This window comes from Ambystoma mexicanum, chromosome 5q (genome assembly GCF_040938575.1).
Source record: "Ambystoma mexicanum isolate Mex_15411 chromosome 5q, UKY_AmexF1_1, whole genome shotgun sequence".
Lineage (NCBI taxonomy): Eukaryota > Metazoa > Chordata > Amphibia > Caudata > Ambystomatidae > Ambystoma > Ambystoma mexicanum.
Window position 1 is genome coordinate 354799349 of NC_090933.1, and position 144179 is coordinate 354943527.

Sequence of the window (144179 nt, forward strand, 5' to 3'; positions counted from 1 at the left end):
TCCCAACATCCAGGTGATCGAGCTATTTCTGGTATATCAGGGCAGTACGTTCTATTCATGTCCTTTATAAATATTTCTTCCTGTCCGTCTGCAGGATACACACACATCTTGCTCTCCCATCCTGGTTCCTTTTCCATCCATGAAGTCTTGATATAATCATCCTGGAATGGAAACAGCCATTTAGATCTACACCGCAAAGTAGCCCAACTTCCTTGAAATTGTCCTCTTGTCATCATGCTGCAAGATGAAGGAGGCATCTGGCATCGTGTTCTGGAATTTCTCTGGAAATTAAAGGTTGTCCAGCATTCATGGCGTAGGGTAGGAGAGCGCAGACGTAGCAACTTTCCTTAAATGTTCTTTCCCCACATCTTTCATGTGCTGTTGTGACCCGAATGTGCTTCATTATCTATGTAGGTTTTATCCCCTCATTATCCTCCTCTGCACTTCTCTTATGTCCCCCAAACTTAAGGATTGCATAATACAGAAATAACTCCTGGGGCACATCACAATAGTTTCTATCTTAGTGGTAGTGGGCAAATCAACAGCAGTTCCCATAATGGCAGGAACTATGATGTGCTAGACACTGTAAAAAGTGAGAAATAGAAAGACAAAGGGCCTCATTACGACCTGGCGTCCGGGTACAATGGCACCTGTAAGGTCGGACCTGGCGGCAGTATGACACCCGCGAGCACAACTCGTCGGTTGCACCGGCACCGTTTGTAACGGTGCCGGTGCATCCGGCAAATGGGGATGAACATTTACCGGCACCCGCGAAAGGGAAATTACCGGGTCCACCAAGGTCACCATGACCCGATAATTGCCCATTCGCGGGTGCTGGAAAAAATACAACTGCGGCGGCAGTCGTGACGGTTTTACCGTCACAGCTACCGCCGGAGTTGTAATGAGGCCCATGTGAGTGTGCAGGAGTATATCATACACCACCTTTTGTAACATTTTGGTACTTGTTCATTCTCTAGAACAGTGTCTGTTTCCATATTTCTCATCTTTGATACAGTTTATCAAATTATATTTAGTCTTGCAATTGCAGCACCTGTTCAATAATTGCAATTAGCAGCCTTCTAATCACAGGGCCATTTTTAGAATCCTATAAAAAAGTGTGAACCTCAATGTTTCTTCAAACAAGAGTAGGATAAGCTTGAAGGATGAATCTAAAAACAGCAAGCACAAGCCTATGCACATCACTATCTGCGAGAACCATAGAATCCTCTGCTTAAAACAAGTATGCACCAAGAAATGAATCTGGATATTGAGCTTGTTTCCAATTTCTGATCAGAAGCTGACATTTAGGCATAACTTCAATATATCTCTAAAGTTCAGTTTTACAAGATTTCTATGGTTTCCAGCAAGGGTTTGCACTCCTGCTACAATATCTATAAGGAATGTCTGACTAAACCATAGAACAAATGCAAAATCTGCATTTATCAGCTGATCTACTTATTGTCCTTCTTCTTTGTGATCGATCAAGTCTGCACATGCTGAAATTCTTCTTCTTGTCTTGCTCCTGGATCAGCAAGGGTGGGAGAGTTGGTCTCTCCTTCATAGATTTTCATGTCGCCCAAGTGAAGCCAAGTTCGTCTTCCTTGGATCTTTACTGCTGAAGGGGTTATGTTCTTAACACAAAAGGGTCCATGACAACGTGGCTCAAGCCACTTCCTCGTGAAGTTTTTAATGAAAACTGAATCTCCAACACGCAATTCTGGTGCTGATAAAAGTTCAATTGATCCAGTTGTTGAATTGTCTTCATCTGTGTTCTGAGACCTACCCCTTGATGCTTGACTTGATATGAAATGAGAGAGATTCTAGTGGTCATACATGTCAGATAGTTATGCAATTCATCACCTAACATTTTAGCTACACTCTGGACATCACTTCTGCTCCTAGACGGAGGTGCAAGAGGCATTCTCTTTCATCGTCCTGTCACTAGCTCGTGATGGGTGAGGTTATGGTCCGAACCAGGCTGATTCCGAAGGGCACATAAAGCTAAGGGTAGGCAATATAGCCATCCCTATTTCAAAGTCAATTTGATCATGGCAATCCTTTCTTTAATGAGGCCATTGAGTCTCTCACATATTCTGTTTGCTTGCGTGTGATAAGCAGAATAAAACTTGTGTTTTATGTTCAATAAAAGCACTACCTTTTCATACACTTCATTAACAAAATGTGGCCCATTGTCAGATCTCAGCACTTCACACACACCTCATCTTGGAAATATTTCTCACACTAAAAATGTCACTGCACAAGTAGCATCTAGGTGTGTACATGTACCTGACTCGATCCACCTAGAGAAGGGACACACCACCACTAATAGATACCTATATCCATTATACACCTGCAGCACATCGACATAGTCAATATGTAAATGCTGAAACAGGCCAGTCGGTTGAGGTATTACCCCTCTAATTGTTCTCAGTGTATGCCTAGCAGTAAACGTTTGACATACAATGCAATTCACCATCAAGAATGCAACGTATTCTAACAAATTTGGAATAAACGAGTCTTCCGCAATCATTGCAGCAAGACTCTGCCTAGTTACATGCGCAGGGTAATGTAGCTGGTCAAGTGCGTCTGTTAATAAAGACACTGGCATCACCGGCTTTCCAGTGCTGTCTTGTCGCCATAATGCTTCAGTGGGGGATAAAGAACACCTCTTTCGTTTCCATAATTCCTTCTCTTCTTGCAGTGCACTCCCTTGAATCTCCATTAATTGGGTCATTGACTATTTATTAAACTTTTCTTGTATTATTATGGTTGTGACTACTTTTTCCTTAATAGTTGGAGTATCAAAACTCGAAATATCTGGAGAATATGCAAAACTTTTGGCTTCTACATCTGTGGCCTTTTTCCTGCATGAGATAAACTCTGCTTAGTGTGAACTGCACACTTGATGACCGCTATGGCTACTGCGAGTTGTAGTGCCTTAATAAGCCTGTCCAATAAGGATGTGTGCTGCACTGGAGTGGCATCTGCACAGAGGTAGCCCCTCCTTTTCCAACATGATAACCCTGCGTGTATGGTTGATGTCATATACGCAGAGTCACTGTACACTGTTACTTCCAGTCCTTTGTGTTTTTCGAGCTCTTCTATGAGTGCTACTTATTCTGCTGCTTGTGCTGAAAAGTGAGACGGTAGCCTTGCCCTTGCTACAACTTCAAATTTTCCATTCAATATGTGTCTTATTACTGCTGCGCCTGAATGCCTCTCCTCGCTAGTCTGATCAAATTTCGAAGAACCATCAATTAAGAGAATTTCCCTCCTGCCGAAGCATTTTTGTTCACATGGGGTATATCATCACATAATTTACATAATTTGCACAGTCATGCACCTGATTGCCTGCTATTATTGGCTCAGCTATAAACATGGCAGGATTCACTATTTTACATCTAACAATTTTAATCGTTGGGTTCAAAATCATTGCTTAATATGCTGAAGCTCTTTGTGATGTCAATGTGCCTTTGGGTACTCTAAAATGGCAAATAGAGCATGCTTCATGAAAAGAGTCATGGAACAGCCTATTACAACACTTGTAGAGTTCTCAATTGTGAACACGGAGACTGCCAATGATTGTTGGCAAGGAAAATGTGCTCTCATAACTGGGTATATAATCCCACTGTAGTATGCTAAAGCCTTGTACCCCAATGTGTTTCTCTGTGTGAGTACTGCTGTCATAACTGTCCCATTGGGGTGTGAAAATAGATTGAACTACTCTGCATAATTGGGAATTCCTAAAACAGGTGCTGTACAAATTGCTTTTTTCAACTCCTCGAACCCTTCCTCTATTTCCTTAGTCCATTCTATTTTTACTTTGTCCACTTGTGCTTTCTTTAAAGCTTGCAAAAGGGGTCTTGTGTACGAAGGGTAATCAAACACCCATGCTCAAACATAGTTGCATAATCCCAAGAATTGTTGCATCTGTTTCACTGTGTTTGGCTTTGAGGTTTTCATAATTGCCTCAGCTCTCTCAGGTGTCACCTTCTTTCCTTCATGTGAAATCAACTGACCTATATATAACACTTCTTCTTGGAAGTACTGTAATTTCTCCTTTTCTACCTTGTATCCCTTGTCTTCCAGAATGGTCTTCAACTGAATAGAATCTTGTCTGCCCTCATCTTCCGTGATAGTACAGATTAAAATGTCATCTACGTACTGTATAAACGCACTCTAAAGATCAATATTGCCTAGATTCATCTGTGGGACTCACAGTACCCCTGGGGCAAATGAGTATGTTTCGGTCGAGTTTGGCGAAATGTAAAGGAAGTCAAATCTTGTGAGTCTTTGTGCAAAGGGATCGAGAATATTGGATTCTACAAATCAATCACCGTAAAATATCGAGCTTCCACTGGGATAATACATAAAATCATTGCTGGATTAGGAACTAAAGGAAACTCTGCCTCTACAATCTGGCCAATCGGTCTCATATCTTGTATGAATCTCCACAACCCTTCTTGTGATTTTTTTGATCGGAAACACTGTGGTATTACACAATGATTTCGATTGCACCCAAATACCTTGTTTCATCAGTGCTGAGATAGTCTGAAATATACCCTCATCAGCAACTCGAGACATAAGGTACTGTCTTGCTTGAGGTAAAATCGCTCCTGGTTTCAGGTTTATTTTGACCTTCCCTATTACCTTCAGTAAACCTACGTCATAAAGGCCTGTGGTCCAAAGGACGTTTGGCACCTTCTCCAAGTCTTCTTGAAAATATGCAGGTCGCTGCTGCATTATCGCCATTTGCTGTGGGATTTCTCTTTTCTCTATTTGTATCCAACATGTGATGCTCATAAAGAATATGACTTCATCATCTGTTTGGTCCTCCCTAAACATGTCATCATCAGTAATGTAAGTCAGTCTGTACTCTTCCTCATGAGCTACTACTGTTATCCATGGTCTACCCTCGTCACCCATTCCTTCAAGCATTGCCATTTCCCTTCTTAATATGGCTGCTTCTAGTTCTATAGGGATTGTCTGTCCCAGCTCTTAGTCCATTGGTATTTGTGGTCTGAACAAAAACTCATCAGGTAGCCACACAATTTTCCCCCCTAAGCTAGGTAGCCATGTCAATAGAATGCTCACTCCATAAAAAAAGACTTCACGATCTACTGGAACGCCTCACAGAGCCACTTGTCCTGTGAATGCCAATATAAATTCGCCCACATTTAAATAGTGTATTTCTGGGGTGGGGCACACTATTCCTTGATCAGTAAATTAAATTGCCATGTTAAGTTTTGTCATCAAATCTCTTGCCAAATGTTAACTGGTGTCTGTCGTGAATATAACAATGGAACTAACATGTCACACTCTCATATAGAGACTGGTAATTCATCAGTAAAGGGAACTTAAATTGTAGCTCCCGAGAACTCTTGAGCATTCATGGCAATTCCCAACATTGGATATTTTCTCTCTCGTATACATGAATGAGTAGCCCCAGTGTCTACTAGAAAAGAAAAGGATTTGCCTCCTATTGTTACATCGACCCTTGGTTCCTCTTGGGGGTCTGATGTCACTGATAGTACTGAACACATCAAGTCATCCTCTTAGCTGTCCTATTGTGGGTATAGACATAACCCTGTTCCAGTGAAGGGATTCCCTCCCACCACAGTGGCTCCTCCTATTCTGGTGGTCAGCACTTGTCCTATAGTTGCAGAATTGCTCTGTCTGCATGGGGGCTTGTTGCAACTGCCCTTACGGTGGATTCATTTGCACTCGCTCTGGCTGTTGTGTCTGCTGCACTCTTGGCGCTTGTGTCTGATATACTGTATGTTCTTGGGCAAACCCTTCCCTAGTTTGTGTGCTATATGGTGGAGGAGCTATAAGCTGTACCCCCTCTTGAAAATTGGCCATTCTATACATTTCCTTGGTTTCCACATACAAGTACAATGTGCCCTGTTATCCCACAAGTCCAACATACTGGGGGTGCTCGTCTGACAAGTCCCTCTTAGCTAAATCCTCCCTGGGTGTTCTGATTCTCATTTTGCACTTTTTGAAACCCACCTTATTTATTTTGAAATCCTCCTCTTCCTCTGTAACCCATACCTCTGCTTCGCGGCAGAAACCAATACCCACCTTAGTTCACATGGCGCTGATTATTCGCCTGTGATATACCCATTGCCACCTGCATTCCCAATCCTTCTCCACTTGTCAATACCGCCTCTTCTTTACCAGAATCTTTAAGTATCGTGTTGGCCTTGAGAACGACCAGGGGGTCGAAAGATGTGTCGGCTGTCTGCATTTGAAGAATAAATTAAACGATTCTTCTAATATCTGACTCACTTCAGTGATACAAACTTTTATACTAAATGGACTCTTTCAACCTTAGGGGGTTTTGAGTGCCAGACACCTTCCCAAACCAAAAATGTATTACTTAAGGACAATGCTCTATGTCCAATATGGAACGGATTGTCTTCTTCACTTCATGATTGGAATTCTAAGGATTGATCCCTCCTCTCTTGACTTCCATGATTGCTACCTTTGTTTAATTCTTGATAAACCTTATCAATTCTTTCTCTGATTGTTCCTGCATCAAATATTTCTTCATCTAACGCTACTGTAGATGCCCCTGACGTTACTTCCTTTATCGGAAGGAACTCTTCTGTTCTGTCCCATCGTATTGGTGAGCTTGGCCTTAGTGGTTCTTTAAGAACAATACTGGCATCGAGACACACTGTTTTCTCCCTCTTTCTATTTCTTCATCCAGATCTCTTCGTTTTCTCACTTCCCATCTAATTCTGTCTTCTTCTTGCCTTTATTCTTCCCACCTTACTCCTTCCTTTCTTTCTTCTTCTTGCATTCGTCTCTGTATTCTTTTGTCCCTTAATTACTGCGATTCTTCCTCTTCTCCCTCTCTCTCTCCCTTCAGTCCCTAACTTCCATTGCTCTCTGCCTATTGTCATACTTTATTTGCTCTTCTGCCCGTTCTTCTTTTTTCTGTTGCTCCTCTTGGTACATCTGTTCTCGCCTCTCCCTGTTCTTTATTTTTTGCTCATCTTTTTTCAATCTTTTTTCTCATTCTCTGTTCCTTCTACCTTGTTCATCTTTATCTTCCCTATGTCTAACTTCCTCAATGCTTTTCCCATCAATTTTAAGTAATATCTGTCCACCCATTCATTCATTCTACATGAGCGCTATCTCGTCAGCTTTCTCGTTTTCTCCTTTCCATCTCTTAATTTCCCATTCTATTTCTGTTGATATATTCGACTGTTCACCCATTTCCTCTTTGTCTTTCTAGTATTACAGATCTCTTCTTTTATCTTATTCTCCTCTGGGATTTCATCACTGTTATAAGCGGGCGGGTCATATATTGGATTACTATATCTTGTCACCGCTTTCAATTCCCATACAACCCTATCTCTTCCTTACCGACATCTTTTACTTCAAGCGAGGTAAGCGGAGCTGAAGGCTCGACACCTTCATTCTTACGCTGACTAAGTATTGACTCCTCAGGTGGCCGATCCTCTCTCTCTTCCTGGTACATTTTCCACAACTCTAAAATAGCTAACATTTTCTTCCCTGTGTATGCAGCGTGCAAGTATGTAGTCATGTGTTGTAATACCGCTTTTAACAGTGTGACAGCGATTCCCCTTGTGGCCATGGCATGAAAATTTTGCCTGCAGTGACTTTCACCCATTTCCCACTATACTGTTTGAGCTTGGCCATGTGTTTTGGCAATGTCTTACATAAGTGCATAAGAGTAGTGTCTCCCATGATGACAAGTCTCAATTGACTGTCAATACTTACCAGATTTTTTAAACAAACGTTACACTCAGCTTGAATCACCACTTTTTCAGATAACTTAAAACAACAAATATGAGCGTGCACCAACAGTCGCTGCCCAAGCCTTTAACTTCTCAATTAGCTATCTCTACCTTTTGGATTGGTAACAACCTCTTCGCTAGGTAGTCCCTATAGCCTCCTGACTATTTTTCAATGACTTAACATTTTTGTATCACTCTTTGATATCTCTATTCAACAAAAACAAACAGACAGTAGAACTAGTCCACTTTCCACATTTATGAAACACTATGATCACACTTTTGTCCCTTCGCCTTTCTTAATACCCTGTACTGCGTGTGAGATGTCACCTTACACAAAACTGTTTGTGCATTATATTTTTCTGCTCTACCCCGTTGGAATGTGAGACGTACCATTCTAAAAACTCTCTTGAGTTTAGGGCTCTAAACGCTATCTCTTCTCTTCACACAATGTTTCCAGTTACTCAAAATTATCACAATCCCATCCCCTTAGTTTGCCATTCCCCTTAGTCTACTCAAAATGTGTTTGTTAATCGACACAAGGCCTTCGGTATTGAACCCTCCTCCAACCGACCATTTTACCTTCTGTCTGCAGAGCGCCCATGGAAACCAGGCAGGGATTTCGTCAAAGGGGGACTTGCCCGCCATCTTGGTTCTTCTTGCAAGTTCATTTCTATTTGGCCACTCTCCACAGTACCCCTACTATCTTCTGGCTTAATGGCGGAGGATACTCGATCGTCCAAAAGACTGGGGCAGAACTAGTTTGGATCTTGAATCATCTGCAGTGCTACCACATGAGCTTAGAGCTCTTTTGATAGCACACATGCAGTGGAAGAGATGCAGAATAACTCTGACACCAAATAGTCAAACCAACTCAGGAAGATGGCAAAGGTTGTCTGTTTTAATATCAATTATCTAAAACAGGGAGTTACAATGGACATCAAGGGATGTTTGCTCAAGTCTCTCAATACATTTCACAAAAAAATCACATTTTTATAATAATAATTCATCATAAGTGACGTCATACTATGTGGCGAATAAGAAAAAACTATGATGGATTGTGATACGTTCAAGGGGGAATATCTAAGTATACTTTCTATAAGGGGTGAGGTTGTGATTAGGTATCTACTGTCAGGTGGGCAACTTATGCCTACCTCTAGTGTAAGTCATCTTCAATACTTATTAAATACACAGCATACTATTGGCTCTCAAACTATAAGGCTCTTCGTTATATGGCCTTCTATAATTGGTTGGCATGCTCGTGCCATGTCTGGAACATTCAGCTCACGTAGCAGCATGTGAGCTCTGTCCCAGGTGCCAGGAGGTGGACTTAATTTCACCTCCCCACCCAATTAGCCCTACGACTCTCATTACCCAAGCCTTCTGCCATCAAGATTGTCTTTGAACTTGGCCTTGTAGTGTATTCTTGCCTCCGGGAATATAAGGGAGTATGGGTACACACTATCATAGTTTGAGAACTCAATGCCCAACTCTATTCTCAACCTATGCTCACGTGACAGGAGACCACGATTCAGACCAGTTTGCAGTATTTACACGTGTTAATTGAATAAAACGTGGCATGTTTGGTGTTCCTTCTTCGTGCCTTAACAAGGAATGATTCAGCTTCTCACATTTTACTGCCTTTGAAAATATATAACTGGTCTTGGCTACCTTCAGCTTTGGTACCAGGCCAGGCAGCCTCACCACTCATGTCCACAATCTTAGCTAATACTTTGCTGCGACAGAGCTCTTGGCCCTCCTTCTTGATGGGTCTGGGCTTACTAATTCATGACACCGATGTACAGTCCCTATACAATGCAGGCTCCGCCTGCAGTCTATTCACTATGTAAAGCCAGCTTCTACGATGACGTAGCCTACTTGCGTTGCTGCATCTCTACAGTTATTGAACGGCTTGCATTTTCTGCAATGCATCAAACACATGCAATCTTCTTTGTTTGCATATGACAGTTTACTCGATTCTTTATTTCATCATCAGTTTCAACGAGGTGCATGCATTCTCTTCAGTCAATCTTCTTTCTGTGTCACTCTCATCTCTTGTAACAGCGGCACACTTCTCCCCTAATGCCACTCAATGGATAAAATCATTCCTGACAGACAGAACTATGAGAGTCTTTTCCCCAAGTGCAGAAGCACAACCAACCCCGGTCACATTTGGAGTACCCCAAGGTTCTTGCGTCTCTCCGACACTGTACAACATTTTTACTAAACCTCTTTTTGACCGCCCTGATGACTGGGGTGTCACTTACACTAACTATGCAGACAATACCCAAATCCCCATCCCTATGACAGGCACCCATGTCATTGACTCTGCTACTCTCAATGCAATCTACCTAACTATCCAAGCCTGGATGGGTCACCATGGTCTGCGCCTAAATGACGAAAAAAGACGAAGTTGCTCCTCGTAGGGTCACAACTCCGTCTTACTAAACTGTAATGACGCATTTAAAAACTTCAACATTGACGGCAACCCTATAAAAGTGTCCAAAGAAGTAAAAACCCTCGGTTTTTACCTGGACTCCTCACTCATATTATTGAAACAAGTTAATGCCACCGTGTCAGCCTCAGCCTACACCTGTAAGCTCATTAATGCCTGCAGACCATTCCTGTCATCCAAAAGCTGCATCACTCTGGCCAGAGCATTCATTCTGATTAGATTGGATTACTGCAATGCCCTCTATGCTGGCACTAACATCCAAAACATCAAAACACTTCAGGTATTACAAAACAATGCCATAAGAGCTGCACTTAACATTCCCCAAACCACCCACATCTCCTCAACTAGACGGAATGCCCACTGGCTACCGGTTCAAGAACGTATTGGCCCTCATTACAACACTGGCGCTAAACCATGGCGCTATTAGCACCATGGTTGCTGCTGTTAGTGTAACGAGTCCGCCATGGTGAAATGGGGAAGTACCACCCCATTCCAAGGTTGACGGGGCGGTACTTCCCCATTTCACCATGGCCCTTCCCCATTCCCATTTTTGCCCCATAGGGCATAATGGGAATGGGGAAAGGCGGTAATTACGGTACCGCAAATTGTGGTACCGTAATTATCGCCAGGGTCCCTTTGCAGGTCCCTGCAATAACGGCTGGTTCCAGCCGCCGTTATGGGAATTGGGCGCTAAGGGATTACCGGTACCGGTACCCTTACCGGTACCGGTAATTCCTTAACGCCAGGGTCGTAATGACCCCCATTGTGTTCAAAACACTCATCCTGATACATAAATGCCTTCACAAGTCGGCTCCCACATACCTGTCAGACAAAGTGTCTAGATCCCAATTCAACAGGCCTACACGCTCAGCAAACATGCACCTACTAGCCACACCTGTATTCAAACTATAGAAAGCAGGAGGTAGCAGCTTCCCCACAATGGCCGCTAAGCTTCGGAACACCCTCCCAGCCAAACAGAGGGCAGAAGACTCTTTCTGGACCTTCGAAAACAACTGAAAACCCACCTCTTTAAACAGGGAATATGTAACTAACTTCTGCCTTCCAGCCAGTAAGTCAGCCTTAGAACCTAAATCACCTATAAGACTACACATCATCCATTCACTAGGTCGTCTGGTCTGTTTACGCATAACTATGTAAATAACTGAGGTGGGTTTAGGCTCTAGGAATGGAACCTGCCTGTGCTAAGCTCCATTTGCATTGTGATTGTGAGTTTTAGCAAGATCACAGGAGTGGTTTTTGGGGTTTAGCCTGAGCCCGAGTTTGGTAGGTAGGAAAAAAGTATTTTTACTCCCGGCTATCTTGTTTGGAAAATCCAAAATAAATATTTGTAACACTCTGGTTAGTACGAAATAATCTGTTTATTATTGGTGTTCTTCTTGGGTGGTTCATTCCATAGATATATTTGTGTTTTAAGAAACACTATTTAGGACTTGGTGTGCAAGTTTGGTCAGCCGACACGTGTTTCGACCCATAAGGTCTTTCTCAAGGCAACAATTATTTGCTGTGTGCCCTCAGTGGGGTTCTGTTGTAAATGAGACTGTCCTTAAGGCAGTCTTGGCTCCTGTTGGGCCCTGTGTGCTCTGTCTGGCGTCCTGGGCGGTGCTCCGCTGCTCTGAGCTGCTCTGAGCAGCGGAGCACTGCCCACTGAGGGCACACAGCAAATAATTCTTGCCTTGAGAAAGACCTTATGGGTCGAAACACGTGTCAGCTGACCAAACTTGCACACCAAGTCCTAAATTGTGTTTCTTAAAACACAAATATATCTATGGAATGAACCAGAGTGTTACAAATATTTATTTTGGATTTTCCAAACAAGATAGCCGGGAGTAAAAAGACTTTTTTCCTATGTAAATAACTGTACTGTCATGAGTCCCTCTGCCATGTTCATATGCAACTATGTAAAGAACTGAATTACCATGTAATCAAATGTATTGTCGGGAGTCCCTTGTGATATGTATATATGCAACTAAGAAAATAACTGTACTCATCTAAGAAAAGCGCCCAGATGCCCCCGGGTTAGGCGCGCTATACCAATGGCAAAATAAAATAAAATAAGGAAGCTGGAATTATTATCTAATTCTGCTAGACTCGGTACGGATTTGCATGGTTTTATTCATTTATTTATTTTGCCATTTGTATAGCGCACACAACATGGAGGCATCTGAGCACTGAAACATTTTATTTCTTTGATAAAGACCCTCTGAGATCAAATGAATGGCTGGAACAAATTGATCCTTCAAGACAAAAATATGAGTATAGTGGATAGGCCATCTTACTTGTCAGCCGTCTATTTGTGGGAAGAAGGTCACAGATCAATTAATTAGGAGACGATGTTACCTATTTGAACAAAAATAGGTATTCCTCAAAAATGGCTTGCTGTCCATTAACACTTAACGTTGACGCAGGAACGTTTAATATGTGTATGTTTAAGTTTTCCCAATTTGATATTGTGGTGAATACTGCAGAAGCAACCCATGTATAGCCAACAGTAATTGGACAGATGGAAAATGGTGCGCAGTACCTGGGCATATAATGGTAGTGATGACAAAATGCCTTTCTAAACATAAACACAAGGTAAAACAGTTTGCCAATGCTTGTTTTTAACAAGACTTAATTGCAAGGGACAGGTGCAAAGATTAGTTATAAATCAAGTGGGTGAAACCACACTTGGTTAAGTCACTTATTACACCAGTAGCACATTTACAGCTTCAATTAAGCCATTCACTCTGAAGACTTTTCAGAAATAACACTGGCTGTCCATATTCAGCACACACGTTGATGTTTCTTCTTAAAAGAGCTAACTCATAGAGATAGCAGGAGTATGTGTTGTGGCAGGTAGAAGGTGGGGATGTCCATATGGCCATTGGCAGTCGATGGGTGGAATATAGCCAAACAACCACCAGCTAATCAATGCAGTAGTTTTGGCTACAACTATAACCACACATAGTGCCTTCTCCAATAGAATCCTTTCTCTAGGGTGCAGATGTAGACGTGATCTTTATCCTACCATGGGACCTTTCAACTCAATGATAAGTGACATTGACGAGGTGGTGTATGCAGAATATCAACCATATTGCTACATATTTCAATGTATTTGTCCTCGCATCTTGCAGAAGTATCAGCACCTCTGTCTGCATATTAAATAGCATTCTCATTGTCTGATCAGATATGAATGAAGAGTATTGTGACTGTGAGCGCGCACACACACACAATAAGGGAGATAAATGATGCCAGGCGCATTCTGCAAACTAATAAAGAAGACATATTAATCAATGATTGGACTGCACTGAGTGATTAGATTGTGTGATTGGGAATTTGCGATATTAAAAACGTTGCTGAGATCAGCTATTCCAAACAAAACCCTCACGACGAAAAATGAACGTTTCATAAATTGTATGGAGTTTAATCGTATTTATTTTGAGGAATATGTTGTCCATCAAAATCGGGAAACATGAAAAGACATGGGAGATATTACAGACACGTTGCACTGGTGCAAGTTCAGTTTGCAAAAGGGAAAACGTGCTGTTCTGCCCTAGCCATAGTCCTTTGCCCTGGTGCAAACCTGCATTGAAAGAGAATGCTTTTTGCACCAGAGCAGTATTTGACGCATAGCTAATTGCACTTGTGCCAAGTTTTTCTAATAACCCCCTAAAACAGTTATCAGATGGCACACCGTATTGGTGCACTTTTGGCATCAGACGTTTCTGCTTGGTTGCTCGTCCCTTTTAGACACGCCCTGTTTGCCCTCCAGCAACCTATTTGTGCAGTTAAAGCACATCGCCATGCACTGAGCTGCTAGTGTTTGCTTAAATATAATGGCCCTCATTACAAGTCAGGCGTTAAGGGTTTAACCGTCAGCGCCGTTAACCCTTAACGCCTGATTCACACTTTAACGCCTGCTTTTTGCAGGCGTTAAAGTCCAAGGCGCTAAGAGACCTTGGTGCTAATTACGGCACCGTAATTTACGGTGCCGTAATTAGCGCCTTCCCCATCCCCATTATGCCCTATGGGGCAAAAATGGGAATGGGGAAGGGCAAATGGTGAATGGGGAATTACCGCCCCACTCACCTTGGAATGGGGCGTAATTTCGCCATCCATCATGCCGGACTCCGGCATGGACCATGGTGCTAATAGCACCATGGTCCAGCGCCGCACTTGTAATGAGGGCCAATGTCTGCGGAAACACTGCATTTTTTGGCGCTTTGGGTGACAATATTTAGACAAACATCACTATGCAGGTGCGCAGGTCACTGTGGGCGTGCATTAAAGGGACCTGCGCCCAAGGTGCTGCGCCGAAACGGACGGGGCCGAAGGCGCTGTTCGGAATGTCCGGTTTTCGCCTATCGATGACTTGGGCTTCGGCAACCAGCAAGTCAGAGGTAACTGATGCAAACTTAGCGATAAGGTGGGGGATGAAGAAATACCTGCACTGAAATGTAGTGAGTGTCGTGGAAAATGTCCCCAATGTTACGGTCATTTGTTTGTAACTGCAATCACTCCGAATACATCAATTTGGTACATTTGTGGGAGATTGCAGCTGGTGAAATGCAGAATTTTTCCGCAAAGAGCAGGGGTGGATTGAGAACCATTACTACAACAAGAGGTAGTTAGCTAGTTTTGCAACAGTTAGCCCAAAAAATTTGATTAGTCGAATATAGGTCAAAGTACAAAATATTAATTTATTCAAAGTTCAATTCATAAATTTGAAAAACTGTTCAATAAGTCAGTATAGTAGTAAAAGCATACTAAAACACAATCCTAATACTGACTATATAGCAACTTGAGTGAACACAGGTGTTAAATTAATAAACGCAACAGCTTTGTAAGCAACATTCAGCACATTTGCTCATTTCCTGTTGATATACTCTGAAAAGGAGTCTACTTTATATATCTAGTTAGTCAATATACTAGAACTTTGGACTCTAGTGGATTCAGAACCAAAAGAGGCCATGGAAATCATTTTCAAAGTGGCCCCATATTACACATTTTCAGCAAGCCAACACTTTTCCTATGAGAACATTTGGACATATCACACAAAAGAGGTTCACGCTGCAGAGGCCTACAAGGGGAGTTTCCTGTGGGCCAGTCCACCCTTGGCAAAGAGTATGGCAGGTTGTGAACTGGGTTTGTCTCTTGCTCTTCTTGGATTGCAATTGACCTAGGGGGCCGATTCAGAGGTCGATTTTAAAATGGAAAAGCGTGGTGAGACATTTTTCCATGAAGACATGCATTCTGATGTATTACGGGAGTGGCAGCAATAAACCAAGTCCGCCACTCCTGCAAAGCCGTTATTTACAGCATGGCGACAGCCTTGCCAACCACCTCACATGCAATGGGCTGACACGGACTGCATTCAGAGGCCAGAACACCCTTCCTGCACCAGCCAAAAGAGGCGTACATTAACAGTACCCTGGGACGTGCCGTTAAACTCCACAGCACACATTCTCCCATTATGTACATAGCATTGCTCAGACTGCAGCACCACTTTGCTAGTTCAATGAAAGTTTAGGAAAACTTTCTTGAATAAGAAAAATGGCAGTCTTTTGAGGAATGCTTGCTAAGCCACTGGAGCACATGTTTCTCGCACAAAGATAGATTTCAGACGCTTTTGCTGCTGGAAAGCACACATTTCCACTCCAATATGACCACCCATCTCAGAATGAAGGTGCTGGAAACTCGAGGGGAGAATGTTGGCTTTCCTCGCTATATATAGCACAGGCCCTGAATCAGCCCCCTAGTGTCACTGAGATGACCTTATAATGACAAGGTTAATGTAAGTTTTATTATGGATATTGGATTGTGTTCATGCTCTATTTGGACTCTTTTATGGACTCTACGGTATGATATTATGATGTAACTGGGACTCTATGATGAATTAAAATCTGCAAGTTGCTAAGTTTCGATCAATATTCGAACTTGACATGCGTTTTATGATAGTTTTAAGGAATTGTAGTTATGAAATGTAAGTTTGTGTAGGGCAAAAGGTTCTTTCTCATCTAATAAAGCACAGTAAAAAAAAAAAAGATGCAATCTTGCTGCAATTCCCTACGGATGAGAAGTATCCAATATGCAACGAGGATGAACATTTCTAGCCAGAAGCAGTATCCAAGCAACGTGTGGTCAGAGTGCAGCTGTGCACCAATAAACAGTGACCGACTGATGCTGAATACCAAGAAGGAACATGGACACATGAAGCAGGGCAGTCCTGTAAGGTCCAGTAATAAACCCTACTACCCCCACACTACCTAGACCTGACAGTAACTTCATACCTACATCACTTCTACTTCGGAGTTAGCGAACACATGACACTGATATCCCACACGGACAGCAGCACTGTACAAAATAACAACTCAAATGAATACATTATGCATGAAAATCTGCTACGCTGCCTAGCAACCAGTCCTTTGAAATAAAGCATAAAACACCATAAAGAGTCTAGATTATCCCCTAATGAGTGAACACAGACAGGGATCTTGCAGGCAGTGGTGGCCACATCGCCTGTGCCTGGCCAAGAGCACAACTTTATTGTCCTTATTTATCTCAGCTGAACAGAATATCACTCCCTTTCAACCGCTGATAATCCTACAGGGGGACCATCAATAATAGTGGGTTTCGTGCATGATTTCACGGCAATGCCAGGGAGACTCTCAAGTTATCACATGCTGATGAGCTGCTGCATAAACCAAAGATGATATGGTTGCCTCTGAGTGTGGAAAATTTAAAGTTATCAATTGGCGCTCAACGAAGAGGTATGGAACCAAAGCCAAGAATATCCACCGCTAGTGCGTAGCACAACAGCAGTACACCAGCGAAGTCCCGTGAGATTTATCCTCAGAATAATCACTGCTAGTGCACTGTCAGGGGGATGCAGACCTAATAAGGTGTTAACAAAATATTTGATTTTAATAACTTGTATTGTTTTAATACCACACAATATTCCAGAAGACCTATTATGTGCAGCACTCACTGAATGTTGTTCTGGGAGGGCTCTCTCATGTTCCTTTGCCGATGAAGGCTGTCTATGTGCTCATTGTCCACGCCATCCCAACTCTGGTATTGTGGCATCATGTCTACCACCTTTCTCTTTGATGTCCTGCCCCTTACTCTAGCCCACATTTCCACAAAGCGAGTCCTGAATCTTCGTATCCAGCTGGAGTGTAGCTTTTTCTTCACAGAACTCAACTAGTAAGCATCGTTGCAGTATAACCTGCAGCCACCACACAACTTGAGCTTCTTACAGGATCACCACCGGGTCCTCTTTTCCTTCACAGATCCAACACAATCTCAGCTCCAGCTTGCACAGAGCTCCCTCCAGAACTACTGTGTACCTTTCCACCAAATGTCCAGAGAAAATATACAAAAGAAAGCAGTTCCCGGACAACTTTCTTCCATCAGCTTTCAACGGCAGGGATGGGGGTGGGGATTATCATGTACCTATCACGTACCGATGTGGCTAAGTGATCACATTGACTACGACACATTGACGTGGCTATGGTGCTTCCAGTCCAGAAAAAGCAGCTGTCTGTAGTAAAAGCATATCCCCAGTCATAGACCAATCCATTTGGAATAAACAAACCAGAAGAAACTCATAATACTCATAAAACGCATGTCACAAGATACCACAATTTAGGTGTGAGTCCAGGACTCCCAACACACCAGATGTACTTTCCTTCCAGGTTTTCTGATATAGTTCCTTATTGGTGGGAATCCCAGATCAGAAATTCGCCATGCATACTCTCCTGCCAGGACTTTATGCTGCAATCTCTCTTTCTCATTTAGTAAAAAAGGGGCATGGGTCTTCCCCAAGTTACTTCTTATCATTGGTGTGATTGTATCTCCCCAAATGCTGGGACTATGAAAACCAGTTTGTGATGTAATCTGTAGAAAATGTGCCTCCCATTACAATTAGGGAATGTTTTCTCCAGCTTCCTCCCGAGTCGCCAACCTTCCACTGTAGGCTCACTGGCTTTAGGGTGGCCCCCTTGGCTTCCCTGACCCCGCTCTGGTCCGCCTCTGCTTCCACTCACTCTCTCTCCACTTCGGTCGGCGTGTCTCTGTGGCTGGTGGTGGTCTGTGCGTTTTTTCATCCGGCTTTCCTTGCTGGTGCAAAGCTCCTTCTTTGCTGGGAAATTTTATCCACGGTTCTCCTGTGTCTCCTTTTTCACCTGTCCACATGACAGTTTGACTACTCCGGCAGTGGCTAGCCAGTCGGATCGCTCTGTTGCTCTCAGCTGTTCCATCTTTGTACTCCCATTTCAAGGAAGTTAGTTGCTCAGAGCCAATCACCTTCCTCCAAGCACTACCCTGCTCCTTCTGGTTCAGCCTAGCACTTCATTTGTGTAGTCCTCTTTCTCATTTCAGTATTTATCATTCTGTTTGCTACAGAATATTGAAAGATACTGGGCCTCATTAGGACTCAGGCGGTAAGGGGTTTACGGCGGCGTAAACAGCGCCGACCCTTACCGCCTGATTCCGAGGTCCCTTAGCGCCATGGAGGATTTAACACCTGCTTTTAGCAGGTGTTAAAATCCATGGCGCTAAGGGACCTTGTTGTTAATTACGCCACCGTAATTTACGGTGGCGTAATTAACGCCTTCCCCACTCCCATTATGCCCTATGGGGCAAAAATGGGAATGGGGAAGGGTAAATGGGGATTGGGGAATTACCGCCCCGCCAACCTCGGAATGGGGCGGTAAGTCCGCCAACCACCATGGCGTAAACATAGTTTACGCCATGGTGGTAAAGGTACGACCCAGGCGGTAACTTACCGCCTGGGTCGTAATGAGGCCCACTGTCAGCAAGCTTTGCATGTTGTTAAAGGGGATTGTCACAGTATGCCATCAAGGCATGAGGAATGGAGGGGATATCCCTAAAAGGGAAAGGGGCATACTATATCTCATCTGAAGTGATGGCTGTCCCTCCCCCTACGGGTCTGCCACCCCTCATATGATCCTCCCTCACATAGCCACCCCCAGGGTCAGGATCAGGTAGCGGCTGTGATACGATAAGAAGATAAAGACTCACGGCAACATGGTAAATCGAACCCCCCTAATTTTCATACAGCAGGGTCCTTGGCAGCGACCTCCCTGCACACCCATCTAGCAAACCATCTTCACTGGGACCTGGAACCTCTGCCCACTCCAGAACCCCAAGAGGTTGCAGGTTCTATGTGTGCTGGGTGCTGTATTATATGCATTACCTTGAGATATACAACATTACATTGTAAGGCATACCTGTGAAGAATAACTATGAACACCACAAAGAAAAGCATAACTATAAAGTATAACTAATTGGAGCACATTCCTATCACCTCCCTTCTTTCCACTAAATGACGATCAGATTCCTTCTTCAAATAACAGCCACTTTCTCCTTGCTCTACACTCCTCCACCCTTGACCATGACTGACACTCTCAAATGTTTGGCAACTTCCATCTACTTAGAAAATCTGGAGTTACCTTTTCTCTCTTTGACTGGCAACTTCAATGTAATTATATCACCTGGTCTTACATCAACAGATTTGGAACAATTCTTTTAATCAAATCTTTCTTTTGCTTTTTTCCACTCACCCGCATTCTCTCTCTTACCCTTTCCACTTCCACGTCTTCACACCTTGACCTGCACATCCAACCTGGGCATAAATGTGTATTGGGCTTCCTGCCTCTCAACATCTCAAATGGAACCAGCCCTGTCACTGTGTGTTTTTGAGCCAACCTATATTGAAATGTCCTCCTCATGACTGCCCTAACCCAATCCCCACGGCAGCTACTGCAATTCTGAAAACTTCCATCAGTGTGCAATTGAATTTTTCTACACATCTGTTGCCCTGGCGATGATATAAGGCCGTCGTTGCCTGTTCAATACCATACTTCTCCAAAAATGTCCTGAATACTCTTCATACCAACTGTGGCCCATTGTCAGACAGACACCTGCGTGGAAAACCTTCTTGCCAAAACAAAGGTTCTTAAAACCTGATAATGCTACTAGAAGACACATCTTTCAAAACACAAATTTCTGTCCACTTCGAAAACATGTACATTACTACCAATAAGTATGTATCCTTGGCCCCTTTAATATTGAACGGGCTTAACACATACATGGCTATTTCATCCAATGGCAACTTGGGACTATCCCGCATCTTCATGGGTCACCCTCCACACAATCTGAGCATTCCTTCACCATGGCCTCCACTTCTTTATCTGTTCAAGGCCACAAAAAATCGGCCCTTATCAGTGGTTTGGTTCTTGCCAAACCCAAATGTTATCTGCGGCCCAATTCCATGACTGCATTCCTCAAATCCCCAGGAACTACCTGTCAATGACATCTGCACAGATATGAATCTCTCACACACAATTCATCTCTCACTCTCCTGTACTCCTTGACTCTCTCATCACCAATAGCATAAGAATTCATTTGCACTAACTCCAACACTGTCTGATAAATCTAATCTTTGGTACATGCTATACTCCAATCCTTTTCTTTGATGCTCTCCTGCACCTGAAAAATGTCAGCTACTTCCTCCTCAACTTCATCAATTACTTGCCCTATCAATGAGTGTTCCACTGCAGACCTCGACAATGCATCTGCTATGACATTGTTTCTTCCCTGAACATGCTCAACTTGAAATTGTAAACCCTGCAGACTGCTCACCCATTTCATAATCTTCCTCGACACACCTTTTAAGCCACCTTTGTTAAAAATACCAACACAAGGTTTATGATCAGATCTCACTGTGAATTCTCTGCCCCATACATACATTCTGAACTTGTTAATTGCCCACATGCATGCCAAAGTTTCTTTCACCATCACAGAATAACTCTTTTCCGCCTCTTTCAGTATTCTCAAAGTGAATGTAATGGTTAACAGTTCACCATCCAGCTCTTGCATCAATACAGCTCCATGGCCACAATCACTTGCATCAGTATAAATAATTGTCCTTAATCCCTCTACAAATCCACCCAGTTAACACTGGTGTTCAACAATACGCTGCTTGAATCTTTCAAATTCTTTGACACCTTCATCATTCCAGTCAAATACTACACCCTTTTTAGTGAGTCTCCTCATGTTCTTTGTTTTGGCTGCAAGTTTCTCTACAAACTTACTGTCAAATTCCACCAGCCCTAAGAATGATGCCACATAATTCTTATTCTTCGGCTGTGGCATCCTTTTGATTGTCTCCACTGTGTCATGTTTAGATTTCACTCCATGCCCAGTAATTTCATGGCCCAGATAAGTCACTTTGTCTGCCCTGAAAATGCATTTCCACTTGTCAGTTGTCAAACCTGCCTCCTTAAAAATTTCAAGCACTCTCCTTAATCGACGATCATGCTCTTCCAATGACACTCCACATACATGCACATCATCCAAATAAAATAGCACCGCCATTTCATTCGCCAACAACAAGTGCATGACATTCTGAAATATGGTTATCACACCGCGATCCGGGAGAGCAACACGGAAGCTCGTTTCAAAACACAGAGAAAGCTAATCAAGGTTGACAACAACAACATTTGGCTAATATAACTACCTTAAGCCAACAACTTTAAAGCAACAATATCATTTGTGTATCTAAAAGCAGAAATTAATTTTCACATACACCCATTTGTTTGGAAATATCTAAAGCTGAGTGTGAGGCTTTTTCCTCCTGAAGAACTGTCAGCCAATATATGACTTAGAAACATGTGTCGAGGATTTCAATTTATGTTGAGGATTTCAATCTATGTTGAATTTCTAGCAAAGAAGATTACAATTTATTTTGACAAATTTGTTTGGAATTAAAGGTTTTCCAAAAAAGATAAAGGTCTGGAGTGATTTCTCTTCACAAATGTTACCAAATACCTAATCTACTTATCACTCAAACCAAGTGACAATTTGAGATGGGTGCAATGTTATCGGTATTCTGCTTCTTCTTTAGAATTCCATTTTGAAATATTCTTGCCGCAGAGAGCATCCTCTTACACCTAAACAGACTAACCAGAGTTATGAAGGCAGTTAAGTCCACTGAATCCCCATGTAGCTCAATCTGGTGATATGCTGCTCTTAGGTCTAGACTTGAAAAAATGTGCGCAGCAGCTACACCAGTCAGCAAATCCGCTACTCTTGATAGAGGACATTTTTCTGCCACCACATTGCTGTTCGAGCTCCTAAGATTGATACAAAGTCCTACAGAGCCATTGGGCTTCCTTACCACAATGATCCGGCTGACCCATTCGGAAGCCTCAACCTTCTCAATAATCCCTTCCATTGCCATTCTGTTAATCTCTGCTTCTACTTCTTTGCGTAGAGCTAAAGCCGCCATCCACACTTTAGAAGACACTGGAACCACTCCTTGTTTAAGTCTTATACAATGAAAAAAGCCTCTGAGGCAACCATGGTTTTTCTTGAAAACGCCCGGAAACCAAGCAGAAACTTCTACTGCATTGTTGTATTCCTCAGTTCCTTGAACAGTCAACACTTGTTCCGGGTGACGAGGATGTAATCTGATGGTCAATTCCACCTGATCATCCAATGAAAGTAACTCTCCTCCTTTCCTAGCTACATACACCATGCCCGTTGCTCACCTCCGTTTGAACTGCAACTCAGCAGCAAACTGCCCAACTATGTCAATGGGAATATTTCCATGTGCATTTTCCTTAAGCTCTGGTTTTTCTAGTGTACAGCACTTGAAATTATTCCTCCATGCCTGTACACTTACCAGAGTATAGTCTGTCCCACTGTCTATCACCACAGGTATTTGCACCCCATTTATGGAGACCACCACATAGGGCTTGCTCCTTTTCACTTTTCCTGAAACTGCTTATACAGAGTTGATCACTTCTCTTCCCATGTTCTCATAATCATCGCTCTCATCCTCCTTGTACACTTCCCTCACTTGTCAAAAAGACTTGAAATTCTTACAACATCGGGCCAGATGTCCTTTGCGACCACACTCTCAACAGATTATGTGCAGTGCCACACACTCCTTGTCATTTTCTAGATGGCTGCCACTTCAACATCTGTAACATCTCCTGCTTTGTGTATACCTAGGCTCTGCTTTGAGTGGACCTAATGGACGCCCACAAATCTTGGTATTGCGAGGTACCACATCACTGTCTCTGAATGACTTTCACCTTCATATCACCTTTCTACCCATTCCCAGACCATTGCTTCTGTGGTGCCTTTGTCTTTTTATTTATCATGCTCTCGTCTGTGCCTGCTTTGTGACCATCACCACTCTTCTCGGAGTGTAATTCCCTAATGCTCTTTGTTTTTTGCAATTTCAATGGCCCTTTCGAGGTTTGGATTGCGCTCTCTACACATCTCTTCTCTGATTTTGTCATTTATGCACTTAATCATTAATTGGTCTCTGATGTGTTCTTCAAGGCAGTGAGTGAAACAACATTTAAAAGCTATCCGTCTTAACACTAACAAATTCTTCAATGCATTCACCCATTTTCTGCTCCCTGGTGGCAACTCGATAGCGTGCCAGCATAATGTTCTCTTGAACTTTGTAATGTTTGTCAAACTTAGCTATGCTCCTCCCATATAGTCCCACATCAACAAGGCCAACAGGTTCAGGTAGTTTCTTAAGCACCTGCTGGCCAGCGGACGCAAGACAATGGAACAACAGAGCCTCTTTCCTGTCATTCGAATAGTTCTTGCCAAATACTGCCAGAACATACTTCGTAAATCCATCTCTACAATCTGCCCATCGCACTTTGGGCTCACCAGGTGACGGCAAAAAAATACAGGTCTGTGTACATTGGCCATTGAGCACAGCTGCCCCTTGGGTGATGGAGTAATATCAGTACAATCAGGCAATCATGCCAAGTGAAAATGGTCATCAAATCTTTAATGTGCACTAGTACTTTCCTTATATTATATTGACATTAGAGCATGAAGTGATGGCTCTGCCGTGAGCACAACTGTCATGCAAACCTGTACTGAGAGGAGGAGGAGCGCCAAATTCACATTGAAGTAAATTCACTGTAATTGTGCTGTAATTCACTGTAATTGTGCTGTGCCTTATGGTCGCCCTCTTGGTCACTGTCAGACCACTTGCTCCTAGACTATAAAAGGTCAACATGCCCCTCACCAACAGTCTAACTGCTATAAACTCACCCATGTACACTTTCAGTGTCCTACTCACTAGATTACTGCCCACCTTTCTCCTCCTTATACTGCACTCTGGTTGGACCGTACTTAACCACACCACCGCCCCCGTCCTCCACTTTCACCTGCATCACACCACAACTATGCCATCCTACGCTCACCACACCAACCCCTACCTCAACAACTCAGCCCTTTGGATCCAACACTTTGCTACTAGACCTTTACCAAACATACCTTGCTCCATCACCCTGAGAAATGCCAGACTTGGCTCGCGACTCACCCACGCCTCCCATCACTCAGCGCATCGTAACAAACTGCCTCAGACCCCTACACCGTCCACACTTACGCCAAATCTTCCACCATCCCTTTCCAATCCCCCCAACTTAAGCAACATCAAAGGTGCGATAATCAATGGCAGATCTCTCTCGGCTCACGCCCTAGAAGTAGCTGACCTCATCCTCAACCTCGACCTTGACTTTATCGCTATTACCGAAACCTGGCTCCATCCTGCCTCAGGTCCTCTTCTCTCCCTCGCCATCCCTCCAGACTATAACATTATCAGACATGATCGTAATTCTAATCAGTCCAAAGGTGGTGGCATTGCCATCATCCACAAAAATGCCCTAAACCTCCACCTCTCTGCCACGCACCACTTTTCCACTCTGGAAGCACTGACAGCTAAATTAGCTGTTACCCCTAACCACTCTATCACCTTCCATCTACTCTACCGGCCACCTGGCCCGCTATCCACTTTCGCGGAGGACATCTCTAACATCATCACTCACAACACCAAAATCAATTCCCAGGTCACGATATTGGGGGATTTTAACCTAGGTCTTTCTGACCCCAAGGACACTGCTGCCACGACTATTGACAATATCCTTACGAATGCTGGATTCACACAGTTCATAAACCAACCTACCCACGACAAGGGTAGAACCCTTGATTGGCTAGCCGCCCATAATTGTCCCATCAACATCACCTCCAACCAACAGTGCTCATGGACTGACCACAACTTAATTACATTCAATATCTAGTCCAAATCTGTCAGCCTCTCTCCTAGCATTGCACCTGCTACGGCCACTCGCAATAAACGTGACATCACCTGCGACAGACTCCTCCCTCTCCTCCTTCCGGCTCTCAATGACCAGGCTCTCTCATGCTCTGACCCCCCGGCCTTGGTTAACGCCTTTAATCGGGCTATGCTTAAAGCCTTAGACACCATCGCACCCTCTAAACTGAGAAAATCCAAACCTCGAGCCCACCTGAACTCCTGGTTCACACCCCAGCTTAGAACTTTACGCAAAGATAAACGAATTGCGGAATCTCACTGGAAAAGTAACCACTCTCCAGCCAACAAATCGTGTCTACTCTTGGCCACCCTTAATTACAAGGAAGCCATACTCCAGGCAAAAAAAGACACATACAATAAACGCATCGAACAAGCCAAATCCAACACCAAAGAAATGTTTAAAATCCTAAAAGAACTTGAAACTCCTGTTACTGCACCTGACACCTGTACCAAAGATAGCACCTGGTGCTCCAAAATCCAAGAGGCTCTCCTAGGCAAGATTGCCACTCTTCAAATTAAAATCAACAACAAACAAACTAGCCTTCAATCTAACCCTCTACCGATCCTTACACCTACTATAAACCACTCCATCCCAGATTCTCTGACTCCTTTTAGCTTCTCTCCACTCTCCATTCCTGAAGTAGAAAAGATCATCGCCAGCCTTAAACCTTCCAACTGCCATGGTGACCTCTGTCCTGCGCTTATTATTAAGCAAGCAGCTCATGACCTAGCACCATTCATCACTACACTCATTAACTCCTCCTTTAGCTCTGGGATTGTACCGGACAACCTAAAGGATGCCTGGGTCATCCCGCTCCTGAAAAAACCTACCTTGGATCCCAGCATACCCACAAACTACAGGCCAATCACCACTGTCCCATTTTTACTAAAAATCCTTGACCGTGCGGCATACCTACAAATTCAAGAATACATTGAATCAAACAAACTTCTGGGACTCAGGCAATCGGGGTTTCGGCCACACCACAGTACTGAAACTGCCCTTATCGATTTAAAAACGCAGATCGAAGATCTCAAAGACAAAGGCAAACTTGCGCTACTACTTCTCCTGGACCTCTCGGTGGCTTTTGATCTTGTTAATCATAAAATTCTTTGTCACCACCTCAAATCAGCTGCACACTTCTCAGACAAAGCCTCAACCTGGATCAGTTCCTTCCTCGATAACAGATCAATGCGCGTGTTCTCTCCATCAGCAGCCGCCCCACCGGCCCCGGTCTCCTGTGGCGTGCCTCAAGGGTCCTGTGTCTCGCCCTTGTTATATAACGTGTTCACCAAACCCCTTTTTGATATTCTGGACCATCTGGGTGTCACGTACACCAATTACGCTGACGACACCCAGATACTAATCCCTATCACAGGTGACTACACTACTGACTCCCTCGCCATCAACGCCATCTACCAGGTCATCCAAGCTTGGATGGCTCAACACGGACTTTGTCTAAATGATGAAAAGACAGAGCTCCTCATTCTTGGTTCACCACAAAAACCCACGAAACTTGACCCTGCTTTTAAGTCCTTCACCATTGACGGGAATACTATCCCTACTGCTAAGGACACAAAAACCTTAGGGATTTACATTGACTCGACATTATCCCTGACTAGACAAACCAACTCAGTCTCATCGGCAGCAGCTTATACTTGTAAGCTTATTACGGCCTGTCGCCCGTTCCTTTCCACAGCTAACTGCGTGACCTTGGCTAGGACCCTCGTACTGTCCAAGGTCGACTACTGCAATGCCCTTTACCTAGGTCCTTATCGCTGTAACTTAAATAAGTTACAAATTGTCCAAAACAATTCGATCAGAGCGGCCCTCAACATTCCCAGGCGCCAGCACATATCCGACACTAGGCGTAACCTTCACTGGCTCTCTATCCCACACCGCATTTCCTTGAAGTCTTTGGCTCTCACCCATAAATGCCTTCACAACCAAGCTCCCTGTTACTTGGCGAACAGATTTGCCCTCCATAGCTCCACTAGACCTCGCAGATCGGCCCAAGCCAACTGCCTTGTCATCCCACGATTCAATCTCCAAAGATCAGGTGGAACCAGCTTCCCCATCTTGGCAGCCAAACTTTGGAACTCACTCCCTAATGAGCTGAGAGCAGAACCCTCCTTCCTGAAATTCAAACACCTTACCAAAGCCTGGCTGTCCTCCCAAGACATCTAACACTGGCTCACTGCCCTACTTGCACTTTGACAGACTCTTGTATATGCATTCTGCTTATCTTCTTACTGCTATTCTCCTGATTGTAAATTTTGAAATTCTCCTGTAAAAACATTTATACTGCCATGTTATGCTTACATCATGTTGTATCCAAGTTATGTGCCCGGTTGCCCCTGGGCCTGGTGCGCTATAGAAATAAAATAAATACAAATACAAGTATTGAGTGACAAGAAGCACTGTTACAAAAATGAGCCTGTTGGGTAATGAAGATTACTCGCTTCCTTGAAAGTAAGCAAAGATGGCCACAACCCTTTGTTCCTCTCGGGTGCTTTTCTCTAACACCCGAGAGCACGTCAGAGTCTCCCACCTCCAGCCTGCACTGCTCCAACTACAGCGAACAATGGCCCTTTACCCTGATGCTTGCCAGGGCTTGCTGCTGTTGTACCTGCTGTCCCTTGGGCACTTGACCTCAGCGACCAGCGGTGAGTGCACTCACCACAGACGCAATGCCTGCCGTCATTCCCTACACCAGGATGCCGCATCGGAGATAGTGGAGATGATATCCTCTGGTGACTGACGATCAACTGGATGTCGCGGCCACTTGTCAACCAGCTCGTCGCCAGTTGTTACGATAGTTAGCGACGTCCAAGCACACCCTTCTAGCAAACCGTCTTCACTGGAACCTGGAACCTCTGCCCACTCCAGACCGCCCAGAGGTTCCAGGTTATATGTGTGCTGGGCGCTGTATTACATGGAATACCTTGAGATATACAACATTACACTGTAAGGTATAACTGTTAAGAATAACTATGAACACTATTTCACAGCTGGGTTTCTGCACAAACTAGAATCCGCATACAGTAACTACTTCTCATCTCAAGCCTCATTGCATCTACGCCATTCTTTCACAACATGCTTTATGAAAGGTGGAGTTGTACCAACCGGCAGCTACGTATCTGCGAACAAAATAGTATCTTGGGGTGTAGGCGATACAGCCTCCCTCTCAATTCTAACCCAGCTTTCACAGTTAATTCAGTCAGATGCAATCCATTGATGCAAAGTAAGTAACGTAAATGAGGTGTGGTAACGTTTTATATCGGGATAACAAAAAACACCTAGATGTACTGATCTCTGAAGGAAGTCCTTCGGGACCCATGCACGGCCACCCCCCCACACATTTTTTCAAGGACTTATTAATACTGAAGAGTAGATTATTTGAAAGCGGCAGAGGGAGCATACTAAAAACATATAATAGTTTTGAGAGTAAAGTCATCTTCACTACGTTAACCTTGCCCCAGATAGTCAGTCTTAATTTCTCCCATTTACATCAGAGTCTGTCTATTTCTGCAAGTTTGTAACTCAATATCCCTATTGACATGAATACACAAGTACTTGAGGCCCGAGTCAGCCCATACTTCTCGACCCACATCAAAAAACCCTCTATGACATGAAAGACAGATTGGGAAGATTAGAGTCTTTGTGTCATTCACTTTTATAATTAGAGATACTAGCACATTCTTGTAATGCTAACAGAGGTTCTCAATATGAGCGCTCTGGATTTGAAATTAAAACCAAAAGGTCATATGCATATAAGAGTACTTTTGAAGTGTAGTCCCCAAATGGAGTGCCCATTATATCTGGATGCTTTCTAAGCACAATGGCAAGGGGTTCTATGAATAGATAACAAAACAACAGAGGCAATGCACAGCCCTGACGAGTCCCTTTTTGAATCTGGGAACATTCTGGTCGACAACTATTAACGGCCACGGCCGCATTTGCACCGCTGTATAGAGCTCCGAAAAGTCAAAGGAAATGTAGCCCACAATTTACTTTAAGTAAGATTTGATGTAGGAAAACCCAACTCACCCATCCCTTATTCACATTCAACATCATTTCAAATCTTAAGGGCATGAGTTTTCCTTAGACTTCTGCTTTCAAGATATCACAACTTGGGTGCGGGTGCCAGACTTGAAAAACACCTGGGATACTCCCAAGCTAGGTTCTCTCACACAACACAATTCTTTATGGGTGCAGATCCTAGAACCACTCTTCACCTGGTATACTGGGATAGTCTCCTGCCAGGACTTTATGTAAAATACCTGGTATCTCCTGGCAGGTACTTTCATACAACATAATTCTTTATGGGTGCGGATCCCAGATCCGCTCTTCACCTTGTACATCCCCCCCATCCTTACTTTCTCCAGAGCTCTGATCCTCTCTAGGCTGGACTAATGCAACAGCCTCTTTCCAAATCTTCCTGCCTCTACTCTTTGACCTCTACAACTTATCTAGAACAGGACTGCAAGACTTGTCCTTGGTCTCAAGCCCACGGATCGTATATCTCCAGCTCTGAAATCTCTTCACTGGCTCCCCGTGGCTGCAAGGATCAAGTGGGACCACTCTAGCTGCAACTTTCTCTTCCAAAACATCTTCCTTCTCAAGCTCTCTGCTCCTCCAACTCCAACTCTCTGAGGGTCAGACGCTTCTCCTCTGGTACAGCTTCCCTGCCTCTCTCAAACTCGAGCAGTACCACCTCAAGTTCTGGAAGCAACTCAAGACTTTCCATTTCACTTCCACTTTCTCTATTCCTCTCCCCTGCTGATGCACCTGACTGCTCTGCGCACTGGTCACCTGGTCACCCTCTGAACTCGGCCCCAGGCTTCTGTATGTCCAGTTGCCCGGGCTGCCCAGCACTTAAGGGTCTGTATCTGCAACCCTACACTCCTTTCTCTCTGCACTTATGATCCACCCGCTGGCTGCACTTGTGAGTTAACTGAACTTCCCCCTTCCGTCCCCCCGGCACTTCTCTGCTTCCCTCTTCCCTGAACTTTCACGCTTTGAATGACACAAGGCATAGTAAGATCATTATTTTGTCCTCCCTTTGCTTCCCCCTCCTTGCCTTGTCATGCCTAGAAACACTTGTGTACAGGCGCGTTATAAATGCCACATATTAGCTCATATCATCTTCTTCTGCCAGAACTTTATGTTATAATCTCTCTTTCTTACTTCAGTACAAGGGGGCATGGGTCTTCCCTAAGTTACTTTATGGCAAAGTACTGTGACGATGAAGATGACACTGATTCCAATGAGGATCACTTTCTTTCCCCACTCTAGGCAACCAATTCACTCTTTCAAGGTGTCCTTGCCTTAGTTTCGACATTTTCCTCTCCCATCTGGGTTTACCAACATCATCTGCATTCTCTTGCTGCATTCGTCTCGGTATCCACTGAACTCGAGCAGCTTTTCCCAGTCAGCGGGATGCAGCGCTCTTGCTCCTTGCATCAGAACGAGGCCGGTCCTGACTTCCAATTCCCGTCACAACGTTCTTTTTATTTGGGTGCCTCCGTAGACAACCGGCACTGCTTCCCAATGTGGTCGATCTAGGGCTCGCCTTTCTATCTCTCTTCTCTCCGGCAGTGCTCTGCAGCTATGGCTCTCGGTCCCGTATTCCTCCTGGTTCCACCTCTCGCCACCACCACTCGCCTGCCTTTGGGGTTAGTTCCTGGACTGGGACGCTGTCAGCTCTGCACTGCACCATGTGCCTCTCGACGGTTTCTATGCCGACCCTTGGAAAAGGAAGGTCTCTCCATTTTCTTACAGTAGCTTATTTAAACTCCCGCCGCCAGGATGGAAAGTGTCTTGGACCTATCACCTTCTTCAGAACACTAGACTGCACATTATGATTCACACTCTTACTCACTGCAGTCCTCTTCCTCATCTCAGTACATGTTGTTTCACAAGGGGAAAAATCTTCATTACGTCTGTCAGTAGCTTTTACAGGATGTTGAGAGGGTTTCTCACTATATGCCATTAAGGCATGGGGGTATCCCTAAAAGGAAAGTGGGGATACCATGTTTCATCTGATGATGCATGTCCATCCCTCTGAGGGTAGCCTCCCTAATGTGATCCTCCCTCACATAGCCACCCCCAGGGTCAGATCTCATAGTACCATCAGGACTAAGATCACCTCTATAAAGTAGCCCCTGTTTTAGAAAGAAGAATGGGCCCCTTTTAGTCGTCCCTCGTCTTCATATACCACATGTAGAAAAGCCTTTGCTAACAAGGGGTAATTCCCTTGAGCAAATGCTAAATCAGGAATTATCTCAGCTTCCTCGCCAAGGGATTTTGGATGTACCACCTCAAACGTTGTTGGGAAATCTTTATCTACCTCCCAAAAGCCTTTTCCTCCTCTCTCAGTTTTATCTGTTTTACTAATTTCCTCCATTTTGGGAAACAAAGCTCTCTCCAAGATTCCCTGAGCTATTTTCTCTCCCACCTTTATTTGGCATGCCTCTTGCCCACTGTTTTGAATTAAAATCTTCACATCACTTCAAGATCTATGACGCCTGCTAGGACGTCCAGACCATATTGACAAGCTAGTCCAGACACACCTAATGCAAGTGCCTGAGTGGGTACTAGAACCAGGTCAATGGGCATTAACATTCTGTCGCCGGGTTGTACCAATTCTCGCCTGCTACTTCAAAGGTCAAATCAGACCGAATTATCTGTAGCTACTGATGTATCAGAGGCTCAGTGATTATGTTTTTAAAATCGGAGGGTTCCCCAGTTTGTGCCAACTGAGTCCGATCCCACTTCTGACTTTATAAGTGAGGAACCAAGAATGAGACACGGACGTAGAGGATTCATGGCGATTGGTAAAAACATTTATTAAATTATAATGCGGTTCGAAAACGTCTCACTGTCCCTAATCTAAGAGGTATTTCCCTACCGCAATCAAGAACAATAGGTCTGTTTTGTGTCAAGATGTCCAAGGCAAAAATGTCCTGTGTCTGAATTCCTATCCTAGCCCTCACATTCTAAAACAGATCTGCAATTTAATTGGTATAATATCCTGCCTTGATTTTATGTTGCAATGTCTCTTTCTCATTTAGTAAAAAGGGGGCATAGATCTTCCCCAAGTTACTTCTTATCCCCAAATACTGGCACTATGGAAATCAGTTTGTGATGTAAGCTGTAGGAAATTTGCCTCCCATTTCTATTAGGGAATGCCGTCTCTGGATCCCCCCCTGGTCCCCAGCCTTCCACTGTGGGGTTACCAGCTTTAGGTTGTGCTCCATTGGCTTCGCTGACCCCGCTCGAGTCCTTCTCTGCTTCTGCTCTGTCTCTCTCTCCGCTTCAGGCATGCGTCTCTGTGGCTGGTGGTGGTCTGGGCGTCTCTCTGGCTTCCCTTGGCGGTGCAAAGCTCCTTCTTTGCCTTGCGTCCCACTTCAGCATCTCTCCTGCCTGCGGGAAAGCATCTCCGGTCCAGATGCCACCTCCTTCTTTATTCGTGCTGCTTCTATGCCTTGCTCGCCATCTCCTGGATTCCCAGACCAAGCTGGGAAATCTTCTCCATGGTTCTCTCATGGCTCCTTTCTCGCCTGTCCACCTGACAGCTTGACTACCCCGGCAGTGGCTAGCCGGTCGGATCTCTCTGTTGCTCTCATCTGCACAGAGCCAATCAGCTTCCTCCAAGCACTAGACTGCTCCCTCTGGTTCAGCCGAGTAATCTTCAGTTGGGTAGTCCTCTTTCTTCTCTCACTCTTTGTCATTCTGTTTGCTACAGAATATTGAAAGATACAGTCAGCAGGCTTTGCGGGTTGTTAAAGGGGATTGTCATAGTATATTATCATGGCATGAGGAATTGAGGGCTCATCCCTAAAAAGAAACCATGTCTCATCTGATGATGCATGTGCCTCCCCCTGAGGGTTGCCTCTCCTCATGTGATCCTCCCTCGCATAGCCACCCCCAGTGTCAGGATCAGGTAGAAGCTGCCCTCCCCTGGCTACATGAGGAGGGGCTACCCGTGGGAAAGGAGCAATGACATCATCAGATTCATCACAGTGCACTAGTTGTCCCAGTGTGGTATAGATGTAATGAACCTTTTTTTACCTAGCCCATCCTTTCAGAGAACACATCAGGGAAAAGACCGAGGTGGTCTGCAGAGCTTGTTTTCGCAGAGGGTCCAGTTTGTCAGCAAAACTTGGGAGGTATTTCCTGAACTCATTAAGGTGTATATAGATGAGGCCACAATATCTGGATCCTTCCACTACTTGAGCAGGTTAACGTTGTATACCTGAAGCTTAACTCTTTGTTCGAGTTGTAGAAACCAGTAATTAACATCCTTGACCTCCTCTGTAATGTTACAAGGGTCATGCCATTTGGAAAGCAACTTTTTGGAGGTAGGCAGGAGTACCCAAACTTGACCCAAATGGCATTTTCTGAGAAAGATCTTTCTTACACAGCTCATGTTGTTTTATCAGACTCTGGGACAGGTGGATGAATACTAGGTCCTAATTCAATGCCAAATGAGCTTGGGTGGCAAAGATAAGGTGGCCTAAATTCTCCCCAATATTCTAGCTGTTCCCAGTCCCCTCTCAGTATCTCAAGTATATCACTCAGCGCTCAACTGTACACTAACTCAAATGGGGGAACAAAAACGTGTGGACCGCTGCAGGGTTTTCTGCACTGGGCCCATACTATTTTGACTTCCCATTTGTTTCCATGCACCTGCACCAGTTTCCTAAAATGTTCTATAGGATTTCATTAAACAATTCTACTAGGCCATCCATTTGAGATTGATAAACAAAGGCCTTTAGTGTTTTTATGCCCAGCAATTCCTTGATCTGACTCATTATTTTCGGCACAAAAGTGCTCTTCTTGTCCCCAAGGATCTCCTCTGGGATTCCAACCGTAGAAAAGAAATGCAAGCAATGTTTCAAGATTTGCTGCATGGTGTTGGATCTCAGGGGGGGATACCTTAAGATAATAGTTGGCATGTTCTACAATGGCAGAGATGTACCTGTTGCTTTTAGAATAACGTTCCAGAGGCCCCACAATGTCCATTGGGGTTTGTGAGAAGGGGATTTCTATGATGGACAATGGTTGTAATGAGCTGTAGGGATGAAAAGGTGAAAGTTTTTTTTAACATATCTGCAAATGCTATATATACTTTCTTTCTGAAAACATGGCTGTATTAAAGTTTTTCAATATCACAACAGAAAAGTCAAATCATATTCAAGTCCATGTTTTGGGTATAGCAACATCAAACATATAACCAAAGCATTATAATGATACTGTTCCAGCTCACCTGTCAATTTCTTCTCATCCTTCCTTCCACCTCCCTCCCCATGGAAATAAAATAGACTATAGAATAGGATGAATGCTTCATGGTGCATTTGAGGGGCATTGACTTTGATGCTTGTCCCATTTATGTACTCAGACATCCAGATGGGCGCAAGGTAATGTTGCTCTGGATCAATTTTGTGATTGTGTGGTCTGTAGGTTTGCTCTTTTATATACTTTATCTGCACCCACTGTGTGATCTATAGTATTCTAAGAAAGGAGGACACTCCATATCAATGTGTGTAAGTGAGATTCCATTAATACTGCAGTCAAGCTCTGCATGTCTTATAGTTCACAAGCTTTGTTTGCCCATTCACGAGTGTTGGGAGATGGCTTCTTTTCCAATGGAGAGTGAGACAGACTCTTGCTGCTAGGAGTACGTTCCTCTGCATGTGCTACAACAGTGAGTATTCTTCACATTGTGCTTCAAGGCTAAACAGTATCAGTAACTGGGATAACCTTCTCTCTTTACTGTCTATGGGCCTCATTACGACCCAGGCGCTAAGTGGCTAAAAAAGGCTGCGGCGCCGTTAACCACTTAGCACCTTACTACGAGGTCCCTTTGCGGGAACCGACCTGAATGGCTGGTCTGGACCAGCAAAGGGACCTCGCAGGCAATTACGGCACTGCAATTTGCGGTACCGTAATTGCCTCCTTCCCCATTCCCATTGACCCCTATGGGGCAAAAATGGGAATGGGGAAGGGCCATGGGGAAATGGGGAAATACCGCCCCGCTAACCTTGGAATGGGGCGGTATTTCCCCATTTCACCATGGCGGACTCGTTACAACACCGGTACCAACCATGGTGCTAATAGCGCCATGGTTTAGCGCCGGTGTTGTAATGAGGGCCAATGTCTTTATTCCAATGCCAACACCTCCTTCTAGCAGCATTTCACATGTGCCAGTAGGTGCTTGTCATACCACCATTTCTCCAACATCAGGGGCTGACATTACGCTACATCTTGGAGACCCTATAAGGGGTTAGATGCCATCTGAACCAAAGTGTGCAATTGTACATTTTATGTTGTACTGCTATGGGGGTGGACCAGACAACCTTGTAGACTACCTGCCATATATCTATTTCTTTATGGAGCTGAAGTTCTGTGGTCCATTATTTAGGGGTATTCAGGTGTGCCTTTTTGGCCCCTCATAAAAAGGGAGTCCTATAACCCAGAAATAATTATATATATATTAAAGGGACGTTATGGTTACAAGTAAAACCGAAACCCCCCAGAAATTTGCCAGTTATGGTAAGCTAAGCAACCATAACTCGCGTCACCACCGTGCACTTCTAAGACTAACACCCAGGACATCAAAGATCACATCACAAATGGCATTGATGACATCACTGATGACATCACATATCTGGGTCACTTGTTTTTGTTCACTGACATATATAGGCCAGGTGGTTTTGTTCACTGACAGTCAGAATATTCAAATTGAAAAAGGTGGTATATATCTAGACGTTAACCTTGTCATATGTTCTTTAAGTACTTTCCTTAGGGTTTGGTCTCAGCTCATGGTGCACATACATCGGGAAATGAGCAGGCCTCAAACACACAATTCATTCATTTGTATGCATGAAGACAAACATTAATGTCATTAACATTTTCTGATGATGCTGTTTCTTTCTTCCTTAGTTTAGTTTCCCTGTATGTGCCTCTGATTTATATGCATTGTGGTTCTTCATATGTATTGTTTGTACCAGCACAAGTGTTGTAAATCGTGAATTGTTAGCTAGTTATTACATTTTTAACAGTACTCAAAACTCAGATAAGGTAGCATTCATTATAGTACTATCCAAAATTACAAGATTATAAATAGTTACTTCTATGGTGCATGCTGCAGTCATTGCCTATGTTTATATATGATTAGGTTTCTGTATTGACAACAACACTCCAATACAATGATTTTAGAGGAGTACATTCTTTACTAGATTATGTAGTTAATGATAGGTCTCCCGATCACCCCTGACATCTTGTTACCAACAATATAAACACAACTCCTTGTAGGGACTTTTCATCAAAATGTATTTCACATGTGATGTCATCAGTGATGTCATCAATGACATTTGAGATGTCATCTTTGATGTCCTGGGTGTTAGTCGTAGCAGTGCACAGTGGTGGCGCGAGTTATGGTTGCTTAGCTTACCACAACTGGGGAATTTCTGGGGTTTTTCGGTTTTACTTGTAACCATAACATCCCTTTAACAAAGGTTTTTCATTGAATTTCACAGGTTTGTATTAACCATAACATCCCCTTAACAAAGTTATTTCATTGAATTTTATAGGTTTTTATTAGTGCAACTTAACTATAATGTCCCCTTAACAAAGTTTTGTTAAGGGGACATTGAATTTCATAGGTTTTTATTAGTGCAACTTAACCTTAATGTCCCTTTAACAAAGTTTTTTCATTGAATTTCATAGGTTTTTATTAGTGCACTTAACCATAACGCCCCTTTAACACAGTTTTTCAGTGAATTTCATGGGTTTTTACCAGTGCATGCTATTTTCCTACAACTTACTAATATCATACTTACCCAATATAGCAATATTTGTGTCCAATATACAAAGTGTCACCTTAAAACCATTTCCCACCTTCTAGAATCATTTTTAACATTTCTATACACTTTTTGCAACTATTTCAACTAGTTTTGCATTCGTAGACGTCTACGAACATCTGACTTCATTGCGGACCTTCCGGACAGTGCCATATGACCATACACTGGAGCATGGAATGATAACGTGTCCAAGAACCCGTCCGCACTTCACAATAAGATCTGTGCTTCCTGGGCAGTTCCAAACTGCATTTTCTACTGATCTAGGAACTTTCAACTTCAAAATTTCCATTGAACAGCTCCAACACTTATTCCTACTCATTATCCATTAACAATCTAGTACACAGTACATACTTTTAGCAAAACTGCTATTTATCTTAAAATGGCATCAGCTAATGCCATCCCTTCTCCCCAAGAGTCACCACCACTGCTGTAATCAAGGAGCATGAGAAACACTGCCCCCTACCTTAGAAATAACACACGTGCAACATTTTCCCCTGTCCACCTACCCCTCCATATTAGTGTTTAGTGCCTCTTCCCTTCTTTCCCTCCCCACCTTTCGTTCTTAGCTCTCCTGCCAAAAAAAAATACATCCAAAAACAATAAAAGAAATGTTCCTTTAGGAACCACCTTTCACAGTTAAAAAATAGAACTAAAAAAAACGTATAGACTGATCTACTTTATATTTCTCAGTAAAGTACATAGACTCAATAAGATTTTCCAACATTTCCATTTGTATTATGTGTTATGCTAATGGAAATATTGTGGCGTTCATCCTCCGTTCTAGGTACTGAAATGGTGGAAACCGCCCCGGCAGCCCAAGTTATCATCTCAAGCGAATCGAGGGTGGATAACGAGGTCTCTGGAACATTATCCCCCCATTCCAGCCCCTGTAATGGGGGATGAAAGCCTTTAGCACCCTAGGTTCCCAAAGCGGGAAACCGGGGTGCTAAAAAGGATTTTTCTTCCAACACCTGGAAGCCTCTGACATCCCGGTGTAGGAAGGAAAATCCTTTTCTAAGATGGCCACCATGGAAAGGGAAGGGAGGGTTCCATACAGGGCCCCTCTTCGCTTTCCATGGCAGACTGCCGAAGGCAGAAAGAGAACTCTATGACCATATTAGCACAAGCACATTTTTCTTCCTTTTCAAATCTATCCCAATTTCGAATAACTTTACCACAAAGCCAGTCCCAGGTGGACATGGGCAATGTAACCCCATGTTTTGTCCCTCGTGGCCATGGCCAGTAGCCAGATTGTCCAGATCATGACCTTATTCCTTGACCCACGCAATCTGGCCACTGCCCATGGCCACAGGCTACACCTTAGTCACCAAAGGTATATCACTATTTTTTGTACCTACATTATGACACTTGTCAAAAAATAAAACAAAGGCACATTTGCAAAACCATGCTTTCAGGTCCTTCTCAATGTTCCTTAAACAAGTTTTCTGGAAATCCACCCATGTTTTATTTTTTCAAAAGTGTCAAATGTATGAACATACAATCGTCATATAACCTAGCCCACACTTGACAAAATCCATTCAGACTTTACGAAAACATTTGTATCTAGATCTATAATCTTTTTGCAAACCTTTCTGTAGATTTGTCAAGTGGCACCAGATTTATAAGCCTTTACAATATTTTGGGACCTCCCTCTAATTCTGCCCCCTCTTTACAAAATCCCACCATACTTCGCCAAAAACATTTATATCTAGATCTATTATCACTTTGCCATATTAAGTGTTGATTCGTCAAATTGCAGCTCATTTATAAGCCTTTACATTATTTTGGGAGCCCCCCTCTAATTTTTGCCCCCTCTTGACAAAATCCCTCCAGACTTTGCAAAAACATTTATATCTATACGTATTATCAGTTTGCCAAATTAAGTGTAGATTCGTGAAATGGCACCTCATTTATAAGCCTTTACATTATTTTGACACACCCCCTCTAATTTTGCCCCCTCTTGACAGAATCCCACCAAACTTTGCAAACACATTTGGGATCAATCAGGAATATAATTGCAGTTTCATTAAGTGGCGCCAAAGTTATAAGCCATCCAAGAACTGCTTTTTACCAACCCCGTAATGCAGAGGTGTCCGCAAACTTCACAGGACTGTTCGCGAACATCCAATCTGTTCGCAAACTTTCGTGGCGAAAAACACCTGTTTTTTTGCTTCTTGCAGCCATATTCCATCCCATCCTCACCACCCCTTACTTCCTCAGAGATTATTTGATAAGTTTGACAAGTGCAATGTTGTGTTTTTTAATATGTTTTTACCGCAAAGTCTGCGGACACCGGCCGCTGTCCGCGAATCCAAGATGGCGGGCATTGCCAAAAGTCTGACGCACCTCACGCTTCACACCAACCAATCAGCAAACACGTTGTGTGTCCGCGGACATGATGCAAGCCGATTATCCAATCGTTTTCCTGTCCGCGGAGCGAACAGGGAAGTGTGTCTGTGCAGTGGACATAGATATCACTATTCTTTTTAGACCTACTTTTTGGTAGTTTTTTTAAAAACTACTGGACGGATTTTCACCAAATTTACAAAAGCATGTGTTCGGACCAAGCTGCTGCTCCTACCACACATTTGGTGAAAATCCGTCCAGCGGTTTGGGCTGTAGATGCGACAGAAATCTTTTCTCCATTCAGTCTAAGGGAAAAAAATACATTTTGTGACCCCCCCTATAACTTTCCCTCCCCCCTTGACCAAATCTCAGCAAACTTTGCAAACAAATTCAGAGTGGCCCATATACTTTCTATGCAAAGTTTGATGAGGATTCGTCCAGGGAGAGTGAAGTTATAAGCCCCTCAAAAACTGCTCTTCCTATGGGTTTAGCAACTTAACCATAACTACATGGCCGCTACCGCAGGCCATGTGATATATGTTTAATCTCATCAGCAAGAACAGACTATTAAACTAGGTCACTTGTTAGACATGAATACGCATGTAATACACATTCTGCATTAGGCACATGTGCAGAAACACACTCTACTTCCGCATGGCATTTAAAACATATGCATTTTTCTTTCAAACCTCAGAGACCCTAACCGGCATTCATTTTTTATAAAAGCGATAAAATAGGAATATTGTTTCAGCTCTTGATTACTCTCCTTCCCTTGCTTATCATTGGATGGGTTGTTATATTTAGTTATAAATCTGGCTACTCCATTAATCTTTCGGTACCTAAAATATTAAGGAAGTGATGCCCTTCGTGTCCATTCTGAGACCTTGCCAATTAGCCTGTAGGAGGGGTCCTAATTAATTGTTGAACTATTTATACTCATGATTTCTGGACTCTCTTCCTTTCACAAGGGCCTCCTCGTCCTTGGCTCACCAGCTCCCTTTCTACAGCTAGGTACATCTCGGCCCGTCTTTTCCAGGACACTGCCCTGGAGTCAAACCACAGCTTCAGTGAACTCCCCCGGCAGCACCCAGTCCCAGTTATACCATCCAGCAGTACAGCAAAACGATCCTTGACAAAGCTCCAGACATATGAGCCCTCTCTCTCTCCAGTAAGTCCCCCCTTTCTCTAACTCTATTTCAATCCCTCATTGAAAACCTCCTCCTCTATATAAATATATTTATTTTCTTTAATATTTCTCTGCCTCTTTTGTGGTGTCGTCTGTCACCACCCCCATATCAGCTCATGTAACTTTCCAGCCTCTGGCTTTAGAGACCTTTGGACAGTATTCTGCTTAGCACGACATCCTGCAGCCTAGGGAATATGTTGCACTTCTCTCTATCTTTCAATCCTTCCCTCCTGCACTGCCTGAACAATCAGCATGCTATTTTCAAGGACCATCTTGCTGTTACTATGCACACCATTAATCTTTCCTCCATGTTCAGCTTTTTATTCTGCTTTATTTTCTGAACCTGCCAATGTTTATGCACCAGCTGCTATGTCAGCACTTCTGTGGCCTGTGACATAATAAATCTAACCCACTCTACTTCCCCCAATATTAATTGTTAATGTCAAATGTTAAAGTACACACTAGAAAAACCACACTCATTCTTCAGTGCCTAAATTTACTAAATGTATTGAGTATTTATTTGAATTGTGTTAGTGGGCACTGTAGGTTATCCATCCAACATTGGACCGTCAGGGCTGCATTCAGTTGGAGATATATCAGCGGCAGTATGAGAGTTACGTCTAGGGCGTCCTCTAGTTTGATTTTATGTAGGAAGCATCCCTTTTTCCACCCTTGTCCTGCCCTGACCAGACCCACTTCATTGTAGGGTTGAAATATTAAAGGGTCCATTATTTTATCTTTGATAGGGGGCCTATATGCAGCTGAGAGGTGATAGCTATGATGAAACACCCTCCATGTCCTTGGATTTTCTCCATATGTGCCAGAATTCTGAGAGCACAGGGGACTACTGAGAGCACAGGGTATATGTGTATTTTATGTGGCAGGCATCTATAGGGGACCCACAGCCATTCCCCTAAAGTGATGAGTGCAAAGAGGTTATTATCCGGGGTAACCCACTTTTTCTCTCAATTTTCCCTTAAGTGGTGTAACGCTCACCTGATTCCCACGGAGGCGCGGGTCTTGGCAGGAAGGTGTCTGTGACTCGAAAAGTGATGTGCAGGACTCGATTGGCTTCTGGGGTCGAACCTCTTCGCACTGTGTGTCGAACTCGAAGGGTGAGGTTTCTGCAGGTGAAAGAATATGGGGGTTAAAGGTCTGGGTTGTTGAATGTCCCTCTCTCTCTCTCTCTCTCTTCCCAGCTTTTCTGTAGAGCCCCCCCAGGTCAACGTGCTCACCTTAGATAGGTGAATGCTGGGCTCTCCATCTGCGTCTAGTGCAGGGTGCCGTTGCCAGTTCCTTCACTGGTGAAACATTGGCCTCTTGACTTCAGAGGAGGGTTACCGTCGTTATCTGCACGAGCGGTAAGTTTCTGGACACCTTTTGTCTTTATAGTCTTTAAATGCGTGGCACGTTAATATTGAAGACTCTGTATAATGCTTTTCCCTTATGTATTGCAGGACTCTTGAGATGGAAGATGGAGTGAAGCGCCTGGAAATTCGTAAGTATGGCAAGCGCTCTAACTGTCTCTTTCCTTGCAGCTTAGTTCGTGTTAAAGAGACGCCGGAGTATTCGCAGGCGTTTTATTGCGACGAGCGTGATGGGCGTGAGTAAATACCTGCTTAATGTCTTTTTCTTTGTCTTTACAGGCGACGATGCAGAATGAAGAAATCCGGAATTCACAGCGTGCCGGTAAGTATTACAATGCTTTTGTCTTTGCAGGCGATGATGCAGAATGAAGAAATCCGGAATGCACAGCGTGCCGGTAAGTATAACAACGCTGTTGTCTTTGCAGGCGAAGGTGCAGCGTGAGACACGGCAGCTGCCGATGGATCAGGTGAGTAAGCACTGCATGTAAAGTTTGTCTTGCTAACCTGTTGTTTCTTGTCTTTTGCAGGTGCTGATGATGTTGACTGGATACAGGAATGGTAAGTATAATTCTTGCAGGTTCAGGATCAAAAGAAGAAAGGCTGGAACAGACTCGGTGAGCGTTCTGCTGCAGATGCAGAATAACGCGAAGCACGTTTCATCTATCGGGTGTGGTTTAAATAGCCTTGGAGTGATGAGGCATCTTCTTCCACGGCCCCGCCTAGGTAAGAAAAGAGTTCCAGTTTCCAGAAGAGTTCCAGTGCTGTATCCAGGGAGTGGAGCTGCCCCACCCAGGTAAGAAAGTAGTTCCTGTTCACAGAGGGCTTCTAAGTGGCTGGTAAGTAAGCAGCATGGTCTGCTGCAGGTAAGTCCACCCAAGCACTTTCACACCAATTATGAGCCCGGCGCTTCCAGTGCCGGGACCTATGGTTTTGATGAGCCTGGTGCCACCGGCGCCAGGACAGGGTCCAAAAGGTCCCAGTAGGGACCGGCTGGTGCCTAGGATTAGGGTTAGGGGCCTGCTTCCAAGGACGTTGGGCTGGTCCTGGCTCCTTGGAAACAGTGATCATGACAGCACCCCCCCTCAAGGCCCCTCCTAAGCATGTATTCTCCGGGGGTTTTGGCTTGTTGGGGTGATTCAGATGGAATTTCTTGACCGGACGAGGTGCGTGGACATATTCTGAGGGTTCCCAAGACCTCTCCTGGGGGCCGTATCCTTTCCAATCAACCAGATAATATAACTTAGATTTGGAGATTTTGGAGTCTAGGATGTTCTTCACTTCGAATTCAAGTTCTCCATCTACTAAAACCGGTTCTGGAAGTTCAGTCAATCGGGTTTCTGGTTGTACTGGTTTTAATAAGGAGACATGGAATACTGGATGTATTTTCATATGCGTAGGTAATTCCAATTTGACAGCCACCGGATTAATTATGGCAGATATGAGATAGGGTCCAAGGTATCTCGGGATGAAGGTGCGGGGTCCTTTTAAAGGCAGGTGCTTAGTGGATAACCAGACCTGATCTCCTACAGCGTAGTGAGGGGCCTCTTTACGGTGCCGATCTGCTCCTTTTTTGAATTGAGCTTTAGCTCTTTGCAGATGGGCAGTGGCTTCCTTAAAAGCACGGGTGATCTCCGAGTGCAAGTGATCCACAGCAGGTGCTTCAAATTCTTGGGGAGGATCCAGGTTGGAGGTTCTAGGATGGTGTCCGTATAATAGGAAAAAAGGAGTCTTCCCGGTTCCAGAATGAGTCGAATTGTTGTAAGCGTATTCAGCGATCCAAAGAATATCCTTCCAGGGGTTTTCTGTTTGTTGGAGCATGCAACGTAGATATTGTTCTAGTGTCTGATTTGTCCTTTCGGTTTGTCCGTCAGTTTGGGGATGGTGACTGGTCGAAAGTCTTACATCAATTTGGGCTAGACGACAGCAACTGCGCCAGAAGTGGGAGATGAATTGACTTCCCCTATCGGAGACTAAAACCGAGGGAAAACCGTGTAAGCGAACGATGTTTTCCAAGAATTCTCGGGCCAATACTGAGGCTGAAGGTAGACCCTTCAGGGGAATGAAGTGAGCCATCTTGGAGAATAGATCCACGACTACTAAAATGGTAGTATACCCCAAGCATGGAGGTAAGTCCGTGATAAAATCCATGGACAGGGTATGCCATGGACAGGGAGGGATGTCTAGTGGCTGTAATAGGCCGGCTGGTTTCTGCTTCTGACTTTTATTCTGGGCACACACACCGCAGGAGATTACAAAGTCTCTAATATCCTTTTTCCACGATGGCCACCAGAAATGTCTTTTAATCTTTTCCATGGTTTTGGTAATGCCAGGGTGCCCCTCCATTAGAGAGTCGTGATAACAGGAGATTACTTGTTTTTGTATTTTCTCACAGGGCAAGTGCAATCGTCCTCGGAAATATGGTAGGTCTTGATCCACTGAGAATTCTTTTCCCTTTAATTGCCAGTCCTGCAAATCGGCCGGAGTTAGGAGTGATTTAACCGTGGTCTTGATGTCTTCAAAAGATTGAGTGCTGACCAAACCCAAAATCCTTTGTTCTGGGATTATGGGTATTGGTTCTGGATTGGTCAAATGTTCATCTACTCCCATCCGGGAGAGGGCATCTGATTTTACGTTCTTACTGCCTGGACGATAAGTAATTATAAAGTCAAATTCAGCCAGAAACAGAGCCCAGCGAAACTGTCTGGAAGACTGAGCTTTGGCCGTCTTTAGATATTGTAAATTGCGGTGGTCAGTCATTACGGTGACTGTGTGTCTGGCTCCTAAAAGATAATGCCGCCATGCTTTAAAGGCCAATCTGATAGCTAAAAGTTCCTTGTCGGTAATTGAATAGTTGATCTCGGGAGCCGAAAACTTGCGGGACCAAAAGGCTACAGGGTGTAACTGGTGTGTGACCGGATCTCTTTGTGATAAAACTGCCCCCATAGCAAGACTAGAAGCATCCGCTTCCATGATGTAGGGGAGTTCTGGGCGAGGATGTTTTAGAAATGAATTTAGCTTTTAAGTCCTGAAAAGCTTGTTCTGCTTCAGAAGACCACTCAAAACGTTTGTTCTTTTTTAACAGAGCGGTGATGGGTTGGACTATCCGAGAAAATTCAGGAATAAATCTGCGGTAAAAGTTAGCGAAGCCTAACATGCTTTGAACTCCTTTTACTGAGGTTGGTGATGGCCACTTGATGATTTCATCAACTTTCTTTGAATCCATATGGACTCCGTTAGGTGACAATATGAATCCCAGGAACTCGACTTCCGTTACGTTGAAAACGCATTTTTCAAGCTTAGCAAAAAGATTATGTTGACGCAATCTCTCGAGAACCTCTTTAACGTGTCTCTGGTGTTTCTCTTCGGATGATGAATAGACGAGGATGTCATCAATATAGACAACAACACACACGTCTATGAGTTCTCTAAGGACATCGTTCATAAAATATTGGAACGCGGCAGGAGCGTTACAAAGTCCAAAGGGCATCACTTGATATTCGAATAGCCCGTACTTGGTGCGGAAGGCCGTTTTCCATTCATCGCCCTCTTTTATCCGTACCAAGTGGTAGGCTCCTCTGAGATCCAATTTTGTATATATACATGCGTCTTTGACTTGGTCCAGGAGTTCAGGGATCAAAGGTAACGGGTATCTGTTTTTAACGGTGATTTGATTCAGGGCGCGATAATCTATGCAAGTCCTAAGGTCTCCTTCCTTTTTCGGAACGAAGAACAAAGCCGATGAAGCTGGAGATTTTGAAGGACGGATAAACCCGTTAGCTAGGTATTGGTCCAAATATTGTCTGAGGTGAAGATTCTCTGGCTCGGTGAGGGCATAAATCCTGCTGCAAGGAGGAGTTGTTCCGGGTATCAAATCTATTTGACAGTCGTAAGACCTATGAGGAGGCAGGGTGTTAGCTTGATCCTTCCGGAAGACGTCTTGGAATTCCTGGTATTCGGGAGGTAATTTAGGAACCTCCTCAGAAGAGATTGCCGCCAGTGAAACATCAGGCCTAGGATAACAAGTGGTAAAACATTCTGGAAACTGAACCGTCTTTGCTCGCCAATCGATCTGAGGATTGTGTTTCTCTAACCAAGGGATTCCCAGAATGATCTGGAACTGAGGAGCCTTCATCACATCAAACACGATTCTCTCCCGGTGTCCATCTTGACTCACTAGCGTCACTTCTTGGGTGGCATGCGTTACTGGTCCGGAGGCTATCTCCGTGCCATCCACAGTAGTAATGACGTCTTTTACAGCCTTAGGGACAAGGGGTAGATTCATCCTTGATACCATTTCACGGTCCACATAATTACCGATTGCTCCACTGTCGATGTAAGCTTCAATTGCATGCAAACGATCCGGACGGTCAGAACTAATGAGGACCATGGGTACCACGAAATGCGAGGTCACGGGACAGATCTTAACGCTCGGCAAGAGGACCTCTACTCTTGTCGGGCTAGGTCGTTTCCCTGCTCAGAATTTGTGGTACAGGTATCCGCGGCTCCTACAGCCTTCTTAGCTGGTTTCACTGGACAGTCCCGAAGAAAGTGTCCTGGGTTTCCGCAATAGAGGCATAGTTGCAGCTGCCTTCTTCTTTCCCGCTCTTTCTGGGTTAAAGGTCCCTTCATGCCCCCTATTTGCATGGGTTCCACGGTGTCAGCTCCCCTAGTAGAGGTTGGTGGTTTAGAAAACACTCGGGTATCAAATTTGGAACGATCTGCCTTCCTGTTCTGTAGTCTGTGGTCCAATTGGACAACTAAGTCAATATAGTCTGAGCAATCTTGTGGAGGATTCACAACTTGAGCTAACACATCCTTGAGCTCTCCACGCAGGCCTCTGTAGAAAAGCGTTATTCTCTTATCCTCGGGCCATTGAGTTTCCACTATAAGCCTGTTGAATGAGGCTATATAAGTCAAGAGGTCTTGATTACCCTGTCGTAATGAAAGAAGTTCATTGTCCAAGGCCTGCCCTTGTGCATGTCTTGAGAACAGTTTCTCCATGCTGGACTGGAAGGCCTGGAAATCATGTAAAACCGGATCATCCTGGGTGACTAAAGGGATCGACCAATCTGCGGCGCTGCCACTGAGATAAGAAAGCACGAAAGCCACCTTGGTCTGGTCTGTTGGGAAAGCAGCTGGTCGACATAAGAAGTGTAAGCGGCACTGGTTGATGAACACCGCAAATTTCTTTGGATCACCAGAAAAGCGTTCGGGCGGAGCCAAGGGCACATTACCGGGCAGATTGATTTGCACTGGATTTAAAGATGATGCAGAAGAATAACTTCCTCCTGGAGCGGGCAAAGGTGTCTGTCCTGCCTGCGTTTGTAGCAACTGCCTAGCGAGGTCCTCAGTTCGCTCCTTGGAAATTATCAGTTCTCTTCTTAGAGAGTTTGTTTCCTGACGAGCTGCATGTACTTCTGCTCTTAATTCCCCAAGCAAACGGGCTAGTTGATCAGTGTCTGAGGTTTCCATTGCGCCTGAGTAGGAGTTTTGTGGTGGGCTTCGCGTTCTGTAACGCTCACCTGATTCCCACGGAGGCGCGGGTTTTGGCAGGAAGGTGTCTGTGACTCGAAAAGTGATGTGCAGGACTCGATTGGCTTCTGGGGTCGAACCTCTTCGCACTGTGTGTCGAACTCGAAGGGTGAGGTTTCTGCAGGTGAAAGAATATGGGGGTTAAAGGTCTGGGTTGTTGAATGTCCCTCTCTCTTTCTCTCTCTCTTCCCAGCTTTTCTGTAGAGCCCCCCCAGGTCAACGTGCTCACCTTAGATAGGTGAATACTGGACTCTCCATCTGCGTCTAGTGCAGGGTGCCGTTGCCAGTTCCTTCACTGGTGAAACATTGACCTCTTGACTTCAGAGGATGGTTACCGTCGTTATCTGCACGAGCGTTAAGTTTCTGGACACCTTTTGTCTTTATAGTCTTTAAATGCGTGGCACGTTAATATTGAAGACTCTGTATAATGTTTTTCCCTTATGTATTGCAGGACTCTTGAGATGGAAGATGGAGTGAAGCGCCTGGAAATTCGTAAGTATGGCAAGCGCTCTAACTGTCTCTTTCCTTGCAGCTTAGTTCGTGTTAAAGAGACGCCGGAGTATTCGCAGGCGTTTTATTGCGACGAGCGTGATGGGCGTGAGTAAATACCTGCTTAATGTCTTTTTCTTTGTCTTTACAGGCGACGATGCAGAATGAAGAAATCCGGAATTCACAGCGTGCCGGTAAGTATTACAATGCTTTTGTCTTTGCAGGCGAAGATGCAGAATGAAGAAATCTGGAATGCACAGCGTGCCGGTAAGTATAACAACGCTGTTGTCTTTGCAGGCGAAGGTGCAGCGTGAGACACGGCAGCTGCCGATGGATCAGGTGAGTAAGCACTGCGTGTAAAGTTTGTCTTGCTAACCTGTTGTTTCTTGTCTTTTGCAGGTGCTGATGATGTTGACTGGATACAGGAATGGTAAGTATAATTCTTGCAGGTTCAGGATCAAAAGAAGAAAGGCTGGAACAGACTCGGTGAGCGTTCTGCTGCAGATGCAGAATAACGCGAAGCACGTTTCATCTATCGGGTGTGGTTTAAATAGCCTTGGAGTGATGAGGCGTCTTCTTCCACGGCCCCGCCTAGGTAAGAAAAGAGTTCCAGTTTCCAGAAGAGTTCCAGTGCTGTATCCAGGGAGTGGAGCTGCCCCACCCAGGTAAGAAAGTAGTTTCTGTTCACAGAGGGCTTCTAAGTGGCTGGTAAGTAAGCAGCATGGTCTGCTGCAGGTAAGTCCACCCAAGCACTTTCACACCAATTATGAGCCCGGCGCTTCCAGTGCCGGGACCTATGGTTTTGATGAGCCTGGTGCCACCGGCGCCAGGACAGGGTCCAAAAGGTCCCAGTAGGGACTGGCTGGTGCCTAGGATTAGGGTTAGGGGCCTGCTTCCAAGGACGTTGGGCTGGTCCTGGCTCCTTGGAAACAGTGATCATGACAGCGGTCCATAAATATTCAGAATTGAGCAGCCCTGTAGTATTTGTAAAATTCAGGGAACCCGGCCCTTCCTTTCTCTATGGGTAATAGATAAAATCAAAGTAGTTTATGCTACTCAAGGTCTCTTCCCAGCACAAATAAATGTAAGAAGCACTTTTTTTACTACACAATGTAAGGAGGCTGGTAATATTAGAGGAAGCACCTGGAACATGAACAGCAGTCACAGTATGATGTTCATTTTTATAGCTGGAAGACAGGCTGCCCAGAATAACATGATCTTCGACCAGTTTTGCAAGCCTTTATCTTATCCTGCAGGGGTGGATAATTTACTCCACACATATTATCGAGCTTCCTGTGATGTGTACCCCAATGTATTTATTGCTATCAGTTTTACTCTGTATGCCTTGGCTCGAGAAGCTCTAGTTTATATGGGAGATATTGTCAGTCAATGGCAATGCTACTGTTCATTTCAAAGCCTGACTGCCTCCCGTATTCCGTGATGGTTAGAAGGAGACCCATGATTGATGTGCCTGGACGTGTTACATAAACCAATATGTTGTCCATGTATAGGGCCAGCTTATATTCCCTTCCTCACATCTTCAGTCCCTGTATTTGTCCTCTTGAGCGTATGGCTGTAGCTAGCGGCTCCAGTGTAAGCGCGAAAAGTAATGTTGATAAAGGGGCAACCCTGGCGAGTCCTATGATTTAGCTGGAATTCAGGTGATGCTACATCATTGACTATGACCCTTGCTCTAGCATTTTGATACAGTGCCATGGCTCCTGTGAGCCATCTAGAGCCCAGACCTACCCTTTTATTGACCGTTTCCAAACACTGCCATTCAACTCTATCGAAGGCCTTTTGGGCATCAATAGAGAGCAGGACGGGGTCTTCTGTATTCTCTTTAATACCTGCAAGTAGGTTCAAGGTCTTAAGGATATTATCTGCTCCCTATCTACCGCTAATGAAACCCACTTGATCATTGTGTATAAGTCTGGGGAGGACCATGTACAGCCTTTCTGTCAGACCACTGACGTATATCTCAACATCAACATTTATCAGTGATATGGGTCTATAGAATCCACAGTTCAGTTTGTCCCTTCCTTCCTTTGGAAGGACTAAAATCCTTGCGTGTGTGAATGTTGTCTGTGGCTTTCCCACCATCTTGCATATCATTAAAAAGTTTAGGTAAAAATGGTGTCAATAAGGGGCCGTGCTTCTAATTGAAAGCTGATTTTAATCTGTCTTAATTTTGAGATGACTTTGAGGATTTCTTCACCGTCTATCAGGGTTTTTAGTGATGCCCTTTCCTCTGTAGTTACTGCATGAAGTGAGAGCGCCCCGAGATAATCATGCAATTGCTTATAATCACACATACTTTCAATCATGTACAGTTGGGCCTAATACGATCCAAAACGCTGTGTAATTTCCTCAGCCTTATTTAATGTCGTGCCTCTCTCATCTCTACTTTTATAGACAGACCTTTCCACTCCCTGGCCCTGCAAGTGGGCTGGTAGTAAAGTGTGAGCTTAATCGCTTTTTTTGTAATATTTCTGTTTAGCAAATCACAGTTGCGCAATTGCTTTCCCTTTCTAGAGATCCCCAAGTTCCTACCTTAGGTTTGTTGGGGTGGCTGACAATGGTTTCAATGGGAAACAAGGGTTTGCGTTGAGCGCGTCATATTGGTGACTGGGGGAGATGTCCTGTTAGCGCGATATTGCAATCTGGTATGTATCTATTATAGTTAAGGAGAATGGGATGAATGTTACTATTAGTGTTATTTTGTGTATAGTTGATACATTTTAGATTTCTACACACAGAGCAGTATGTTGACAAGTATGTGGATACAATGTAGTTGTTTGGTGTGCAATTTAGTGCTTAAAGATGGGAAGTGAGGAGCTTTATATGTGCACACAAGAAAAGAGATTTGCGGATGGGAAAGCCTCTGTGAAGGGACGCGGTAGTCTTGAACACACATTCACAGACATATATAAATGGGGGTTTTCAGGGAAATATGTTTGGGACAGTTGGTGAACAGGGGGTAAATGGTGAATACATGAATACATGGGAAGGTTGTTTACCGCAGGTCCCTCGTAACTGGGGTTTGTCTAGGCTGCATAAATCTGGGTTGGCGAGATAAACTTTGGACAGGGAGGGGGGAAGGTGGCTAACTGCATTCAGCCAGCTGCATTAATATCAAATGATCAGCTGCGGCCAGGATGAAATAAGTGCAATTGGTTCATAGGTTTATGACTTGGTACTGTTGTGGGCAAGAGATGTAAACTTCCTGAGAACATGGGAGGTTGTTATTCAGTGTCCAGGGAAGTCTGGCCACATGGCAGGGTTGACTTGGAGCAAGTAATAAACCTCGTGCAAGAGGTACTTAAGGGAAGAGGTGGCACATGGTTTATGGGTTTCAATTAGGTTCTCAGGGATATTACCAGGATCTGGCCAGAGGCCATGTGGACTGAAATGGTAGTTGTAATAGATTAGTGTGAAACGAGAAATACCAGGGACACCAGCAAGTCTGAGTGGATAAGATGTTTATCACTGGTTCAAAGGAAACATGTTTATTTCTCTCCCTCCTGATATTGATAAAGATTTCTTGTAAAAGCCATTTGCATCATGCCTGGGTTTAAGAGGTCCCCGACCATATGGAACTTGTAATAAATTAGGATTGTTGTAGGTGAATATGTAATCATGTGATGATGTCATGACCGACTATGGAAAGAGCCTAAAAAGGGGTTGTACTGTAAATACTGTAGGGGGATTAGATTCCCTTGTACAGGGTTAGCCAATCATATTTGGAGTGATGACTGCGTAACAAAATATGTGGAAGTGTGTCAAATGTTGCAATAATGTATATAAAGTGTAACTTTTCTGTGGTTCGTGGAAAATCGGTTTAGTTCTGTCTATAAGGAGCTGTCTATCCCCTCCTGGTCGTTAGTATACAATAAACTTGATTTACGGACACATGTGCACTCACTTCTTGAGAGGTGTGCCTATTTTGAGTAAGGAGATTTGAGGTCCACCCCTACAGGACCCTGATTTCAGCAGGTTTTTCATCACAGTGGTCCTCTGCTCCCTTCAGGGCCTCCTCTTTCTCTTTAATCATTTGCTTCTGCTTAGATTCATGTAGAGTCCTCTCTGTTTTTCCCTTGGTTATTAATCGCCACTGGAAGGTGGCCTTGCTGTTTCCCCCTTATCATAAAACAATTCTTTGATCTTTCTGTGAAGGGTTGCTCTGAACACTGAGTCCCTTTACAATGTATCAATACAGAGCCTCTGCTTGTCAAATTAGGCACAGGACCCAATATCTACTGTTAAACTGCACATGTCGTGGTCCAATCAACCTACAATTTGTATGTCTGTTACAATTATTTTGAATTCCTGTGCAGGATCTAGCAAAATGTAGTCAATTCTAGTGAAGGTTTTAACCAAACTTTTACTAACCAAACTCACAAATCAAGGAACAGTGATACATAATCGATATGGAACCTTCTCCATGATACCCATCATAACATCCTACAAACAAAAGGTGGTGGCCCTGTTGACATATGGTGCCGAGACCCTTTTAAATTTATCGTGGAAGACATGGGAAATCTGTGAGGGTTTCTTCTGGGGAAAAGTTTTAAGATTACCCAATTGCCTTCCGGTTTACATGATCAGATACGAACTTAGACTCCAATCTTTGACGTCAATAACAATGTGGAAAACAATCTCCCTATCCTGGAAATGTATAACAGATGCCCCGCCGGCACCTTTTAAGGTTCTGAATAGCCGAATGGAGGATAAAGATAAATATCTCATACATTGGAAAAATCGCTTTAAGGAATTTTTGGAGGTAAATAACATCGAAATAGAGACCTTAACGATAAATCCTAGTAAAGTCAAGAAATCACTCCAGGAAAAAAACTGGATTAATACCCCAGAGACCAGATCCAATAACAAATGCTGTACCTATCTAACATGGGAAGTGAAGCAGTAAAACGATCCCCCTAATTATCTGCAAAAGTTCGCTTCAGCCCATTATTGTGACTTACTTTTGAGATGCAGAATGAACATCTTACCCACAAGAGCAGTCATGTTCAAAAGAAAACAGATCGAACACAAAGATGCAAGCTGCCGGTTTTGTAAAAACCAGGATAGCATGGAATCATTGCAGCATCTAATACTGGTATGTCCTACCCTTATGAACAAACGAGTACAACTTCTGGACGACTACAACTCCCTTTTTGACTCCATCTCTGAAGAAAATTGGTGGGATGGAATTCAGTCAGCAGAAAAGCTTGGTCTAACAATAGCAGTACTAAATTATTCGGAGAAATCACTTCTGGAGGTTTCCCACCCCTGAACATTGTTATGGAAATGCATAGTGAATGATATGATGAATTGTATTTTTTTTCTCTTTTTTTTTTTTTAAGAATGGAATGGAGTGTTGTGAAATGTGTGAAAATGTTAAAGGTTTAAAAATCTGTTAACCAATAAAACATTATAAAAATAAAAAAATAAAAAAATAAGGTTTTATGCAGTGGTGAATAAAAAATTAAATGAATCAAAGCCTGTGGGTGAGTGGTTCTCAATGTATCTATAACAACGTAATCCTGCAGGAGGACCTTTAGCATGTCCCCGTCATAGGTAGGCAGTGGGATAGCTGCAGCTCTCAACGAGCATCAATTTTTTTGTCTACTGTTAGGCTTAGGTCTCCCCCACAAATGAAAAGATCAATTTTCCACGTGCTCTGCATTTCCATCACTTCATTACAAAATGAAAGCTGCTGTTGATTGGGGGCATAGACCGAACACAACGTGACTGGTCTGCAGCCTATCATACCATTTACTGCTAGCAATCGGCCACCCATCCTCCTTTTTAACTGCAAGACTGCAAGGATGAGAGATTTTTGGACTAGAATGCCTATTCCAGGTTTCTTTGATGAGACTAATGACCACAACACTCCCCATAATTCCCTACCAGGTAGCATGCATTCTTACCCTTTCTTAAACTTGGTCTCCTGTAGGAATAGTTTATCTAACCCGGATTGTTTAAATTCCTGTGCTACCATTGAGCGTTTCTGTCTTGAGTTTAAACCTTTCACATTCATGGACCTAATTTTCAATCCGCTCGGTGCATTATCACGTTTTCCCTTGATCTCCATGACTGTTACCCATCTGCCGACCGAGTATTTTATCTATCTATGTCCCCTCATTAAGATTAGCACATTCCACTTGGCCTTTCCCCTGTTCCCATCCTGGAAAAAATTAAGAAATTCCAAAGTTTCCATCACTTCCCTAACTCCCATAAATCCCTGCCATGTCCCTCCACCATACAGGTTAGGACTGCAACTCTCACAATTCTGAGACACCCTGAAAAAGGAGGGCCACCCGAAAGAGACCCCTTGCCAATTGCAACTTAATTATAACATTATAATAAACATGAACATTCACTCAATCCATTAGAAGTGACTGACATAGGTGCTGATAGACCGATGTTTGCAAGACTTAGAGCCATGGAGTAGGATCCTTGGCTTAATCGGTACTGCAGTGGCACGATCAGTACAATGGCTTATCTAGGCCAAAGGCACTTAGTCATGGGGTGTTAAATATGTGATATTTTCTTGTGCCTGCTGGCCAGCCTCTTTTCAGTCAGCAATATTATTTTCTGTCCTTCAAGCCAGGTGTACTGCTCGTACCCTCAACTTCCTCTTTGCAATTATTTTATGATAGTTGTTTCAGGACCCCCTCTACTTCCTCCTGTGAGGTAACTCTCTAGTCCCCTCCTCTGTGTTCAAAGGACAGCTCAAACAGGAATCTCCATCAGTATCAGAGGTCTCTCTCTCTCGCAGCTATTGGGTCAGCGGCAATGTTCCCTATAATTATTTTTCCGTGAGTGCGGGAATGGTTAGCTTTCGGGCACACATTATCTTTCATGTGCGCAACTGAATAACGAGGTAAGGCACTTTAGAGAGTGCATACTTAATGAGGTACCATCTCCGAACAGTTTGGAAGGGTATTTCCCCTTCCCAACCACTGCAATTCTTTACAAATCAGTGTAAAATGTGCATCTTACAACAATTATTCCAAACATATATAGGTTAAGGAAATGTATGTGATTATAAGAAGAGCTCATCAACCAGTCCAAGACTTCAAGATATGCCATAGTACCTACCAAAAGTACTCCAGTGCAGGGACAAAATGTGTATGCACCAAAAAGCTTTAGTTATGGCTATTCGTTTGTCGACACCGCTCAGAGACAATGCACAACATTTTTAATGCAATTGAAATAAAACACTCACGTTTATTACTAAAAACAAATATCGCTTATCAATGATGTGGTTGTCCAAAAATGTATACGGAATACAATTTTTGCAATGAAAAGAATGTGGAAGAAAACCTGCCAATAGGAGTTCATATGCCACTTTAACTAAGTAATGCAAGTGCCAAGAGAACATGTCTCTATTTGTTGAAGGACAACAATTGCATCAGAATAACAGTACCACTGAATATGATGATCAGAATACCTGGGTCTCCGCTTACTGTCCACATTACGCTGTCCTGTGAGTTGTGACAACATTTACTCAAAGCAAGCCTTATGGCTAAATGGCATATAACCATCAATTTCTACTCTCTAAAATCAGGAAAATGTGCCCAACAAAAACGGGAAACCATGTACATATAGGAAGAAGCTTTCCCCCTGCTCCTACCCACACCAGGCCTACTGATAGGTTTTCCAATCAGTGACCAGCAGAGCAGTGGCATAGGTAGGAGCTCTAATAATATTACTGGTTGATGTCAAAAGGACTTTTTAGGGAAAAGAACATTTTAATAAGTATTAAATATCCTTACTGGAAAAGCAAATTATTTTCGTACTCCCAGAAAAATCATTTGATTCCAAGTAGGGAGTAAAATTGTATCAGAACCCGGCTTGTAACCCTGACGTAGGAGGTGAAATGACAGGGCACATAATGCAGTTTATAGTTTTGCCCACTTTCTCTCTCCACAGCCTAGATAAATTTCAACAAGAGCCTTACTAAGACTTCTTCAGGAGCCCCGTTGAAGAAAAGGCCATCTATTGAAGTCAATAGCAGCGATGCTCACAGGTACACTAGATTGAGTGACTTCTTCTTTAACTAGGGACCCCTTTTCTGAAATTCAATTGTATCATTTGAACAAGATGCATGGGGATACTAGGGGCAATAAACTCATACACATGATTATATTGAAAAGCCCTCAGCAGCTGAGAATAGAAACAGAATTTGCAGTTTCCTAGGCCTAGACTGTTACTAGAGTTTCCTCTTCTTGAGCAAACAGACAACACATTTCCTTCACTGTAGTGTACTGCCAAAACATCTGATTATTTTTCACTTTTTTATTGATTTGGCTGATTTCACATATCAACCTTTCAATATTATATTACATTATGTTACAAGATAATTGTTACAGAAAAAAAAGGAAAAATGTAATGGATGAATCTACACAATCAATTTACACATATTACAATATAGAAAATAGAAACAAAAACATCTGATTTGGTTTTTTGAAAGTTGCTGATTTGTTCTTCATCCTGAAGGGCTGTTCTCCTGTGCCCTTCCACTCATACCCCTCCACGGCTCCTGTGCCAACCTCTAATACTATCTGACAGGGCTCTGTAAAAAGTGAAGGATTGTAGTAGTAAAACACTGTGATATTTGCATACCCACAATACTTTGCAAGCAAAACATATTAAAAGCCTCATGACATTATGTGCAGTTTAAGAAAATGTCATGAATTTGCATGTGCACAATTACTATGAGGTGAATACAAGATTACATGCAACATGCCCCACCTTTAAATTGTTGGGTAGGATTATACAACTGCTCAGTGTTATTGTATAGAAGCAAATTACCATATAATATGTTAAGGTCTATGCCTCATAGTGAACTCTGAAAACTTGAAAGGATGCAGATTGTGTTAAAGGTTTTAGTTATCTGAATATCCATTGCGCTAATACTATATACAAATGCTGGGCGTAGTCCATATCCATTATTCCTTACAGGCCAAGTAAATGATATTACAATGCTGCTTTATGTTACCAATGCTAAAGTAGTAGACGTTAAACATGACATTTGCATACTCCAAATCTTTAGAGAACAAATTCATATTTGAGTTTTATAATGCATTACCTACCAAGAGGGCACTACAAAGTGCTTGTGTGACATGTGTACAAAGAATAGGAAGCATGGGGTGAGGTTATACATCCAATTTGCCAGTTTAATTACAGTCATTATTCAATATTTGAGCTGACAGTTGGGTTACAAAGTCTGGGTGATGCTTTTACTAAGGCACCATGAGTAACAAAGTCTTGTTCTTGAACGTCATTCATATTATAACAAACAGAAAACAAGTGAATGTAGGTACACATCTGGCAACCTTTTTCAGAGCCAAGGTCAGGGTTGTCTGTATCTGAAAGTGGCCTGGGGCGGAGATTAGAGTCATAAGATATAAGTGTGGTAGAGTCAAGTATAGGAGTTCTGGGTGGGGAGGGAAGCTTATTTGGTTAATGTGCAGGCATATCTTACCTATATCTTCTGTTCGTGGAGACACTTTTTCATATTAGTTTTTAACCTCTTGTGGGTGCATTCTGTATTTAAGGTTTTTACGGTCAAGCTTGCATCTGAGGGTAATGAAAAGTCTAGATCAGAATATCAAGACTAGTTATTACAAGTTAGCTTCATTTTGCAAGGAAGCAAATATTAGGTACCTGCTGTGGCTTGTGTCTTATTAAATCTTTTTGAATTTGTGGGAATTATCTGTGTGCGCTGCTACAATTCTTCTGAGCAGCACCAACAAGGAAGCTGGGCAAGCGCACATGCGCACAGCTTAGAGGGAACATTGGTCAGCGGTGGCACTTCCTCCTCTTAGCCAATGTCATTGCTGAGAGGTCCTGGTATTTTTGGATTTGTGAGCCTTTGAACAGTATTTGCCCTTTCTCTCTTGCTTTTGGACTTCTGGCACTTCGCAAGGACGGTCAGAGATGTCCATAGCATGGGCAACGAGAGATCTAACGTTTAAGAGTGCTCCTTTAAGGAGGTGTGCCTCTGTTCTAACTGTGACCTGGATGGGCGTGAGTGAGTTATGGTCAGTTAGCTTCAGTTTATGTACCTTAAACTGAGTGGCATTGGGACGACAAGCAGACGAGGAGGTGGGCTGGTTAGAGTTATTGGACTTCTCACCAATGGGGCAATTTGTTTTCTTGGTCATCGAGGGTAGTGATCTTGTAAGCGGTTCGTACAGTTTAGCAAGTCTAGCACGGAGTTTGAGATTTCTATCATTGGTTGTACATGGGTAAGTTGCATAGGCACCTGAACAGAGGTGATTAGGTTGGGCAATACTGGAGTTATTATCTCCATTTTAGGCAGGATAGGTGAAACTTGTGCAGCCTCAATTGGAAGAAGAGCCAGTTACAGTATTCTAAGATACTAGTTGAGAGGAGTATAATAGCAACCGTTACCCTGCAAATAACGTGTTGGTTTGACATGTTTGGCAAGTGGTAATATATAGTGGCTGCGAACACTAAATAGAATCAAAGAAGGTGGGAGACCTCTCCTGGGCTGGCCCCTGCTCCTGCAGGGTAGGAGGGAGCTCCTGCTCCACGGAAGAGGCTGGCTGGAATGCTTCCAGGTGGCTCGGGACAGGTCTCAGCCTTGTTTCCCTGGGCCTTGCTGACGTGGGCCGGCTTCGCCTGCCGTCGCGTGATTGGGCAATGTAAGAGGCACAAGGGCCAATCAGAGCCCGGCAGTGTAGGCTGGGCTGGGTTTAGGCATCGGTTGCCTGGGCCATGCGGCGGGCGGCCATCTTATAAGGTGGTGCCTCCCTCAAGGTCGGCAATGGGTGAAAGGTGCAATTTCTTCAAAATAAAGCACATAGGGTCTTTGCGTGTCCACCTCTCTATGCCTGTATATGATTCCCCAGAGACCAACCATGATTATTCTTATTTCCAGTATTTTTTACGTGGCCAGTAATGGCCTTTCCCTTTCCATTCAGTTTATCACTATTTTAATCATATAACTAAATAGTGGCCACCTACCTTCGCTAGGCCTAGCACGTAATACATATAAACGTTAAGAAAAAAGGAGAGCCTTAATAAAGAGGTGTGGGTCTGGGGTTACTATATATTAGGTGAGAGGATGAGGAAGAGATTAGGAGAAGATCCAGTGGGGTATCTAGTGGGGGAATAGGTGGTCACCTTCATTCAAGCGAGCCTTGCAGAACTGTCCAGCTTAAGAGGGATCTCTTCTTGGGGTGAGCCTCCATTATTACTGGCATGTCCTCCTCGGTATTGGACTGATCCTCACACATGTTTCCAAGTATATATTTTGAGGTGGTGGAAGTGCAAGGGTGTTTCTTAGGTTTTGATCCTTGGATAACTGTCAGGTTTCGCAGAAGGCTTTCCTTCCTTTTTTCCCTTCTCTATCGCTGTATGTGGAACCAGGTCTTTTTCATGAAAGAGTATCGCAACCTCTTTACCCTATCACATTAGTGGCTCTGTTTTGTCTTTGCTTGCATTCTATTCCCAAAGAGGTTGAAAAGTAAAATTTCTGCAAATCTACAAATTGCTACTGTGGACTGATCAGACTCTTCAATTTCTTGGGTAGTCATTTTATTGAAAGACTTTTCAATCGCTCTCTTCTGCCCACTCCCAGGAAAAACTTCTTCCACTTTTCTGCCTCTACCTACAGCTCCAATTAAGCCGTGCAACTGCTTTTCAGCTCACTCTCACATAGGCCACCATCCTTTCCATCGTATCAAGCCTGGTGTTTGGACTGGTGTTGTGTTGTGCTTCCTGTCTGCTCTGTCTTCCCTGCCTCTATTTTATTTTATTTATTTAATGACTATGCGCCATAGCCCACGGGCATCAAGGCGCACACAGACACCTAGGAGATAAACATCTAAGACAGGACAGGAACAATAAGGTCCTCAACGGAAGGAACTATTTGAACAGGAACGTTTTCAGAAGCTTCAGAAAAGCTGGCAGATTGCTTTCCTGGCATAGATTCTATCCGCAAATCCTGTTCCGTTTTATTGTGAGTCACGCGCTGTTACTTTATGGTACACAGGGTGTTGGTTTTCGTTAAAAGAAGCACTTTGGTCGCACGGTGAACCGCAAGGCTGTTCCATCAACTAGGCACTAGGCCAGCGTAAAGGTTGATATGTTGCTTCTTGCCGCTAGTACCGCGTAAGGGCATATGGGCCCTTGGCGATCGTCCCATAAGATCGTCAAAGTGGTGCAGTTGTTTACAATAAGCTGCAGCTTGCGGTTGAAGAAACCATCTGCCGGGGTCTGAAACTGGTGGCAGTAGCAGTAGGGTAGGATATACCTATTTTGAAAACATAAAAATTATAATTAGTCTCGCCAGCCGATCTTTATTAATATTATTCATTTTATTTATTACGGCCGATCTGAAACTATTTGCTTTCAAGGATAGTGCAATGGAGTATGTCCGGCTCTAAAATCAATGCGAAAACTAACGAAATAAATCGAGGTTAACACACAATGAGAAACGACTGTTTGTCTACATGCGTGTGGAATGTGGACCTGCATGCCCATGTGCCCGGTACAAAGATGATCCCACAAACGTTTTACTTGCTCTTCATTCATTCATTCATTCATTCATTCATTCATCCATTCATTAATTCTTCATTCTGGTATAAAAGCATCTAAAGAGTTACTTACATTATATTTGCAATTTCCATTGTGTCTCTGCGTAATGGAGTCCGTAAATCCCACTGTGCTCTTGACAACGATTTTTCGTATACTGAACTAACATGAAACTCCGTCTAGTTTCAGAATTTTCTGCCTTATCATCTTTTAAGTTATTGCACCCCTCCTTCAAATGAAGTCCTTTCGGCATGGTCCCTGTCTCTCAAGGTCAAAAAACAATAGAACCATATACTGCCAGTGTGAGTTGTGGGCCTCTTCAGGCCGCCAGCTGAAAATCAAAGCCGCTGACCTTCACTCTAAACGAGCATACATTTTTACTTTGCAACATCCCGTAGTAAAGCCATCTGCGAGAACTTGAATTTTCGAATCCATCTATGTACTAGGCCTCAATGTGCAAATGTGAACTGGCTTCTCTTCCATCTGCAACGGCTCGCTTGGCGCGTTCTGAGGCCCCCAATTTTGTCCTCGTTGTCCGCGAGCTTTGCAGTCCTAGAGAACCATAACTATGGAGACATTGGGCCTCATTACAACCCTGGCGTTGGACCATGGTGCTGTTAGCATCATGGTCCATGCCGGATTCCGCCATGGTGGATGGCGGATTTACCGCCCCATTCCAAGGTTGGCGGGGCGGTAAATCCCCATTCACCATGGCCCCTTCCCCATTCCCATTTTTGGCCCATAGGGCTCAATGGGAATGGGGAAGGCGCTAATTACGGCACCGTAAATTACGGTGCCGTAATTAGCACCAAGGTCCCTTAGCGGGTTGGACTTTAACGCCTGCAAAAAGCAGGCGTTAAAGTGTGTATCTGGCGTTAAGGGTTTAACGGCGCCTCAGCCTTTTACGGCGCCGTTAACCCCTTAACGCCAGGGTTGTAATGAGGCCCATTGACTTTTTGGGGGAAGGGTAGGGAAAGTATAACGTACCCAAGGAGTTGAGTTGAAAGTGAGATTTATTGTTTGTTTGTTTTATTATTTGCAATACGCCAGACTTGCGAAACTTAGTTACAGCAAAAAAAATATATACATACACATATTGACAAGGTCAGCGATATGAGGTGAATAGAGAGAGAAGTCAAACATGACACCCAGGTTGTTCGCCACCCAGGATGGTGAAGGGAGGGGTTAGGGTTAGCATACTTTGTATGTACACTGTACAATAACATTTATTTACAAAAAGACAATCATATTACAATTATTTAAACCGGGATTTGTACTTCACAACGAGCTCTGCTTTGGGTGGACATGGCACAGTGCCAATGTTTGGTGGCAATGATCAGTGCTCTGCACAGAAACGTTCAAAATTCCATATCTGTGCTTCTCGACTACAGCAACAATAAGGCTTTTTACAAAGTCGAACTCCATTTCCTCATAGACTGGTTTGATGACCCATTGCTTACTTCTTTTAGAAAACACCTTAGTGTAGCGAGGCATCCTTACATTACCCGTAGTCCTAGATTGTTCACGGCAGAGATTCTCGTTATGGGCCAAGACCGCAAGTAGAGTCCTATGTTTCATGCCCTGTATGCTGAAATGCAAGCGCTTTGGCCTGTACTTTAGGCACATATTGTGGTACACCTCCAAACCTCCTGTGTGACAGAATTCTGTCAGTCCCCTCAAAATGTCTTGATAGAGTTTTATCGAAAACAATCTTCTCAATGGCTTTGTGTGTCGGTGAAGATGGAATCAACCACTTCTTCTTCCTTGCCTCCTCTGGGGACAAAGGGCCATGTTCACATTGGTGGAAATGTAGGTTTTCTGACCAGCGGTGAACGTTGGTACAGTGGTGCATCAGTGACCGCCATTTTTCAAGTAGTATTTCCACTGACCCTTCACAAGTTTTGGAGCTCCACCAAAGATGGTTGCTGATAGACTGGGACCACTGTGAAATACTTTCCAAACCTCAGCCGAGATTTTCTTATTGATTGATTTAGCAAGATGCCATACATCAAATTGATGTTTAATATGTGGGAACTGCTCTCTCATTGTCTTGGCAATTGAAACGTGTCTGTCCGTCGCTATGAGGTCGATGTGCATTCCCCTCGATTGTAGATATTCCACTGATTTTATAAATCCTAGTTTCTCCATGGCCACTGAGGATGTACATTGTGTTACCTGCACGACCACCGAACTCACAAATTTCTTACTATCCATGTCCTGAAAGTGGTAGGTGCAGTACTTGGAAGAAAATCCAGGGCTGTCGCACTGTCCATCGCAGGCTAGCCTGAATCGTTTCCCTTCCAATGTACTTGCTAGAGACAATTGTTCAATTTTCCAAGCATCACTAATGGCCGGAAACAGATAATCATGTTGGTATTTGTAGTACTGCGTTTTAGAAATGAAATGAAGTGCCACAAACTGAAAGAAAGACTCTAACTTTCTAAAACTGGACCCACTAAAAAGTGATGCAGCTGCACACAGTAGATTGCCTGCTGGCAGCTTCCCCAGCGTCAGTTGTGCAGACCATGAGAACGCATGATTTAATCTACAGGCGGCATGTATTTTGATGTTACTGCCTTGTTTTTGACGAGTCACATGAATCAATGGCCTCCGACATACTTTCCCTCTGACGGAATGCCCACATTTCAACATACTTATAATATCCATCAAACAACTGTCGAATACTATGTATTTGCCCTCTTTCATTAGACTGTCATCCGGTGTCACACTTGTTTCGGACTGCATCTTTGAGGACATTTCACCACAACTGAAAGAAATATCGCCGATATCAGGTTCTGATGCGTCGGTGAATGCTGCTGCTGGTTCATTCTCTGTCATTTCAACATCTGTTACTTCAACATTAATGGGAGAACACAACATTGTCGACAGCTTTTTTGGTGGCAATTTTTTCGCGGGTGTAGATTGTGTGAATTGATCTGCGACTACTTCTGAGCTATCCTCAATACATTCAGTATCATCTTCTTGTGGTGGTGCAGTCGCACTGTAGCAATGGTCCATTACAACTTTACTGGATTCTCCGGACACATTCATTTAATGTTCTGGCCATTGGATATGAGCATCTCTAGTCTCAATATGCGGCGTCTGAATTAATAGTTCCCCCATAGTGTAAATGGTCTGGCAAGCAACATCTCTCATTCGCTTCACTGTCTGTGTATGTATAGTTTGTAGACCCACGGGTAACTACAGGACAGATTGGAAAAGGGATGTTCAGTTTAAACACAAGATAAAGTATAGTACAATTGACTGGAAAAAACATAAAATAGTCCCCAGCACAAAGAAATTCTAAAGTTATGAACTGTTTGTAACTAACCTATTTTTGTTTCTTTTCTTTGCAACTTTCTTGACTCGACCTTCAACATCTGCACACTGTAGCTCTGATTCATTTCCGCATCTCTTCCCTTCCTATTGCGCTGCAACGACTTTATTTTCTGTATCCGCATAGACAGCACGGAATGAGGCTCCATCGACTCCCTGAAACATAGTACTTTCATTACTATGTATCACAATATTGATAACATAAAACACACGTGAGGACGAACACACAGGTACATCTCAATAGCTCAACACGAATTAAACATTGTGTAGAACAATCAAACGACAAGTATTCAAGCTCTGATGGTCTAGTTCCATGGAACTGTCAGTAGCCATACCTCTGGCTCTGCATGGACTGCCATGAATGATTGTATTGGAGAGGAGGCATCAGCAACTCCCTGAAACACAGTACTTGCGTTAGTATGGTTTTCAATATTGTAAACATAACACACACTTGGGGTCGACGGCACAGGTACATATAAAGAGATAACCACAAATGATGCATTGTCTAAAAGAGTCAAGGAATATTTAAATATGATCAGATTTAATTGACTTATTTCTCCGATTTCTTTACATCTGCATCATCTAAATGGGATCTTGTGATTGTAGTGGAAGCTCCATCGTCTCCCTGAAACACAGTACTTGCGTTAATAGGGAAGAAAGTATAACAAATGGAATCACGTTATATGATCACGCTCGATGGAGCTGTCAGTATCCATACCTCGTGCTGCTGAAGAATATCTATGGATGTTGTAAATGTGGTGCGCACTTCCGAAAGCTGTTGCGCCGATTCGTATCCGCATGATCCCGCTTCCACTTCCCCTGGAATTACTTGAATGTCAGGCTCTGCATCAAGTGCGTGGGTTGACGCTTCAACAACTGCCTGAAACATAGTATTTGCATTAGTAAGGATTACAATATTGAAAACACAACACACACTTGGGGTCGACCGCACAGGTACATATCAATGGCTAACCATGAATGAAACATGGTGTAGAACAATCAAACGACAAGTGTTCCAGTCCTGATGATCACGGTCGATGGAGCTGTCAGTATCCATACCTCGTGCTGCTGAAGAACATCTAGGGCTGTTGTCAATGTGGTGGACGCTTCAGCATCTCCCTGAAAGACAGTATTTGCATTAGTATGGATAACACTAATTATAACTGAAAACAAACACCAGGGGATGACAACTAAGGTGTATATCAATTGGAAAGCACTAACAAAACAATTGGTAAAATAATCACACAATACATACAAACTATTACTTGACATGCATAAACAAGTCTGTAGCGGAATAGCCAAGTATGATTACCTGATACGCGCTAGAAGTGGTTGATAACTGCGGGCACGTCACAGATGTAGAATGTTCTTGCTTCAGATTCAGTGGATAGTCAAGCAGTTGTAAAGGTAAATTGTTGTTTGATAATGAAATGCAAATATTAAAAAATTGCCATGTAAACCGACAGAATACTTGAGAATAATGCTATTGAAAATTAGCAATATAGCACAGTTCCCTGTGCCCATAAATAGATTTCCTTTGGGGGTTATAAAATCGAAAAATAATTTATTGATAAATGTCATTATTCAAAAATCTATACACTCATATCAATATCGAAAGTATTACAAGGGACACAACACCTAAAATATCAATTAATCCATTCGGCTAACTACACACTACCGCAAGGCCTAAAGCTAAATCCAGACACTTGACTCACTAGTGGCGGAATGTGGACGAATAGAGTTGGAATAGCGTTTGCGAGCAATTTTCGTGTCGTTCGCCGTTTATTCTTCTTTGTTACCCAAGATGTGGCGTACATGTTCGAGGAAAAGTGCCGGCTGCAGATGCGGTATCGATCACCCCTCTTGTCCTCAAAGACTTGCTGGACTCTACTTTCAAGCTCTTCCGGTGGATATCCGCAATGTCTGACCCATTCTCTTATTCGATCAACAGTTTTAGGGAATACATGCATTGTAGTGCCTTCAGATTTAGCATGGGTCTTCGAAGGGCAACCGCTAATCGAACACGCAGGCATTGTTGAAAATTCTGAAAAGTAAATATCAAGATTATTATAAACCTTGATGAATAAAAATGTCATAAAAAAGTAAATGAACCATACCATTTTCAATGCAAGGTTTGTTTTGGTCACCAGAACTATACAAGTTCATCATGTGCGGCTTAGTATTTGCATAAGTTACAGAAAATTTTTAAATGATGTGACTAAACTCTGAACATGTGACTCGTCCCTTGGATGTTCTGTCTTGCACGAGAAGGAAACATGCTTACATTATAGACTGGAACCCCGAAGGATGCAATTCAACGACAATTGACACAGATGAAAATAAATAGATCTATTGATAGCATAACAATTGAAACTCAAGTCAATAGCAATGAGACCAATGACCATAGCACTATTGGGTACTGTAATCGCAAATAGATAGAAATGTAAAAATGACCGAAATATGACTAGGATACATGGCCTTACCTTGACCAACAAACAGTTGGATTCAGCAGGCCGAGCAGTATGTTGCAGGAGAGCAGGTAGATGGCCACAGGTAGCACACTGACGAGTTTGCTCGAAGCGGTCACAGATAGCACGACAACGAGCAGATTAGGATAGATCTCAGTGCTTCTCAGGTAGAAGGTTCAGGAGTTGACTTGCAAAGCACAAAGATGTTCTCATGAGACATATCAAGTGGTTTATAAAGTATTAGAAACAGGGGTGTGTTTGTGAATGAATGACGTGTGTATGTCGTGGTATTATGTGGTTTGCACGGGGGGCGGCCTGCCTCAGGGGAGGCCTGCCTGGAGACACGGGGTCTGAGGAGGCCATGTGAGCGATGTCCCCTGGGCGTGGGATACCTTTTGAAGTGTACATGCTGTTTGGCACCTTGACCGTTTGCGCCCGTGACAGCCCCCCATGCCAGCGCTCATCCCCGGGTGCGAACTGCCTTTGATAGAGGGGGGTGGGATGGATGGGCCTGGGGCGTGCAGATAAGGCACAGGAAGACTGCTGAATGGAGACACAATTATGTGTATTGCAGGGGGCGGCCTGCCTCAGGGGAGGCCTGCCTGGAGACACGGGGTCTGAGGAGGCCATGTGAGCGATGGCCCCGGGGCGTGGGATACCTTTTGAAGTGTACATGCTGTTTGGCACCTTGGCCGTTTGCGCCCGTGACAGCCCCCCATGCCAGCACTCATCCCTGGGTGCGAACCGCCTTTGATAGAGGCGGGCGGGATAGATGGGCCTGGGGCGTGCAGATAAGGCACAGGAAGACTGCTGAATGGAGACACACTTATGTGGATTGCAGGGGGGCGGCCTGCCTCAGGGGAGGCCTGCCTGGAGACACGGGGTCTGAGGAGGCCATGTGAGTGATTGCCCCTGGGCGTGGGATACCTTTTGAAGTGTACATGCTGTTTGGCACCTTGGCCGTTTGCGCCCGTGACAGCCCCCCATGCCAGCGCTCATCCCTCGGTGTGAACCGCCTTTGATAGAGGCGGGTGGGATGGATGGGCCTGGGGCGTGCAGATAAGGCACAGGAAGACTGCTGAATGGAGACACACTTATGTGGATTGCAGGGGGGCGGCCTGCCTCAGGGGAGGCCTGCCTGGAGACACGGGTTCTGAGGAGGCCATGTGAGCGATGGCCCCTGGGCATGGGATACCTTTTGAAGTGTACATGCTGTTTGGGACCTTGGCCGTTTGCGCCAGTGACAGCCCCCCATGCCAGCGCTCATCCCCGGGTGCGAACCGCCTTTGATAGAGGGGGGTGGGATGGATGGGCCGGTAGGCGTGCAGGCAAGTGTGTGGGAGCGAGGGGCCATCAGGCCCTTCTCATCCTTTACTTCTCAGTAGAAACTCGGACCAAGTACCTCCAGTAGTGGGTTCGCCCCTTGCCCTTATGTGATGTTAACTTTGGTTGACATTCGCGTAGATGGGACCACTGAGCAGACACGGGGCATCCATTTTTGTACCCCCTTTCCACTCCATCTTGGTGACCAGGCCTCACTGCGCAGAGCACATGGCCCCCACCCTCATTCCCACTCTGACTGGGAAACTCCAGAGGTATTAGCAACAGCTAATAAATGTAACACATCACTCTTCCTCTGAGATCACTGTCCTGCATGTGAACCAGCCTGAACTAAGCACATAGCTTGTTCATCTCCACAAACGTGTCCTTGCCCACGCACCCTCGCCAGTGGAAACGTACTGCCATTCTGACCCTGTGTCCCTGCAAGGTATTCTCTTCATGTGCCAGACCACTGACCATGCCATGATGCCCACCTAGCAGATCCCCAACTAACATTAGACCCCTACTGCAGTATATCGTTGCCTATCAATAACAAATGCCACATACCGGAGATTCTTGTGAGCACAGACCCACACTTCAAACAGTGTATTATAGTGGTCAAGACCGTTAACCTAAGGCCTGTATAATCCAATGTTAATTGATAATATAGATATATGTGTGACTTTTATAGAGACATAACCGACTGAAAGACTTTGAACAAGTGTTATTTAGTGCATGCATTATTGAGAATATATTATGTTAGCTTGGATAGTGACCACCCTGCTTCACAGCGACCTGACCTTCACCCAATCGGAGCACAGATGTCTGACGTCCATCCTTGAATGGAGACACACTTGATTCATTTAAAAAATCGAAATAACCGTTGTTAAAATATATGTGGTGTTTTATTTTGTATCTTATTTTGATGACACAAAAATACAAGACTTTACACATTGTACAAGTCAGGTTGCAGCACAGCGAGAGAAAATCCCCTGTACTGACCGCTGTCACTTGGGAAAGTTTCTCTTATGGCACGAACGGCACAGGCGGGTATTACTCTTCGAATGCGATGTCCAAGCCTCCCGTGAAGCCACCATGTAAAGGAACGATAGGCCACCAGCCTGTACCACCTGTGAAAAGTAATGAAACAAACTGTTTTTAAATGAGCAAGATAAGTTTAATAAACGTTTGTTGTCAATTACAATTCTTGTAACTAATGGCATTCTGCTCGGACAAATGTTATCTAGACACTGCACACTTTTGAACGACTTTCATGCGTTACAATGATATGTATATTTAATTTTGGATATAGTAGAAGACCATGAAATAGGAGTGGCATGACAGGCAGAGTATACTTACTCGTTACTCGGATTACGAGGACGAACAGTTGCGCGAAGTTCGTGCATAAGCACCATCATTATCCTCAACACGGACCGTGTGAGGCAGGCGGCCCTGAAGTCTGGCAGCTCGGTGATGCATTGCGGTCGTGGCTCGCCTTCCGAAATGTAGGCCACGCATACCGAGTTTTCACAGCAGCAGCAGTTCTCGTCCTCAGTTGGCATTAGGTCGCACCGATTGCATGTGCACCAGGTGGAAACACCGTCCATGCGACTAGGTCCAGGCTCTTCAGCTGTTGAATCGTTCTCACAACTGCCATCCGAAGACCCATCGTTTTCGCGTGTTACCCTTTCCAGTAGTTCCTCCTCGGTATACTCGGGCTCATACATGTAGGGCATTATTGTAGCCATTGTGTGTTAAACAAACTAAAATAATTTATAGCGGTGGTACTGGTATCTGTTCACACGGGCTACAAGCAACAAAGGTAGCTGACCAGAGCACAGAAACGAGTCACAGAATACTCAAAGTAACACAGAGAGAGGAATGGAATCGAAAATCTGCTGCTGTGTGTTGTGAAACGGTCTGTTTATACTTATTGAGGAAAGAGGCGTCCTGCCATTTCCATGGTGACACATCATTAGCTGAAGCGCAGTGAATGTTGACACGAGACGTGCTTTGGCGTTGTGAAATGGGCAGTACGCGTCTGCTGATGACAGGCTCAGGGGCGGGGGATATGATTTAGTGCCGCAAAAGCAGGTCAGCCAGGGCGATGGGGCAAGTGATAGGATTATCACGAAATGGCAGCGCCCTGATGCCTGTTTTTGCGTGCGTTTAATGGACGAAAACTCGGGTAAGGTCCATAGGAAATTTTTCTAAAATCGAGCGACTTAGGCTTAAAAACACATAGCCGACCCGTAGGGACAATAAAAAATGTTGACCGAACCATTCCTTTAAGAACTGCCTTTCACTTGTTTTCTGAGTGCATCTACATAAAACCCTCACAAAGCAGCAATAAGAAGCCTCGGGCACAAATGGTTTCCATCCCCTACCATCATTATTATGATGATTATTATTACTATTATTATTATTAGTGAGTTTGTAGCACATTCATGATGTAGTGATTGAGATTTATGACATTCTACATGTGGTTCAACTTGAGTTTTTGCGCTCGAATTCTTGAAAGCTACCTACGTTCCCGTTTGAGGCTATGGAAGGTTCGACCAGCACAGGTAGTGAGAGCGCACACACGCATGCACGCACACGCACGCATGCACGTGCGGACGCACACACGCGCAAACGCGCATGCACGCGCGTCTGGTGCACCTGAGGCCGTCCTTGTGCTGCACTATAGGCCACACACACACATAAAGCCATAGGTTACTATAGACCTGCCACTAGCGTCCTTTATCCTTTCTTTCACAACTTTTAATGTCGGAATGAGAGATGTGTCTCTCCATGCTGTGTTATTTGACTCTTGCAAGTCTACATGGGCTTAGTCAAAAAGGATGAATTCATCCTATTTGGACTGCGATCCACCTGGCAGCCTGCTTCCGTGGTGGAATGTAGCCGATCGCAGAGCAATCGATCACGTTGCACTGGGGCGTGAAACAAAATGATAGCCCATTACAAAACAGCAAATTACGTTTCCTTCAAACTGATAACGTTATGACATAATAGAAATAACATCCAGACACGTTTGCTATACTTGCGTTCCTCTGTCTCGGCAAGCTTTGGCGTCTGTTCGAAGGCAGGGGATATTTCACACAGAATAATGATTACAGGTGTGAACGTCTAATATGCTATCCCTGATAGTTTGGAGGATGTATATTTATTTAAATTATAGTTTTTCGACATCCCTCCTAGATGGATTCCACGGAACAATATGTCCTTGGCAGTTGCTGCGCACATTTTACAATGAATACGGCATCTTCCCTGTAAAAGACCCACACTTGCCCTTCCCGACAGGACTGCAGCCATGAGACTATTAGATTCTTCCCCAAATAGCAAGTCTGCCTGAAGCTTCCATTTAAAAAAATGGATGGAAATATAGAAACAAAGAATATTGTGTTATATGGCAGCATGGAAGGGTTATTACATTGTTGTCAGTGTGAGATGGTTCCCAGTGGCCAACAGGGTGCATGATGTGGAATGTATTGTTGCCATTGAAATTTACTGCATGAAATGGACGGAGACTCCATGCATAACTATCAAGTGGTCTCTTATCATTCGGCACACCTTCAAACAGCCCTAGGTCTTAGTCGACAGCACTTTGGGCATCTATTAGGTACATGGCCCACAGGCAACACCTCACTACTTATAATCTCCTATTGGACTCCCATGTAGGCGGATCAAATCCATTTAGGAGAGATTCCCACATGTTCACAAAGTCCCAAAGAGATGTCAACTACCCTTCTTGATCTATGGGGTCAAAAGCCATTGACACATTCAAAATGACAAGGTGTGAAATATATCATAAAATAGGTACAACCTGCCCCATAACTGCTGCCAGCACCCCCCCGCCCCCGGCAGGTAGCAAGTTGTTCCCCTCAGCGGGGCAGCTCCAGGAAGTTCAGATACCTGAGAGCCCCTCCATTGAATGAAAGAGCGGGTGAGGAGAGCCGCCAGCAGGTTACTAGCAGGTTCCCGTGTACAGGTTGCTAGCAGGTTCCCGTGTATGGGTTACCAGCAGGTTCCCGTGTACGTGTGTCCGGTCCATAGCCTTTCCAAGAAAACAGGTAGTCCAAAGAACCTCACCTGACAATCGAGTGCAAGATATCCTCGTATTCCACCTCCCCACCCTGCAGAGGCATTGCTGGGGGGGGGGCAGGGCTGAGGGGGCTATAGCCCCTGGTCTTTTGGTTGTAGTCCCAGATAGAATCTCATGGGCTACAACCAAAAGGCTAAATAGCCCCGAGTCCCGACATTCCTGACATTAGCGTAGCCCCGAATCTTTTACAGACCTAGCAACACCCCTGCCACCCTGCATATGCTCTGGCACGAGCAGCTGATTGGGTAGTAGGGGAGCATGAGAGACATGGAAGATGGGGGTATATAGGCCACATTCTGGGTAGTCCTGGATTGATCATTTCTTGGATTGTATAGGATTGTATAGGAGCCCATGAAACTGGGAAGGTGCTTTTGGCTACCTGGGATAATTAGATGTTGGGTTCATAACCAAAGACTTTCCCAGGCTTTGTATGCAGAGGTACCCTTCCTATGTTGATCTGTAAATTGCTTTGACCTTTCTTATGCCTTCGGCAGGGGCTACTTGACCCTTGTCTGTATGTCATCTAGATGCCGAGGCAGCCATCAACCGCAGGAACTGTAGTAGATCAAAAGTGGTGAAGGGCAGCATCCATGGATGTTGACCCGAGACACTCCAGTAGCTGTATGGGTGACATTATTATATGTGAACTGTGTAGTACAGTTCGGCAATAGCCAGGTATCTTAGTGTTGTACACAGATTAAGTGCAGAAATTGCTCAAGCATTCTGCCTGGAAATCAGTTTTGGGGTGGTAGTCAAATGATAATCAAGACTTCGATTCGCAAACGATTCATCAGGGTTCACCAAACAAATGAGGTGAATTGGGTGCCTCTATCAGAGCTGATGACATAAAGAAGACCTTGAAGGTGGAGAACATGCCCTTGGAACATGTCTGCTACCTTAGGTGTGGTTGGGAGCCCAGAACAATGAACAAAAAGGTACATTTTCAAGAAGGAGTCCAGCACTACTCATATGGTGTTCATGCTTTCAATCACGGAAGTTTGTCTATAAGATCCATTGTCACCATAACCTATGGTTTAGGAAGTACCAGCATCATCTTAATCAGCCTCATGGTTCTACCTTTTGTATGTTTACCAGTGCCAACGGCGGAGAAACCCCCACTTGTTTTGATTGTGGGATGTACTACAATCTGAGTATCCTGGCACTATAAAATAGTGTATGTAATGGCTTTCTGGAGTTGGCAGATATGTCTGGTATTTAATGAAAGGCATCCCCTCTTGGATAACTGTATTCATGCCTTCCACCTCCTCCGGGTGGGAAAGAAACAATTTTTTAACATCTTCTGCTAATTGGAAGGAGGGGTGTAGGCACATAAAAACTGCTCAGGAGCTTTGATGTTGTCTGGTTGAACCATTGCTGGTTCTGAGATAAGTGCATCAGCTGTGCCATGTTCCATCCCAGAATGGTATTTGAGAATTAAGTTGAAGCCAGCAAAAAAATTACGCCACTGTGTGTGTCTGACATTGGTAGGGTTCACTGTGGCCGTAGGTTGCAAATACCAATTATCAGTATATACAAAGATCTAACATGGCTGGGAGATTGTGGCACAAGGACCGGAATGCAGTCCCTCTCCATGGCCATAAGGATAACTTTGTTTCATGGCCCGCTCTAAAGATATCTAATAAGTCAACCTCTTCCAGGGAGAAATTGGCACTCATTACGAGACTGCCAGTAACCTACTAGTGCTACCAACGGGTTACCGGCAGAATCGCCTTACCATTACCGACACCTGATAACCCGGTGTCACCCGGATATTACGGGGGTCGGCAACAGCAGTAAGTCCCATTCCATGGAGACCAAAAGGACTCCATGGAATGAACTTGCCCTTGCGAAATTAGAGAACTGTGGGAGCATTCCAAGCCGACACTGGGATTGAGTTCCAGAGGGTGGGTGCATGACAAGAGAAGGATTGTTTGTAGGTTTTCTCTTTGCGGATGAGTTGTGATTCAAGCCGGTTGGTCAATTTGCTGCGTGGGGAGCATGTTCCACCAGATATGTAGAGCTTAGCCGCCAGGTACGCTAGTGTGCTACTTGTGACTGCTCTGTAGATGATACGTGCAGCCTTGAACAGTATCCTGGCTTGGATTGGAAGTCAATGTATTTTGCGTAGCATGGGGGTAATTCAGTCAAATGTCTGTGCTCCCGTAGTAAGACGTGCTGCAGCATGGTAACTGCTTTCAGAGGAGCCAATTGTGCAGCTGGGAGCCCTGTCAGGATAGCATTTCCCTCATTGATGAGCGAGACCACCAGGGCCTGCACTACAGTCCGGAAGTCCTGCAGCAAGATGAACGATTTGATTTTACGAAGGATAGAGACTCTGAGCCAGGCTATTTGGGACTTCTTGGCTATGCTATGTGTTTCTGGAAGGACAGATTGCTGTCAATGGTGAATCCTGAGAGTTGTGGATCAAATCCTTCTAGGCGCATATCATTGAACCATTTTTGGACAAGGTGTTCTTTAGCATGCGTACCAATGAGGACGAATTAGGTCTTGGATGGGTTTAATTTGAGGTAGGAAGTTGACATCCAGGACTGGATTATGGCTAGGTAATCACTGAGACTAATGATGTCCTGCGCACTTTTTACCCTCATGTACAACTGAGTATCATCTGCGCATTGGTGGATGGCTATATTGAGTAGAGTGTCCAGAGGCTCCCTGTATTGATGCAACCACAATAGTACACAAATTAAGGGCAATTCCTGTAGCTGTTAAATTAGTCATCAAAGAAAAGCTGCACAAACTAGAGAGAGAATGATCATGGAAAGAGTGGACGATATTGAGTGGGTATGGCCTCTAGTAGTTGTGAAGAAACCAACTTGTAACTTTAATTTTGCATGGAACTCTGGTAACATAATGGATGTGCTGAGTCAAGCTAAAATATTTTACACTCTACACCTAACACGTGCTTACCATCAAATCCAATTCCTATCAGTCTCAAGGCATTTGATTCCATTTATCATTCCTTAGGTCATGTGCTAAAATGTATGGATGTGTCAAATGTTAACATGGACCAGGTTAGAGGCAGAATAGGCCATACACAAACACACAACCAAAAATACATTGATGCGCGCAAAGCCTTCCAGGAACTCAAAACAATGGGTGAAGGTATCAGGCACGTTTAGGCTGATTGATGCCCTTAAAACAGGGACATAAAATTGTCTAATACCAGGAGGATGTTGCAGGTGTTGCACCAAGCAATTAAGATGGCAAAAGATAATGGGCCTCATTACACGGATGGTGCTAAGGGATTACCGGCACCGGTAAGGGCACCGGTGCCGGTAATCCCTTAGCGCCATAATATGAGGTCCCTCAGCGGGTCCCGTCCTTGACGTGTGGCCAGACCACACGTTAAAGAAGAGACCCGCTGAAGGACTTCAGGGCAAATAACGGTACCGCTTATAGCGGTACCGTTATTTGCTCCTTCCCCATTCCCATTGAGCCCTATGGGGGCTCAAATGGGAATGAGGAAGGGCCTTGGTGAATGGGGAATTACCGCCCGCCAACCTTGGAATGGGGCGGTAATTCCCCCATTCACCAAGGCGGAATCGGTAAAATACCGACGAAAACCATGGCGCTAATAGCGCCATGGTTACTGACGTCCGTGTAATGAGGCCCAATGTGTTTAAAGGGGGCGTGATACAATTGTTCAAAGATCTTGATTAAGGGTTTTCCAGAAATCAAATAACTACTAGTGGCCAGTGTGAGAGGTCAACAGCTGGCCAGCTACCCTTCTCCAGACCCCTACCTGTAAATAATGACTAGACCCATCTCTCAGATCAGGTTACCTGAGTACTAATGTGATCTTGTTTGAGACAGATATGTATGTTGAGCAGGGTTAGGTGGACATTGTGGGTGGGTAAGGTGAGAGTGGTATGGGACCTCTGTCAGAATGGAAAATGGGTGTGTGTGTAACCTCTGTAACAAACCCAACTTTGGGAAGCCTCCCAGGTCTTCCAATTATAGCCGCCAATACAGTTAATATTACAATTCTTTGGAAGGTCCTACCTTTTCTTCCAGAGGACCTTTCTTGGAGCAATGCACTGGACCAAGAAGTGAAGAAGAATCCCCCTGAGACCCCCTGCACGACTCAGCACTGTAAATGCTACACCACGGAGGAAGTCCCAGGGAAACCCTTGTGGGGGAAAAAACCCTGTGCTGAGCTGCTAGGGAGTGCGGGTCCTGTACCCTCCTACACCAGGTGTTGAGAAGTGTAGACCGTGATTTCCGGTCCTCAGGACGGATGATGGTAATTCCTCAGTTCTGCCCAGCTGTGGGTGTGTGAAGTAAAAATGATTATCACAGGAAGAGCTGCTGGAGTTTTTTAGAAAGAAAGTCAGTTCAGATGAAACCACAGAGCCCTTACCCTAGGTGGAAATGTGACAAGATTCTTAGCTTGAATGAAGTGGATCCAAGCTCACAGAACTCTGCTTTACTGGAAGTACTAATGTCACATAGACACAAGGGAATGCTCAGACAAAACTGTAGGCTATGTGAAGGTCGGTACTTCTAAAGAAATGAAGAAGGAATTTCTAACCTGAAGGTTTGGAATGATTCAAGAAGAATAGCCACAAATGATTCTGGGGATGGTAGTTCCCCCGATCTGTGTTTTACCATTATCTTTCCCAAAGGGGCATCATTTCCTGAATATGGAAAGCAAGATCTACAATGAACATGAACACACAGAGAGGTCGAGTCGCGGTGATAAGAGAATTGAATAACCGCCTACCAATGAGGTAAGGAAAGGGAACTGACGGAGTCGGGGACTGAAACCTTGAAGGAGAAATCAGCTGATCTGTTGTCACCGAACGAATTCTAGCGAGGAAGTCGCTGCAAGTACAAGCGCGGACTTCTATGGATCAAAAAGAAAAGAAAAGGAAAAAGTGAGACGAGTAAAGAAGAAGGTTAGGAGTAGATAGAAATGCTAAATAATTGTAAGTTTCCTAAAGCGAACTCACGGAGCATCTGGCAATCTCTAAGAGAGTAGCTACGCGACATGATGTCTGTCTTCCATCCATTTAAACTGTTTACTCCTTCTGTAGTGGGCGTGGCTTTCTCCAGATGCAACGTTGCTTCTGCTGCGGTACACACTAGAATGCTAACGTGTCCTGCCTGCAACGCCATATTGAAATGGGTAAAGGGAACAATCCAGGTCACATTGCGCTGTGTAATGGATGAAACCATTACAGTATGCCCCCTCTTAACTGGAGGTCCCCCCGGTTTGTCTGGATGACTCTTATGGAATCTCTTTACCAATAGTGGGGCATGGATGGCTCTGGCAGGTTCCCAGGATATTTCTGCTGTGCTGGAGAGTATCCCTTCCAGTCTATTAGATATTGGAGTTTCCCATAATGGTATTGTGAATCACAGATCTTGGCCACTTCGAATTCCAGACCCGTAGGTGTCAGAACCGGAGGAGGATTGGCCATAGTCTTAGGATGAAACCTACTTCTTCTGTCCAGCTTTAATTGTGATACATGAAAGACCGGATGAATCAGCGACCAGGAGGTAGGAAGACGCAGGCGAAAGGCGGCTTGACCAACCTTGGACAGGACTCGAAACGGTCCAAAAAACTGAGGTGACAGTTTAGAGGGCAACAGATGTCGGGGGAGAAATCTTGATGACAACCATACATAATCCCCGGCTTTGATGTCCGGCGCTTAGGTTCGATGTCTGTCTGAAAACCTCTTGATCCACACTTGTGAATCCTGAAGCGCCTTTCTGGATAATAAATGACACTTGCCGAGTTGTTTTATGAGGCGATCCACATCTGGGAATTGTGAAGCGGAATGACTTGGTGCCGGAAAGGATGCAGGATGAAATCCATATGCACAAAGAAAAGGACTCATTTTGATCGTGGAATGAAAGAAATTATTATATGCGTATTCAGCCAAAGGTAATCATTCCTTCCAGTCATCCTGTGCGGCGATACATAAGTCCTTAAATATCCTTCCAGCGTTTGATTCAAACATTCAGTTTGACCATTTGTTTGTGGATGGTACCCTGAACTAAGGGCTGTTCAAATGCCCAATTTGAGGCATACTTGTCTCCAATATTTCGAGGTGTATTGTGATCCCCGATCTGATATTATTCTTTCGGCTAACCCATGTAGGGAAAATATTCTCTCAATGAATACTCTTGCCATCTCTGAAGCTGAGGGTAGTTTGCTCTATGGAATGAAATGTGCAAGTTTTGAAAAGGAATCCACTGTTACCATAATGGAGGAATATCCCCCTAAGGGAGGCAGATCGACTATAAAGTCAGTAGAAATAATTTGCCACGGACGAGACGGTAAGGGCATTTGGACCAGTTTTCCCAATGGGGGATGACATGGGGTTTTAGTCTGTAAACAGAGAGGACAAGAGTTTACATATTCTGTCACATCCTTCTTCCAAAACGGCCACCAAAAATATCGTGCTACCAGTTTTTGAGTAGTTGTTGTTCCCCTATGACCAGCTACTTTTGAATCATGACAAAGTTTTAGAATTTCTCTTTGTAAGGAATCATTTGGTATGAACACTTGTTGTCCCAAAAAGTAACAACCTTTTTCCTTGACCATACACCAAGTGGAGAGCTCCTCTCTCTGTTTCCTTGTTAACCTTTTTGTTTGTTCCTGAATACGAGTAAGTAGATCCTTAATGACCACTTGAGTCACATGAGTTTGTGGAAAGATGAGTTCAGACCTGAGCTGTCTTGGTTGTATTATTCTTTACGAGAAAGGGCATCCACTCGCAGATTGTTCGTTCCTGGAATAAAGGTAAAGAGGATTCTGAATGGAGAAGAGAAATGAGCCCATCTGGCCTGTCTGCTGTTACAAGTCTGTGCATACTGAAGAGCTCTCAGGTTATGATGGTCTGTTCTGACCTCATTGACTGCTTTGCCCCTAACAATAGATGTGTCCACTCTTCGAAGGCCCGTTTGATTGCCAATAATTCCTTTTCCAACACTGAGTAGTTTAACTCAGCGGAAGACAGGGTTTTCGATAAATACGCGATGGGGCGTTCTTGGCCATCGAGATCTTCTTGAAGGTGCACTCCTCCCAAGGCATAATGAGATGCGTCTGTCTCCACTATAAAACTGTTGTTTTGATCTGGAGCCATCAAAACGGGAGAAGATGTGAATCTTCTTTTCAATTTTTCAAATGCCCGTTGGGTGATGTCCGACCAATGAAAGGGAACTCCCTTTTTAATAGAGAGGTGAGTGGATGTGTCAAGGTAGAGAAATGAGGGATGAATCTTCGGTAAAAGTTTGCAAACCCGACAAACCTTTGTATCTCTTTAACTGTAGTTGGAGCTGGCCAGTATGGAATGGCTGAAACCTTAGAAGGATCCATCGCTATACCAGTTTTTGACAGAATGTATCCCAAATACGTGACTTGGGATTGATGGAATACACATTTATCAATCTTACAATACAAATGATTGTGTTGTAGTCTTGATAACACTTCCCTAACATGCTTCTGATGTTCTTTCAGAGATTTGGAGAAGACAAGAATGTCCTCTAGATGTACGATGACATATAATGTAGGAGGATATCCGTGAAGAGATGGTCCATAAACCTTTGGAAAACCGAAGGGGCATTTGAAAGACCAAATGGCATCACCCGGTATTGGTAATGACTAAATGGGGTGCAAAACGCAGTTTTGCACTCATCTCCGGTTCTTATGCAGATAAGATGATAAGCTCCTCTTGGATCTAGTTTGGTATATACATTGGCACCCTTGACTGCTTCCAATATATCCAGAATTAATGGGATGGGATATTTATCCGGGACTGTAATTTTGCTGAGACCCCGGTAGTAGATGCAGGGCTGTAACTCTTTGGTATTTTTCTTGGGAATGAAAAATAAAGAAGCTGCTGCAGGTGAAGTGGATTCCGTGATAAGGCCATTTTTGAGATTGGCCTGTAGATATTCACGAAGTGCCTCCTTCTCTGATGCTGATAAAATATACATTCTCCCAAAGGGTAGTGGTTGATCAGGAATCAATTCGATAACACAATCATCTCTCCAATGGGAGGTAACTGTGAGTATTCGGATGACGAGAATACCGGTTGGAATTCCTGATATTCATCCGGCAAGCCTGCTATCTGTTTGAGAGAAAGAACCTTCAGAGTGTCCTGGATGGTCGACACTTTTCCCATTGGTAGCGAAGAATGATTCCGAATACAGTGTTCCAAACAATACTCAGAACCCAAAAAGAATGACCCAGCTGACCAGTTAATGAAAGGGTTATGTTTTTTCAGCCATGGCAGTCCGAGAATCACCAGATGATGTGCGGCTCGAATAATGTCTAATGAGAGTGTCTCGGAATGTGAAGAAATAGACATTTCTGTCAACCCTGTTTGATCCTTAATGGGTCCTGACACCAAAGGACTTCCATCCACACTCTCTACTGGGATAGCCACATTCTTAGAAGATCGAGGAATACCTTGTTCAGTGGCCCAGATATCATCCACAAAGTTTCCTGCGGCCCCACTGTCAATGAGTGCAGGAATGTTCTGCACCACTTTATCCCCAAATCTCAAGGAGACCTTCAATACCAACATACCAACTTCCATTGCTCCAATGCCCGAAGAAATAGGCACTGGATTCTGTGTGGCATTTTTCGGAGGAACCTGTTACTTGTAAAGGTTCCCGGACCGTGTTTCCTCTTAAGGCCGGGCATTGGCTTTTCCTGACTTTCTTAGAGGTGCAATCGGACATTCCTGAACAGTGTGTGTACTTGACCCACAATACATGCACTATCCCAAAGTACGCCGGCGAGACAGCTCCTCTGGAGATAATGGACCTCTGGCCGTAGCCCCTAGTTGCATAGGTTTGTCTCCCGAAGAGGAGATCTTAGCTGGAGAAGGGGTTTCTGTAGACGGTTGATATATCCGTCCCTTTTTCCTCTCCAGTTGTCGTTCCATTAGTCGGTAATCTATCTGCAGAACCAGGGCTATAGATTCCGCCAAAGAATGCGGGCGAGGCACTTGTGACACCTCATCTTTAAGGTCTTCAGAAAGTCCTAAACGAAATATGGTTGTTAATGCTTCGTCAGACCATCTGGTTTCCCCTGCCATTTGTTTGAATCGGGTATTGTAAGATAGAATGTCTTGATTACCCTGCTTTAGATGAAATAAATGTTCCTGGGCGGCCACTGTGAGCTCTTGGCGACCAAACATACTCTTAACACTATTACAGAATGCGGTATGAGAATCAAGCATAGGGCTAGCCGTGGTCACCAGTGGGGTGGCCCAGGCTAAGGCAGGTCCCATCATCTGAGAAATCATATAAGCTCTGGCTGGCCAAAGGTAAGCCAGGAGGCTGCACCTTTGGTATTAGGCACTGCCCTGCAGTTCTCTGAAAAATCATAATTTTTACCTTTTAAATAAGGCTGCTACTTTGTGTTGCCTTCCCACCCATTCCCAGCCCCTTGTGTTGTTTGGGTTAAAAAACGAAGTCCACGGTACCTAAATTTGTATTAGCAAAAACACAAGGTTTTTGCCATTCCAAGATGGCCGCCACCACATTTCTGGCTGATTCAAACCTTCCTAATGCCCTCTGAAGACCAACTGCCTCCTGATAGGCTGGCCCTGGCTTGAAAGCCAATCAGGGAGCACCGGCAGGTGTTAGCCGGCCCCGGACAAAGTCATTCCAAAAAAGGCTCCACCTGACCGAGCTTGGCCGTGCTCGAGTGCTCCGGCGACCTAGACCATGTGCCTACCCTTTCTCCATTGAGGTGAGACCCCTTTCAACCCTTGGCTGCGACTCCCCTGCCCCTTCTCCTCTACCGCAACTATGGTCCGGTCCAAGTAACCCTCGAACCGTTTTACCTGCCACTCCCCACCCTGTACAGGCATTCACATCCCGACACTGGACTCCTTGTAGCCCCACTCACAATTCACCCGACCGATACCTGTGCGCAGTGACTCTTGCCGCACAAAATCTGCACGCCTTCGAGTCTCCGAATCCATCGCTGCACCATCTCCAACACTGCCGCGAACAATACCTTGCAGTACTGAAACCCTAGTCCTTGCACGACTTACCGCTCCTCCCTTCTCTAGTGCTCCGTGGATGAACACTCATATGTCGGAAAAAACATCAACTTGCAAATTATTTTGTCTTGCGCTTCACAGGAATCCTCTAATGAAACCTCTCTGCACTAACTGCTTGACTATTTGTCCCCTATTCTGTCCTAGCCTGCGGCTCGCGCTTCCTCATGTTTCCTGCCATACCTCGGTGTAACCACCTGTGCCCATAGTCTCTGCTTGCCATACCCATTCTGTAAACAGGCTCATTTGAGCCCAGTGCCTGTTTGCTAACTTGCTCAATCAATGCCAGTGTCTCAATGCTCGATTGCCCACACTTATCATGTTAGCCTGCGCCCTCCACTGATTACCTATACATGTACTGCTTGATTGCCTACCTGTACATATTTACTGTCTGCCAACTCTGCCAAACTGATCTGAATAAGCATGGCTAGTGCCTCTCATTGATCCGTATTGATTGCTCAGTGTCTGATTGACTGCCTTTTTAACTATATTTACTGTCTGCCAAGCTGCGCTGAATAAGTATGGCCAGTGCCTCTTATTGATCCGTACTGAGTGCTCACTGTTTGATTGACTGCCTTTTTGACCATATCTACTGTCTGCCAAGTTGTTCTGAACAAGTACGGCTAGTGCCTTTTATTGATCCGTACTGATTGCTCAGTGTTTTGATTGACTGCCTCTTTGACCATAGTTACTGTCTGCCAAGCTGTTCTGAATAAGTATGGCTAGTGCCTCATATTGATTGCTACCATTGCCACTATTCGTATCACCTAGCCTATGACGTACTCTCAGCCTCAGCCTCACTTGATTATCTGACCCTTGCCTTTGTTGCTACTACCTCAGCCACCTAACTTATTAACTCCTAGAAAGTGCTAGAATGTGCCCCACCACCACATGCTAGCATGCGTCCGATAGCTGCCAGCCAGACAGTCCACATTATCATGTTCCTACAAAACATTATGCTCTACACCATGTTACAACACTCACCTATCCCGACACACACCTCCAAATTACATAATACCACTACTACTAGACTACTCCCAGACACAAATGACCTCATATCCCCACCACCTAGCGATCCCTGCTCAACTACAGATAGGAACCTACATCTCATAGCCAGATTAGCCAAAATCTATGAGCTCCCCATCAGCTCTATCCCTAAAACAATAGGATCAAGGACTAAGTCAACCCGGCCCTGCCAAACTAATATAAACCTGTACCCAGCTCCTAACTCTGACCCTATGCCAATAAAGAGCTTAGCTAAACATAGTAAACTTAAATCTTCACAAATCAGACACACAACCATGACCACTACTGTGAATTCTCTGATCAAGGGAGCACTAATTAACTCAAGATCTCTGGTAGCACATGCCACAGAAATTGCTGACTTAATTATTAGTGAAGACTTAGACTTCCTTGCTATCACCGAGACCTGGCTACACCCTGCAGCAGGCCCCATGCTCATGCTAACAGTCCCGGATGGCTACTCCAAATTGAGACAAGACAGATCAAAATCCAGAGGAGGTGGTATCGCCATTATCCATAAATGTAGCCTCCCTATGAGAACAATCACTCCTATAGATGTCCTTTCATGCGAACTACTATCTATTAAAGTCCCTCTCTCTAATGCCCAGACCCTTAATATCCAATTGATCTACTGCCCTCCAGGCCCTCCCGGAACCTTTGAGGATGACATTAACTCTATTTTGTCCAATAACCTCAAAAGCTCTACTCAGGTACTTGTACTTGGAGACTTTAACATGGGTTTTAATGACCCTTTAGACCAGCTCGTCCTTACCACACGCAATACCTTCTCAGAACTAGGCTTTACCCAAAGAAGTAATGCACCTACCCACAACAAAGGTAGAATACTCGATTGGGTGGCAGATTATAACTGCCAAGCCAATATCCTCACCATCTCACCCCTAGCTTGGACTGACCACCACCTTGTGTCTTTTATGCTCTCTACCAACAGGCCCCCACCACTACCTGCTATCAGGGCTCAACCTACGCTAACCAGAAATAAAAAGAGTATCACTGTGGATAGGATTATCCCGACTTTACTCCCTACCCTCAACTCGCTCGCTGACAACAAAGATCCGGAGATCCTGGTCGAAGAATATAATAAAATTATGACCACCTCTTTGGATTTGAGTGCCCCCCTCAAACTCAGACCATGCAAGCTTAAAACCCATTTGAATAAATGGTTTACTCCTTTCCTAAAAAACTTAAGGCAACAAAAAAGAAGCTGCGAGGCTGCATGGAAAAAACTACCATCAGCTGCCAAAAAACTTAAACTCACTAAACTTTCTTCCCTCTACAAAAAAGAAATATGTCAAGCAAAACGTATATCCTTCGATACGCGTATATCCCAGGCCAAATCTAACATGAAAGAACTATTCTCTATTCTCAAAGAACTAGAGACCCCCATACCTCCCCCTGACACCTGCATCAAAGATAAAAAAAATGGTGTTCAGAGATCCAAAACGCACTAGCCAATAAAATATCCACTTTACAAAATAACATTTCTAGCAAAAGAGCCTCTCTAAATGACCCCACCCAATCCAAAATATTCGAGAGTAGCACTGCTAACGAATCCACCCGCTTCAACTTCTCCAAAGTCTCTATTCTTGAAGTAGAAAGAATTATCTTGTCCCTGAAGCCATCCAATTGCCAGGGCGCTCTCTGCCCTGCACAGCTCATCAAAGATGCAGCCCGAGACCTCTCTCCTTTCATTACAAAGCTAATTAATGCATCCTTTTTCACTGGAGCTATCCCTACCAATCTTAAACAATTTTGGGTACTCCCACTCTTAAAAAAACCTACTCTTGATCCATCTACACCAACTAACTACAGGCCAATTACAACAGTACCCTTTCTTCTAAAAATATTGGACAAGGTCGCCTATGTACAAATTCAAAAACACCTCGAAGTACACCACCTACTGGGAACCAGACAATCAGCCTTCTGCCCTCAGCACGGAACAGAGACCGCTCTTATCAATCTCAAGACTCAGGTTGACGAGCTTAAAGACAACGGCAAAGCTGCCCTACTCCTCCTCCTAGACCTTTCGGCCGCATTTGACTTGGTTGATCACACCATACTTTGCAACCACCTCAACACAGTGCCACACTTTTCTGACAATGCAATTACATGAATTAGATCCTTCCTAAATGGTAGAACCATGAGGGTTTTTTCTCCCACAGCAGCGGTGTGCCCCAAGGCTCTTGTGTCTCGCCCACATTGTACAACATTTTTACCAAGCCCCTCTTCGAGGATCTGGATCATCTCAGTATCACCTACACTAACTATGCAGATGATACCCAGATCCTCCTCTAGCTTTCTGGGGATTATGAAGCGGATTTGGCCTTGGTGAATAAGGTGTACATCATCATCCAGGCATGGATGGCCATGCGTGGTCTATGCCTGAATGATGATCACTGAACTTATCATCTTGGGCACCACTTCCAGTCTAAAAAAACTAGGACTCGCTTACTCCTCTTTCACAATTGATGGTAACAGTATCAAAGTTGGACATGAGGTAAAAACACTCGGTTTTTATCTTGATTCAAACCTCACATTCAGCAAACAAGTTAACTCGCTAGCGTCCTCCACGGCCTATATGTGTAAACGTATCCGCACAGCTAAGCCATTTCTATCTGACACTAGCTGCACTGTCCTAGCCAGAGCACTCATCTTATCTCGCCTGGACTATTGCAATGCTCTTTATTTGAGGTCAACTAAAGCTACTATCAGAAAAACCCAAACTCTCCAAAATAATGCTCTTAGAGCAGCATTAGGCATCTCCAGAAGAGAGCACATCTCTGAGACTAGCCGACAGGAGAACTGGCTTCCAACTAATGAGAAAATCCTCCTGAAAACTCTATCACTTACGCACAAATCCCTTAATAATGCTGCACCTACCTACTTGGTTGACAGATTCCACAGACAGATATCTTTGAGGCAGTCGAGAAATGCCTATAAATATTGCCTCTCTTTTCCCAAGTTTAATCGCTCTACAATCGGTGGTAATAGCTTCCTGGTGAAAGCAGCTAAACTGTGGAACTCCCTACCTCCCACTTTGAGAACTGACCTACCCTATCAAAATTTCAAAACTAATTCCATCTTGTGGCTCAAAGCAAATGCCCGTTAAACACAGTATGTAGCTAGGACTCATTGCCCAGATTCAATGCTACTTCTCTCCAGATGTATACTTGATCGCTTTTACCCAATCATGACCCATTCCTGTATATACTGCTGATGTAAGTAAGTTGTATGTATCATTTACTCTCCTGTTGCACCTGTCTTCTGTAAATAGGTCTTACCTGTATATACTTTATATGTAATACCTGTCTGTAAATATTTACACTGCTGTAACTAAGCCTTGCATATACTTGTAACCGCTGCGCCCTGTTACCTGAGGGCATGTCGCGCATTATAAATAATAAAACAAAAAAACAACAAACAAACATATAACCAACTTTATCGCGATCTGTATGAAAATAGGCACCCTTAAAGGCGAATTGTATGGAACAGGAGTCTAAAAACTCCTTTACCTTATGGGGGTTACCATCAAATTGCCCCCCTGGTAAAGGACCTGGTGGGACCTCCGAACAATGTGGTGTACGGTTACCCTGTTGTAACTGCAATTGCTGCTGTCTCAAGGCTGCAGTATCTTGCTGTTGCTGCTGCTGTTGCTGCTGCTGTATATTAATATTTTCCTGTTTTAGTTGCTGTACTTCTGCGGTTAAAGATTGGACTGCAGTGATTAACTGCTATATCTGTTGGGCTTGTTGGGGGTCCATTATGACCGAATAGCTCTTGCAACGCCTATGGCGTTCAGATGCCTTCTCGGTACTGTGGGCGTAGCTATCTGTAACCTCTGTAACAAACCCAACTTTGGGAAGCCTCACAGGTCTTCCAATTATAGCCGCCAATACAGTTAATATTACAATTCTTTGGAAGGTCCTACCTTTTCTTCCAGATGACCTTTCTTGGAGCGATGCACTGGACCAAGAAGTGAGGAAGAATCCCCTTGATACCCCCTGCGCGACTCAGCAGTGTAAACGCTACACCACGGAGGAAGTCCCATGGAAACCCTCGTGGGGGAAAAAACCCTGTGCTGAGCTGCTAGGGAGCGTGGGTCCTGTATCCTCCTACACCAGGCGTTGAGAAGTGTAGACCGTGATTTCCAGTCCTCAGGAAGGATGATGGTAATTCATCAGTTCTGCCCAGCTGTAGGTGTGTGAAGTAAATATGATTATCACAGGAAGAGCTGCTGGAGCTTTTTTAGAAAGAAAGTCACTTCTGATGAAACTACAGAGCCCTTACCCTAGATGGAAATTTGACAAGATTCTTAGCTTGAATGAAGTGGATCCGAGCTCGCAGAACTCTGCTTTACTAGAAGTACTAATGTCACAAAGACACAAGGGAATGCTCAGACAAAACTGTAGTCTATGTGAAGGTCGGTACTTCTAAAGAAATGAAGAAGGAATTTCTAACCTGAAGGTTGGAATGATTCAAAAAGAATAGCCGCAAAGGATTCTGGGGATGGTAGTTCCCCCGATCTGTGTTTACCGTAATCTTTCCCAAAGGGGCATCATTTCCTGAATAGGGAAAGCAAGATCTACAATGAATCTGAACACACAGAGAGGTCGAGTCGCGGTGATAAGAGAATTGAATAACCGCCTACCAATGAGGTAAGGAAAGGGATCTGACGGAGTCGGGGACTGGGACCTCGAAGGAGAAATCAGCTGATCTGTCGTCACCAAACGCATTCTAGCGAGGAAGTCGCTGCAAGTACAAGCGCGGACTTCTACGGATCAAAAAGAAAAGGAAAAAGTGAGACGAGTAAAGAAGAAGGTTAGAAGTAGATAGAAATGCTAAACAATTGTAAGTTTCCTAAAGCGAACTCACAGAGCGTCTGGCAATCTCTAAGAGAGTAGCTACGCGACGTGATGTCTGTCTTCCATCCATTTAAACTGTTTACTCCTTCTGTAGTGGGCGTAGCTTTCTCCGGATGCAACGTTGCTGCGGTAGACACTTGAATGCTAACGTATCCTGCCTGCAATGCCACATTGAAATGGGTAAAGGGAGCGATCCAGTTCACATCGCGCTGTGTAATGGAGGAAACCATTACAGTGGGTGATGTTATAAGTAGATCCATGTCAGGGTTATGATTCCATTGTTAGGGACAGGTGGCAGTTGGTCACTAGAAGGAAAGAGAAGAGAGAGAGCTTGCTTTCGATTGAGGTTCATAAACCGAGCACACAAACAACAAAACAATGTGACTTAATTTCAACAGTGTGTTTTACATTTAGTTTTACCTCGCTGACTCTAAGGCACATGTATGGTTGTCCCACTGTGTTTGGTGTGGAAAATCACTGTGTGCATTTTGGGAAACATATTTCATTTTGCTCCATATTTTTCATTTTGATTTGTCCATATCACCCTACTGCACATGACTGATTAGGGTTGTGTGTGTGTGTGTGTGTGTATTTGCACTGCAGAAGCTTTTATGCTTTGTGGAATATCTTTCATTTTGCTGAAACTTTCATTTTGTCCCTTCAACACTAGTGCACTTGTATAGCGGTCCTACACAGTGATTGGAGAGGCAGATTGTGCTGTGCATCATGCAGAATATATTTAATTTCCCAGTATAATTTTCATTTAGTTTTGTCTCTCCAGTCATACTCTACTGGACTGAATTGTACTGTATGTGTGTGTGTAGATATTTCTTTATCACTTTGCTGTATAATTTTAATTTAGTTTGTCCCTCCATGCCTACTACATATATCCAGAAATCCTGATACATTTATTTGGCTTTTTAAAGTGAATATCTGGAGTTGAAAATACATTCCTTCCCACATCCACTGAATTTCAAGGGTTTTGTTGCGTTAAATCTGATCACATTAACTCTCTCTTAGCTAAAGTCTTTTCACTGAATTTCATATATAATGTATAATATATATATATATATATATATATTCAGTGACAAAACTTTGTTAAAGGGACGTTATGGTTCCAAGTAAAACCGAAAAACCCTTGGAATTCGCCAGTTATGGTAAGCTAAGCAACCATAACTTGCGCCACCACCGTGCACTGCTAAGCCTAACACCCAGGACATCAAAGATGACATCACAAATGTCATTGATGACATCACTGATGACATCACATGTGCATTTACCTTTCATGAAAAGTCTGTACAAGGGATTCTTAGTGTAATGTTAATACAAAAAGTGTCAAAGATTATTGGAATAAATATCAAGTGCTAATCAGTGCATTAAGCTATGCATTGATATAAATAGCATTCTATTATTAACTTCAATCCAGTATACTAAGGTAATCATGTAGAAACATAGGCATTGTGTGCAGCATACATGATGGAGGTGCAATATTCATAAGCTTGCCATGTTGAATAGTGGAATGATAACTGTTTTCGTATTAGAGTTTTGCGTACAGTGAAACTTGTGATAAGTAGGTAATAAAACCCACTTACTACATAATTGCATTATTATAGACAAATCACAAAGAGACAACACCACATACAAATATGAATATATACAAGGGAATTGAAGTAAGAAAAAAAAACAGCAATAGTAGCAGAAAGTGTTCATAACCTAACTGATTACCTTTATGCAGAGAAATGATTGCTCTGTTTCAAAGCTGTTACTTACCCTATCTATATATATCACATGATGTGTCTGGACCCTAAAGAAAATAGGGTGAGTACAACATATAAAAATATGAGCATATACAGGGAAAGTACAGTAATAAAAAACATCAAAAGTATCAGAAAGTACTGATAATTTTAATGCACAAAAAGGATTGCTGTCTTTCAAGGTTCTGTCTTCCCCTATGTATATGTTTCATATGGTATGACAGGACCCTAAGGGAATTATTGTAAGAACATACTTGAAGGATAAGTCTACGAATATAGTACATTTACAATTTTTAGTTCCCGACTGTTACTGAAGAAAATCATGTGGCCTACGTATGTCAGGAAAGGAAAAAAGGGGGAGTCAGACATGTCATGTCATCAGTGATGTCATCAATGACATTTGTGATGTCATCTTTGATGTCCTGGGTGTTAGGCTTAGCAGTGCATGGTGGTGGCGCGAGTTATGGTTGCTTAGCTTACCATAACTGGCGAATTTCAAGGGTTTTTCGGTTTTACTTGGAATCAAAACGTCCCTTTAACAAAGTTTTTTCACTGAATTTCATAGGTTTTTAGTAGCGCAACTTAACCATAACGTCCCTTTAACAAAGTTTTTTTACTGAATTTCATAGGTTTTTAGTAGTGCAACTTAACCATAACGTCCCTTTAACAACGTTTTTTCACTGAATTTCATAGGTTTTTAATAGCGCAACTTAACCATAACGTCCCTTTAACAAAGTTTTTTCACTGAATTTCAAAGGTTTTTAGTAGCGCAACTTAACCATAACGTCCCTTTAACAACGTTTTTTCACTGAATTTCATAGGTTTTTAGTAGCGCAACTTAACCATAACGTCCCTTTAACAAAGTTTTTTTACTGAATTTCATAGGTTTTTAGTAGCGCAACTTAACCATAACGTCCCTTTAACAAAGTTTTTTTACTGAATTTCATAGGTTTTTAGTAGTGCAACTTAACCATAACGTCCCTTTAACAAAGTTTTTTCACTGAATTTCATAGGTTTTTAGTAGCGCAACTTAACCATAACGTCCCTTTAACAAAGTTTTTTCACTGAATTTCAAAGGTTTTTAGTAGCGCAACTTAACCATAACGTCCCTTTAACAACGTTTTTTCACTGAATTTCATAGGTTTTTAGTAGCGCAACTTAACCATAACGTCCCTTTAACAAAGTTTTTTTACTGAATTTCATAGGTTTTTAGTAGTGCAACTTAACCATAAAGACACTTTAACACATTTTTTTTTACTGAATTTCATAGTTTTTTATTAGTGCAACGTAACCACAATGTCCTTTTCAATGGAGGAAGACCACTAGCATCCTAGGTTCTCAAAGTGGGAACCCGGGGTGGGAAAAAAAAGATTTTTCTTCCCAAACCGGGACGCCACAGGCAGGCGTCCCAGTGTAGGAAGGAAAATCTTTTACCAAGATGGACACCAGGGAAAGGGAAGGAGGGGTGTATAAAGAGAACACAACAGGGCAACGGCGGGGGGGTCGGGAAGACTAGGAGAGAGACACGGGGCATGAGTGGGGGGTAACAGGAGGGAGACACGGGGCATGAGCGGGGGTGGGGGGTAACACGATGGAGACACGGGGCATGAGCAGGGGGTGGGGGGGAAAGAAGGAAGACACGGGGCATGAGCAGGGGGCGGGGGGAAGAAGGAAGACACAGGGCATGAGCGGGAGGGAGAAGGGAGACACGGGGAATGAGCGGGGGGAAGGGAAACATGGGGCATGAGCGGGGGTGGGGGTGAAGAAGGGAGACACGGGGCATGAGCGGGGGGTGGGGGGAAAGATGGGAGACACGGGGCATGAGCGAGGGGAGGGGGGAAAGGAGGGAGACACGGGGCATGAGCAGGGGGTGGGGGGAACACAAGGGAGACACGGGGCATGAGCGGAGGGTGGGGGGGAAACAGGGCACACACGGGGCATGAGCGGGGGCTCAGGGGGGAACAGGGCACACATGGGGCATGAGCGGGGGGTGGGGGGAATGGGAGGAACACACGGAGCATGAGCGGGGGGTGGGGGGAACAGGGGAGACACAGGGCTGAGCAGGGGGGTGGGGGGAAACAGGGCACACATGGGGCATGAGCGGGGGGTGGGAAAGGAGGGAGACACGGGACATGAGCGGGGGTGGGGGGGAAAGGAGGGAGACACAGGGCATGAGCGGGGGTGGGGGGGAACAGAGGGAGACACACGGGGCTTGAGCGGGGGGTGGGGGGGAGGGGTGAGACGGAGAGACACACGGGGCATGAGCGGGGGGTGGGGGAGGGGAGAGACACACGGGGCATGAGCGGGGGGTGGGGGGGAGGGGAGAGACACACGGGGCATGAGCGGGGGGAGGGGGGAGGGGAGAGACACACGGGGCTTGAGTGGGGGGTGGGGGGAGGGGAGAGACACACGGGGCATGAGCGGCGGGTGGGGGGGAGGGGAGAGACACATGGGGCATGAGCCGGGGGTGGGGAGCGGAGAGACACACAGGCCATGAGCGGGGGGTGAGGGGGAAGGGGAGAGAGACACGGGCCATGAGCGGGGGTGAGGGGGAAGGGGGGAGAGACACGGGCATGAGCGGGGGTGGGGGTAACAGGGAAGACAGGTCATGAGCGGGGGGAGGGGAGAGACACACGGGGCATGAGCGGGGTGGGGGAACAGTAGGGAGACACGGGGCATGATCGGGGGGTGGGGGGGAAGGGGAGAGACACACGGGGCATGAGCGGGGGGTGGGGGGGAGGGGAGAGACACACGGGGCATGAGCGGGGGTGGGGGGAGGGGAGAGACACACGGGGCATGAGCGGGGGGTGGGGGGGAAGGGGAGAGACACACGGGGCATGAGCGGGGGGTGGGGGGAAGGGGAGACACACAGGCCATGAGCGGGGGGTGGGGGGAAGGGGAGACACACGGGGCATGAGCTGGGGGTGAGGGGGGAACAGGGGAGACACTCTGGGCATGAGCGGGGGTGGGGGAACAGGGCAGACACGGGGCATGAGCGGGGGTGGGGGAACAGGGCAGACACGGGGCATGAGCAGGGGGTGGGGGAACAGGGAAGACACGGGGCATGAGCAGGGGGTGGGGGGAACAGGGGAGAGACACACGGGGCATGAGCGGGGGGTGGAGGGGAGGGGGAGAGACACACGGGGCATGAGCGGGGGGTGGGGGGAAGGGGGAGAGACACACGGGCATGAGCGGGGGGTGGGGGTGAGGGGAGAGACACACAGGGCATGAGCGGGGGGGAGGGGAGAGACACATGTGCATGAGCGGGGGGTGGGGGAGGGGAGAGACACACGAGCCATGAGCGGGGGGTGAGGGGGAAGGGGAGAGAGACACGGGCATGAGCGGGGGTGGGGGGGAAGGGGAGAGACATGGGGCATGAGCGGGGGGTGGGGGGTAACAGGGAAGACAGTTCATGAGCGGGGGGTGGGGGGGAGGGGAGAGACACACGGGGCATGAGCGGGGGTGGGGGAACAGTAGGGAGATACGGGGCATGATCGGGGGGTGGGGGGAAGGGGAGAGACACACGGGGTGTGAGCGGGGGGTGGGGGGAGGGGAGAGACACACGGGGCGTGAGCGGGGGGTGGGAGGGAGGGGAGAGACACATGGGGCATGAGCGGGGTGGGGGGGAGGGGAGAGACACACGGGGCATGAGCGGGGGGTGGGGGGAGGGGACAGACACACAGGGCATGAGCCAGGGGTGGGGGGGAAGGGGAGACACACAGGGCATGAGCGGGGGGTGGGGGGGAAGGGGAGACACACGGGGCATGAGCGGGGGGTGGGGGGAACAGGGCAGACACACGGGGCATGAGCGGGGGTGGGGGAACAGGGCAGACACGGGGCGTGAGCGGGGGTGGGGGAACAGGGCAGACACGGGGCATGAGCAGGGGGTGGGGGAACAGGGCAGACACGGGGCATGAGCAGGGGGTGGGGGGAACAGGGGAGAGACACACGGGGCATGAGTGGGGGTGGGGGGAGGGGGAGAGACACACGGGGCATGAGCGGGGGGTGGGGGGAGGGGGAGAGACACACGGGGCATGAGCGGGGGGTGGGAGGGAGGGGGAGAGACACACGGGGCATGAGCGGGGGGTGGGTGGGAGGGGAGAGACAAACGGGGCATGAGCGCAGGGTGGGGGGAAGGGGAGAGATACACGGGGCATGAGCAGGGGGTGGGGGGGAGGGGAGAGACACACAGGGCATGAGCGGGGGTGGGGGGAAGGGGAGAGACACACGGGGCATGAGCGGGGGGTGTGTGGAAGGGGAGAGACACACGGGGCATGATCGGGGGGTGGGGGGTAACAGGGGAGACAGGTCATGAGCAGGGGGTGGGGGGGAGGGGAGAGACACACGGGGCGTGAGCGGGGGGTGGGGGGGAGGAGTGAGACACACGGGGCATGAGCGGGGGGTGGAGGGGAGAGACACACGGGGCATGAATGGGGGTGGACGGGAGAGACACATGGGGTATGAGCGGGGGGTGGGGGGAAGGGGAGAGACACACGGGGCATGAGTGGGGGGTGGGGGGAAGGGGAGAGACACACTGGGCATGAGCGGGGGGTGGAGGGGAGAGACACACGGGGCATGAGCAGGGAGTGGGGGGAAGGGGAGAGACACACGGGCCATGAGCGGGGGGTGGGGGGGAGGGGAGAGACACTGGGCATGAGCGGGGGTTAGGGGGAGGGACTAGAGACACGGGGCATGAGCGGGGGTTAGGGGGAGGGACTAGAGACATGGGGCATGAGCGGGGGGAGGAGAGAGACACACGGGGCATGAGCAGGGGGTGGGGGTGAAGGGGAGAGACACACGGGGCATGAGCGGGGGGTGGGGGAGAAGGGGAGACACACAGGGCATGAGCGGGGGGTGGGGGGGAGGGGGGAGACACACGGGGCATGAGCAGGGGGTGGGGGGGAGGGGGAGAGACACACGGGGCATGAGCGGGGGGTGGGTGGGAGGGGAGAGACACATGGGGCATGAGCGCAGGGTGGGGGGGAAGGGGAGAGACACACGGGGCATGAGCGGGGGTGGGGGGAGGGGAGAGACACACGGGGCATGAGCGGGGGTGGAGGGGAAGGGGAGAGACACACGGGGCACACACGGGGCATGAGCGGGGGCTCGGGGGGGGGGAACAGGGCACACACGGGGCATGAGCGGGGGGTTGGGGGAGGGGAGAGACACACGGGGCATGAGCGGGGGGTGGGGGGGAGGGGAGAGACACACGGGGCATGAGCGGGGTGGAAGGGAAGGGGAGAGACACACGGGGCACACACAGAGCATGAGCGGGGGCTCGGGGGGGAACAGGGCACACATGGGGCATGAGCGGGGGTTGGGGGGAAGGGGAGACACACGGGGCATGAGCGGGGGATGGGGGAACAGGGGAGACATTCGGGGCATGAGCGGGGGTGGGGGAACAGGGCAGACACGGGGCATGAGCGGGGGTGGGGGAACAGAGCAGACACGGGGCATGAGCAGGGGGTGGGGGAACAGGGCAGACATGGGGCATGAGCAGGAGGTGGGGGGAACAGGGGAGAGACACACGGGGCATGAGCGGGGGTTGGGGGGGAGGGGTAGAGACACATGGGCATGAGCGGGCGGTGGGAGAGGGGAGAGACACACGGGCCATGAACAGGGGGTGAGGGGGAAGGTGAGAGAGACACGGGCATGAGCGGGGGTGGGGGGGAAGGGGAGAGACATGGGGCATGAGCGGGGGGTGGGGGGTAACAGGGAAGACAGGTCATGAGCAGGGGGTGGGGGGAGGGGAGAGACACACGGGGCATGAGCGGGGGTGGGGGAACAGTAGGGAGACACGGGGCATGATCGGGGGGTGGGGGGGAAGGGGAGAGACACACGGGGCATGAGCGGGGGGTGGGGGGGAGGGGAGAGACACACGGGGCGTGAGAGGGGGGTGGGGGGGAGAGACACACGGGGCATGAGCGGGGGTGGGGGGAGGGGAGAGACACACGGGGCATGAGCGGGGGGTGGGGGGGAAGGGGACAGACACACGGGGCATGAGCGGGGGTGGGGGGGAAGGGGAGACACACGGGTCATGAGCGGGGGGTGGGGGGGAACAGGGGAGACACACGGGGCGTGAGCGGGGGTGGGGGAACAGGGCAGACACGGGGCATGAGCAGGGGGTGGGGGGAGGGGAGAGACACACGGGGCATGAGCGGGGGTGGGGGAACAGTAGGGAGACACGGGGCATGATCGGGGGGTGGGGGGGAAGGGGAGAGACACACGGGGCATGAGCGGGGGGGTGGGGAGAGACACACGGGGCGTGAGAGGGGGGTGGGGGGGGAGAGACACACGGGGCATGAGCGGGGGTGGGGGGAGGGGAGAGACACACGGGGCATGAGCGGGGGGTGGGGGGGAAGGGGACAGACACACGGGGCATGAGCGGGGGTGGGGGGGAAGGGGAGACACACGGGTCATGAGCGGGGGGTGGGGGGGAACAGGGGAGACACACGGGGCGTGAGCGGGGGTGGGGGAACAGGGCAGACACGGGGCATGAGCGGGGGTGGGGGAACAGGGCCCACACGGGGCATGAGCAGGGGGTGGGGGAACAGGGCAGACACGGGGCATGAGCAGGGGGTGGGGGGAACAGGGGAGAGACACACGGGGCATGAGCGGGGGGTGGGGAGAGGGGGAGAGACACACGGGGCATGAGCGGGGGTTGGGGGAGGGGGAGAGACACACGGGGCATGAGCGGGGGGTGGGGGGGAGGGGGAGAGACACACGGGGCATGAGCGGGGGGTGGGGGGGAGGGGGAGAGACACACAGGGCATGAGCGGGGGGTAGGTGGGAGGAGAGAGAGACACACGGGGCATGAGCGCAGGGTGGGGGGAAGGGGAGAGACACACGGGGCATGAGCAGGGGTGGGGGGAAGGGGAGGGGAAGGGGAGAGATACACGGGGCATGAGCGGGGGGTGGGGGGAAGGGGAGAGACACACAGGGCATGAGCGGGGGGTGGGGGGTAACAGGGGAGACAGGTCATGAGCAGGGGGTGGGGGGGAGGGGAGAGACACACGGGGCATGAGCGGGGGGTGGGGGGAAGGGGAGAGACACACGGGGCATGAGCAGGGGGTGGGGTGGAGGGGAGAAACACAGGGCATGAGCAGGCGTGGGGGGGAAGGGGAGAGACACACGGGGCATGAGCGGGGGTGGGGGGAAGGGGAGAGACACACAGGGCATGAGCGGGGGGTGCGGGGTAACAGGGGAGACAGGTCATGATAGGGGAGAGACACACGGGGCATGAGCGGGGGGTGGGGGGAGGGGTGAGACACACGGGGCATGAGCGGGGGGTGGGGGGGGAGAGACACACGGGGCTTGAGCGGGGGTGGAGGGGAGAGACACATGGGGCATGAGCGGGGGGTGGGGGGAAAGGGGAGAGACACACGGGGCGTGAGCGGGGGGTGGGGGGGAGGGGGGAGACACACGGGGCATGAGCGGGGGTGTGGGGGAGAGACACACGGGGCATGAACGGGGTTGGAGGGGAGAGACACATGGGGCATGAGCGGATGGTGGGGGGAAGGGGTGAGACACACGGGGCATGAGCGGGGGGTGGGGGGAAGGGTAGAGACACACGGGGCATGAGCGGGGGGTGGAGGGGAGAGACACACGGGGCATGAGCAGGGAGTGGGGGGAAGGGGAGAGACACACGGGCCATGAGCGGGGGGTGGGAGGGAGAGACACGGGGCATGAGCGGGGGGTGGGAGGGAGGGGAGAGACACGGGGCATGAGCGGGGGTTAGGGGGAGGGACTAGAGACACGGGGCATGAGCGGGGGGGAGGAGAGAGACACAAGGGGCATGAGCGGGAGGTGGGGGTGAAGCGTAGAGACACATGGGGCATGAGCGGGGGTGGGGGGGAAGGGGAGACACACGGGGCATGAGCGGGGGGTGAGGGGGAGTCGGAGAGACACAGGGGGCATGAGCAGGGGGTGGGGTGGAGGGGAGAAACACAGAGCATGAGCAGGCGTGGGGGGGAAGGGGAGAGACACACGGGGCATGAGCGGGGGTGGGGGGAAGGGGAGAGACACACAGGGCATGAGCGGGGGGTGCGGGGTAACAGGGGAGACAGGTCATGATAGGGGAGAGACACACGGGGCATGAGCGGGGGGTGGGGGGAGGGGTGAGACACACGGGGCATGAGCGGGGGGTGGGGGGGAGAGACACACGGGGCTTGAGCGGGGGTGGAGGGGAGAGACACATGGGGCATGAGCGGGGGGTGGGGGGAAAGGGGAGAGACACACGGGGCGTGAGCGGGGGGTGGGGGGAGGGGGGAGACACACGGGGCATGAGCGGGGGTGTGGGGGAGAGACACACGGGGCATGAACGGGGTTGGAGGGGAGAGACACATGGGGCATGAGCGGATGGTGGGGGGAAGGGGTGAGACACACGGGGCATGAGCGGGGGGTGGGGGGAAGGGTAGAGACACACGGGGCATGAGCGGGGGGTGGAGGGGAGAGACACACGGGGCATGAGCAGGGAGTGGGGGGAAGGGGAGAGACACACGGGCCATGAGCGGGGGGTGGGAGGGAGAGACACGGGGCATGAGCGGGGGGTGGGAGGGAGGGGAGAGACACGGGGCATGAGCGGGGGTTAGGGGGAGGGACTAGAGACACGGGGCATGAGCGGGGGGGAGGAGAGAGACACAAGGGGCATGAGCGGGAGGTGGGGGTGAAGCGTAGAGACACATGGGGCATGAGCGGGGGTGGGGGGGAAGGGGAGACACACGGGGCATGAGCGGGGGGTGAGGGGGAGTCGGAGAGACACACGGGGCATGAGCAGGGGGTGGGGGGAGGGGGAGAGACACACGGGGCATGAGCGGGGGTGGGTGGGAGGGGAGAGACACATGGGGCATGAGCGGGGGGTGGGGGGAGGGGTGAGACATACGGGGCATGAGCGCACGGTGGGGGGAAGGGGAGAGACACACGGGGCATGAGCAGGGGGTGGGGTGGAGGGGAGAAACACAGGGCATGAGCAGGGGTGGGGGGAAGGGGAGAGACACACGGGGCATGAGCAGGGGTGGGGGGAAGGGGAGAGACACACAGGGCATGAGCGGGGGGTGGGGGGTAACAGGGGAGACAGGTCATGAGCGGGGGGTGGGGGGAGGGGAGAGACACACGGGGCATGAGCGGGGGGTGGGGGGAGGGGTGAGACACACGGGGAATGAGCGGGGGGCAGGGGGGGAGAGACACACGGGGCTTGAGCGGGGGTGGAGGGGAGAGACACATGGGGCATGAGCGGGGGGTGGGGGGAAAGGGGAGAGACACACGGGGCGTGAGCGGGGGGTGGGGGGGAGGGGGGAGACACACAGGGCATGAGCGGGGGTGTGGGGGAGAGACACACGGGGCATGAACGGGGTTGGAGGGGAGAGACACATGGGGCATGAGCGGATGGTGGGGGGAAGGGGTGAGACACACGGGGCATGAGCGGGGGGGAGGGGAGAGACACACGGGGCATGAGCGGGTGGTGGAGGGGAGAGAGACACGGGGCATGAGCAGGGAGTGGGGGGAAGGGAAGAGACACACGGGCCATGAGCGGGGGGTGGGGGGGAGAGACACGGGGCATGAGCGGGGGGTGGGAGGGAGGGGAGAGACACGGGGCATGAGCGGGGGTTAGGGGGAGGGACTAGAGACACGGGGCATGAGCGGGGGGGAGGAGAGAGACACAAGGGGCATGAGCGGGAGGTGGGGGTGATGCGTAGAGACACACGGGGCATGAGCGGAGGTGGGGGGGAAGGGGAGACACACGGGGCATGAGCGGGGGGTGAGGGGGAGTCAGAGAGACACACGGGGCATGAGCAGGGGGTGGGGGGGAGGGGGAGAGACACACGGGGCATGAGCGGGGGGTGGGTGGGAGGGGAGGGACACATGGGGCATGAGCGCAGGGTTGGGGGGAAGGGGAGAGACACATGGGGCGTAAGCGGGGGGTGGGTGGGAGGGGAGAGACACATGGGGCATGAGCGCAGGGTGGGGGGGAAGGGGAGAGACACATGGGGCGTGAGCGGGGGTGGGTGGGAGGGGAGAGACACATGGGGCATGAGCGCAGGGTGGGGGGGAAGGGGAGAGATACACGGGGCATGAGCAGGGGCTCGGGGGGGTAACAGGGCACACATGGGGCATGAGCGGGGGGTTGCGGGAGGGGAGAGACACACGGGGCATGAGCGGGGGGTGGGGGGGAGGGGAGAGACACACGGGGCATGAGCGGGGGTGGATGGGAAGGGGAGAGACACACGGGGCACACACAGGGCATGAGCGGGGGCTCGGGGGGGAACAGGGCACACATGGGGCATGAGCGGGGGGTGGGGGGAAGGGGAGACACACGGGGCATGAGCGGGGGATGGGGTGGAACAGGGGAGACACTCGGGGCATGAGCGGGGGTGGGGGAACAGGGCAGACACGGGGCATGAGCGGGGGTGGGGGAACAGGGCAGACACGGGGCATGAGCAGGGGGTGGGGGAACAGGGCAGACACGGGGCATGAGTAGGGGGTGGGGGAACAAGGGAGAGACACACGGGGCATGAGCGGGGGGTGGGGGGGAGGGGGAGAGACACACGGGGCATGAGCGGGGGTGGGGGGAAGGGGGAGAGACACAGGGGGCATGAGCGAGGGGTGGGGGGAGGGGAGAGACATGCAGGGCATGAGCGGGGGAAGGGGGAAGGGGAGAGACATGGGGCATGAGCGGGGGGTGGGGGGTAACAGGGAAGACAGGTCATGAGCGGTGGGTGGGGGAGGGGAGAGACACACGGGGCATGAGCGGGGGTGGGGGAACAGGGCAGACACGGGGCATGAGCGGGGGTGGGGGAACAGGGCAGACACGGGGCATGAGCAGGGGGTGGGGGAACAGGGCAGACACGGGGCATGATTGGGGGGTGGGGGAAATGGGAGAGACACACGGGGCATGAGCGGGGGGTGGGGGTGAGGGGAGAGACACACGGGGAGTGAGCGGGGGGTGGGGGGGAGGGGAGAGACACACGGGGCATGAGCGGGGGTGGGGGGGAGGGCAGAGACACACGGGGCATGAGCGGGGGGTGGGGGGGAAGGGGACAGGCACACGGGGCTTGAGCGGGGGGTGGGGGGGAGGGGAGAGACACACGGGGCATGAGCGGGGGGTGGGAGGAAGGGGAGACACACGGGGCATGAGCGGGGGGTGGGGGGGAAGGGGAGACACACAAGGCATGAGCGGGGGGGTGGGGGGGAAGGGGAGGGACACACGGGGCAGGGGGTGGGGGGAAGGGGAGAAACACACGGGGCATGAGCGGGGGGTGTGAGGGAAGGGGAGAGACACACGTGGCATGAGCGGGGGGTGGGGGGACAGGGGAGACACGGGGCATGAACAGGGTGTGGGGGGATCATGAGGGAGACACAGGGGATGAGCGGAGACATGAGAGGGGGTGGGGAGAAGGGGGGATGAGCGGAGGGTGGGGAGAACGGGAGGAAGACACGGGGCCTGAGCTAACTGTGCAAGCGGCAGATCCTGCTCCTCGGCCCTCCGCAGGCCACTGTGTGCCGATGGCGTGAGCGTGGGCTGGAGGAACAGGGGAGACACGGGGGTGGAGGGGGGACAGGAAGGAGACACGGACATGAGCGGGGGGTGGGGGGAACGGGAGGAAGACACAGGCATGAGCGGGGGTGGTGGGAACGGAAGGAAGCACTTACTAGCCGGGCTCTCACCGCAAACCACAAACAAAGATGGCGTGCGTCTTTAAAATACAACGCACTGCACGCTGCAGTGCAGCCAATGGGAAAGCACGTAACATGTCCGCGGACACGACGCAACCCGCTTGCCCAATCCCTGTCCTGTCCGCGGAGCGAACAGGGAAGTGTGTCCGCGAAGTGAACACAGATATCACTAATTTTTTTTGACCTACTTTTTGTTCATTTTTTAAAAAACTACTGGACGGATTTTCATCAAATTTGCAAAAGCACGCTTTCGGGACCAAGCCACTGCTCCTGGTCCAAATTTGGTGAAAATCCGTCCAGCGGTTTGGGCTGTACGTGCGAGCAAAAAATGTTTCCCATTCAGTCTATGGGAAAAAAAGAAATTTTGGGACCCACCCTATAACTTTTCCCCCCCTGGAAGAATCCTCACAAAACTTTGCAAAAACAATTCAGAGTGGGACTTTTTTTGCAAAGTTTGGTGAGGATTCGTCCAGGGGGAGCGAAGTTATAAGCCGCCCAAGAAGTGCTCTTCCTATGGAAACTGCAATTTATATATATATATATATATATATATATATATATATATATATATATATATATATATATATATATATATATATATGTATATGAAAAACAAAGGTCCAACTGAAAATAAAGCCACTGAATAAAGCAGCCAGATTAAACCGTTGCTGAGAGAGTAAAGAATAGATTGCTTTAACTTAATTAGAAAGCTTAAATTGGCTTAATATTATATGACCAAAGCACATGATGACTACAATGATGAACAAATGCAAGACAACCAAGCTCACCGATTAGCTGATCAAGATATTCCAGCATTGATGACCTTGGACAGAAACAATAGAACCAACCTCAGAAGAATTGCTTCAGAAACATGGCATCTATACCAAGCTGAGTACAGAGAGAAATCTCAGGATCAAATCCGAACATTATCAACAACAATATTTCAGTCTTTGAAGAATTGGTACTTAAAGATTTCAAAAAACTAAGCGAAGATATTCTACTCAACAAACATAATCTTAGTAAGGGTCTGTTAAATTACCAGCTGTTAAGGTGGCTAAAAACGTAATCTCATGGTGGCTACTTATTTTAATGGGAATGTGTTTTTGAACCATAAATCATCTATGTGGCATAACTCTGCGTTACAAATCGGGAACAAGACTTTGTATTGGCGAAGTTGGATTTCAAAGGGGATTTTATCATTAGGGGATTTACTGTGGGACAGACATTTGCTGTCGTTTGAGGAACTTCAAAGATTGTTCCAATTAAGTGGGAAGGAAAGGAATAGGTTTAGGGAATTAGAATGTCCTTTGACCCAGGTATTCAGTATGTTGTCTGTACCGATAGAGAAGGAACCAGCAGGATGGACCATATTTTGTTTGTCACCACGTAATATCTCTGCGTACTTGAAATTCATGCCAGAGAATGATCCAGTGTTAGAATCATGGAGAAACTTGAAACGGAAATGGGAGTCAGACTTAGGTTGTGTTTTCACTGATGAAATCTGGAAATATGTGTGGCGGATTGGACACAGTAGCAAATTGGATTTCAAGTTATAACGTATCCATCAGAAAGTTCTGGGACAATTGTATTGGACGCCTGAGTGCATGCACGCTTTTGGGTTAATAAAAGATGATTTATGTTGGGGATGTGGGAAAGAGAAGGGGACGTTACTCCATGTGCTGTGGTATTGCCCCAAAGCACTTACCTTCTGGTGTGAGTTGCTTGACAGACTGAATATGACCTTATCTATAAGTTCTCAAGAAGGCTGTTACAGGTCTTGCTGTTAGCAAATAATGGGCGTTGTTTAATGGCTCGTTTGTATGGATCGTGGATAGATAGAATCCTAGTGATAGCAATGAAACAGATATTGAAAGTATGGAAGACCAGGAAGAAACGAACAGTGGAAGATTGGATTAATGATGTAGTGATATTATCTGATTTTGAATTAGTCATGTTTAAGAGAAAGGGTAAAGAGGAAGCCTATTGGATTTTATGGAAATCTTTTATTGATTTATATAGTAATGGTGCATCAAATGTATAACTCATTAATCTAACTGTTCGGATACTAACAAAAGTACTTTGTATTATTTATGGTAGTTAGTGTGTGTGTAAGTGTTTGTTTTATGTTTTTTTCTCTTGTCTGAATGTTAAGAAATGTGGACAATTATTTTGTAGGGGACGTAATATTATTAGAATAAGTTTTATGACCCCAATGAGTGTATGTTTAATTAGTTTATGAATATTTGTTGGGGTATTGTTGATGTTTAATAGATGTATATGATAAGATATGCAGATGTTAATATATATATATCTGCCTTGTATTATAATCTTCCATGTACTTGTTGGAAATTGATAAATAAAGACAATAAAAAGAAAATAATAATTTGGCCAAAATCACCAAACTTAAAATGACATTGTCATATGACAGGAAGATAAAGGTGGAAGGAATGTAGTATGGGACAAAACCCTCCATGTAGCAGAAGCGAATAGGCAGCTAGATAATATGAATGAATATGCACTGGTAAAGGAACAAGAACTAGTGGATAAGAAAGCTGTATATGATGAACTACTCAAGGGGAGACACAATAGAGGCTTATTAGATTGGGAAGACATGTTATATTTAAGAAATGCTCATCCAGTAATACCCATTCTATAGTTGGTTCCGAAAATACATAAGGACCCATTAAAACCACCAGGTCGCCCTATAGTTTCCTCAATAGGTTAGTTGCCGGAAACAACATCAATCTTTCTGGACAAATTCTTGCAACTGTTTGTACAAAGTCTCAAATCGTACATTAGAGACACTTCTGAACTTCTCTTCAAACTGTACAACATCAAGTGGGAACCAAATTACATCTGGGTATCACTTGATGTGGTATCACTTTACACCAGTATTCTACAAAGATCAGAATTGAAAACGTGTAAATTCTACCTAGGCATCAGATCTGTTTGCTTCAAGCAGCAGAATGAAATGCTCCTCTCAATGTTGGAGTTCTGCCTTACACACAATGTATTTTTATTTGAGACACATTACTATAAGAAAATGGTGGGCACTGCCATGGGCTCATGTATGGCGCCCACCTATGCCAATACTTTTATGGAATGGTCGGAACAGCATGATCAATTTGTAAACCATATAGTACACTGGTACAGATTAATTGACGATCTGTTTATTATATGGGACGGTACAGAACAGCAACTCTTGGAATATGTCAATAGTTTAAACAATAATGAGCATAACCTTAGTCTCACTATGACATCTAGTATGACAGAATTGTTTTTTTAGAATTTAAAGTTATAGATAACCAACTAACATCAGAACTCTATAGAAAACCAACTGCATCCAACTCATTGTTACATGCAATGAGTCATCATCCGAATAGTCTTATTCAAAGTATCCCCTACAGGGAATTACTTAGGGCCAAAAGGAATTGCTCAGAGACAAACAGTTTCAAAACAGTAAAACCAAGCCACTTGCTAGAATAGATATGCTAAAACCTGAAGTTAGAATTGAAACTAATCCCACTACTATTAGATCTATAAGACAATATAATGTACAATCTACAAGGATTGCACAGATATTTAAAACACATTGGTCCATACTGAGAAATGACCTAGACTTGTGCAAAGTACTGGCCAGTTATCCCCAAATAACTTATTCTCGGGCGCTGTCTTTGAAAGACAAATTGGCCCCCAGTATGTTAAAGAGAAATCAAACCACCCTTGTACACCATGGCATCAACAACTTAATCAAAATATGGCTTTCGACCTTGCAATGAATGTAAAGTTTGCAAATTTGCAATTAAGGACAATACTGTCCAGTCTGGAGAATGCACCATTTGGAACGTAAAAGACCACATAACATGCAGCACTAATTTTGTGGTCTATTACATAGATGGCCTGTGCCAAATGAAATACATATGCTCAACAATAGTTTCTTTAAAACTTTGCATTTTACAACATTATTGAGCCATCAAAAACAAGGACATAAATTATCTGTTAGCTGTACATTTTGAATCAAAACATGACAGTGATGTCTCTCTAATGAAATTTGGTGCAGTTGCACATGTTAAAGAACATAAACTTAAGGGTGACAGAGAAAAACAACTCAGACATTTTGAGGCCCAGTTTATTATTAGAATGGAAACGCTCAAACCTAAAGGTCATAACAGGGATGAAGAGCTATATGTGTTCTTCAGATGATCACATATATTACACTTTAACATCAATATGGTATTACATATCCTCAGTGCCTATCTATTCTTCATTTTTGAAACATATCAGAAAGAACATCGATAGTTTGTAGTTTCTCCATATTTTCTCTGTCTTACCCTCGACTCTGTTCCCCTCCTTTTTTGTTGCACTGGCTGCATTGTCCTATTGCATTCCATAAGTGAAACCCTGAAACTGTTGTAAAATATTACTTATCAGCACTAAGCTGTTCATAAGATTTGCAAGCACTTGGCTTAAGCCCACAGTGATGAATTAATAATCTTTGTGTTGGCATGGTAACTACTAGATCTGTTTTTATATAGATTTTTGCAACCCAACTTGCGACTAAACATTTTTCGCATAGGCGAATTCCATTTCTACGATCTACTGTTCCCCCACTGGGGGTAACTTTGAATCACTTCAATTTTGGCCATTAGATTGTATCTGTTGTACTAACAGCAACTAGCCATTCTAGTCTTCACATCAAATGTGATTTTCCTGATCATCTGATTGCCACGCCACAAATATATTCTTTTTTTTTTTAATTTTGATTTTATTGGTTTTTACAAACCTTTAAAATCTGACACAAGTTAACCACACATCTTTATCAAAGTTCCTTAGACCCATCCACGTAACAACCATTACTATAACTTTGTCAACTTTTTTCCATCTATGGTTATTCAACCAAGTTCACCGTTTACCAGAGAACTTTCAAATATTGGTAACAGACGTGCTTCTATAATTTCCAGCAATCTTGTTAAGGGCAGGATTAGTTTTAAGTCGGTTCCCTGGAACATTGAGCTCCACCACTCGTCCGCACACAATGATGGATGAGCTAAGCTCCAGGGCCCCAAGTGTATGGTCCTCTCAGATCTTAATTTTGTGCAAAATAGGACTAGATGTTTTAGTGATTCGTTTCCCTTTAAGCACAACCTACATTCAGGTCTCAGGTGGGAAAAACCCCTCCATGAGCAGAGGCGATCGTTCGTTTTGAACAAGTTCAATCTGAACAGTATAAATAGTCTGCGTGCCTGTGGATTAGGAAATAGAAGCACATATTTCTGAAGGCTGTTAAAGGCACGTGCTTCTAATGGAGCGTTGCGTGAACTACTGGCGGCAGCTCTTTCCGCACAAGTCTCGTCCCAATCTGTACGCCAGATCTTTAATTTAGCTGCATCCGGATTCTCATGAAGCAAATCGACTGTTATGTCGTATTTTTTCAAGATTGCCTCGCATCTGTTCGACCACATCTGGATAATTTTGTGATTTCCAGGTTGGGCATTGTAAAAGACCTCAAATTGTGGGATCTGCGCCCGACTACAGGTCTTTCGATATAAACACAACAGGCTCCAACATATTCTTGCATGCAAGGATATTAAAGCCAGTTCATATCTTATACAAGAGGTTTTCACACCCCTAGGAAGTGTTAAAACTCTTGTCCAGAAACAATTTTCCAGTTTGGCCCAGATCTCATGGGGGCATCCCAGCGCATTTTCTGCGCCATATGTCACAACCGGTATGACCTTCTGTTGGTAAAAGGCCAAGACTGGACGTAATGAGAATTTGCCAAATTTCTTGTTGATTATCAGGGCTTGGTTTGCTAGTTGATTGCATTTCCTTTTGGTTTCCGCAAGCCAGGGCCCGTCATTAATGGCCGAACTTATTATCATCCCCAAATATTTGACACTTTGTGAGATCTGCAACGTTTCATGTCCCAAAGCCCATGTTATGCTTTTTCTGTTCCTTACTCCACCGCCATTCAGATTCTGCAGGACTAATATTTCGCATTTTATATTCAACAATTGGGCATTTTCTATGTTCATTATTAGCCTGAGGTAGTCCGCGATAATGGAACGCGTGGCACTTACTACTCCGTTTTACACTAGTATTATTTTAATTGCTCATGACATGATACATTGAACTTTTATCATGAATTACCTGCTTTGGTAAAATAAAGCTTTAACATTTTGCATTCTTTTTAAACTCAGTGCCAGGGTTTTACTTTACTCTCTCAGCAACTGTATAACCTGCCCGCTTTATTCAGTGGCTTCATTTTCAGTTGGACCTTTGTCTTTCTTATCTTATTGAGAGTGGTTTGCTCTCCACCCCACAGCACCCACTGCTTTTGGAAGGCAGAGCACTCAGTAGAGACTCAAGCTCCCCTGTTGTTCTAAATATAAATACATATAGGTATATATATGTATACATATATTCAGTGAAAAAATGTTGTTAAAGGGGCATTATGGTTACAAGTAAAATCGGAAAAAATAAAAGAAAATCACCAGTTATGGTAAGCTAAGCAACCATAACTCACACCAACAGTGTGGACTACTAAGACTAACACCCAGGACATCAAAGATGGCATCACTAATGACATCACATATCTGGGCACTTGTTTTTATTCACTGACATTAACAATTTTAAAATTGAAAAGGTGCTTCATATCTAGATCCTGTCCTAGGTTGTTAAGGTATTGTCCCTAGGGTTTCAGCTCATGATGCACATACATGGGCAAGTAAGCACGCCTCAACCAAACAATTAATTTGTGTACATGATAATAAACTCTAATCTTATTGTCATTTTCTGGTGATGTTTCTTTCCTCCTTACTGCAGTTTCCCTGTATGTGCCTCAGATATGTATGCATTGTGGCTCTTCATATGTATTGTTTGTACTAACGGAAGTGTTTAGCAATTCTTGTAATCAGCTATTAATTCCAAGTTTAACATTAGTCAAGATTCTGATAGCCTTGTATTCATTATTTTACTGACCAATATTATCAGATTAAAAATAGTGTACTACTGTTGTGCATGCTGCACCCATTGCCTATGTGTATTGATTATTAGGTTGTTGTATTAACAACAACATTCCAATATAACATTTTGTTTAAATTAGTACATTTTTAATACATTAAGTAGCTCATGAGAGCACTCCCGATCATCCCTTATCTGTTGTTACCAACATTGTAAACACAACCCCTTGTAGAGACTTTTCATCAGAATTAATTTGATATGTGATATCATCAGTGAGGTCATCAATTACATTTGTGATGTCATCTTTGATGTCCTGTGTGTTAGTCTCAGCAGTGCACGGGAGTGGCACAAGTTATGTTCGCCTACCATGACTGGCGAATTTCTGGGATTATCAATTTTACTTGTAACCGAACGTCCCTTTAACAACATTTTGTTCACTAAATTTCATAGGTTGTTATTAGTGCAACTTAACCATAATGTTCCTTTAACAAAGTTATTTCTGTGAATTTCATAGGTTTTACCAGCACACCCTAATTTGCTGCAAGTTGCTAATATCCATTTCAATCCCAATGTAGCAGCTCTAGAGTCTGCAGACAATATAAAAGTCAGTGGACAGCAGGTAGCATCAACAAAGACCACAAGCACAGGGGACAACAAAACGTTTGATACCCTTCTAATAACAAAAACATATACATAAATCAGCATTACTAATATTTACCACACCCAGACATCAATCTGTACACAATTCAACATTTAGAAATTACCAAATACATTTTTTATGTAGCACACAATGGTTTGGAATGTACCAAAACATAAGCATAACTGTTCACCTCATATTATCACTTTAGTACACCTCTTCATACGTACTAACATACACCACCAACACACTGGAAAAAACCCTCTTGCCAAACAGTAAGTACACATTATTTAGTTTGCTATTATGACCATTCATTATATAAACATTTCTCAAAAGCAAATACTACCATTTGTTATTTTTACATAAATGACAAACACACTTAAGTGTCTAGAACAAAACTTTCCCTAAGAAGAAATGAGTGATGACGAAATTTTTAATGGTAAATAAATCTTTCAATGAAATCAAATAATGTAACTTATACAGAGTTTATTGAAAGAATCTGTTTTTATAGTACAAACCACAACACACAGCAATTATGCACAACCTGAAGAACCAGAAATACAACCCCAATCCCCAATTCTACAGAATGAAATCAGGAACTTGTATTTGAAAATGGATGAACTCGGCAACAACTTTAAAAAATCATATCATTCGAAATGTTGATTATCACTGCCCTACTTGTTCCTGCCCCCTTCATCCTCAGCAATCACTGCAATCAAATCCAGAAAACAAAAGTCACAGACGATTTGAAGAAATTACTCTCTCTGCCTCCAGTGATGATGACTTTATTGAAACTCCAGAAACTCGATTTATATTTCCCATTCTGATACCCCATCCATTTAATACATTAAGTTATTGTTTATACTATAAATATCTTGTATATAGTAGTATCAATACAATTTTTTTTAAACTCTAATTGATAGTCTCCAGACTATCGAAATGTTCATGTCCCCTTATGCAATGTATGACATTCGGGGACGTCGCACATGTCCGGTCCCACATGACGCACTGATTGTGGAAGTCACTGCGCATGCACCCGGCAGCTCCCGCTGGTGAAGTCCGCTGACATCGCTGCTGCTTTGTCGACGTCCCTGGATGTCATCATGTGACCGTGCCCATGCAGCGTGACGACGTGTCCGTGAACGGTGTTCGGACACCGCAGACTTTTTAAAAATCTGTTTTTGACCAATCTAGGAAGTTTCAATTGAAAACTTTATTATTGCCCACCTGCTAGCAACATTCTTAACACTTCTATCAGCTTTGTACAACTTTTTGTTCATCGACATGCGCAAAAGTCTACCACATCACCAACATCCCCGGACAGCGTCATGTGACTGCGCCAATGCGGCATGATGACATGTCCGTGATCGATGTCCGTGCTTCACAGACATTTTTAAACTGCATTTTCGGCCAATCTAAGAAGTTTGAAGATGAAATGCAACCCGTCCAGAGATCATTGAGCCATTCTCAGTTGATCTCTCAACTTTTTACAACTTTCCAAGTTCTATTTTAGACTCGGTAGTCCACAGGAAGGACAAAGGTCGCGGACAGTTCCTCTGAAAGGACCCACGCATTACTTTTAGTCATTCTCAATCGGGCAATCCAGGAGAGAGCACCTGCAGAAAGACCTACTTGCAGACTATTAACAAACCTGCCATTTCCCTTCAAATGACATAAGTCATGTCCATCCCTCCTCCACAAGGGACACTACCACCACCAGCTGGAGAGCCTGGACAGGGGAACAATTGCGCTGATGCAGAGGAGGATCAAGAGGACAATGGAGATGAGGTAGAGAAAGTGCCTACCTCAAGCACCCAGAAAGAATCATTGGTGTGGCATTTTTTTAACAATCATTGGTGGGGTGCCAAAGGCTCCTTTGTGGACACAACGGTCAGTACTCCTTTGGTACCACGTTGATTCACCGCCACACCTATACATTCCACAGGGGTACTCTGAGAAAGGCTGCACCTTTCTCAGGGATTAGGCGATCTTCCTCCATGGCCTACCCCATCTTGCTCAACTGCTCCTGCCACTAGACAGTCCACTCCTGTGGGACACAGGATTCCACTGGTTGCCTCACAGGCCATACAAGAGGCTGTTGATCCTTACCTTTCTAGGACAACAGTACTCTGTGTGTACTGCGGCACAGCACTCTGCAGGGGGGGAGCATTTTTTAAGTGCTTTCGAGGCTGCGGTCAAGGAGCATGAGAACCACTGCTTCCTACCACAGATTTTAATCGCAGGGTCAACATCTTCCCCTGTCCACCTGCCACTCTGTGTCTGTGGTTGGTGGAGAAAAAAACGAAAAAGAAATACAAAATGAAAAAATACCAGAATAAAGGTTCCATTTGGAGCCACCTTTCACGGTTAAAAAATAGAACTAAACAAAATAATCTTATAGACTCCATCTGCTTAACATTTTTCAGTAAAGTAGTTAGACTCAATAAGATTCTCCAACATTCCCATTAGCATTTTGTTCTATACTAATGTATATAATGGACAATTGTATACTAAAGTTAAAGAAAAAAAGACTTTTCTGTCCTAAACACTTTTCTCTAGCATATAAAAAGATCCATAACTTCCTAAGCAACTTTTGTAGCCTACATAGCCGTAGACTGTAATAGTCTGTGGACCTCTGGAAAATTCCAGGGAGTAGGTTTGAGTTAAAATCTATAAACTTGTTTTTGGTTAAAAAATAAATGGTGGCTCTTAAAATAACCTTTTTTGTTGATTTGTTTGTGTTTTTATATACTGACCTAACAAATGTTACACTGCATGTAAAAAAGGTAGCAGGCGCTCCTCTCCAGAAAGAACATGGCATGATAACCTGTTCTGAGATGAGAGTTTGCAGCACACGCTTTTTGGTCACTGTACCTTTCACAGATGGGAAATATCCATTTGCATATCAGTCTTTGTCCCGCCCAGATGGGCAGTCCAGCACCGAAATGCTATGGCAATTCCTCTCTGAACAAGAGTACCACCAGCAACCCCATACACGTGTTTCAGCCTTGTTGGGCCTCATCAGTGAGGTGAAGCTGTGCCTCTCTGAGCACAGTGAGCAGGGAGTCCACGTCTGGTTGCCCCCAGGTAACTCAGGGTGACCAACCCCAAGTTCCTTGCAAATATGTAAAAAAGGTAGCAGGCGCTCCTCTCCAGAAAGAACATGGCATGATAACCTGTTCTGAGATGAGAGTTTGCAGCACACGCTTTTTGCTCACTGTACCTTTCACAGATGGGAAATATCCATTTGCATATCAGTCTTTGACCCGCCCACATGGGCAGTCCAGCACCGAAATGCTATGGCAATTCCTCTCTGAACAAGAGTACCACCAGCAACCCCATACACGTGTTTCAGCCTTGTTGGGCCTCATCAGTGAGGTGAAGCTGTGCCTCTCTGAGCACAGTGAGCAGGGAGTCCACGTCTGGTTGCCCCCAGGTAACTCAGGGTGACCAACCCCAAGTTCCTTGCAAATATGTAAAAAAGGTAGCAGGCGCTCCTCTCCAGAAAGAACATGGCATGATAACCTGTTCTGAGATGAGAGTTTGCAGCACATGCTTTTTGCTCACTGTACCTTTCCATTTGCATATCAGTCTTTGTCCCGCCCACATGGGTAGTCCAGCACCGAAATGCTATGGCAATTCCTCTCTGAACAAGATTACCACCAACAACCCCATACACGTGTTTCAGCCTTGTTGGGCCTCATCAGTGAGGTGAAGCTGTGCCTCTCTGAGCACAGTGAGCAGGGAGTCCACGTCTGGTTGCCCCCAGGTAACTCAGGGTGACCAACCCCAAGTTCCTTGTAAATATGTAAAAAAGGTAGCAGGCGCTCCTCTCCAGAAAGAACATGGCATGATAACCTGTTCTGAGATGAGAGTTTGCAGCACACGCTTTTTGCTCACTGTACCTTTCACAGATGGGAAATATCCATTTGCATATCAGTCTTTGTCCCGCCCACATGGGCAGTCCAGCACCGAAATGCTATGGCAATTCCTCTCTGAACAAGAGTACCTACAGCAACCCCATACACGTGTTTCAGCCTTGTTGGGCCTCATCAGTGAGGTGAAGCTGTGCCTCTCTGAACACAGTGAGCAGGGAGTCCACGTCTGGTTGCCCCCAGGTAACTCAGGGTGACCAACCCCAAGTTCCTTGTAAATATGTAAAAAAAGGTAGCAGGCACTCCTCTCCAGAAAGAACATGGCATGATAACCTGTTCTGAGATGAGAGTTTGCAGAACACGCTTTTTGCTCACTGTACCTTTCACAGTTGGGAAATATCCATTTGCATATCAGTCTTTGTCCCGCCCACATGGGCAGTCCAGCACCGAAATGCTATGGCAATTCCTCTCTGAACAAGATTACCACCAGCAACCCCATACACGTGTTTCAGCCTTGTTGGGCCTCATCAGTGAGGTGAAGCTGTGCCTCTCTGAGCACAGTGAACAGGGAGTCCACGTCTGGTTGCCCCAAGGTAACTCAGGGTGACCAACCCCAAGTTCCTTGCAAATATGTAAAAAAGGTAGCAGGCGCTCCTCTCCAGAAAGAACATGGCATGATAACCTGTTCTGAGATGAGAGTTTGCAGCACACGCTTTTTGCTCACTGTACCTTTCACAGATGGGAAATATCCATTTGCATATCAATCTCTGACCCGCCCACATGGGCAGTCCAGCACCGAAATGCTATGGCAATTCCTCTCTGAACAAGAGTACCACCAGCAACCCCATACAAGTGTTTCAGCCTTGTTGGGCCTCATCAGAGAGGTGAAGCTGTGCCTCTCTGAGCACAGTGAGCAGGGAGTCCATGTCTGGTTGCCCCCAGGTAACTCAGGGTCACCAACCCCAAGTTCCTTGCAAATATGTAAAAAAGGTAGCAGGCGCTCCTCTCCAGAAAGAACATGGCATGATAACCTGTTCTGAGATGAGAGTTTGCAGCACACGCTTTTTGCTCACTGTACCTTTCACAGATGGGAAATATCCATTTGCATATCAGTCTCTGTCCCGCTCACATGGGCAGTCCAGCACCGAAATGCTATGGCAATTCCTCTCTGAACAAGAGTACCACCAGCAACCCCATACACGTGTTTCAGCCTTGTTGGGCCTCATCAGTGAGGTGAAGCTGTGCCTCTCTGAGCACAGTGAGCAGGGAGTCCATGTCTGGTTGCCCCCAGGTAACTCAGGGTGATCAACCCCAAGTTCCTTGCAAATATGTAAAAAAGGTAGCAGGCGCTCCTCTCCAGAAAGAACATGGCATGATAACCTGTTCTGAGATGAGAGTTTGCAGCACACGCTTTTTGCTCACTGTACCTTTCACAGATGGGAAATATCCATTTGCATATCAGTCTTTGTTCCGCCCACATGGGCAGTCCAGCACCGAAATGCTATGGCAATTCCTCTCTGAACAAGAATACCACCAGCAACCCCATACACGTGTTTCAGCCTTGTTGGGCCTCATCAGTGAGGTGAAGCTGTGCCTCTCTGAGCACAGTGAGCAGGGAGTCCACGTCTGGTTGCCCCCAGGTAACTCAGGGTGACCAACCCCAAGTTCCTTGCAAATATGTAAAAAAGGTAGCAGGCGCTCCTCTCCAGAAAGAACATGGCATGATAACCTGTTCTGAGATGAGAGTTTGCCGCACACGCTTTTTGCTCACTGTACCTTTCACAGATGGGAAATATCCATTTGCATATCAGTCTTTGTCCCGCCCACATGGGCAGTCCAGCACCGAAATGCTATGGCAATTCCTTTCTGAACAAGATTACCACCAACAACCCCATACACGTGTTTCAGCCTTGTTGGGCCTCATCAGTGAGGTGAAGCTGTGCCTCTCTGAGCACAGTGAGCAGGGAGTCCACTTCTGGTTACCCCCAGGTAACTCAGGGTGACCAACCCCAAGTTCCTTGTAAATATGTAAAAAAGGTAGCAGGCACTCCTCTCCAGAAAGAACATGGCATGATAACCTGTTCTGAGATGAGAGTTTGCAGCACACGCTTTTTGCTCACTGTACCTTTCACAGATGGGAAATACCCATTTGCATATCAGTCTTTGTCCCGCCCACATGGGCAGTCCAGCACTGAAATGCTATGGCAATTCCTCTCTGAACAAGAGTACCACCAGCAACCCCATACACGTGTTTCAGCCTTGTTGGGCCTCATCAGTGAGGTGAAGCTGTGCCTCTCTGAGCACAGTGAGCAGGGAGTCCACGTCTGGTTGCCCCCAGGTAACTCAGGGTGACCAACCCCAAGTTCCTTGTAAATATGTAAAAAAAGGTAGCAGGCACTCCTCTCCAGAAAGAACATGGCATGATAACCTGTTCTGAGATGAGAGTTTGCAGAACACGCTTTTTGCTCACTGTACCTTTCACAGTTGGGAAATATCCATTTGCATATCAGTCTTTGTCCCGCCCACATGGGCAGTCCAGCACCGAAATGCTATGGCAATTCCTCTCTGAACAAGAGTACCACCAGCAACCCCTTAGAGAGGCATCAGCTTCACCTCACTGATGATCCCCAACAAGGGTGAAACACGTGTATGGGATTGCTGGTGGTACTCTCGTTCAGGTTGGAATTGCCATTTCATTTCGGTGCTGGACTGCCCCTGGGCAGGACAAAGACTGATATGCAAATGGATATTTCCCATCTGTGAAAGGCACAGTGAGTAAAAGCAGTGGCTGCGAACCAGGGGAGTTGCTAGGTCTGGAAAAGACCCAGGGCTAAACTGATGTCAGAACTGTTGGGACTGGGGGCTAGCTAGTCTTTTGGCTGTAGCTCCTGAGATTCTATCCGGGGCTACAACCAAAAGATCAGGCGCTATAGCTCCCTTAGCCCCCCCCTAGCAACGCCCCTGCTGCGAACTCTCAAGTGGTTAATAACCACTGAACAGGTTATCAAGTCTGTTCTTTTGAGAGAGGGGCGCCCGCTACTTCTGCAAAACTATTTTTCAAGGAACCTGGGATTGGTAACCCTAGATCTCCTGGGGGCAACCAGACGTGGTCTCCCTCTCACTGTGCTTAGAGAGGCATCAGCTTCACCTCACTGATGATCCCCAACAAGGGTGAAACACGTGTATGGGGTTGCTGCTGGTACTCTCGTTCAGGTTGGAATTGCCATTGCATTTCGGTGCTGGGCTGCCCCTGGGCAGGACAAAGACTGATATGCAAATGGATATTTCCCATCTGTGAAAGGCACAGTGAGTAAAAGCAGTGGCTGCGAACTCTCAAGTGGTTAATAACCACTGAACAGGTTATCAAGTCTGTTCTTTCGAGAGAGGGGCGCCCGCTACTTCTGCAAAACTATTTTTCAAGGAACCTGGGATTGGTAACCCTAGGTCTCCTGGGGGCTACCAGACGTGGTCTCCCTCTCACTGTGCTTAGAGAGGCATCAGCTTCACCTCACTGATGATCCCCAACAAGGGTGAAACACGTGTATTGGGTTGCTGGTGGTACTCTCGTTCAGGTTGGAATTGCCATTGCATTTCGGTGCTGGACTGCCCCTGGGCAGGACAAAGACTGATATGCAAATGGATATTTCCCATCTGTGAAAGGCAAAGTGAGTAAAAGCAGTGGCTGCGAACTCTCAAGTGGTTAATAACCACTGAACAGGTTATCAAGTCTGTTCTTTCGAGAGAGGGGCGCCCGCTACTTCTGCAAAACTATTTTTCAAGGAACCTGGGATTGGTAACCCTAGGTCTCCTGGGGGCAACCAAACGTGGTCTCACTCTCACTGTGCTTAGAGAGGCATCAGCTTCACCTCACTGATGATCCCCAACAAAGGTGAAACACGTGTATGGGGTTGCTGGTGGTACTCTCGTTCAGCTTGGAATTGCCATTGCATTTCGGTGCTGGACTGCCTCTGGGCAGGACAAAGACTGATATGCAAATGGATATTTCCCATCTGTGAAAGGCACAGTGAGTAAAAGCAGTGGCTGCGAACTCTCAAGTGGTTAATAACCACTGAACAGGTTATCAAGTCTGTTCTTTCGAGAGAGGGGCGCCTGCTACTTCTGCAAAAAAAAAAAAAATGTTACACTGTACTTAATTGTTTTTTTGTAACTTTCACAAAAACTGCTTCTAACTTTTTTTCTGTTTTTGCTTTTTATTTACTACAGCTACAAACAAATATTTCAATATATATGTTATGTGTTCACATAAACTGTTTCAATGCATTCTGAGCATTGGAAAAAAAAATCTTATTTCCAACATCAGTCAAATGAACTCTATCTCTTTGAAAAATATTCACGCCATCAAACTTATTTTAATTGTGGAAAATGTCATTCCAACATCATGTACATTCTTCCTGTTTTTTTCAATTTGTGGACAAAACAAGTTAGAACGTTTCCACATTTGCCTTAGAGTTATCTGAGAAATAATGATCTTCGAATCTGGAAACAGTTCCAACTCTGTAAATGTGTCCTTCATCGCAAACTGTAAGGATATTCCAGTCACATAGCCCAAACTGTTGCCTGCACAGTGAACTATAATGATGTCTGAATGCTTCAAAGTAACCATACTTGTCACGACCCTCAGCCCTGATCCCCACTGGCAGACCCATTGGCCAGGTGGAATCATACTTCGGATCACAAATAAGGCCGGGCATCCGCTTCACAGGCCCTCTTGGGGCCAGTCCTGGCGTCTTTGGCGCCAGGCTCATAAATAGGGAAAGTCTTCAGTTAAGGAAACTACTTTATTCAGGCTTTCAGCCAACATGGAGGCATCCACATAGCTTGATTCCTAGAACCAAGCTATGCGGTGTAGTGTTTTGGGTGTGGTGGCCTAGGGACTACTTTACCTGGACTACTTTTCAGAGGCTATTTAAACCACACCCGAACAAGACAACACGTTTCGCGTTACTTTGCTACTAGCAACGTGACGCTCACCGTGTCCAGCTTCTCACGAGCCTGGCAAGATCCGGACCTGCAGAAAACAACAAATAACATCGCTAGCAGCAGAATCTTACCTGCAATCTCCACCCTTCACTGTTCACAGCTCCGGGGCAGCTTCGTGTGGATGGTTCGCCACCTGGATCGAAGGACCTGAGAAAGGAAGAAAGACATCATTAAAGAAGGTAGTAGAGACATTTCAACCACAAATTGCTTAGAGACTTACCTGGCTGGTGGTTGTTCGACCGGTATAGCTCCGGAACTCCATCCGCGCTGGGAGCACACCGCAACCTACGAAAAAGAGAAAACACAGGTCAGTGAAGACAAGACTTCGACGTGCTGCGCAAAGCGCCTACTTACCTCATCACAGCGCTATTGTGCGCCATCATTTATCGGCGACAACCATCCTACCCAGTTCACCAAGCGGACGCCCCGCACACCAAAGGGAGATAAAAAGAGACATTATCAAACAGAGAAAAGGCATACAAGAATAACACTCCATAAACCACAATAAGACCTACCTGAAAGACATTACTTGGGCCGCTGGCAGTGAAGTAACTGGACCGCACGCGCCCACGAAAGACAACGCGCCCCTGCCCAGAAAGCAGGACGGAGAGCCCACCAACTTCAATAACAAGGTGAGAAGAGAACCCGGAGGGGCTGAGATTACAGGGAGGTGGGAAGGCTTACATTGGCTGTCCAGTCCTAAACATAGTCTTCATTTCCAGGTGGAATTCCACCGAGAACCGCACCAGAGAATCATTGAAAAGGGCACCAACGACCAACTGGCTGGTTGGCGTCCCCGTGGATACCAGGTGAGCGTAACAGAACGCGAAGCCTCACATAAATAATCCACCTGGGCGCCATGGAAACATTGGAAATCAACCAATTGGCCCAATTGTTGGGGGACCTTCGTGCCAAGGTTCATTCAGCCCGACAAGAGACTAATGCACTCCGAAGAGACCTAATAGTGACCAAGGATCGCACAGAGGAAATCGGCAGACAGTTCTTGCAATCGCAGGCAGGTCAGACTCCTCTGCCTGGGGGAAATCCACTGATGCAAAATCCTATCTCACCATCTTATACCCCCACACCAGTACAGATCACGCTGCCTCGAACAGTTCCCCAGGCACCACCAGAAAGGTTTTCGGGCGACCCACGGAAGTATGCAGCATTCATAAATCAGTGTCGCCTTCATTTCCTTTGTCGCCCTGGGGCATTTCCAAATGACCAAGCTCGGGAAGCTTTCGTCCTATCATACTTGAGTGGAGGCGCAGCAGATTGATCGGTGCCGTTGGTGACCCATAATGATCCATTGTTACAAGACTATGGGGGGTTCCAGAGAGAAATGGAAAAACTGTTTGCTCGCCATACCCAGGAACAAGCAGTGGATAACAAACTCTTATCCCTCCGGCAGGGGAACCAGGACTTGTTAACATACATTGCTACTTTCAATAGACTGGTTGCTGAATCCAGGTGGCCAGAAAACAAAAGAACCACGTTATTCCATTGAGGCTTACGAGGCGAATTAAAGGACATCTTGGCCGAGGTAGTCGATCCCGCCAGAGACTGTACCGTATTCATAAATTTGGTAGTGCAGCTGGACCATCGGTTGCAGGACCGAAAAGCAGACCGGTCCGAAGCGGACTCTCGAGTAGTTTATGTTCGGTCTAGAGACACTACACCACGGGGGCCAGACAACGCCGTAAAACTTATGCAGATCGGAGGAATACGACCCCCACTAACAAAACAAGAGCGGGATAAAAGAAGACAACAGCATCTTTGTTTGTATTGTGGAAAACCAGGACATTTTCTGAAAGACTGCCCATTAAAACCCCCAAGGAGGACAGTCGTGGCCACGGAAAAGGATGAAGTTAAGGAATCGGAAAACTACTAAGCTCGGCAACCATAGAGGTCAGTTTTTCGAGTGATAAGAAAAAGAGCCACTGACCTCACTCTTTGCAATACCTGTGATCTTAATAAACCACCAACAATCGTCAAAGATGCATGCCGTAGAAGCATACATCGACAGCGGAGCATTGGGAATTATATAGATCTAGAGTTAGCAGCAGAGATGGGGCTCCCTTTGTGTTCTAAGTCTACCAGGGACAAGGTGACTACCGTAGATGGGACAGAAAATTGTCTCCGGACCAGTAACCCAGTGCACAGCTGCAGTAACCTTGCTGTGCCAGGATGGACATCGGGAGTGTATTTCGTTCGATCTCATTAAGGCGCCTCAGTTCCGGTTAATACTAGGGATGCCATGGTTGGTTGCTCACAACCCTTTGATAGACTGGTTGGCATGGAAATTAACCTTCTCTGGCAACTGCTCCCTGGCCTGCTACTCTCCTGAACCGGAACCCGACTCCTGTATCTCCAAGACTCCCAATACTGTAGCATCTACCCTAGGAGTAACTAATACCTTGCCAGATGAATATCATGACTTTCAGGACGTATTCCAAAAAGACCAGGCTAACACATTGCCGCCGCATAGGCCTTATGATTGTCAAATTGACCTTATTCCTGGGGCACAAATCCCTTGTGGCAGGGTCTACGCTCTCACCGAACCAGAAAACCTTCACCTGAAATCCTATTTGGACCAGTACCTGATAAACGGATTTATCCGCCCATCTAAGTCCCCGGCAGCCAGTCCTTTGTTCTTCGTACCGAAAAAAGAAGGGGACTTGAGGACCTGTATTGATTACCGCGCAATAAACCAGATCACCGTGAAGAACCGCTATCCCTTACCCCTTATCCCGGAAATGCTAGACCACGTCAAAAATGCCCCATTTTATACCAAACTAGACCTTCGGGGAGCATACCACCTGGTCCGGGTCAGAAGCGGAGATGAGTGGAAAACCGCTTTCCGTACCAAATATGGCTTGTTTGAATATCAAGTCATGCCTTTTGGCTTGTGCAACGCTCCTGCAGCTTTTCAATATTTCATGAATGACATCTTGAGAGAACTGATTGACATTTGCGCCTTAGTGTACATAGATGATATCTTGGTGTACTCAGCCTCAAAACAAGACCATATCAGGCACGTTTGTTCAGTCCTCACCAAGCTTCCCCAACATCGTTTGTATGCAAAGCTGGAGAAATGTTTTTTTCACGTCACCGAAGTAGAATTTCTTGGTTTCATTCTCTCGCCAAAAGGCATCAGAATGGACGTACATAAGGTTGACGCTATTCTAAAATGGCCATCACCAACATCTCTGAAAGGGATACAGAGAATGCTAGGCTTTGCAAACTTTTACCTCCGATTTATCCCAGACTCCTCTCAGGTTGTGCACCCGATCACAGTACTGCTACGAAAAAGCAATAAAAAGTTGCTTAGACCGAGGAAGCAGAAAGAGCCTTTCAGGAACTGAAACGACGATTCATCTCCGCTCCAATCCTGCGGCACCCTTGTCCAAACCTCCCTTATGTCGTAGAAACTGATGCTCCCAGTATGGCAATGGGAGCGGTCCTTTCACAGAGGGACCCACAAACTGACCAGCTGCATCCTGTGGCCTTCTGGTCAAAAAGTTCTCACCCCCAGAAATTAATTACGCTATCACGGACAAAGAACTCCTGGCCATTAAGTCTGCTTTCAAGGTGTGGCAACACTATCTTCTGGGAGCTAGACACACCATTACAGTGATCACAGACCACCCGAACCTGCAATATCTCAAAACAGCCAAAGCCCAGTCCTCACGCCAGTTACTGTGGGCCCTCTTCTTCCCCGAATATGACTATGTGATACCATTTCTACCAGGGGTCAAAAATGGAAAAGCTGACGCTTTATCTTGAATGGGCATTGATGAAACAGTGTATACAACCCCGGTACCCATCAAACCAGAAGACAAACTCTTGGGTATCACAACAACCTTATCACAAGCATAATTACAAAATGAAATTCGACAGTCAATGAACCCAGATGCTTTCCTCGCATGGCAAACTCAAGGAGAACAATATTGCATCAAGGATCAGTTACCTTTTTTTAGGGACCGGCAATATGTACCCAAGAAGGAGTTATAACAGCATATCATTTCAGATTATCATGACTCTCTGATCGAAGGTCACCCTGGAATCGCTAAAACCTTAGCTAAGGTGAAAAAGAACTTTTGGTTGCCAACCTGGCGTAAGGACATTGTCCAGTATGTTCAGTCCTGCGGTGTCTGTGCACAAAATAAATCACAGAAACAGAAACCATCAGGTCTCCTACAACCACTGGACATCCCACCCGCTCCATTTCACACTCTCTCCCTTGACTTCATCACTGATCTGCCACCTAGTCAAGGCTTTAACACCACTCTTGTAATCGTGGATTTGTTCTCTAAAATGGCACATTTTATTCCTCTTAAGCGCCTCCCGGACGCATTCACCTTAGCAGCAGAATTTCTGGAAAATATTGTCAAGCTACATGGTTTCCCACCAGTTATGGTCTCCTGATCGAGGCAGCCAGTTTGTATCAAATCTTTGGAGAAAATGTTGCGCAATGGCACAGATTGATGTCCGCCTATCTACCAGTCACCACCCCCAAACGGACGGCCAAACCGAGAGCACCAACCAGACTCTCGAGCAGTATTTACGGTGCATGCTGCATCATGAATTGAGAGATTGGAAGGACTTACTTTGGATAGCCGAGTACGCATATAACAATTCCGTACATTCTAGCACGGGACAAACACCTTTTTACACCCTGTATGGCAGACATCCACATACCTCAGAACTCGACCTTCCTGCCAGCTTGGAAAGGCCTGCAGTAAAGACTCTTCACACAACCATCACTCAGGCGTTCAAAAAGGTGAAGGAACATCTTATTCATGCTAAAGAAAAACAAAAGCACTTCGCCGACCAGCATCGGAAAAAGGCCCCAGACTATCAAGTGGGAGACAAGGTTTGGTTAGCCGCCAAATATGTACCCATCAAAGGGACCTGAACCTTCCATCCTCGATATTTAGGACCCTATACCATCAAGGCAATTATTAACCCAGCAGCCGTCAAATTGGATTTACCACCTAACCTACAAATCCATCAAGTATTCCATGTATCCCTCTTAAAACCAATGCAACCTGGTACACGAGTCAAGACACCACCTAAACCCATACTTATTGATGGAGAACCAGAATTCGAAGTCAAAGGAATCCTGGACTCTAAATATTCTAGAGCCAAGTTATATTATCTCGTCCACTGGAAGGGATTTGGACCCCAAGATAGATCCTGGGAGCCCAGTGAGAATATCCATGCACCACGTCTGATCAGGAAGTTTCATCGGAACTTCCCAACTAAGCCTGGACCAGACAGGAGGAACACCTTGGGAGGGGCCTTGGGGGGGGGAGTGCTGTCACGACCCTCAGCCCTGATCCCCACTGGAACACCCATTGGCCAGATGGAATCAGACTTTGGATCGCAAATAAGGACTGGCATCCACTTCACAGGCCCTCTTGGGGCCAGTCCTGGTGTCTTTGGTGCCAGGCTCATAAATAGGGAAAGACATCAGTTAAGGGAACTACTTTATTCAGGCTTTCAGCCAACATGGAAGCATCCAGATAGCTTGATTCCTATAACCAAACTATGCGGTATAATGTTTTGGGTGTGGTGGCCTAGGGACTACTTTACCTGGACTACTTTGCAGAGGCCGAACAAGACAACAGGTGTCGCGTTACTTTGCTACTAGCAACGTGACGCTCACCGTGTCCAGCTTCTCATGAGCCTGGCAAGATCCAGACCTGCAGAAAAAAACAAAGAACATCGTTAGCAGCAGAATCTTACCTGCAATCTCCATCCTTCACTGTTCATAGCTCTGGGGCAGCTTCGTGTGGATGGTTCGCCACCTGGATCTATGGACCTGAGAAAGGAAGAAAGACATCATTAAAGAAGGTAGTAGAGACATTTCAACCACAAATTGCTTAGAGACTTACCTGGCTGGTGGTTGTTCGACCGGTATAGCTCCAGAAGTCCATCCGCGCTGGGAGCACACCGCAACCTACGAAAAAGAGAAAACACAGGTCAGTGAAGACAAGACTTTGCGGTGCTGCGCAAAGCACCTACTTACCGCATCTGTTACGCTCACCTGGCTCCCACAGAGGCGTCGATCGGAACTGGACAGCTGCGGTCTCCACCAATGTGACGCGTAGGGCCGAGATGACAGACTGGACTGGCCCACCTAGCTTCGTTTGCTTGGCCCGTAGGAATATTCTTCTGCAAATGGAGAAAGGGCATTAACCACCCATGGAGTTGAGCGTAAATCCCCCCACCCCCGATGTTCTCCCCACAGATCACCTTTGATGTCCCCTCTTATAGTCTCACCTGATGGTTTGAAAAGATGAGCTCTCCATCCTGCATTGAGCACAGGGGCGCATTGATAACCAGTTGCTTCACTGGCTCGAAGGAATTGGTGAGATCCAGAACAATATTGACTCCGAGATTCCCGGCAAGACGCCGTAAGTATAAAGTTTGTAAGACTTCAAATGCCTGACTTTCACTCTTGTCCGATTCCTTGCAGCTTGCAGCTTGACCCTAATGAAAAGTTCTTCCTGGCAACCGGTAGTATTCTGGTAAGGATTTGTATTTTCCAACACAGTTCGATAAAATACTGTCAATATGTAACCTGCTGCTTTCTCCCTTATTCAGGCGCTGAGAGAAAGTATGACGTCTCAGGGAATAATACCTCCGGCAGTAAAATCAGGTAAGTCTATTGTGGTGAGGAGGGTTCCCATTGTTAATCCCTTTGTTTCACCTTGCTGTCCTTTTGTTTCCCCTTAGGGGCCGGGGTTCGGTGAAGATGCAGTGGAAGCTGCGCCGACCCGTGAAGAGGAATAGTACCCCGGTGGTAAACTCAGGTAAGTCTATGGGGGTAACTAATATTCCTCTGTGTATTCCCTTGGCTCACCTTGCTGTTCTTGTCTTCTCCTTAGGTGCCGGAGTGCGGCGGGAACATGCAGGAGGATGCGGTGAAATGTGAAGATGCTGCGAAGGCCGGTGAGTTCAGCGCGGCGCTGCAGCAGGCGAGGCGACGCACATAAAATAACTTCTTTCTTCCAGCTCGAAGGCGTGATGGATCGGGAATTCAGGTAAGGATAAAAGGTATTGCTCTTGTTCTAACCTTTTCTCCTTCTTTCTTCCTTTTTCTAGGAGCTCCAAACTCGAGGCGGGCGTGGCAGAAGGCTGGATGCAGACTTGCAGGCACGGTGAGCGTTACGCTGCTGGATGCAGAATAACGCGAAGCGTGTGCTGCTCTTCGGGTGTGGTTTAAATAGCCTCCAACGTAGTCCCAGGTAAGTATTCCTCCCCAGCCCCGTCCGAGTAAAAAAATAGTCCCTAAGTAAAGTAGTCCCTTCCAAGCCTCTTTTGGCTTGGAGCTCTTGCAGCATGATCTGCATCAGGTAAGTTTGCAGCATGGTCTGCATCAGGTAAGTTTTAATCTATGAGCCTGGCGCCTGTGGGGCCAGGACTGAGTCTCCATATGAGCCTGGCGCCATAGGCGCCAGGACTGTACCCAAATAGCCCCTAGCAGGGGTTGTTGGGCTTGCTTAGGATAACTTGATGCCTGCTTCCGGGGTTGCTGGACTTGGTCTGGGTCCCCGGGGGTAGGCATCATGACAGCATCACAGCGCTATTGTGCGCCATCATTTACCAGCCAGAACCATCCTACCCAGTTTGCCAAGCGGACGCCCCGCGCACCTAAGGGAGATAAAATGAGACATTATCAAACAGAGTAAAGGCATGCAAGAATAACACTCCATAAACCGCAATAAGACCTACCTGAAAGACATTACTTGGGCCGCTGTCAGTGAAGTTACTGGACCGCACTCGCCCACGAAAGACAACATGCCCCTGACCAGAAAGCAGGACGGAGAGCCCACCAACTTCAATAACAAGGTGGGAAGAGAACCCGTAGGGGCTGAAATTACAGGGAGGTAGGAAGGCTTACCTTGGATGTCCAGCCCAAAACATAGTCTTCATTTCCAGGCGGAATTACACCGAGAACCGCACCAGAGAATCGTTGAAAAGGGCACCAATGACCAACTGGCTGGGTGGTGTCCCCGTGGATACCAGGTGAGCGTAACAATACTCTCACAAAATGGTAGCAGTTCCGCCCACTTCAATCCTCTAACTCCATACCAAGAAACTTAAAATTCTTCTTATCCAAGATTCTGTAACGCTTACCTGCACTCCTCAGGAGTGTAATGTCGCTCTCAGCCAGTGGATATGATACTTGGGCACTTTTAGGATTCTTCTCCTGTGTAAATGACAATAAATACAATAGAACTACTGTAATACCTCTTTTCTGGGGAAAATACTGTGTAGTAGTGTGCCTTTGGTTATCCCTCCCTTTCCACCTGTGTGTATGTTTTGTGGAGCTCTCCATCCTGTAGTCTACAGGGGCCCGTTGGTTTGAGAGCTCTTAACATTGAAGGCTGTGGACTTCAAAGGACTCTTGTCTTTAATAATGTCTTAGCATTTCCAAATTGTCTTGGGTAAGTATTTGAGACAAATATTATCGTTCGTTAATTTCAGAGTTGTCCCTACATTGGAGACATCTCGCTTTCTAATATTTTTCCTTATTTTACCAGGTTCTTGGATTTTGGAAAAAGTTTGTGGCTGCGGAATGACTGCGACTAAAACTCTGTATGAAGAAACGTTTAACACACTATGCGCAATAACTGTAGCCTTCAGGGAAGAGCTCGGAAATAACTGAGCGGTGAAAACTTGAAGACACTTCAGGTACGTAACTTATTTAAACGCCATCTTTCTTATTTCTATTAGGTTTGTTCGTTAATGAAATACATTTTGTTTTGCAGGTTTTTGGAAAGCTGTAGAAGAAATACCTTTGGAAGCTGCAGAGTCTGCTGAGGAAAACTTCTGTATGAAGGTACTGCGACCGCGAATGAAGACTGCTATGAAGAAGATGCTGCGGCTGTGAGGGAACTTCTGACAGAAGATGCTGCGGCTAAGAAACAATAGCTGACTGAAGAAATGCTTCAGAAATACTTTGGTTCGGTAAGTCTTTTCAATAACAATGGAATTCTGTTGTTTTCCTGTTGAAACTAATATCTTCGTCTTTTTCTTTTGATAGGTTCTGTGAGGAGAGACGCCGCAGACGCGAAGTGAGCGCTCCAGCGGAGGCAGGTGTTAAGTAACTCCCTCTGCAAAAGGCATAGAATGTGCTGTAAATTCTCTGTGGATCTGGCGGTGGCCATGTTTAATGTATGAAAACCAATGTAAGCTCTATGATAGCCTATAGGTGCAATACTATGAATGATACAAATGCCATTTGGGCCAAGCTTGTAGCCACTGTAAACCTTCTGGCTGATGTGATGTCCATTGCTTCCCCAGTATGCGTGAATGGGAACTGTGCTCTTTTAATGGGATCATGGCAGTGTTCCCCCCCAAGACCCCTCCCAAGGATGAACCCTCTGGCCCTGGCTTAGTAGGGTGGTTTTGATGAAACCTTTGAAGTAGTTTGGGGGCATTAATGTTTGAGCTAGGTTCCCAAGTCCTGTCCTGTGGACCAAACCCTTTCCAGTCTACCAAGTAGAATAATTTCTTTTTTACAATCTTGGAATCTAAAATTTCTTTTACTATGAATTCTGGTTCACCTTCTATGATTAGGGGCTTTGGTGGTGGTTGTAATCTGGTCCCTGGGCTCAGTGGCTTTATCAAGGAAACATGGAATACCGGATGAATTTGCATGTGGGATGGCAATTTTAATCTTACTGCTACTGGATTGACAATGGTTTGAACTGAAAATGGGCCTAGAAACCTGGGTTGGAATTTACGTGGGCCTTTAAGTGCAATGAATTTTGAAGACAACCATACTTTGTCTCCCATTTTATACTCTGGAGATTATCTTCGAAGTCTAACTGCACATTTCTTTTGGTTCTCCTTTGCTGTAGTCAAATGTCGTAGAACCTCTTCTCGTACTCTGGTAATGTTGTCATGAAGACTCTGTACTGCTGGCATCTCTAAGGATTCTGTGGGGTCGAAGGTGGAGGTCCGAGGATGTGAACCGTTAAGTATGTAGAACGGAGTATAGCCTGTGGAAGTGTGTTCAGAGTTATTATACGCATACTCTGCGATCCAAACGACATCCACCCATCAACAATCTATCTGGTGGAGAAGACATTGAAGGTATTTGTAAAATAGTAGGCTGTAGTCGGATGTAGGTTTAGCAATTTTAAGATTTATTGCGGTGTTAATTTAAACAACAGCTCTCCTTGTGCACATCAAACAGTATTAGTTTCATGAGGTTTGTTTCCGTGAAAGGGTTAATGCAGTCCAGAGTTCAAAAGAAGCTCCACTTGGCTTCTCCTCATCTTTAAAAGGGAAAATAAAGTCAACTTAATTCTTTTTCTCCACGGACTGACTCACCCTCTGTTCACTGGGTTAAGAAAACAAAAAGACAAAAATCCACATGGAAGGAACAGTCCTTGATTAATGGTTGACGGCTGGCGCTTCTCCTCAGCGGGTCCGCCTCTGATAGGGATCTCCCCTGTGCCTCTCACTGAGCCTTCTAGTACGCCCAGTCACAATCACCTTTCCATTCCTCTCTGGTCTCCGGCTCGGCTTGCAGCTGTAATCAGAAACACCTGGTGAGCTCTCTGTTACTGCATTTAAGCCCCTCTCTGCTCCTCCCCTCCCTTCAGTCTCCAGCCAGTTTTCCCTCCCATTCCCCACACCTGCAGGGCGTTTTCTTTCCTCAGTCCACCCAGTTTCATGCACTGTTTGACCCCACCCTGCATGTCTCTGGGGCCACCGATCTACATGCGGGCTGACTGCATTATACCAGTGCCAATCTCTGGTACACCTATTTCCATGCTGTATGATTGGGTTGTACCTATGCCGTTTTCCCTTTTTAATTCTATCTCTGCCCCCTCCTTGGTTTCGTTTCTCGTGGTGGTTTCTGGGACATGTAGTTTTCTTTTGATTTGCTGTGTAAACCTTTTGTTGGCTGGGTCTCATTACTAGAATAGGATCCTCCCTTGATTCTGTTGCCTCTTTGACCACCTCACATACCCCCCCCGGGAACTAGGCCGTTCGGGCATGTTCAAGGCCCTGGACAAGTAATCAGCTACTAGCTGATATTTTCCGGGTTTATGTACTGTAACAAAATGATAGGGTTGAAGGGTTAAAAACCACCTAAGGACCTTATGGTTTGAGTCTTTCTGGGTGGCTAGCCATCGAAGAGGGGCATGATCTGTAAAGATGGTAAACTTTCGACCTAGTAAATAATAACGAAGAGATTCAACGGCCCATTTTATCGCTAAACATTCTTTTTCTAAGGTGGAGTATGGTATCTCGTGTGGGAGGTGTTTTCTACTGATGAAGGCTATTGGGCAGAGGTCTTGTTCTGATCCTTGGGATAGCACGGCACCTAGACCACATCCTGATGCATCAGCCTGTAAATAGAAGGCTTTTGAGAAATCTGGGCAGTGTAGAACCGGTTGGGTTGATATTAGTTAAATTAAGTGGTGAAAAGCTTGCACAGCTTCTGGCTTGATTTGAAGTGGCCGGTTGGTTTTTAAGGCGTCTGTCAGTGGTGCTGCTATGGTAGAAAAATGCGGTATGAATCTTCTATAATACCCTACGAACCCTAGGAAGGCTCGGATCTCTTTTCGGGTTTCCGGTATCCGTAATTTTTTCAAAGCCTGTATTTTGTCGACCAATGGTGTGATTACTCCACCTCCTACAGAATAACCCAGATACTTGGTAGTTTTGGCTGCCAGCTTGGTTTTCTTGGGGTTGATATGCAGTCCTGCCTCTTGTAAGGACGTAATTACTTTGATTAGATGTTCTAAATGTTCCTTCCAGGTTTTACTAAAAATCACTATGTCATCCAAATACGCAGCTGCGTATAGTTCATGAGGTTTTAGTACCTTATCCATTAAGGCCTGAAAAGTGGCAGGAGCCCCGTGCAACCCAAATGCTAACACCGTAAACTGAAATAGACCTTGAGGTGTTGCAAAGGCTGTTTTCTCCTGATCCGCTGGGTTGAGCGGTATCTGCCAATATCCTTTGGTTAGGTCCAATGTACTCAAAAAGGATGCAGCCCCCAGTTTCTCTATTAGCTCATCTATTCGGGGCATAGGGTAGGCTTCATATCTGGAAATGGCGTTTAGTTGCCTAAAGTCCATACAGAATCGGGTGGTGCCATCCGGTTTGGGTACTAGTACCACCGGTGAACACCATGCGCTCTTTGAGGGAATAATGGTACCTAGTTTTAGCATGCTCTCTATTTCTTGTGCTATTTCCCCTCTTTTTGCTTCAGGGATTCTATAGGGTCAGAGGCGTATAATCTTGCCTGCCTCGGTTGGCATTGAGTGAGTAGCCATATGAGTCCTTCCAGGTAGACTCGAGAATGTCTTTGCTACAGGGCCCAGGGTGTCAAATAATTTAATTCTTTGGGTGTCGCTTAATTGTTCCCCCAAGCCCACATCTCGTAGGTTACCAGCCGAATGTGTAACCATTTGTTCCGGGACCGACATCTCTACTAGAGACGTACACAATATTGCTGAGTCTCTTTCTTTCCACAACTTGAGTAAATTAATGTGATAGTTCTGATGTTTGTTTTGTCTATCTGGTTGCTCCACCTCATAATTAACTGGACCCAACATCTTTGTTATACTATATGGGCCTTTCCATTGGGCGAGCATTTTGTTCGTGTGAGTGGGTAATAACACCAGCACTTTGTCTCCTATTTTAAGCGTCCTAGGTCTGCTTCCTTTGTCGTAATACTTCTCTTGCGTTTCTTGAGCTCGCCCCAGGTTTTCCTGAGCATAGTCACTGAGTTTTCCCAGGTGATCCCTTAGTTCATTCACATATTCCGTTAGGGTTGTTTCTTCCTGCTGTTCCCAAGTGTCCTTTAGTAATCCCAAGATAGATTTTGGCTGTCTCCCAAATAATAATTCAAATGGGGAATACCCTGTTGAGGATTGAGGTGTATCACGTAAAACCATCAATACCCATGGCAGTACTTTCTCCCACCCCAGACCAGTGGGGCTGGTTGCTCTTTTTATCATTTGTTTGATGGTTTTGTTATATCTTTCCACCAGCCCATCAGTCTGTGGATGGTACAACAAGGTCCTTAAATGGTTGATGCCAAGGGTCTTGCATACTTCTTTCATAACGTTTGACATAAAATTACGTCCTTGGTCTGTTACAATCTCCAGGGTAATCCCCACTCTAGCGAAATAGGGTAAAAGTACATCACATACTTGTTTGGCAGACATCCCTTTTAATGGAAATGCTTCTGGATATCTAGTGGCATAGTCCACTACCACTAGTATGAACCGGTATCCTCGGCTGGTAGGCTCCATTGGACCCACAATGTCTAGCCCTATCCTCTGAAATGGCTCTTTGATCAATGGCATTCTTTGTAAAGGTGCTCGTGCTGGAATATGGGGGCTTGTTTTCTGACATATATCACACTCTTGGCAATATTTGGTTATCTCAGCGTAAACTCCGGGCCAATAGAAATTTTGCAACACCCTTTTTATGGTCTTGTTCTCAGCTAGATGTCCCCCTGTGGTGTGGTCATGTGCCAGCTGAATCAGCCCTTTCCTGTAGGACTGGGGAACCAACAATTGCTCCTTCATTATGTTATCAGATCCTTGGGTTACTCGATAGATTAACCCCTGTTTCTCTTTAAAGTAGGGAGTAGGAGGTTGGACCCCACTAGTGTCTAGAGCTTGTTCCCTGGCCCTTTTTAATGTTTCATCCAGCCCTGTTTCTGTTTGAAATGAAGGCATATGGTCCCCCACCTTCCAGTCTATAATGGAAATGTCTTTATACGCTTCCTGATTCACTCGGTTTCTCCTTTTCTGGGCCTTAGATAATTTTTCCCGACTACATGCCCCCAATAGTTCTGTTTTTGAAAACGGGGCTTCTCTCAACCACCTATCGAATTCAGGTAGATCTGTTCCTATTAGCACCGGAGCGGGCAAGGTAGGAATAACGGCGGCTTTGATTGGCATCTCCTGCCCCTGTATTCCCAACACAATGTCTTTAGATGGATACCCTTTTACATCCCCATGCACGCACTTTATGTCAATGGTTCTCACCTGTTCGCTATCTTGCTCGCTCACATGGGGCTGTATGGCTGTCTGTCGGGCTTCAGCTGTCCATCATTGCTTGACGGGGATGTCCATCGACTGTGACCTCTATCACGTAAGGCAGTCGTTTCCTTCGGTATTCCTGCTCTTGTATGGATCCGATTTCCATTGGTTCAATTTTTGGTTTTTTGGAACAGAAACGCGCAATATGCCCCCACTCTCCACACTCAAAACATTGGGGTGCCTGTCCTTTGCTTAAGCCAGCCCCATTAGTGGGTCGGGTTTCGGCCTTGTTCCTGGGTTCGGTTCCTGGTCCTTTATAGGTTCCGATACGTACTTGGGAAGCTTCCACACTTGGTCTCAATTGGGTGGCCGGGAAAGGTCGGGTGCTCCCTGCCTTCTGATATGCTGTTGCCACGTCTATTGCCTCGGCCAGTGATAGATGGTGATGTTGCCTCACCCACCTCTGAATTGGTCCTGGTAAGGCATCGATGAACTGTTCCATCATTACTTTATCCTTAATCTGTCCTATTGTGGCTGTGCCTGTTTGCAGCCATTTTTCCGCCAAATCTTGTACTCTGTAGAACAATTGTCTTGGACTTTCACCTGGTTTCAATCGGGTTTCTCGAAACTTGAGCCTGTAGGATTCTTCATCCATGCCGAGTCTTTCCAAAACAGTTTTTTTAATCTCGGTATAAGGAGTGTCTCCGGTGGGGTTAGTCGCTTGGTATGCCCCCTGCATTACCCCTGTGCGCAAGGTAGCCAGATAGAAAGCCCATCTGTCCTGTGGCCATTGGGCTGCTCTAGCTATTCTCTCAAAATTTATGAAGAAAAAACTGGGGTCTTCTCCTACTTGGTATTTTTGTAATACCTTAGGCGGTATTACTGGATGCGTCCGGTTCGTGGCCACTGCTTCCCCCAGTATTCTTAAAGCTTCCCGTCCTTGCTCTTGGGCAGCACTTTGCACTTGTATGGCCTGTTGGAGGGCTTGTCTGTCCGCCTGCGCCTGGTGACTTTGCACTTGTTGCAGCTGCTGTTGCCCTTCTGCGTGTGCCTTTACCACAGCTTCCATGTCTTCTGCTTGGGCGTTCTCTTGAATCCCACCGCTGCCACCACTGTAAAATAGTAGGCTGTAGTCGGATGTAGGTTTAGCAATTTTAAGATTTATTGCGGTGTTAATTTAAACAACAGCTCTCCTTGTGCACATCAAACAGTATTAGTTTCATGAGGTTTGTTTCCGTGAAAGGGTTAATGCAGTCCAGAGTTCAAAAGAAGCTCCACTTGGCTTCTCCTCATCTTTAAAAGGGAAAATAAAGTCAACTTAATTCTTTTTCTCCACGGACTGACTCACCCTCTGTTCACTGGGTTAATAAAACAAAAAGACAAAAATCCACATGGAAGGAACAGTCCTTGATTAATGGTTGACGGCTGGCGCTTCTCCTCAGCGAGTCCGCCTCTGATAGGGATCTCCCCTGTGCCTCTCACTGAGCATTCTAGTACGCCCAGTCACAATCACCTTTCCATTCCTCTCTGGTCTCCGGCTCGGCTTGCAGCTGTAATCAGAAACACGTGGTGAGCTCTCTGTTACTGCATTTAAGCCCCTCTCTGCTCCTCCCCTCCCTTCAGTCTCCAGCCAGTTTTCCCTCCCATTCCCCACACCTGCAGGGCGTTTTCTTTCCTCAGTCCACCCAGTTTCATGCACTGTTTGACCCCACCCTGTATGTCTCTGGGGCCACCGATCTACATGCGGGCTGACTGCATTATACCAGTGCCAATCTCTGGTACACCTATTTCCATGCTGTATGATTGGGTTGTACCTATGCCGTTTTCCCTTTTTAATTCTGTCTCTGCCCCCTCCTTGGTTTCGTTTCTCGTGGTGGTTTCTGGGACATGTAGTTTTCTTTTGATTTGCTGTGTAAACCTTTTGTTGGCTGGGTCTCATTACTAGAATAGGATCCTCCCTTGATTCTGTTGCCTCTTTGACCACCTCACAGTATCGTTCAAGAGTCTGATTGGTTCTTTCTGTTTGACCGTCAGTCTGTGGATGGTGACTGGTAGATAGATGCACTTCAATTTCAGCCAACTCACAACATTTTCTCCAAAACTGAGATACAAATTGACTCCCTCCATCAGCGATCACTGTAGATGGAAATCCATAGAGATGTACAATTTGTTCCAGGAACCCCCTTGCTAAGACTGAGGAAGTAGGAAGCCCTTTAAGGGCAATGAAATGCGCCATCTTGGAGAATAAGTCCACCACTACAAGGATTGTGTTATACCCCGAACAAAGGGACAGCACCGTAATAAAGTCCATAGAAATGTTAAGCCATGGTGCTTGTGGGACGGGTAGCGGTTGAAGCAGTCCTGCGAGTCTCTGCTTTAAACTTTTATTTTGAGCACAAATACCACAGGTTTGAATGTAATCTATGATATCCTTGCACCAGGTTTGCCACCAGAAATGCCTTTTGATTTTGGCCGTGGTCTTAGCGATTCCAGGGTGGCCCTCCAATGTGACTCCATGGAAATCTGCCATAACTTTCTTTTGTAACTCCTGATTAGGTAGTTAAAGCCGACTCTGGAAATATGGTAATCCTTCTTGAAGGCAAAACCTAGGTCCTCTTGACTCCCAAGTCTCTAATTCTGAAGTGTTCATGTTAAGTAGAATTTGTGCCTTCTGAAGATCCAGTGACTCCCAGCACCTTCTTTTCTGGAATTATGTTTACAGGTTCTGCTGTACTTTGGATCTCTTCTCTCTCTTCAATCCTTGACAAGGCATCCGCTTTGCCATTACGTACCCCTGGGCGATAAGTGATAACAAAATCATATTCCACGAAAAATAACATCCAACACAGTTGTCGGGATGACTGAGCCTTTGCGTTGCGCAAATATTGCAGGTTGCGGGTGATCTGTGAAAACTGTGACAGTATGCCGGGCCCCTAACAAATAGTGTCTCCATTTTTTGAACTTGTGTTTGATTGTTAGTAATTCCTTATCTGTAATGCTGTAGTTTAATTCGGATGTTGAAAACTTCTTAGACCAAAAGGCCACTTGATGCAGTTGTCCGGTTTTGGCATCTTTCTGGGACAATACAGCTCCCATTGCTGCACTGGACGCATCGGTCTCCACTACAAATGGCAATTAGGGTTGTGGGTGTCTTAAAATGGGAGCGGCAGTACATTTTTTCTTTAATGTCTGGAAGGCCTCGTCTGCTTCCTTGGTCCACGAGAATGTCTTGTGCTTTCGCAGTAATGAAGTTATTGGGTGGACTAGATGTGAAAATCCTGCAACAAAGTGTCTGTAAAAATGTGCAAATCCTAAAAAACTTTGGACTCCTTTCACTGATGTAGGGGAAGGTCAATTTAGAACTGCATCAACTTTTCGTTATCCATTTGGATTCCTATAGGTGACAGGACGAATCCCAGAAATTCCATTGAGGTCGCATGGATGGAGGATTTTTCTAGTTTGACAAAGAGCTTGTGTTGCCGCAGTTTCTGGAGGACTGCTCTTACAATGGTTATGTGTTCTTGGACCGAGTTTGAATAAAAGAGAATGTCGTCTAGGTACACTACAGTGCAGACATCAGGCAATTCACATAAAACATCATTCATAAAATTCTGGAAAGCTGCTGGGGTGTTGCATAAGCCAAAGGGTATGATTTGGTACTCGTACAATCCGTATTTTGTGCAGAAAGCAGTCTTCCATTCATCTCCTTCTTTGATTCTCACTAAGTGGTAAGCTCCTCTAAGGTCTAATTTAGTAAAAATGTTGGCATCCTTAACTTATCCATTAACAATGGAATGAGCGGAAGGGGTACCGGTTCTTGATTGTAATCTGGTTGAGGGCACAGTAGTCTATGCAAGTACGAAGGTGCCCTTCTTTCTTGGGCACGAAAAACAGAGGAGACACCATGAGGGACTTTGCGGGCCGAATAAAACCATTGGCAAGGTCATTATCCAAATAAGTCTTCAAATTAATGTTTTCTTGTTAAGTTAGAGCATACATTCTGCTGCATGGGGTCTTTGAACAAGGGATCAAATCGATTTGACAATCATATGGCCGATGAGGTGGCAACACATTAGCCTGTTCTTCTTCGAACACTTCTTGAAAATCTTGATACTCTGGTGGAAGGGTTCCTATTAACCCTAAGGTGGGTGTCATGATGCATGTCCCCAGTCTTCAGGACCAAACCAGCCATCCCAAGTTGCAGGCTTCCATTGGGGCTTTAAAGACCACACAACGTTATCAGAGGCTTTCCTGGAGCCAGTCCTGGCACCTTTGGCACCAGGCTCATACTGTTTGACCACATGGAATGAGGCTCCAGTAAACATGGAGGCACATATAGCCCAGTCCTGAAGAACTGAGCTATGCAGTCTAGTTTCTAGGGTGTGTCTGGGCCTGGAACTATTTTACCAGGGACTACTTTACCTGGGCTATATAAACCACACTCAAAGAGCAGAACATGCTTTGCGTCATTCTGCACTCCAGCAGCGTAACACTCACCGTGCCAGCTCAGCTCCTGTTTAGCTGGACTTCAGCCACACCCTGTTATCTTCATCTGGAACCACGGACCATCAGCACCTGTCAAAAAAGGGAAAAACAAGAAGAAGAACAGTGGTTAAGTTCTTAACTGAGTTCTCTCTAACGCCGCTCCTGAAGACCACCGCACCTGCAGAAACGAGACAAGAAGGGAGAACGAAAACTTACCCGGAGGCATCAGTCATCTCCGGATTCCATCGAAGCGATCCACACGATCACTGCTCTGGAGCACCACTGCACCTGCAGAAAGGAGACAAGAAGGGAGAATGAAAACTTACCCGGAGGTATCAGTCATCTCAGGATTCCATCTAAGCGGTCTACACGGTCGCTGCTCCGGAGCATCACCACACCCGCAGAGGAAGGAAAAAGAGACACCAGGTTAGCCGCGCAATAGAAAAATACCCATTTTAAAATACATCTCGACGCCTCGCTCTCGCGCTAACACCCACCTGCATAAATATTGCTCAGCGCCGCATTTAGGAGTCAATTGCTTAACCTGGCATCTCCAAGACCGCTCCCGCAAAATAATAAGGACAATAGTGAAAGACTTACTTACAGAGTCATAGTTGGTCTGGATTCTACTTACAGGCCGTAGGATCAGTAACGGAACTAGATCCAGTGAAAGTGCCTTAGAACATTAAAGCGCCCCTGAATTCAGACGCAGGACAGAGAGCCCATCGTTAAAATACCTAAGGTGAGAGATAAGTATAGAGGGAAGCGGTTGGAGGTTTGAGGGAGGTGGGAGTCTTGCCCACCTACGCAGCACGTTAATTTCTCTGTTCATCATTTTAGGATACCGCCCAAGCGTGAGTGAAGCAGTGGGACAGGAAGAGACGCGCACAGACGTTCATTGCTCAGCTTCGTGCAACGCCCCCGTGGAGACCAGGTGAGTGTAACAGAACGTGAAGCCCTATAAAATCCTCTACCTGGGCGTCATGGAAACATCTGAAACTGACCAATTAGCCCAGCTTTTGGGACAACTCAGGGCTGAGGTGCACTCTGCTCGGCAAGAAACTAATGCTCTAAGAACAGAGATGTTTGTGACTAAAGATCACACGGATGCACTAACCAGACAATTACTTCAGTCGCAGGCTGGTCAAACACCATTACCTGGAATCGGGTCATCAGTTCCAGCTCCATCAAGCCGCCTCGTACAGGTGGTTCTTCCGGGGGCTGTACGTTTGGCTCCACCTGAACGCTTCACTGGAGACCCAAAAAGCTATGTGGTTTTCATGAACCAGTGCCGCCTTCATTTCCTATGCAGACCTGGTGCTTTTCCAAATGATCAATCATGGTTTGCTTTCATGCTTTCATAACTGAGTGGCAGCACTGCGGACTGGCCGGTACCACTTGTTAATCAGGATGACCCTCTTCTGCAGGATTTCCAGAGGTTTCATCAAGAAATGGAGAAGCTGTTTCCACGGCACACCCAAGGTCAAGCATTAGACAATGAACTTCTATCTTTGCGTCAAGGGAACCAAGATCTGTTAACATATATCACAACCTTCAATAGATTGGTAGTTGAAAGTGGTTGGCAGGAAAACGAAAGAACAACAATATTCCATTGTGGATTGAGAGGTGAACTAAAAGACGTTTTGGCTCAAGTGGTGAATCCTCCAAGGGACTGTGCAGAATATATTAACCTGATGGTGCAATTAGACCACAGACTGCAGGATCAAAAAGCTGATTGAGCTAAAATGGAAAATCCGGTTTATGTGCGGCCTAAGGAAAATGTTTCAAAACCAACCGACATGTCCGAACCTATGCAGATTGGAGAGGTTCGAGGTCCATTATCCACGAGCGAAAGAGACAAAAGAAGACAACAACAGTTGTGTTTATTTGTGGGAATGCCAGCCACTTCCTCCGAGAATGTCCAGTGAAACCACCCAAGAAGGCAGTTGGGGTCGTTGATAAGGTTGAAGCAGAACCAGAGATGGGAGGAAACTTCCACGCCCGACGAGCGTAGAAGTCCGTTTGTCGAGCGAAAAGATGGATTCTCAGACCTCACACCTAGCAGTGCCAATAATTCTAATCAGTCGGCAACAACCGTCTCGCATGCATGCGATCACAGCATACATCGACAGCGGAGCAATTGGTAACTATATGGATCAAGAATTAGCATCAAGGATGGATCTTCCTCTTTGCAAGAAGGCAACAACTGAATTGGTCACCACTGTCGAAGGAACAGAGATATCCTCAGGTCCTGTAACGCACTCAACGGCAGAGATGACACTTTTGTGCCAAGACGGGCATCGGGAAGCCATTGTGTTTGATCTAATCAAGGCTCCACAATTTCAAATAATTCTAGGAATGCCGTAGTTGGAAACACATAATCCTCACATTGACTGGCTTGCTAAGAGGTTGACCTTCTCTGATGAATGTGCTTATACATATTATAAAATAGAAGAATTCTTGACTGAAAAGAAAAAACCTACCTCAGAAGCAGCAACGGTCATCATGGGTCTAACAAACACACTACCCCAGAAATACCAAGATTTTCAGGATGACTTCCAGAAGGATCAAGCCAATACCCTGCCGCCCCATAGACCATATGACTGCCAAATCGACCTTGTACCTGGCGCACAGATTCCTTGCAGTCGAATGTATGCGCTCACAGAACCTGAAAATCTCTATTTAAAAATGTATCTGGACCAATATCTGGCAAACGGTTTTATCCGTCCATCCGAATCCCTGGCAGCCTCGCCCTTATTCTTTGTACCTAAGAAGGAGGGAGATTTAAGGAATTGTATAGACTACCGCGCATTGAACCAAGTGACTGTAAAAAATCGTTACCCCCTACCTCTTATCCCTGAACTGTTGGATCAGGTGAAAGACGCTCAAATTTATACCAAGCTGGACCTCAGAGGGGCGTATCATCTTGTACGAGTTAAAAAGGGAGATGAATAGAAAACCGCCTTCCCCACCAAATATGGTCTATTTTAATACCAGGTAATTTGTGCTTTGGAATGCTCCGGCGGTATTTCAGTACTTCATGCATGACGTCTTATGAGAACTGATTGATGTTTGCGTCTTACTGTACATTGATGACATTTTGGTGTACTCCGCTTCCAAGCAAGACCATGTGAAACATGTTCCCTCTGTCCTTGAAAAACTCTGGCAACATAAATTATAGGCTAAACTAGTCCATGTCACAGAAGTCGAGTTTCTTGGATTTGTTCTAACTCCCGAGTTGTTCGTATGGACTCACGTGAGGTGGATGCCATCTTCAATTGGCCCTCTCCAACATCAATCAAAGGAGTCCAGAGTATGCTTGGCTTTGCAAACTTTTATCGCCGGATCATTCCCGGTTTCTCAAATTGTGCATCCAATCACATCCTTACTGCGAAGGAATAAACACTTTCAATAGTCGGATGAAGCGGAAAAGGCCTTCCAGGAATTGAAAGAAAGATTTACCTCAGTCCCGATCCTGAAACACCCTCGCCCACATCTCCCGTATGTGGTTGAAACCAATGCATCCAGTCTCACAATGGGGGCAGTTCTCTCACAAAAAGATCCTGAGACGGGTCAACTTCATCCAGTGACGTTTTGGTTGCAAAAATTCTCAGCACCTGAACTAAATTACTCTGACAGACAAAGAACTCTTGGCCATTAAAGCAGCTTTTAAAGCTTGTAGCATTACCTCCTAGGAGCAAGACACACTGTGATCACTGATCTTCGCAATCTGTAGTACCTAAAGACAGCAAAAGCCCAGTCATCTCACCAGCTCCAATGGGCCCTATTCTTTGCCGAAAATGATTTTGTGATTACATATCACCCGGATGTCAGAACGGGAAAGCTGATGCTCTTTCCCGTATCAGCGTAGATGAAAATGCATACTCAACCTCGGATCCAGTAGCCATAATCCCAGGGGGAAGAACCTTGGGAATTATTACATCTCTGACCCTGGACGACATCCAAAAGGAAATTCTGCATCTAAAAATGCAAAGACTTTGCAAGATAGGTCTACCCAAAGCGAACACCATAGAGTTGCGAATCAACTGCCATACTTTCGAGGGCACCTTTATTTACCCAGTAAAGAACTACAGGAACAAGTCATCTCAAATTACCATTAATCCCTAGTGGAAGGTCATCCTGGGATTGCAAAAACCTTAGCTAAAATTAAAAGGAACTATTGGTGGCCAACTTGGCGTAAAGACATCACGTAGTTTGTACTATCCCGCAGTATTTGTGCACAGAAAAAAGCCCAAAAGAAAAGACCTTCAGGTCTTTTACAACCTTTAAACATTCCACCTACACCCTGGCATACGCTTTCTCTTGATTTTATCACCGACCTTCCTCCTTGTAATGGGTTCAACACCATTTTAGTGGTAGTGGACCTGTTTTCCAAAATGGCCTACTTCATTCCACTAAAAGAACTACCCACGGCTTCCACCCTGGAAAAAGAATTCCTAGAACAGATGGTTCGGATACATGGATTCCCTTCCACCCTGATTTCAGACCGTGGCAGTCAATTTATCTAACATTTTTGGAAGAAATGTTGCAAGTTAGCCCAAATCGACGTAAGGCTCTTCACTAGCCATCACCCTCAAACAGATGGCTAGACCGAGAGAACCAACCAAACTCTGGAACAATAGTTAAGATGCATGCTACACCAAACAGAAGGAAATTGGAAAGATGTTCTATGGATAGCCGAGTATGCCTATAACAATTCCTTTCTCTCTAGCACTGGGCAAAGTCAGTTCTGTACAATTTATGGGATACATCCACGAACCTCCAACCTAGACCCTCCTCTACTCTTGGAAATGCCTGCCTTAAGGAATCTACACACCACCATTACACATGCCTTCGAAGAGGCAGCAAAGCATCTGAAGCAAGTTAAAGAAAAACACAAAAGATTTGCAGATCAACATCGGAGTGAAGCTCCGAAATATCAAATTGGGGATGAAGTCTGGTTGGCTTCCAAACATATACCAGTAAGAAGAATTCATACTTTTAATCCCAGATATTTAGGACCTTTTACCATCAAGGCCATCATCAATCCTGTGGCAGTGAAATTGGAGTTGCCACCACATATGCGAGTCCATCCAGTGTTTCACGTCTCACTTTTGAAACCAGTGCAACCAGGAACTCGAGTTAAAAAACCACCAAAGCCAATCATGGTTGACGGGGAACCCAAATTTGAGGTGAAGGTTATTCTGGATTCCAAAATTATTCTACCTAGTTGACTGGAAAGGCTATGGACCACAGGAAAGAACATGGGCACCTATCAACCCTATTCATGCACCACTTCTGGTGAAAAGGTTCAATCTAAATCATCCAAACACGCCTGGACCAGATAGAGAACCCACCCTGAGAGGGGCCTTAGGGGGGGAGTGCTGTCATGATGCATGTCCCCAGTCTTCAGGGCCAAACCAGCAATCCCAAATTGCAGGCTTCCATTAGGGCTTTAAAGACCACAACATGTTATCAGAGGCTCTGCTGGAGCCAGTCCTGGTGCCTTTGACACCAGGCTCATACTATTTGACCACATGGAATGAGGTTCCAGTGAACATGGAGGCACATATAGCCCAGTCCTGAAGAACTGAGCTATGCAGTCTAGTTTCTAGGGTGTAAAGCTTAAGACGATGTTAACCTCACAGACTGCACTCAATCATACATATGCCACATCTATGTGGTATTGGTTTGATAGAGGTTGGGATTTTAGAAAATAAGGAAGTAAGTAAGAGAGACACCTGGTAAGTGTTTAAAGGGTAAGGTTTCTGTATTTCAAATTTTACAAAAAGGAAAAGGTATTATTTGCATTACATTTCAATTTTAACCAAAGAATAGGGTGATGCGTAAGAGGAACTTGGTCACACTTTACACATGTCCTAGATATGCATTAAAAAAAAAAAGGAAACTTGTTTTCGCCAACATGTGTTTCAACCTATCTAGGTCGTCATCAGGACGTGAAGTTAATAATGGTTGATACAATTAACATATTCAATCAACAATCTTTGTTGACAGAGAGAGTCTGGGGAGGGGACAAACACAGGCGGGGAGGGGCGGAGAAAACATAGGAGAAGACCATGTAATGAAGAAATACAAAAGGGAGAAAAGAAAAAGAGTAATTAAGTATTAATGACTGGGAAAATGAGCTCGACCATATAAGTTCACATTTTCAAAATTAACTATATATTTTGCAATTAGTATAATTCTTAATATTCAACTGTGGAGCTTATATATAACAAAACACCGACATTTGGCATTTCCCAATGTGATAATATTTACTTTCCGCATATTGATAAAAAACAAGGGTAATATTTAGTATGTATCGGTCAAAAGACCATACATACAAGTTGTCGTGACTGGAAAGAAAAATCGAAAAGGCCATGCCTATCGTGAGCAAATCTCAGAAATAAGATATAGTGTGAAATTACCTTTAGTGCAGTTATGCCTAATGTCTATAGATCATATGTTTTCTTTTTGCATCAAAATGTGATTCACATTGGCAATCCAGAATTAGTTGTTGACCGGAAATCAATTTCCTAAGGGGACAAGAAAGTTTGGTGTGAACCTGAAAGTTGCAAGGGTCCTCACTTAATTTCAAAATACGAGATATAGATACGACAGCGAGTTTAGCTCTTAGATAAAAGGTTCACTTGTAAGGTTACCTGAATGGTCAATAATTTTGTTGCAAGTCATTACAAATGTCCAACATGGTTTCCCATTATATATTCATGCCGTATTCTGAAAAAATATAAAAAGTATAGGTGTGTATAAGTTAAAGTCATTGTGCAATTATGAGTGAAAGAGTGCCTGGCATGTTTTTGGTCGGAGCTTACCGGCTGGAGTACACTCTTCTTGCGCCGTCGGGCTGAGACTGAAGCATCGGCGAATACTAGCCGTTGCTATAGTAGCATGACGAATTTTTCGGGTCACGTGATGCATCACATGTCCCGGAAGTGAGTGAGAATAGCAGTCGGATCGTAAGAATGGGCGTGTAAGTTTTATTGTAAGTTTTATTATCAGTGGGCCAGTTTCGAGAGAATTGGGCTAATACGTCATTAAATTAATAATAATGTTGCCGGTATCTCAGTGCTTGTGTATCCGCAATCTAGGTACTTGGGGATCTAAGAGGTAGTCTTGTCATGTGATCGGTCACCTGTCCATAGTTGCTAAGCAACTGTGGTTAAACAGGAAGGGTTCACCAATATTCGAATTTTTCCTACACGGCCAGAGTAAATAGAGCTGATGATTATTTATTTGTAAAATAAAGCTTATAATGTCACTCGGCCTATTTTGAGGAAAAGTAGTGCTTTAGTAGAAATCAAAGTCAAAGTGCGGTATATCAGCCATATATAGCAAATTTATATCAGTTCCAAAAATGCTTCATAGAAAAACATTTAGCTCATGCTCTTTGTTGAGACCGAGTGACAAGCAACAGAGTTTGCAGATCATTTTTGCTTCTTGTTGCCGTAGTTTCAGCTCTCTGTCACCTCCTCTCAGATGTGGTTGGTTGTGTTGGAGTCCGACAAATCTAATGTCTTTAGCATTATCCATTTGGTGATGTTCTTGCCAATGAGCTGCTAAAGGTAATCTAATATCTTGACTATTCAAGCTGTTGAGATGTTCCCATATGCGGAAGCATACTTCTCTTATGGTACTTCCAATATACATTTTTTGACAAACACATTGTATTCCATATATGACAAACTTTGATTGGCAATTAATGAAATCCATAATCTTAATTTCCAGGCCACCATGGCATTTGAAAATTTTTGTAGGTGATAGTGTATATTTTAAAAAATTGCACATTC

At 45.8% G+C, this 144179-nt stretch overlaps 1 long non-coding RNA gene across 2 annotated transcripts; it reads right to left on the reverse strand.

Moving 5' to 3' along the window:
- Nucleotides 1–56493: 56493 nt before the first annotated feature.
- Nucleotides 56494–88016, reverse strand: LOC138498578 (uncharacterized). Of its 2 annotated transcripts, XR_011278761.1 has the most exons (5): nucleotides 87958–88016; nucleotides 87544–87856; nucleotides 87373–87450; nucleotides 87014–87276; nucleotides 56494–56774 (listed from the first exon to the last, which is right to left on the reverse strand). It is a non-coding gene; the product is annotated as an uncharacterized lncRNA (long non-coding RNA). The 2 variants fall into 2 exon arrangements; XR_011278760.1 differs by having other exon boundaries at nucleotides 87373–87856.
- Nucleotides 88017–144179: the final 56163 nt, after the last annotated feature.